The sequence below is a fragment of the Rana temporaria genome, chromosome 3, assembly GCF_905171775.1.
Source record: "Rana temporaria chromosome 3, aRanTem1.1, whole genome shotgun sequence".
In the NCBI taxonomy this organism is placed as follows: Eukaryota; Metazoa; Chordata; class Amphibia; order Anura; family Ranidae; genus Rana; species Rana temporaria.
The window spans coordinates 417,650,754-417,769,121 of NC_053491.1; the positions used below are offsets into that span (position 1 = coordinate 417,650,754).

Consider the following 118,368-nt stretch of genomic DNA (forward strand, 5'->3'; position numbering starts at 1 on the left):
CTCGCCTAGAGGATACTGCATCTGTTCCCTGCCGGCTTGAAGAGTGAGAACTGAGCAATCAAAGACAGCTGATCGCACAGTTTTCGGTCTTCAGTGACTGCTGGGCACCGCCTCTCTACTCTGCTCCTCTAGCGCTCACTGAAACGCCAGACTGAAGGGGCCAGAGTGGCTGGCTCAGGCTCCCAGCAGCGCGCTGAGAGGCTGTGCCAGCTGTTGATCAGGCATGTGATCTGGATGGATTCTGACATTTAAAGTCAGAGTCTGGACTGGCTGGATGATATCAGCTGACGGTGAACATAAGCCAGGCGCTGTTGGCCAACTATGGGTCACAGGAGAGCAGAAATAAGTGCACTCCTGTGACCCACAGAAGAGGTAGGCCCAAAAGCGCTTTGGCCCTACTACTTTTTAATTGAGATTTCTTCTGGGACAACAGCAGCATGTCGGGGGATATTGTCAAGTCTGTCCATGTGGGGGCTGGTAATTTAGTTGATCACTTTTAACATTACATGGTCTAGTAGGAAGCACCTTAAAGCAGAGGTCTGGTTTAAAAAAAAAAATTAAAAGTCAGCAACTACTAACACTGTAGCTGCTGACTTTTAATAGGGAGACTTACCTGTTCTGGGTGCCCGCGATTACTGCAGTCGAAGCCGAGCAAACGCTCGGGTCTCTGCTGCGCCGCCACCATCCTCGGTGGGGGAATCAGGAAGTGAAGCCTTGCGGGTTCACCGCCCGATTCCCTACTGCGCATGCACGAGCGATGTGAATGGATGGGACACACACAAGGTCCCAGAAGACACTGCTCCCCCATTCCACAGGAGGCAGCCGAGGAACAGAAGAAAGAAGACGAGCTTCGGATCAGGAAGTGGCAGATTTGGACGATCTGCCTAGCAACAGGCACTTCAGGTATGTATAAAAAAAAAAAAAAAAAAAATTTTTGCAGCATTTTAGAATTTTGTATTTCTTGGATTGCTCTGGGGACATTCTGAACTTTCTTTTCCATTTCTAATTGAATATAAATCCTTAAAGAAGAAAGTAGTTTAACCTTTACACAGGTTTAGAGACACAATAGTAAGACTTTAATTTTTGGTGTGGAATAGAAAGTGTGTTGAACTACTACAAAAATCTAATCAGGATGACCGCACACTGATGCCTGTAAAACTCCATGATTATTTGCCTCTTGGAATGAATCACGTAAACAGTTTCTGTTGTGGATATTTTAAACATTTGCAATAAAGGAGTTGGTGTTTTATGGGCATCAGCGTGCAGTTATCCATATTTTCTGAAGTTCTGCGGTTGCAAGCTGGACCCACAGCTATTCCTGGGGCTTAAAGGGGTTGTAAAGGTTTGTTTTTTATTTTCTAAAAAGGTTCCTTTAAGCTAGTGCATTGTTGGTTCACTAACCTTTTCCTTCGATTTCCCTTCTAAAGGTTTATTTTTTTTTTTTCCTTTTGTCTGAATTTCTCACTTCCTGTTCCTCCTAGGTAAGCTTGCCCCCATCATCCGAGCCGTTCTGGCTGGGAGTTAGTCAGTGTGCTCGCCCCTCCATTGGGACTACATCCCTGCAGGGAGACGCAGGGATGTAGTCCCAAGGGAGGGGGCGGGCACGCTGACTAACTTCCAGCCAGAATGGCTCAGATGATGGGGGCAAGCTTACCTAGGAGGAACAGGAAGTGAGAAATTCGGACAGACAAAGAAAAAAATTTTTTTTTAAAAGGGAAATGGAAGGAAAAGTTAAGTGAACCAACAATGCAATAGCTTAAAGGAACCTTTTTAGAAAATAAAAAACAAACCTTTACAACCCCAAGTTGGGTGGACTGACCTGGAGTGGTGTGTAAGTGTTTGTTTTTTTTAAACTATTATTTTTTTTAATCTGCAGTGTTGTTATGACCGGGTCCTACAACAACTTTTTCCGAATGTTTGACCGCAATACCAAGCGCGACATTACTCTGGAAGCATCGCGGGAAAACAGCAAGCCGCGCATGGTGCTGAAGCCACGGAAAGTGTGCGCCAGCGGCAAGCGAAAGAAGGATGAGATTACGGTAGACAGTCTGGACTTCAACAAGAAGATCCTGCACACAGCCTGGCATCCTAAGGAGAACATCATTGCTGTGGCCACAACCAATAACCTGTATATATTCCAGGACCGAGTGAATTAGTACTGGCCTTTCTGAGTGGGACAGTCCTTAGTCCACCTAGTTCCAATAGTCAAGCCTAGAATTCGTAAATTCCCTGTTCCAAAACCGAAGAAAAACTTCTGACAGTGCGGGAACTTTGCCAGTCCCTCCCCGTCTGACTTTTCCAGTGTTTAAGGTGCCATCAAATGTCCTTTTTATAGCTGCGCAGGGTTGGGCCCTGCTCCTGACGTTTTCTAACGACAGGGTTTACTGTACTTTTTTTTTTTTTTTGTCTTTCTTTTTAACCATCTTGCCTAATATGTAGATTAACTTTTGTCTATTTTATTTTGTGATGTCAATGGCATTGCCAGCCTATACCCCATGGGACCCTTTCTGGTGGAGAGTGATCAGGCTGGGTTCATGGTGTAATCATTTTTTCCCCTTCCAAAGTCAGTCATATTTGTTACTTTTTTATTCACTCCATTTTCTTTTCTCTTCATGGCTTCTTTTTCTGTGTTTTTTTTTTTTTGCCCCCCTACATTTTCTTTACAGTTTGCTCTCTTTCCTGGTATCCATCCCTCCCTACTTCCTCTCCCAACTCCTGCTCTTCCTCATCCTGCCCTGCGCTGGTGCAAATCCGACTGCTAGAAAGCACACAGGGAGATGGGTTAACCACGGCAGGGTTGGCAGCATGGGGGGGGGGGGGACAAGGCTATTACTGAGAGTTGTGTCCTGGTCTCTCATTTATAATGGCGACCTGACTGTATTCACTTCTTGCCTTGTCTGGCGCTGAAAAGGGGGGAGGGGGGGGAAGGACTTAAAAATAAAAAAGCCAAAAAAGGATAAAAACTACTGAATAAAAGACAAGTGAAAAAAAAAAAGCTTTGTGTGTAACAGACGTTATTATAAGTGTGTTGAGTGACTTCCATCGTTTTGGCTTTGTATCTCATGATGATATCTCACCTTCTGGTTCTCTACTTCAGTGTATAAGGCGTTTCCTTCCATTTTTGATACAGTAATAGGGTTTATTAAGGTCTTATTTGAGAATTGTGGCCCACTTCTCATATCACATACATTTTTACAGTTTAATTTACCTTTGTAATACTTGTGTGCTTAATAAAGTGACCCTTTAAAGAGGAAGTAAACCCTCTTTAAAAAAAAAAAAAAACACCTGCAAGAGAAAGGCATAATGAACTAGTATCATAGCATACTAGCTCATTATGTGGCACTTGCCTGAAATCGAAGCTGCCGAAGTGCTCCTCATTCCCCGACGCCGCCATGTCACCTCTGAGCTTCTTCCTGGTATTGCCGCTCCGGCGATGTGATTGGCCGGAGAGGCGATGACGTCACTCCCGCGCGGGACCGGCATAATCCCATTCATTATGCCGGGACGCTCAGTGCGCCTGCGCCGTAGACATCGATGCATTTTTCTCTGCAGATATCTCCGTAACCATGTAGGTTAAGGAGATATTTCTTGCACCTACGGGTAAGCCTTAATCTAGGCTTACCTGTAGGTGCAAAGTGTCAAAGTGGGTTTACAACCACTTTAAAACCCAGAGGTACCTGCACATACCTAGGGAGCCCTAGAACCTGGGGTACTCAATATGCATTTACTAACTTTGTAGTTCTGATATCTTGGTTGTTGCCTCCAAAGTGGTAGAGAAGCATAATGCGTTGCCTCAAACTGTTTTAAGGGTTGACAGAGTTTTGACTTCAAGGCTGAAAATGGCCTTTACAAATGAAGCACCCAGAGTCTGGGCTCTGGGTTTTAATTTTTATCTTTTTAGGTTACTGCAATCGATGCCTTCATTTCAGTGGCAGGTTTGCTTTAAAGAGCTTTAAAACAAATACTCCTGCACACGAGTGGATTGTCCAACAGTCAATGTTCCATGGAAAAAGTGCCAAAAACGTTAACAGTGGCCTTGCTGCCCTTCATAGATGGGAAATATCCTGGTAGCAAAAAAAAAAAGGAGGGAAGAAAAGAAAAAGGCACACCAGCCTAGTGTGTTACTGTTGACATTATAATAGAATAAAAATGTAATAAAAAAACTACTCACAAAGAACGCAACATGATGGGCTTATCGACAACGCTGTAGTGGATACCCCTCGAACCACACTTCAAATGGGGGGGGATGAAGGTGTGTCACTGCCGGCTGACACGTTTCGAGGCTATAAAGAGCTCTGCCCTATAAATCAAATCAAATTTAAAAGTGGTTGTAGACCTCGGACATGAAATATGTACAAAAGCATATCCCTCTTGGTGTGTACTTGCTTCAATTGAGGGGACTAAGTGTCATTTCTTTCTGCTGCTTTGTTCCTCTATCAGCATTAATCCCTTCTGACAAGTTTTCCTGACGCCAAGAGGAAAATGGTGACAGGGAGGGAGCTCCAGCAGATTGACAACCTCAGCTCTGTTCCTGTGTGTTGTGTGGAGGGAGGCGTCTCTTTTCTCCAATCATCTGAGCTCGCCTCACTGAGCTCTGAAGTGTCATTTTTTTTTTTTTTTTGACCGCTCAGACAAGGTTTATAAACTCTGGACTTTGAAGAAATGTAGGGAAGAGAAGACTGCAGATAGTCTTACCAATTCTTAGATGTGATGGCTGAATTGATTTCCTTTTTTAGGCTTTCTCTCGTCTCTTCATCTGGTGAGCCAGCAAGTCTGCAGTTTTTCCAAAGTACAAGCTCTCCAGCAGAATGTATCACTTTACATGGATGAGAGAGATAGAGAGAGAGAGAGACTTGTAAAGCGCAACACATGCGAACTGAATCGCCTCTGGGCGCTGTATCCATTTCATGGGTAAGGAACCCCTTGACCTCAGAAGAGATGGGTTTTAATCTTTCTCCTGAAGGCCAAGTGGTCCGACTCCAGTCGGATGGTGGTTGGTAGTGCATTCCACAGGCGAGGTCCCTGGACTGCAAATCTTCGATCTCCTTTGGACTTGTATCTGGCTTTGGGTATCTGGAGGAGGTTTTGATTGGTGGATCGCAGAATGCGATTGGGGTTATGGGCTTTTATTTTTTCGCATTGATATTGGGGGGCGTTGCCTTGAATACACTTATGTATTAGGCAGAGTGCCTTGAAAGTGATTCTGTCACACCATTTAACACTGGCAGGGGTGATTAAAATGGTCAGCTTTTATTCATGCAAAACCAAAAAAAAATGATTGGAAAGTGTGAGACTTCAATTTGTTGTATATAAATCTGCTAATACATTCAGCACTCCTCTCCCCTGAAGACTGGCAATGTTACGGTCTGCTGTGCCTCCTGTTCTCATTCGTCCAGAGTTGTCTCACTAATACCGAAGGTATTTTACTTACCAGGTGAAAGCCGAGGGAGGGGGGGGGGCGCAGGCCAGCCATAGAAAAGAGAACCGATGCAGCCACCACATCTACAATAGAATACATTTCATTTTTGGTTTAATAAATCATGCTTTCTTGCGGTGTTTAATTTTGTTGACTAAAACATTTTAGTCAACTAAATTAATACTATTTTAGTCGACAAAAAAACGACTAAAACTATTGATGACTAAAACTAAAATGGCATTTTAGTCAAGACTAAAACAAAATTGAAACTTGACTTCAAAATTAACACTGGTGCCTCAATACCATAAATGAGAACATTTGATTTTTCACTCTCACTTCACTATGAGTTTGGAAATTTGTAGAGAAATGTTAGCTAATGCATCACAATTTAATTGCACTCATTAGATTTTAGACAATTAAAATGTACTGGAGATTTAGTCGTCTAAAACAATTGCAGAACACTAAAATACCATTTTAGTCCTAAGGCTAATGAGACTAAAACTGAATCGAAATTTTCTGCCAAAATTAACACTGCTTTCTTGTTGGCTTACCTTTGTGGACTAAGTTGTACGGTCTCTGCCAAATTAGACATTTTAGTTACGTGGGAAGGCTCTTATGTGCAGCATACTTTTTGATAAGTCTTTTATGCCACTTTTGGTGTCTGTGTCATCAGCAGGTACTCATGTCGCCCCATAGTCCTCTGTGTGTAGTGTCATGGTTAATCCAAAACTAGAAATGTCATTCAGAAAGGAGCTTTGTTTTTGTTTTGTCAATTTATGCCTAAGGCCTCATGCGCTCAGGACGTTCTGAAAACTCTCATAAAGCCTTTCCTAGGTAAACAGGCCTGGCATTAACACACAGTTTCAGGAATTTTTCTTCCAAAACGTTTGCTCCTGGATGCACAGTTTTTTTACTGTTTTTTTTTTTTTTGTTTTTTTTTTCTTCCTCTAAAAGCTCCTGATATTAAATGCTGCTAAAAGCCTATGTGCATGGACACAGGCTAATGTACAGGGGAGTTTGGGGGCAGAAAGACATGAGGCCTTAATGGCTAATGAATGGTTTGGTGTCAATTTTAAACTTTTTTTTTTTTTTTCTTCCGTTCATGGACGGACACAGCAGCAATCTTGTCCCTCTAGGTACAACCCCTCTCCCTGCATGCAGCAGCTAATTTTTTTCTTCCTAGCATAGAAGGACCTGGCTCCCTGTGGGCCCATTGTCTTGGAGATTTTTCAGCTTTTTTTTTTTTCTACCTTTTTGTTCCTGAGATCTACTATCAACTGGGTGACGGGCTGGACATCAGATTCTTGTAGTCCACCCAGTTTCTGCCATCGAGCGTGTGCAGGCCTTTAGCTACGTACTGGGTCAGCCATGACATGCCCCGTTGCTCCTGGGGTGGCCGGTGAGCTACATGCTCCGGGGCACACATATGACCGGGCTATATGTTCGTGTCACAGCCACACCGGGCCTGTCAAGGATGCTCCCAGCGAGTCCTCGCAGGAAGGGTAAGTAGCAGCCTCCTGCTCTGGCAAGATGGCACTGCTGGGCATTCCCGGGGAGGTCAATTGGGGGGTTTCCACCCTTCCTTTCTTCTCTCCCTTCCTTCCCTCCTCCCTATTCTCTGGGAGCTAGGCTGGCTGCATCTGCCTGGGGGGGCTCCATCCGCTAGCGGGGGGCTGCGCTGCGGGGTCCGCTCGCTTGGGGGTGCTGTTCGACTGCCATGTGCGAGGGGGGGGTGGGCCCGGGTGTTTGCTGCCATGCTGTGTGTGCTAGTGTTTTCTTTCCATGCGGCCGATGGCCGTTTTGGCATTGCCCGGCACTGTTTTGGCCTCTGTTTTGCTCGTCGGACATTTTCTTGTCGCGCGCCTTTTCTTGCAGGGCGGTCACTTTGTGAGATTTTTGCCTCCAGTGTTGGTGTGTACGACGCGAACAGCCTGGACACGCTGCAGAGAAACAGAGTGACACAGGGAGCACCTCTGGCGGGAGAGACGCCATTTCTCCAGTCATACCTGAGTTGGCAACTGGTGCCCCTGCACCTGCTGGTTCTGTGGACACTGTCGGCAATCCTGGAGGCCTCTGTTGCCAGGGTAGAAGTGGCACATGACAACGGGGGTAAACCCCCCCCCCCCCTTGCCATCTCCGGGGATAACTCTGACACTGAATCGGGCCCAGCTGCAGCCCCTGGTGCTGGTTCTGATGTGTCGGAGGATGTGGACCTCGACCGTTCGGACAGTAATGATGACTCCGGATCAGCGCATTATAGGGCACTTGTAGGAGCGCTTATCATTGCAGTGCGGGATACTCTTAAGATGGAGGAGTCTGTTCCTTTCGGGTTCCGTAATCCGACCCACACCGCTAAGGTGTTTCGTTGTGTACCTTATCTGGATAAGCTTTTGTACAAGGAGTGGGATAAGGCCGCAAAGGGTCTTTTCGGCCCCAAAACGTTTAGCGGTCCGTTACCCGTTTGAGGAGAATTTCCTGAAAAAATTTACTTCTCCAATAGTGGACTCCCCTATTTCCAGACTAAACAAGGTGACCACGATTCCAGTGGAAAGGGCTCCTGCTTTCAAGGACCCTGTGGACAGGAGGGCTGAGGCAGTGGCCCGCTCCCTGTTCACCGTGGTGGGGTCAGCAGTGCGTCGTGCTGTGGCCGGGGCCCTGGTGTCAGACACTTACAGAATGGGCAAAAATGTGTGGAACTGGCCGACCAGTTGGTACAGGGCCTTTTAAGTTTGTGAGTCAGCCTTGGATACAATTCCCTTGCTGTCCAGAGCCTCGGTCTATGCGGTGCTGTTGCGCTGCCTGATCTGGCTAAAGCCCTGCTGGATTTACTTTTTTAAGGGTGAGAGGCTTTTTGGTGCCTCTCTGGATGACATTATCAAAGATGCCACGGGAGGTTAGAGCACTCTGCTCCCGCAATCCAGAAAGGGTAAAAAGCCACGCCGTAGGCAGGGGCCCTCCTTCACCGCGCATGAAAAAATAAAAAAGGTTGTATTACACTTACAACGTTGCAGAAAAATAATGCCTTAAATCTGGTGTGCCGGCTGGTACACAAATTCCAGACAACCGTCCGGCTGAGGGATCGTTTGGAGCTTGAGGTGATGTCAACGCGCCGCTCCGCCCGTTTCATAATGTCTTACTTCCAGGGGCACGGTGTCTTTTGCATGTTGGGCATTTATGCTGGTGATCTGCAATTATCACTGGGCGGTGCTACTGCAACTTGTTTCTCTTCTCCTCTATAGAGGCCGGCACAGGCTATCAGCAGCGTGGGTGAATGATTTCTTGTGCTGCTGTAGGTGGGGTGTGGCACTGGAAAGCAGGGTTTAGTGTAGCAGCTGAAAATCTGCCTAATTTTCACAATAATCGGCCGATGCCGATTTCTTAAAAATGGCTATATATTGGCCGACCTCTAGTTTAAACACTTTAACATGTTTTCTGCCTAGTCCTCTCCTAATAGAAGGCTAATACCCTACTGCAGGGTTTGACAAATTTGCTTGGAATCTAGGAGCCAGAAAACGCGCCCCATCCCGACGAGCTTGCGCGCAGACGCGAACACATACGTGAGCAGCACCCGCATATGTAAACTGTGTTCAAACCACACATGTGAGGTATCGCCGCGATTGATAGAGTGAGAGCAATAATTCAAGCCCTAGACCTTCTCTGTAACTCAAAACATGCAACCTGTAGATTTTTTTAAACGTCGCCTATGAAGATTTTAAAGGGTAAAAGTTTGTCGGCATTCCACGAGCGGATGCGCCAGCTTACACATCTGGTGGTAATAACTTGTAATACTAACGGCTCACCACCAGATGGCGCCAGCTCACAAAAACAAAAAAAATTTGCCCCCTTTCCAAGCCAAGTCGCCAGGACCCTATTTCTAGTCGCCATTGCGACCGAGATTTGTCGAGCCCTGCCCTACTGTAAAGATTGCTGCTGTGTCCGTCCATGAAATCCTATTTTTGCACTGCTGTGGCAGCCCCACTGCAAGGGAGCATTTTTATTTTTCCTGGAGATGGGCTTTAACGGAATTGTAGACCGCAAGTTAGGATAGGATGCTGCCGGAGGGGGGAATAGTATATATCTATACATGTATAGTCAACTGTGTATTGGATAATCTGGTAAAAAGAAAACAATGAAATACCCGGTACTGTTTCTTGGAATTGGCCTGCCTCCATTTTTTCCCCCCCTTCCTTTCCATATACACTATGGGCTAGATTCACATACATTTAGGCGGGCATAGCGTATCTCCTATACACTACGCCGCCGCAACTTTGAGAGGCGAGTATGGTATTCTCAAAGATTTTGCGGCGTAGCGTATTAGGGCCGGCGTAAGCCCACCTAATTCAAATGTTGAAGCTGTGGGCGTGTTTTATGTATATTAGGTGTGAACCCACAGAAATGTTGTTTCGATCAAACGCCGTCCGTGGACGTATCCCTGTGCGCATGCTCCAAATGTCATCGTCAATGCTTTCGACGTGAACGTAGATTAGGGCCAGCCCCATTCACGGACGAGTTACGCAAACGACGTAAAACTTGAAAAATTTGATGCGGTTCCGACGTCCATACTTAACATTGGCTGCACCAAACATTTTGGTGGTTTATCTTTACGCCTGAAAACCCCTTTCGTAAAGGCGTATCTTTACTGCGACGGCCGGGCGTACGTTCGTGAATAGGTGTATCTAGCTGATTTACATATTCTAGGCGTAAATCAGCGTACACGCCCCTAGCGGCCAGCGTAAACATGCGACGGCGTAGGAGACTTACGCCGGTCGTATCTTAGCAATATTTAAGCGTATCTCAGTTTGAGAATATGCTTAAATATACGACGGCGGGGATTCGGACTTACGACGGCGTATCTACCGTTACGCCCGTCGTAAGTCTACCTGAATCTGGCCCTATATTTCCAGCAGCACAACAACACAGTGTGGCTTTTGCATAATTCAGGCCAGAGGGGTTTTATAAGCAGTTATGAAACCAGGATGCAAACAAACTTTCTGCAAACTTAAGAACAAGGAACTGTCCTCCACCCATCTAATCCACACTTTAATATTGTATTTCTGCAACACTAAATCATGCAGCAGAGCAATAGACTTTGAGCAAATGTTTCGAGACCATCTCTGTGTAAAATCAAGGCTCCCATTCAAATTGTTATAAAAAAAAAAAGTCCTAACACCCTCTTTTACTTACCTGAGTACTCTCTCATATGACCCTTTGTGGCCAGGGCTGCTGTTGGAAACCACAGGGGCCCCATACAGCCAATCTGACAGGACCCCCCCAAATAAACACAGTTTACTATGCTTCAGTTATGAATAGGGATGAGCCGAACACCCCCGGTTCAGTTTGCACCAGAACATGCAAATAGGCAAAAAATGAGTTCGAGCATGTGAACATCGTTAAATAGGGGTGCGCATCTTCACCGGTCTCACGATTAGATTGTCTGGTCAACGATTCAATTTGATTTGATTCCGCGATGCATCACGATTACCGACGAGCTCTCACTTCCGCTTGCGCCGCCGAGGTGGCCCTTCCTCCCTGCAATCTTCTGGGACACATCACAGGTCCCAGAAGATTGCCCGGCTATGCAGGACAGCGCAGTGAGACATGCGCACCTGGCTGTGAAGCTGGAAGCTGTCACAGCTGGATGCCCACAGTAGTATTGCCAGCGCCGTAGACAGAATGGAGGGTTTGGGTGGCCACGTCGCTGGATTGTGGGACAGATGAGTGTCTTTTTATTAAAAGTCAGAAGATTTTTTTTTTTTAGCTGCTGACTTTTAATTTTTTTTTTTTATTGAACTCTGCTTTTAAATAAAAAATAACCTCACTCCCTTAAAGTGGAGTTCCACCCAAAAGTGGAACTTCCGCTTTAAGCCCCGCTCGCCCCCTGACATGCCACATTTGGCATGTCATTTTTTTTTGAGGGGTGTCCTCTTTTTAGTAGGACTTCCTGTCCCGGCTGCCTAGGTGATTCCTCCCGCTCGCCCGAGGTAGCCCCTCCTTGCCAGCGATCTTCTGGGACACAACACAGGTCCCAGAAGATTGGCTGGCCAATGGAAGATAACAGTGCGCGCCTGGCCATGAAGCCATAAGCTATCATGGCCGGGTGCCCACAGTAGATATGATGGTGTTGAGGAGAGGAGCGGGGAAAGGTACGGGGCTCTGTGCGGCCGCATCGCTGGACTGTGGGACAGGTAAGTGTCGGTCTTAATAAAAGTCACCAGCTACACTTTTTGTAGCTGCTGACTTTTAATAAACTAAAAAAGGGTGGAACTCCGCTTTAAGAAGTGCACTAATCCGGTGCACTACAGGGTACAGGAATTCACACATGTGGCTGGTGGGAGGTCAGGAGGGATCAGAATCCACAGCAAGTTCCCTGTACTGTCTCTGTGTTGCCGGTCATTCGTCTCCTGTTATGGAGACGAATGACCGGCTGCTGCAGTACCTCCCTTTGCATTGTGGCATCATGATATCACCACTGGAATTATTTTTCAATAGCTTTTTTGGAATGCCGCCGATGGACTCTTCTTACAGCCAATGGAAAGTTACCATGTCACGAGCAGAGGCGGCTCTTTAATTAGGCGGTCGCCTAAGGCCTCGCACTCACCGGGACCTCGCGGCAGCCTAATTTGCCTCTGCTCAATCACTGTGTGATAGATCCGTGCAACTTTCTGCAGCCATTTTTATTTGATTGAACAGTGCGGCTCTCAAGTGGCGGGAGGACGTCTTTTTAAAAGCATTACCCGCGCGCGCCACTGGGTGGCGCGCAGCGGGTAAACACTGGCCCGGCGCTTTGCTGAGGAGCCGATGCGTGTACCTGGCGGCCGCGATACACGCGGCCGGCGGGAACACAGCAGGGACGTGGAGCTCTGTGTAAACACAGAGCTCCACGTGCTGTCAGAGGAGAGGAGACCGATCTGTGTCCCTTGTACATAGGGACACAGCATCGGTCACCTCCCCCAGTCACCCCCCTCCCCCCACACAGTTAGAACACACCCAGGGAATACATTTAACCCCTTCCTCACCCCCTAGTGTTAACCTCTTCCCTGCCAGTCACATTTATATAGTAATTAGTGCATTTTTATAGCACTGATCGCTGTATAAATGTGAATGGTCCCAAATTTGTGTCAAAAGTGTCTGATATGTCCGCCGCAATATCGCAGTCCCAATAAAAATCGCAGATCGCCGCCATTACTAGTAAAAAAAAAAAATCATAATTCTGTCCACTATTTTGTAGGCGCTATAACTTTTGCGCAAACCAGTCGCTTATTGTGATTTTTTTTTTTTTACAAAAATACGTATCGGCCTTAACTGAGAAAAAAAATTGGATATTTATTATAGCAACAAGTAAAAAATATATATATTTTTTTTAAATTGTCGCTCTTTTTTTGTTTATAGCGCAAAAAATAAAAACCGCAGAGGTGATCAAATACCACCAAAAGAAAGCTCTATTTGTGGGGAAAAAAGGACGTCAATTTTGTTTGGGAGCCACGTCGCACGACTGCGCAAATGTCAGTTAAAGCGATGCAGTGCCGAAAGCTGAAATTTCGCCTGGGAACGAAGGGGGTTTATGTGCCCAGTAAGCAAGTGGTTAAGGCCTCACAAAGCCTAGAGCCGCCTCTGGTCACCAGGGAGCAATAAAATGTTGCACTTGCAATAGGACCATCCTACACCAAAGATTTTCTGATGAAGCTCCCACCCACCTGAGCGTAACACGCAAGGGAGGAGTGATGTCATCACGCCCGCTGGCTCGGATGAGGAACAGGTTTTCTATGTTCGTTTATACCCGGCATATTCACACCCGGGCATCTTGTCACACGATTTCAGAACGGAAGAATCCTATTATACTCAGTGGGTACATGCACACTATTGTGTTGCTTGTCACATGAAGTTCAAAAAAAGTACATGAACTTCTTTCTAGCAGAATAGTGCATTTTGGCTGCAGCTGCTGATCAAACAAAAATTTCCCAGAGGTCGATTGATTAATTGACTTCTATAGACTGGGAACAGCCATGATTGGATGGAAATTTGCCTGGTCCAGTGATGCCATCTTCCTTTCTTCTGTCATCGGTAGCCTGCTTTCTCTTCCTGGTTCTTGCAGCGGGCCTGATGCTGTGGCCTGTGTTGTAGCTTTACCCAAAACCTCCTGGGATGTGTGATAGGAGTATACCAGAGGGCTATGGGTACCTGTCATTCAGACGTACGGGGCCAGTTGCATAAAAAAGGGTGTTCACACATAAAAAAATAATAATAATATATATATATATACACACACACACACACACACAGTATATGCGATTGTGTGAATGGAGGGAGTGCGAAGTAATATATTATGGAAAGTGATAAAAGAGAGTGAATGTCCACTTTAAATCTTTGTCCCCGTGCGGGGCTATAGGTGCTACTGCTATCCTGTTGTGTCAACTCTTGGATCCCCTTGCTGAGTGCTATGGTTTCTGTCTGCTACATAAAGGTCCAGATTCTCAAAGGCGTTACGACGGCGCAACACCATTTGCGCCGTCGTAAGTCCTAATCTGGCCCCGGGTATCTATGCGACTGATTCTTAGAATCAGTTACGCATAGATACCCATTAGATCTGACAGGCGTAAGGCTCTTACGCTGTCAGATCTCAAATGCAATTTTTTTCCCGCCGCTAGGTGTCGCCGACGTCGTTTTCCCCGTCGCTTATGTAAATTAGCAAATTACGACGATTCCCGAACGTACGCGCGCTCGACACAGAGAATTTACGACGTTTCCGTAGCCTTTGCGACGCGTAAAGTTGCCCCTGGGTCTATGAGGGGCAACCAATGTTAAGTATGGCCGTCGTTCCCGCGTCGAAATTTATAAAAATTACGTTGTTTGCGTAAGACGTCCGTGAATGGCACTGGACGCCATTTACGTTAACGTCTAAGCAAATGACGTTGGTGCGACGTCATTGAGCGCAATGCACGTTGGGTAATTTACCCGACGGAGCATGCGCAGTACGCTCGGCGCGGGAACACGCCTAATTTAAATGGTGCCCGCCCCATTTGAATGGGGCGGGCTTGCGCCGATCGCTTTTACGATACACCGCCGCAAGTTTACAGGTAAGTGTTCTGAGAATCAGGCACTAACGCTGTAAACCTGCGGCGGTGTAACGTAAATCACATATGTTACGCTACCCAGGAGCAACGTAATTATATGTGAATCTGGGCCAAACTGTATAACACAGCAGAAGCTGCCTGGAGGAACCCATATCGTCCAGCAGGGGGAGTCGCTATCTGACACACCTGGACAGGTGTATTAAACCTGGTCCTCCACCAGAAGAGTAGTATTTTCTTTTGCAGGGGGCCAGTGATTTATTTTACTGAGTGCAGTGACAGGTTCCCATAGAATGAAAGATCCATACTGGGAGAAATCTGAATGCTGCCTCCTACATCTAAAAATGCTGGTTGCCTGGCTGTCATAGTGACCGATTGATTTCAGTAATCTGACTCTCTGACCTGAAACAAGTGTAGGGCTCTGCTGCCCTCTTCTGTCTGTATTTGTGAATACCTGTGTCTCTAAACTGTAAACCTTTCTCAGCATTAACCACTTGCTGACCAGGCCTTTTCTGGAACTTTTTGTTTACAAGTTTAAATTAGTATTTTTTGATAGAATTACTTAGAACCCCCAAACATTATATATATATATATATATATATATATAAGCAGAGACCCTATACAAAATGGCGATCGCTGCAATATTTTATGCCACACTGTATTTGCGTAGCAGTCTTTCAAATGCATTTTTGGGGGGAAAAAATACACATTTATGAATTAAAAGAAACAAAAGCCAATTGTCACCCCAATTCTTTCGTATAATATGAAAGGTGGTGTTACGCCGAGTAAATAGATACCTAACATGTCATGCTTTTAAATTGCGCACAATCGTGGAATGATGACAAACTACATAAAAATCTCTATAGGCAAAGCTTTACATTTTTTACACTTTACCTGTTTAGCGTTACAAAGGAGGTCTAGCACTAGAATTATTGCTCTCACTCTAACGATCATGACGATACCTCACATGAGTGGTTTGAACACTGTATACATTCCCTTCTGCGCAAGCATGGAGGGATGGGGTGCTTTAAATTATTATTTTTTTCTTATTTAGTTCCCTTTTTATTTTTACACTGTCCCTTTATTTTATTTTTTATCACTTTTATTCATATTACAAAAAATGTAAACATCCCTTGTAACAGTCCTCTTTATTGACATTTATGGGGCCAAAAAGACCCCAGATCTCTCATTAACCTTTGCAAAAAAAAAAAAAATCCTGTCTATCTGTCTGAGAACTGGAAGTGATGTCAGAGGTCCTCCAAGGGCATAGAGCTGAGTGGGTGCTATCTTGTCCTCACTCAACTTCCTGCCTAGCCATCAGATGCATTGGTTCCGGGCTTACCGACGGCTCCAGTAAGCTCAGAAACCACTTGGAAGTGGGGGGGGGGGGGGGTGCACCTCTCCCACCACCTCTCCCACCACCTCTAAAAGTGATCCTGCAGCAAATGTCGGAGGCTAAGTCACTCACAGAAAAAAAAATGATACCCGGGGTTATGGCAGCTAGCTGCTGTTATAACAACCGTATTTACGTCAAAGTAATGACGCGTATTTACTGTGAGCGGTCAGCCAGTGGTTGGTAAAAAAATTCCCCACTAACTGCCCCCCAAAACACTTACCTGACACCATTCACCGATCCAGTGCTTTCCCTGGTCGCAGCACCACTCCTCCACCTCTTGGTTTCTCTGGAGACTCTGAGAGCAAGGACAGCCATAGGCTCCTGCTGCTGTCAGTCAAACAGGAACTGCTGTATTATTAGAGAATGATATAACTGTTTCTGTGTTCTGGCTGTTTAACTGAAGTTGCCCATAACTTCCTGATCTGAATCCTAGTTACAGATGTGTCTCTGTCCTATTGTTGTTATCCCACATTCACAGTGCCAGATAGTTAACTCTGTGCTACTGTGTGTATGTAGTGGTCACTTTCCAGTATATTAGTAGGTGAACCTGTTTATTACAGTAGAGTGTATATGCAGTGCTTATTACTTTAGTTAACCCTGTCCTTTCAGGCCTGGGATTCTATAGCTAGTTTTAGCTCAGGGCTCAATAACTAGCATAAGCTGGAGTCAGGTTAGCCACTTCTGGTAGTTATAGGTCCAGCTGCATGACAGATTAAAAGCTACTGGGAGTTAAGATGTAGAGTAGATAGGCTGAGTTCCAGTGCCATGCCATGGTTTCTGCTGGTGAGAAACTGCATTCCAGGCTGGTTGGAGGATATCCTCATCACTGCTAATCATGTGTTCAGGTCTCTGTCACCAAGATGGACACTGCATTGCGATCATCCTCAGGAGCCCCAGCAACTATATTTTACTGCAACATTCATCTGGAGGTATCTCTATTAATGCGGAGTTCCAGTCAAGTCCAGTGTAGCTGCTGACTTTTAATAAACAGCCACTCACTTGTCCTCCAGTGACGGCTCACGCCAGATGTTTTTACGGTGTTCTCCCTCGACGGTGCTGGCATCTTTACTATGGGCACCTGGCTGTGACTTCACAGCTGGGTGCCCACTACGAGCGGCGTTGCGCTCTGTGACTGGTCCCAGAAGTCTTCTGTCATGAGTCCCAGAAGACTTCGGGAAGATGGGTGACCAGAACGGAAATATGAGTGGGTACCGGTCATAACCCCCCCCCCCCAAAAAAAAAGCTGTTTCACAAACAGGAGCCCTGTTTTGCACGTTACCTCTATGTTCGTTTCCAGGGAAGAAAGTCTGTAGAAATTGAAATGTCCACAAAAGATGTAAAACCTTCATACTACCTACATCTATATACCTATGGTTAGTATTATATACTGGTGTACATCTATATACCTATGGTTAGTATTATATACTGGTGTACATCTATATACCTATGGTTAGTATTATATACTGGTGTACATCTATATACCTATGGTTAGTATTATATACTGGTGTACATCTATACCTATGGTTAGTATTATATACTGGTGTTCATCTATACCTATGGTTAGTATACATCTATATACCTATGATTAGTATTATATGTTGGTGTACATCTATATACCTATGGTTAGTATTATACGTTGGTGTACATCTATATACCTATGGTTAGTATTATATGCTGGTGTACATCTATATACCTATGGTTAGTATACATCTATATACCTATGATTAGTATTATATGTTGGTGTACATCTATATACCTATGGTTAGTATTATACGTTGGCGTACATCTATATACCTATGGTTAGTATTATATACTGGTGTACATCTATATACCTATGGTTAGTATTATATGCTGGTGTACATCTATATACCTATGGTTAGTATTATATACTGGTGTACATCTATATACCTATGGTTAGTATTATATGCTGGTGTACATCTATATACCTATGGTTAGTATACATCTATATACCTATGATTAGTATTATATGTTGGTGTACATCTATATACCTATGGTTAGTATTATACGTTGGCGTACATCTATATACCTATGGTTAGTATTATACGTTGGCGTACATCTATATACCTATGGTTAGTATTATATACTGGTGTACATCTATATACCTATGGTTAGTATTATACGTTGGCGTACATCTATATACCTATGGTTAGTATTATATACTGGTGTACATCTATATACCTATGGTTAGTATTATACGTTGGCGTACATCTATATACCTATGGTTAGTATTATATACTGGTGTACATCTATATACCTATGGTTAGTATTATACGTTGGCGTACATCTATATACCTATGGTTAGTATTATATGTTGGTGTACATCTATATACCTATGGTTAGTATTATATGTTGGCGTACATCTATATACCTATGGTTAGTATTATACGTTGGCGTACATCTATATACCTATGGTTAGTATTATATACTGGTGTACATCTATATACCTATGGTTAGTATTATATGTTGGTGTACATCTATATACCTATGGTTAGTATTATATGTTGGTGTACATCTATATACCTATGGTTAGTATTATATGTTGGTGTACATCTATATACCTATGGTTAGTATTATATGTTGGTGTACATCTATATACCTATGGTTAGTATTATATGTTGGTGTACATCTATATACCTATGGTTAGTATTATATGTTGGTGTACATCTATATACCTATGGTTCGTGTTATATACTGGTTGCAGTAGTTGTTCCTCTGCTCCTGATTACTGATAGGATGACTGGTGGTTTTCCCAGGATTGGGCCTCCCCTCTGATCACACCGGTGACTTGTCCTCAATGTTCCCCTATGGGGGAAGTTCCTCCACTCACTGCGCAGGCGCAAACTTCCCGACGGAAATCCCCGAACCTCGCCCGGCATCCAGGCTCATTCTTTAACATCCCCGTGGATTGGAGGATGTTAAAAAAAGAGCCAGGAGGCCGAGCAAGCGAAGCGAGCCGTCCGAGCACAGCGAGGACGTGAGGCCGACTGGCCACTTTCCTCTAAGTCCACGTCGCCCTGGATGCCGGCCGCCGTTCGGGGATTTCCGTCAGCAAGTTTGCACCTGCGCAAACCTGCACTTTCCCGATGGCTGGAACCATCTCTGCGCCTCAGTTCGCGCATGCGCTGGAACTTCTGTGATACCTGGAACCAGCACGGCAGATCACCGGCCCTGTCCTGGGTGGAGGCACAGCCCACTATATTATTAATCCCACTCTTCCACATAGTGAAGGTTCTGGCTCTTTTATTTGCCTACAGATTTAGTGTAATATCCCCAACCCCCCAGAAGAGGGCTACACCTACAATGCCCTCAGCTGAACCTCTGAGAATAATAAACACAGGAAGGGCCAGGCAACCAGAATTGTCAGAAGCAACTCTGCCATTCAATTCTCATCAGCCTGACAGCCAGGCACTCTGCATTTCCCTTCTCCTTCCAGCAGATCAGGCTTCTCAGGAGTTAAAAAGTTTGTTTGGAAGGATCACGTGACCGTCTGTCCCCTCCCCCGCACCTCAGGTGATGATGCGGAGTGACGTGTCGCGGGGTGTGGCTACGCAGTGCGGCTCCGTCTCCCTAGCAAGATACAGGCTGTCGCCGTCATGTCTGACAACAATAACGGGGAAGAGCCCGCGTTGCACGGTGAGTCTAACGCGCCACCCGCCCGCTCCGCCGTCTCCGGTAATGGCGGCTGTGTGAGGCGGAGGCGCGAAATTCTTTTCCGTTTGGCCTCCGTGCGGGAGCGAGACGGGGAGGGGCGTCTGAGACAAACATTGCATTGTGCCAATCGGGGATGAGTGTCAAACGTGTGGGCGGGGATTGGAGAAAGAATGTAACGTGCTGACCAATCAGCGGGCGGGGAGGGTGTTGTGGGGTTGGTTGTGTTTTCAGGAGGCACACAGTATTGTTATTGTCATATAGAGGGACTGATACCCCGTATGTTATCCCTCTCCCCGTAGACTGACACTACTCCATAGATTGCAGGGTAGGGAAACATCCCCAATAGACTGATACCATAGAGAAGCCTCATAGACTGTACCTCATATATTACACCCTCCTATAGACTGCAACCATAGAGGAGCCTAATAGACTGTACCCTCATAGACTGATACCATAGAGAAGCCTCATAGACTGTACCTCATATATTACACCCTCCTATAGACTGCAACCATAGAGGAGCCTAATAGACTGTACCCTCATAGACTGATACCATAGAGAAGCCTCATAGACTGTACCTCATATATTACACCCTCCTATAGACTGATACCATAGAGGAGCCTAATAGACTGTACCCTCATAGACTGATACCATAGAGAAGCCTCATAGACTGTACCTCATATATTACACCCTCCTATAGACTGATACCATAGAGGAGCCTAATAGACTGTACCATCATAGACTGATACCATAGAGAAGCCTCATAGACTGTACCTCATATATTACACCCTCTTATAGACTGATACCATAGAGGAGCCTAATAGACTGTACCCCCATAGACTGATACCGTAGAGAAGCCTCATAGACTGTACCTCATATATTACACCCTCTTATAGATTGATACCATAGAGAAGCCTCATAGACTGTACCTCATATATTACACCCTCTTAGACTGCAACCATAGAGGAGCCCAATAGACTGTACCCCCATAGACTGATACCATAGAGAAGCCTCATAGACTGTACCTCATATATTACACCCCCCATAGACTGATACCATAGAGGAGCCTCATATATTGTACCCCATATATTACACACCCATAGATTGATACCATAGAGGAGCCTGGTAGACTGTACCCCATATATTACACCCCCCCCCCCCCCATAGACTGATACCATAGAGGAGCCTGGTAGACTGTACCCCATATATTACAACCCCCCCCCCCCCCCATAGACTGATACCATAGAGGAGCCTGGTAGACTGTACCCCATATATTACAACCCCCCCCATAGACTGATGCCATAGAAGAGCCTGGTAGACTGTACCCCATATATTACAACCCCCCCCATAGACTGATGCCATAGAAGAGCCTGGTAGACTGTACCCCATATATTACAACCCCCCCATAGACTGATACCATAGAGGAGCCTCAGACTGTACCCCATATATTACACATTCATAGACTAATACCATAGAGATCCCCCATAGACTATATACTATGGGGGATAACCTGTCCACCTTTAGGAGTTCCCTGAAAATTAATTTATTCCGGAAAGCCTATCCCACACCCACCTAACAACTGTCCCCGAGTCACCCCAATCACATCATTCCACGCAGCTCTTGTACCACCACCCCCTCCCTTTTAGAATGTAAGCTCTACAAGCAGGGCCCTCCCGTCCCTTCTGTATTGAACTGTAATTGTGCTGCCCCCCCTCTACATTGTAAAGCGCTGCGTAAACTGTTGGCGCTATATAAATCATGTATAATAATGGATTACAAGGTAAAGAGACCCCCCCCCATAGACTGTATGCTATGAATTATTGGGTAAGGAGACCCCCCATAGACTATATACAATGGATTGCAGCATGTCTACACCACACAGACGAGATACAATCTGGTGCAGCTGTGCATGACAACCAATCAGCTGTCTTCAGCTTTCTCAGTTAAGCTTTGAAGATGAAAGCTAGAAGCTGATTGGCTGCCTTGCACATCTGCTCCAGTTTTGATAACTCTGGACCCCATAGACTGGATACAATGTATTGCAGTATACGTGGATTCTGTGCTACCAACACCTGAATCTATAACCAATTCACTCCCTCTTTATCTCGTACCTCAACTACTGCAAGTCCCCCCCCCGTCCTCACAGGATTACATTTACATAAACTATCACCTATTCAGTCCATAATGAATGCTGCTGCCCGGCTCATCCACCTTACCAACCGCTCTGTGTCTACTACCGCTCTCTGCCAATCGCCCCACTGGCTGCCACTCACCCAACAAATTAAATTCAAAATACTGACTGCAAAGCTATCCGCAGCTTTTCCCTGAGCTACATCACTGACATGGTCTCAAATACCAACCAAACCATCCCCTCCTGAGCCTTCCTGCTCTCTAGTTCCCTCATCGCCTCCTGTCATGTTCGCCTCCAGGACTTCGCCCATCCTATGGAACTCCTTACCCCAATCTGTCCAACTATCTCCCATTCTATCCGCCTTTAGGCAATCCTGGAGTACCCATCTATTTAAGCTGGCCATACATTACACAATTGTCTTATTCAATTTCCTTTAGATTTACTTTTGACTTGTAGTGCAAGAACCAGCCTGATTGCATATAAATTGAAAGTGTTTAGGTTTGACCTCATATTATATGGTTTTGGTAAATCTAATGGAAAATTTGTATAATGTATGGCCAGCCTTCGAGAAGCCTATCCTGCCTCTACCCCAGGCGTCTCAAACTGGCGGCCCTCCAGCTGTTGCAAAACTACAAGTCCAATGAGGCATTGCAAGAATGACAGTTACCAGCATGACTCCCACAGGCAGAGGCATGATGGGACTTGTAGTTTTACAACAGCTGGAGGGCCACCAGTTTGAGACCCTTGCTCTACCCAGTAACTGAACCTTTATTTCCTCCATTACTGAAGGCTCTTACAGCTGCTGTGCTATAACATAGACCTTCTGTACATGACTTCTAGGGATGGACATACCTTTTCACTTCTCTCCTAGGAGAGATGGTAATGTTCGTACAGGAATGTCATTATACCAACACCAGTATTTGTTCTACCAACAATCATGCGGGTAATGTTGCTCTTTCTTGTAATGAAGCCCGGGATTCTTTGTAAGCTGAATTCCTTGGATGCAGGTGATATATTTGGTAGATAAAAATGAGTTCTAAACAACTGAAGGTGAGTGAGCTCTAATTGCTGCGACTCAAGTTGCAGAAAAAAAAAAAAGTTCCTGCCCTACTTTTCTGCATCTTTCTTGCGACATGAGATCCATAGACTGCAATTCTAAAATCACCAATGTTGCAAGGAAGTCGTTTAATTGCTTTATCCTTATGACTTATAAGGGTTTTTGTAAGTTAAATAATATGTGTCACATTCTATATTGTTATAACTGGCCAAAGTTCACAAAACATTAAAGCCGCACTGGAAGTCGCACAACTTTGGGGTTGCAGCAGTGTGAACCGAGCCCCCCCACATAAAAGTTAAATCAGCAGCTACACATACTGTAGCTGCTGACTTGTAATATTAGGACACTTACCTGTCCTGCAATCCAGCAATGTCGTCACCCTAGCCAGTGTTTCCATCGGCTCTTGGGTGCTGCCGCCGGCATAGCCTGTAAGTGAAACCAGCAGTGAAGCATTGCGACTTCACAGCCAACTTACCTACTGTGCATGGATGAAGTGCACTGAGCTTTCTGAATGGCCCGACAGCAGGGAAGGAGGAGGGGGACTGAATATCTGACATACCTTGCTGCGGCGCAGGCCGACGGAAGTGGGAACAGGTACCTGCTCCCCCCCCCGAAAGGTGGCAAATGTGGCACCAGTGGGTGAGGATACAGATAAGCGGAGCTTCCACTTTTGGGTGGAACTCCGCTTTATTACAGTACTGAGACACATTGAGGGTACATATACATCTGCTCACAGGTCATTACAGCACACGTAGTACCACTTGGTGTGTTAATGCGCATGTCCTATGTGTGTCCATGCACCAAAAAATGCTCCTGATCATACATTATATATATATATATATATAATTTTTTTTTTATCATACAGCAGAGCAGTATGTGGCAATACAATGCCTGCCTGCACATGATTGTTCAAGGGACAATAATATTTAGACCCTTTTTTTCTGAGGGTAAGACTTGCATACAATGGTGAACGGTTATCGTAAAATTGGGGACACAGGCAAATCGCATCTATGCAGGGCAAAGTGACAGAATGTGTGTAAAGCTTATTCTGTCTCAGCCAGTACTTCCAGGTACGAGGAGGCCTACCACTGTTAGGGCTCTTTCACACGTCAGCTCAGTTTTTTAGATCAGTTTTTTTTTCATCAGTTGATCCGTTTTTTCGTCAGTTTTCCATCCGTTTTTCCATCCGTTTTTTCATCCTTTTTTTTTTTGGGGGGGGCTTTTTACATATTTTGATGAAAAACGGATGTTAGCGGATCAGATGGTAAACGGATCATCCGCTAATGTCCGTTTTTTGTCCGTTCCGTTTTTTTGACGGAAGAAAAATAGGGTTTTCTTCCGTCCAAAAAAGCGGAACTTAACGCAGACGGATGCTAACGGACGTTAGCGGATGCTCATCCGCTAACAGACGTTAACGGACGTCCAAAAAACGGACGAACGGAGCGGACGTGTGAAAGAGCCCTTACAGTATGGAGGGGGGATTGACCGATAACAGATGACACGGGTGTGTTGGTGGTGGCTGTGATAGGGGAGCCCTAGAGAGGTGAGTATCAGTGGGTTTGGGACCTGAATGTGGAAAGTGACCACGTTTTCAATGTATGTTCTGTGTCGTTTCTATGAAATAGTTCTTCGTTCTGCACCATGGTATAGTAAACCCCGGCTCCCCCTGCATTGCTCTTTGCTCTGAATGGCCCTAGAAGCCCATTGATACATTGAAATGCCGCAATCAGCACTTTCCTGAAAAATCTGCTGTGTGTGGTTGTGCGCAGGAAATGAACACTCATTGTGTCCAGTTATGTAATCCCTGTGTGTTTATACAGCTTGTTTTGTAGGTGCTGCTATCTGTGTATATTTGGATGTATGCTTTCTAGGAGCGGTGCTTGGCTTGTAGCCTGTAATAAAGAAAGGTGAATGGCCTCATGTGTAGGCGTTGGAGAAGGGAGGTGTGTGTATTAGGAGAGGACTAAAAATCCCTACTGGGGGCCCCCCGTTTATTGAAGGCATGTAAATCAGTGTGAAGCCAAATCTTTATTCTTTGCTTAGGATAAAGTGGTGAAGGGTTAAAGCCCTTGTTGGGTTTTTATTGCTGTCTACATCCCTGATGGGGAGTTCCAGTTTAATTCAGTGAATTTTGAGACTCTTATCTGTATTCTGATTTGATAAGAAATCCCAGACCCCTTGTAGCTGGCCATATACATATTCCTCTATCCACACAATTGAGGTGGATGGATGCAGCTGATTGGAACATTTTGCAGAATGTCCCGGACAGAAGGGGGGGGGGGGGGTTACCGTATAGAATAGATAGTGTCAGCTCTGGTTGGTGGTGCCTGGTGCTTTTAAAGCACTGTTCGTTTTATTTATTTTTTTACTTGAAATGTCACAGTATGACATTTTCATTTGTATTACTAAAACCCAGAACCTGCATTCACTATATCTGATCGTACACATAACACAGGAATGCAATTATTTTAGTAAATATAAAAAACAAAATACCTTTTCTCTTCAGCAGAATAAAGCAGTCTTGTGATTTCTATCAGTTCCTGTTGAAGCTTGTAGGAGGAGTTTTCATACTGCACTGGCTGTCCTATGAAGCTGCAGGGCTCTTGACCCTCTGTCTGGACAGTGCTGATTGGCCCTGTGCTAATCACATGCACCCTCCCAAGAAAAAAAAAATTAATATACACCAAACTGAGCATGTGCAGCCTGACTCCAAAGGCTCTGTTTTATCCAGACTTTTCCAGGGGGACAGTGCAGGCAGGGGGAGATCTGTGCATACAATGTCAAGCAGCCTTTTTACACAATGCAGAGGTTTAAAGTGATACTTAAGCTTTGTTTAAAAAAATAAATAAAAATAGCAAACATGTCATACTTACCTCCACTGTGCAGCTCGTTTTGCACAGAGTGGCCCCGAACATCCTCTTCTGGGGTCCCTCTGGGGCTCCTCCTGCATTAGATAACCCCCTAGGGAGAGCGCTCTCCCAAGGGGGTTACCTTGCGGGCGTGCTCCTGAGTCATTCATTCGGTGTCCATAGCCGCTGAGTGTATGACTCGGCCTCGCCCCATCATTGGTTTTGATTGACAGCAGCGGGAGCCGATGGCTGCGCTGCTATTAATCTAGCCAATTGACTCAGTGGAGAGAAGGGCGGCGGGGATGCACAGAAGAGATGAAGGGGCTCAAATAAGTAAAACGCACTGCGATCTGTGAACTAAACTGGGCGTGTCATTAACTTTAATGACACCTGCAGCGGTTCGCAGAGGACAGTGTAAACTGCCTGTGGGAGAGGAGCGATGCTGGAATTGCGCTGGTTCCCGCATCACATTAGTGTGACCCCAGGGTGAATGTGATTGCTTAATTCAGGGCTTGACAAATTTTGCTTGGAATCTAGGAGCCAGCTAAAAAATTTAGGAGCCAGGAACGCGCCCCATCCCGCCGAGTTTGCGTGCAGAAGCGAACGCATACGTGAGTAGCGCCCGCATATGAAAGAGGTGTTCAAACCACACATGTGAGGTATCGTTGCGATTGGTAGAGCGAGAGCAATAATTCTAGACCTCCTCTAACTCAAAACATGCAACCTGTAGAATTTTTTAAATGTCGCCTATGGAGATTTTAAAGGGTAAAAGTTTGTCGCCATTCCACAAGCGGACGCAATTTTGAAGGTATCTAGTAATCAGGACCTTATGGAATGTCAACTGGCAACTTTGTACCATCAGAAGCAATGACGTAGCAAGAGACTAAAGTGTACCTGTCACTCATGTCTGATGGAAGCCGTGCCATCACTGTGCTAGGAGGCTCTTTGTAGCCTCTGTATTAATGTAACTCATTTTACGTCGGCTTTAATTGGGTTCAATAAATGAATGGCTGGCGTTTTGTGTAAAAGTGACACTAACACCTTTTTTGTGGCACTTTAAGCGTCTTTGGCTTACGTCTGTGTTTTTCCATTGTGTCTGCTGCTGGCTGCTCGGTAAACATGTCTCATTATTAAAGTGTTTTGTAGATCCCAGCGGGTCCCATGGCTTGTACAATGAGCGCCTGGGTCTGGTACATTAATGAGAGGATTAGGAGAGGTTGTGGGTGTCACCAGGTTAGTGGTGTGCGTGCTTCTCTGCACGATGGATCAGCTGGATGGAGCTCTGTACACACCCTGAGGTCTCCGCACACTGCCCTCTCCCCCCACCTTCTCATCCATTCACAGCAGAGGAATGGCAGTCTGGGAGTATTTCAGGACAGAGATTTACATGGAAAAGCGGGACAGATTATATGGAAATAGCTTCTGTCTAGATTGAAGTCAAGGAATGGCGGAGGGCTGACCTGGGGCTCATGGCTGTTGCTGAGCGGATGGAGACAAGTGATAGGAAGCGTTTTACCATAAAACGGGGAAATTATTTTATTCTAGTTAACAATTTGCGCACTGGATTTATTTTACAAATCCTGGTACGTTGTCTCCACTGTGACCTGCAGAGTTAGGCCCCTGCCGGCAGACCTTATATTTTGTTTCATATAAAGTCACCTGCAAAGCTTACTTGCCGTATATACTCGAGTATAAGCCGACCCGAATATAAGCCGAGGCACCTAATTTTACCACAAAAAACTGGGAAAAGGTATTGACTCGAGTATAAGCCTAGGGTGTCCATGTGCATGCCTCACTGTGTCCCATGTGCATGCCTCACTGTGCCCCATGTGCATGCCTCACTGTGCCCATGACTAGACTTGACGTTTAACATGGGAGTCTATGGAAGGGGTGCACGGCTTTGAATGATCGGTGCTCCCCAGCTGTAGGTTCTCCAGACGACAAACTTTGCACACTTGGGCCTCATTCACACTATGGGCCGTTCGGGTCCGTCTGTCACGGACCTGAACGGCCACTCCATGCATCGCTATGGAGCGTCGGATGTCAACGGAGACATGTTCGCTGACATCCGATCCGCTAAAAGCAGACGTATGGAGGCCACGTCCCCATCCGTCCATGCGGATTGGATCGGGTAAGATCTGATGAAAACGGACATGCTGTCTGTTTTCATCAGATCGCTCCATAGGAGACAGCGGTGCCCGACAAGCCCCTCCCCGCTCAGTGGGCAGAGAGGAGCTTGTCATCCGTCGGCTCAGCGGAGATCTGCGGACTGAGCTGACGGGAGCAGGTGGACTCCGTAGCGACAGAGTCCGCCTGTGTGAATGAGGTCTTATAGAGGAGAAATGGGGCTACATGTGTGCCCAGTTCCGTATCCAGGGGACCTACGACTGGCCAGTACCAGGTCCCCAAAGTCACTGGAGAAATTACTGTTTAACATGGGAGTCTATGGAAGGGGTGCCCGACTTTGAAAAATCGGTGCTCTCCGGCCGTAGGTCCCCCGGACAACAAACGTTGCACACTTGTAGACGAAGAGTGGGGCTACATGTGTGCCAAGTACCAGGTCTCCAAAGTCTGGGAGATCAGGCACAAAAAGGTGACTCGAGTCTAAGCCGCGGGGGGCATTTTTCAACACAAAAAAAATGTGCTGAAAAACTCGGCTTATACTCGAGTATACCAGGGCTCGACAAATCCTGGGCGCCATCTGGTGGTGAGCCGTTGGTATTACAAGTTATTACCACCAGATGTGTAAGCTGGCGCCATCTGGTGGTGGCCGTTGATATTACAAGTTAAGCATTACAAGTTAAACAGCAATTCTAATGTAATTTTTCACTATTTTCACTGCCATCTTCTTCCCTCTAATTAGAACCCCCAAACATTATATATATTTTTTATCCTAACACCCTAGAGAATAAAATGGCGATCGTTGCAATACTTTCTGTCACGCCATAGTTGCGCAGCGGTCTTACAAGCGCACTTTTTTTGTGAAAAAATTACACTTTTTTTATTAAAAAATAAGACAACAACAGTAAAGTTATCCCCATTTTTTTTTTATATTGTGAAAGATGATGTTATGCCGAGTAAATTCATACCCAACATGTCACGCTTCAAAATTGCGTCCGCTCGTGGAATGCCGACAAACTTTTACCCTTTAAAATCTTCATAGGCGACGTTTAAAAAAAATCTACAGGTTGCATGTTTTGAGTTAGAGAGGAGGTCTAGGACTAGAATTATTGCTCTCGCTCTACCAATCGCGGCGATACCTCACATGTGTGGTTTGAACACCGTTTACATATGCGGTCGCTGCTCATGTATGTGTTCGCTTCTGCGCGCAAGCTCGTCGGGACGGGGTGCGTTTTCTGGCTCCTAACTTTTTTAGCTGGCTCCGAGATTCCAAGCAAATTTGTCAACCCCTGGAGTATACAGTATATTGAATCCCCACAGCCCTATAGACACAAGATGAAATTTCAAACCAGGCTGACAGTGCAGATGTAATCTTCAGATGCCAGGCATGGGAGATGGGTGCAGGTTCTTCATAGATAAATGCATATAGTCAGGGTATGTTTCCTAGGGCAGTGATGTATAGAGAGGGTACATAAATCAAACAATCACACTGGGGCGTGGTAAATGTCAAATTTGACAGCGCATCCAGAAAGTATTCACAGCGCTTCACTTTTTCCACATTTTGTTATGTTACAACCTTATTCCAAAATTGGATTAAATTCATTATTTTCCTCAAAATTCTACAGACAATACCCCATAATGATAACGTGAAAGAAGTTTGTTTGAAATCTTTGCAAATTAATAAAAAAATAACAAAAAATCACATGTACATATGTTTACAGCCTTTGCTCAATACTTTGTTGAAGCCCCTTTGCCACCAATTACAGCCTCAAGTCTGAGTATGATGCTACAAGCTTTGCACACCTATTTTTGGGCAGTTTCTCCCATTTTTCTTTGCAGGACCTCTCAAGCTCCATCAGGTTGGACGAGGAGAGTTGGTGCTCAGCCATTTTCAGATCTCTCCAGAGATGTTCAATCGGGTTCAAGTCTGGGCTCTGGCTGGGCCACTCAACATTCACAGATTTATCTTGTTATTATCTTGGCTGTGTGCTTAGGGTCTGTGTCCTGTTGGAAGATGAGCCTTTGCCCCAGTATAAGGTTCAGAGCGTTCTGGAGAAGGTTTTCATCAAGGATGTCTCCATACATTGCTGCATTCTTCTTTCCTTCGATCCTGACTAGTCTCTCAGTTTCTGCTGCTAAAAAACATCCACACAGAATGATGCTGCCACCACCATGCTTCACTGTAGGGATGGTATTGGACAGTAGAGCGCTGTGAATATTTTCTTAATGCACTGTACCTTACCTTTTCACCTTTGTCGTTGCGTTTATGCATGCAATTATTTTTTACACACACCTTAAAGCGGGGGTTCACCCTAAAAAATATTCTAACATTACATTCAGCTCATACCGACATTGACAGTATGCAGATCTTTTTTTTTTTTTGCTGTACATACCTCGTATAGCTATTTTCTTAGCCGGCTTCCGGGTAGTGAATCCCGCGGGAGTGGGCGTTCCTATGCAGCAGTTAGTGATTGACGTGATGACAAAAACGACCCCCCCGTCACATAAGGAGAGTCACGAGTTGCCGAAAGAAGCCGAACGTCGAGTCGGCGCTCAACGGCGCCTGCGCACCGACGTTCGGCAACTCGTGACGTTCCTTATGCGACGGGTGGGGGAGTTTTTGTCATCAGGTCAATCACTAAAGGCTGCATAGGAATGTCCACTCCCGCAGGATTCACTACCCGGAAGCCGGCTAAAAAAATAGCAATACGAGGTATGTACAGCAAAAAAAAAAGATCTGCAATGTCGGTAGTGAGCTGAATGTGATGTTAGAATTTTTTTTTAGGGTGAACCCCCGCTTTAATGTGAATCTGCTTTGCTAATACAAGTTAAGGTAAGTGCCCTTTTCCCAACAGTTTGCTATCACTTGCCTTGTACTCTCCTGACACTCCATTCAGCTACAGGGAGTAGACGGGAAGCCCTGTGTAAGCTCCAAGTCACAACCTAGACAGAGATGAGACTCATTCTCTACCTCCAAGTGACAGAGCTGGGATCTTGAACACATTCTGCACCAGCGCTGTCATATGGAACAGAACACATTGCTTCCCACACCCATATATACCAGACATTCTCTTCACTCCTGGCAGATGAACAAAGCAGATTTGTTCACGTGTGGCTAGGGGACAGTAAAACCAGATGGCTGTGCTGTGGTTTTACCACCCCCCCCAATTGCCTGCTTGAACCTGGGCATGCAGCCACTCAGGACTGTGTAAGATGTGCTGGCCACATCAAAAATGTAAACCGCATGTCTCATTTGGCAAGCCTTCCTCCTGCCAAATGTAACTAATGCAAGTCTGTGGGTCCGCACTGTGACAACCCTGCATTGCACACAATTGTGGCATGGTAGTGCAGCAATTGTAGGGTTAAATCAAGTTGTGAGGAGTCAACAGATTGCCTTTTCACTAGGGGTGCAACGGATCAAAAAACTCACGGTTCGGATCGTTCCTCGGATCAGGAGTCACGGATCAGATCATTTTTCGGATCGGCAAAAAAAAAAAAACTCCCCACTGTTATATACACACACATCTCCCCCCCCCCACTGTAATATACACATCTCCCCCCCCCCCCACTGTTCACCCCCCCCTCACCAACTATAGTACCCCCTTAGTGCAGACCCCCCCTCCTCTCAGGGCAAGAGACCCCCCCCCTCCTCTCAGGGCAAGAGACCCCCCCCTCCTCTCAGGGCAAGAGACCCCCCCCTCCTCTCAGGGCAAGAGACCCCCCCCTCCTCTCAGGGCAAGAGACCCCCCCCCTCCTCTCAGGGCAAGAGACCCCCCCCCCCCTCCTCTCAGGGCAAGAGACCCCCCCCCCCTCCTCTCAGGGCAAGAGACCCCCCCCCCCTCCTCTCAGGGCAAGAGACCCCCCCCCCTCCTCTCAGGGCAAGAGACCCCCCCCCCTCCTCTCAGGGCAAGAGACCCCCCCCCCTCCTCTCAGGGCAAGAGACCCCCCCCCCTCCTCTCAGGGCAAGAGACCCCCCCCCCCTCCTCTCAGGGCAAGAGACCCCCCCCCCCCTCCTCTCAGGGCAAGAGCCCCCCCCCCCCTCCTCTCAGGGCAAGAGACCCCCCCCCCCTCCTCTCAGGGCAAGAGACCCCCCCCCCTCCTCTCAGGGCAAGAGACCCCCCCCCCCTCCTCTCAGGGCAAGAGACCCCCCCCCCTCCTCTCAGGGCAAGAGACCCCCCCCCCTCCTCTCAGGGCAAGAGACCCCCCCCTCCTCTCAGGGCAAGAGACCCCCCCCCCTCCTCTCAGGGCAAGAGACCCCCCCCCTCCTCTCAGGGCAAGAGACCCCCCCCCCTCCTCTCAGGGCAAGAGACCCCCCCCCCTCCTCTCAGGGCAAGAGACCCCCCCCCCCTCCTCTCGGGGCAAGAGCCCCCCCCCCCCCCCTCTCAGGGCAAGAGCCCCCCCCCCCTCCTCTCAGGGCAAGAGACCCCCCCCCCCTCCTCAGGGCAAGAGACCCCCCCCCCCTCCTCAGGGCAAGAGACCCCCCCCCCCCTCCTCAGGGCAAGAGACCCCCCCCTCCTCCTCAGGGCAAGAGACCCCCCCCCCTCCTCAGGGCAAGAGACTCCCCCCCCCCCCCCACCTTCCTCCTCTCAGGGCAAGAGACTTCCCCCCCCCCACCTTCCTCCTCTCAGGGCAAGAGACTTCCCCCCCTCCTCCTCTCAGGGCAAGAGACTTCCCCCCCCCTTCTCCTCTCAGGGCAAGAGACTTCCCCCCCCCCCCCCTTCTCCTCTCAGGGCAAGAGACTTCCCCCCCCTCCTCCTCTCAGGGCAAGAGACTTCCCCCCCCTCCTCCTCTCAGGGCAAGAGACTTCCCCCCCCCTCCTCCTCTCAGGGCAAGAGACTTCCCCCCCCTCCTCCTCTCAGGGCAAGAGACTTCCCCCCCCCTCCTCCTCTCAGGGCAAGAGACTTCCCCCCCCCCTCCTCCTCTCAGGGCAAGAGACTTCCCCCCCCCTCCTCCTCTCAGGGCAAGAGACTTCCCCCCCCCTCCTCCTCTCAGGGCAAGAGACTTCCCCCCCCCCCTCCTCCTCTCAGGGCAAGAGACTTCCCCCCCCCCCTCCTCCTCTCAGGGCAAGAGACTTCCCCCCCCCCCTCCTCCTCTCAGGGCAAGAGACTTCCCTCCCCCCCTCCTCCTCTCAGGGCAAGAGACTTCCCCCCCCCCTCCTCCTCTCAGGGCAAGAGACTTCCCCCCCCCCTCCTCTCAGGGCAAGAGACTCCCCCCCCCCCTCCTCCTCTCAGGGCAAGAGACTTCCCCCCCCCTCCTCCTCTCAGGGCAAGAGACTTCCCCCCCCCCCCCCTCCTCCTCTCAGGGCAAGAGACTTCCCCCCTCCTCCTCTCAGGGCAAGAGACTTCCCCCCCCTCCTCCTCTCAGGGCAAGAGACTTCCCCCCCCCCTCCTCCTCTCAGGGCAAGAGACTTCCCCCCCCCCCTCCTCCTCTCAGGGCAAGAGACTTCCCCCCCCCCCCCTCCTCTCAGGGCAAGAGACTTCCCCCCCCCTCCTCCTCTCAGGGCAAGAGACTTCCCCCCCCCCTCCTCCTCTCAGGGCAAGAGACTTCCCCCCCCCCTCCTCCTCTCAGGGCAAGAGACTTCCCCCCCCCCCCTCCTCCTCTCAGGGCAAGAGACTTCCCCCCCCCCCCCCTCCTCCTCTCAGGGCAAGAGACTTCCCCCCCCCCCCCCTCCTCCTCTCAGGGCAAGAGACCCCCCTCGGGCAGTACAGACACTCCCAGCGTGTGTCACACGAGTGCAGGCTCCTCCTCTGTGGGTGTAAACAGAGGAGGGCCGCCGCCGGGTGTACCAAGATGGCCGCGGCTCCGTGGCTAGCCCCAAGCCGCGGCCTTTCCTAATGTTATTCCTGCCGCTCCGGAGCTAGGCCGAAGCCGCAGCCTTTCCTAGCGTTATGGCCGCAACTCCGGAGGTAGCCCGAAGTCGCGGCCATAACGTTGGGAAAGGCCGCGGCTTCGGCCTAGCTCCGGAGCCGCGGCCATAACATTAGGAAAGCATTCTGTGATGGGGAGCGGAATGTGACACTACACCGGCAGGAGATCAGAGAAGAGGAGGATCTTGCAAATCCACTGCACAGAGCAGGTAAGTATGACATGTTTGTTATGTTAAAAAAAAAAAAAAACACCTTGGGCCAGATTCAGGTAGACTTACGACGGGCATATCAGTAGATACGCCGTCGTAAGTCCGAATCCCCGCCGTTGTATATTTAAGCTTATTCTCGAACTGATATACGCTTAAATATTGCTTAGATACGACCGGCGTAAGTCTCCTACGCCGTCGTGTCTTAACTGCATATTTACACTGGCCGCTAGGGGCGTGTACACTGATTTACGCCTAGAATATGTAAATCAGCTAGATACGCCTATTCATGAACGTACGCCCGGCCGTCGCAGTAAAGATACGCCGTTTACGTAAGGGGTTTTCAGGCGTAAAGATAAACCGCCAAAAAGATGGCGCAGCCAATGTTAAGTATGGACGTCGGAACCGCGTCAAACTTTCCAAGTTTTACGTCGTTTGCGTAACTCGTCCGTGAACGGGGCTGGCCGTAATTTACGTTCATAGCGAAAGCATTGACGATTTGCCGACGTCATTTGGAGCATGCGCACTGGGATATGTCCACGGACGGCGCATGTGCCGTTCGATCGAAACGTCATTTACGCGGGGTCACACTTTAATATACATAAAACACGTCCACAGCTTCAACATTTGAATTAGACGGGCTTACGCCGGCCCTAATACGCTACGCCGCCGTAACTTTGGGCGCAAAATCTTTGAGACTACCATACTCGCCTCTCAAAGTTACGGCGGCGTAGCGTATAGGAGATACACTACGCCCGCCTAAATGTATGTGAATCTCGCCCCTTGCCTTTTATTATCACTTTAAGCAAATAAGAACCACTTTTATTATAATTTTAACCACTTCCATACAGGGCACTTATACACCTTCCTGCCCAGACCAATTTTTAGCTTTCAGCGCTGTTGCACTTTGAATGACAATTGCGTGGTCATGCTACACTGTACCCAAACTAAATTTTTGTAATTTTGTACCCACAAATAGAGCTTTCTTTTGGTGGTATTTGATCACCTCTGGGATATTTATTTTCTGCAATTTTTTTTTTAAAAATGACCGAAAATGTAGAAAAAAAAAGTTTTTTTTTTGTTTCTGTTAAAAACATTGGAAATAAGTAAGTTTTCTCTTTCACTGATGGGCACTGATGGTACTGCACTGACGGGCACTGATGGGCACCGATGAGGTGGCACTGATGTGGTGGCATTGATGGGCACTAATATGCGGCACGGATGGTCACTGATAGGCGGCACGGATAGGCAGCATGGATGGGCACATATAGGCGGCACGGATAGGCGGCACGGCTGGGCACGGATAGGCGGCACGGCTGGGCACGGATAGGCGGCATGGATGGGCACGGATTGGCGGCATGGATGGGCACTGATCGGTGGCACGGATGAGCACTATTGTATGTGTTGTACTAATGGATGCCAATCAGTGCCAAACAATGCCTGCCAATCAGTGATGCCCATTGTGGGCACTGATTGGCATTCATTGCGGCACTGATTGGCATCCATTTTCTGTGTCCTCCTCATCCCTGGTGGTCTAGGGTGGCATCTTTTTTTTTATTTATGGTGGTCTATTTGCCCATCCCTGGTGGTCCAGTGGGCATCCTTGGGGGGGCTGTGCTGATGATCGATCAGCACAAACCCCCCCCCCCCCCCCCCCGTCACAGGAGCAGCCGATCGGCTCTCCTCTACTCGCGTCTGACAGACGCGAGTGAGGAAAAGCCGATTACCGGCTTTTCCTATTGACATCGTGATCAGCCGTGATTGGACACGGCTGATCACGTGGTAAAGAGTCTCCGTGAGAGACTCTTTACCTTGATTGGTGTTGCGGGGTGTCAGACTGACACCCTGCAACAACGATCGCAGCGATGCGCGCCCCCGATTCCTGAGGACGTCATATGACGTCCAGTCAGGATTCTACAACCACTTTGCCGACGTCAATTTGTAATTGGCGGGCGGCAAGTGGTTAAGTAGTTGAGATGGGAAGTGAAAGTGGTGTCAAGACGGCTGCTTCAGCTTCAAAGGGTTATATTGTGGAGATGCAAGTTTGTAGTCATTTCAGAGTAATTGGTTCTAATACAGGGGGAACATTGCTACAAGTGTTGGGGGGGGGGGGGGGGGTGTTGGCTGGAGTTTGGATTTAAAGGAAAGGGGTTGTAAAGGTTCATGTTTTTTCACCTTAATGCATTAAGATGAAAAAACATCCAGCGATTAGCGCCCCCCCAGCCCGCCCGTTTACTTACCTGAGCCCTTGAATGTTCCGCATCGCGAACGCGCATGCTTCTCGACCGGGCTTTTCGGCTCGTCTCAGCTTATTAATTGGATGATTGATAGCGGCGTAGCCATTGGCTCCCGCTGCTATCAATCAAATCAATGATGCGGGGGGCGGGGCCGAGTGATGCAGTTTCTTCCATAGTTTAAAGCGGAGGTCCACACAAATTTCATTTTATTTTTTTAAAGCCAGCAGCTACAAATACTGCAGCTGCTGACTTTATAAAAATGGACACTTACCTGTCCAGCGCGCCCACGATGTCGCCAGCCGAGGCCGAGCAATCGCTCGTGTCTCGGCTGCCTCCGCCGCCATCCTCAGTGAGGGAATCAGGAAATGAAGCGTTGCGGCTTCACTGCCCAATTCCCTGCCGCGCCCTCACTGGTCCCCACTGTCTTCTGGGACCAGTGTGTTTCCCAGAAGGCAGCGCGGGGGGGGGGGGGGGGGGTGACACGAAGGGGCATGACTCCCAGAAGTGGGTGCAACTACCTGTATTATACAGGTATCTTTACCCCCCTCCCCCGAAAGGTGCCAAATGTGACACCGGGGGGGGGGGGGGGTTCCGAAAAGCGGAAGTTCACTTTTTGTGTGGATCTCTGCTTTAAGTTCTTCTTTTGGAATATGAAAGCGCTCATTCAGCTGTGTGTTTATCTCCTAACACATACCCTAACCCCTGGTTTAAGTTATAACAATTCCATAAGCCTCACAAAGGGCATCTATTCATATGTGCTGACATCATATTGTTATATATACATCATGTTGTACCAGGCTCTATGTAATCTGATAACGTGGAACGCCTTATCCGTTGCTTAGATTTATACTAGTCTGTCTGTTTGTAGTGAGAGATCCAAAAATGCTTTCATTCAGAACAGGGATCTCCAAACTTTTCAGTACAATGGCCACATTGTATGTTTTACAGATGATTGTGGTTTAGAACATAAGTGCCTATTGGGGTCCTTTATTGGAGTTCCCCTTCACATCAAGTTTCCTATCAGTCATCCCCCTATATATCGGGGTCTCTACTAGAGTTCCCCCCATACATCAGGGTCACATCTAGAGACTGCCCTCACATCAGGGTCACATCTAGAGACTACCCATACATCAGGGTCACATCTAGAGACTGCCCTTACATCAGGGTCACATCTAGTGACTGCCCTTACATCAGGGTCACATCTAGAGACTGCCCTCACATCAGGGTCACATCTAGAGACTGCCCTCACATCAGGGTCACATCTAGAGACTGCCCTCACATCAGGGTCACATCTAGAGACTGCCCTCACATCAGGGTCACATCTAGAGACTGCCCTTACATCAGGGGCACCATTAGAGTCCCCAAAAGAGTAGAGATGCACCGAAAATTGTGTTTTTGGCATTTTGCTAATTTTACTGTGCTTATGGTGTGTTTTTCATAGGTCATGTGAGTTATTGTGACTTAAACGTAACATGAGTGCATTATTGATGCGCTTTACGGAGATGCATTTTTTTTTTTTTTTTCCATTTAAAACTCCTTTAACCACTTGCTTACTGGGCACATATACCCCCTTCCTGCCCAGGCGAAATTTCAGCTTTCGGCACTGTCACACTTTGAATGACAATTGCGCGGTCGTGCAACATGGCTCCCAAACAAAATTGACGTCCTTTTTTTCCCACAAATAGAGCTTTCTTTTGGTGGTATTTGATCACCTCTGCGGTTTTTATTTTTTTGCGCTATAAACAAAAATAGAGCGACATTTTTGAAAAAAACTATATTTTTTAGTTTTTGCTATAATAAATATCCCATTTTAAAAAAAAATAAACTTTTTTTTTTTTTCAGTTTAGTCCGATACGTATTCTTCTACATATTTCTGGTAAAAAAAAAATTCGCAATAAGCGTATAGTGATTGGTTTGCGCAAACGTTATAACGCCTACAAAATAGGGGATAGAATTATTACTTTTTTTTTTTAATTTTTTTATTGGCGGCGATCTGTGATTTTTGTCATGACTGCGATATTACGGCGGACACATCGGACACTTTTGACACATTTTTGGGACCATTCACATTTATACAGCGAACAGTGCTATAAAAATGCACTCATTACTGTATAAATGTGACTGGCAGGGAAGGGGTTAACACTAGGGGGCATCAAGGGGTTAAATATGTACCCTGGGAGTGATTCTTACTGTGGGGGAGGGGGACTGACTGGGGGATGTGACCGATGGTTGTCCCTATGAACAAGGGACACATCATTGGTCTTCTCTACCTGACAGGACGTGGCGCTCTGTGTTTACACACAGAGCTCCACGTCCCTGCTCTGTGACCGCCGATCGCGGGTGCCCGGTGGACATCGCGGCCGCCAGGCACGTGCATCGGCACCTGTGTGACGCGACAGGCGCGCAGTGGCACGCGGCCGGAGGCCGTATATCAGAGCCACCCTGTGGCCGTAAATAGTCGGCCGCAGGGTGGGAAGTGGTTAAGGTTCAGAAGCAGATAGTTACTTGAAGCCCCCAGGCCAGCTGCACATTGAGGACCTCTGGTGCTTTGCACAGACACCGCCTTGTTCTTTAGAAGGCTTGCCTTTCAAATCTTGCCTGAAACCTTTATATCCTAGCTGCTCCATAATCGGTTATTTTTTACCATACATCATTGGAGCTTGGCATATAGTTGGCACATGGTAGTTCCAAAGACTTGCTGCCACTTCTCTTGCTAAAGCAGTAATCATCTTTGCTATTTGTATACAGTAAAACCTTGGTTTGCAAGCATAATTCGTTCCCGAAACATGCTTGTAATCCAAAGCACTTGTATTTCAAGCATTTTTATAGGGTATAAAAGAGAAGAGGCACCTCTAAGTGTAGCAATAGGTTGCTAAATGTTGTACCTTCATTAAATGTAACCATAGTGCTACACTTGGAGGCTCCTCTCTTCTTTTTTATATTCAGTTGTGACATGACGCTACTCTTATATCAAGACACCGCTTGTATATCAAGGCAAAATGTATTAAAACATTTTGCTTGTCTTGCAAAACGCTCTCAAACCAAGCTAATCTCAAACCAAGGTTTTACTGTATCAGAATATTATATACATTTCCAGACACCACGTATGCAAAAATGAACTGAGGACTGACGAGATCTGCAATGAGCCTGAAAACTGGAATAGTATTCCGCAGTCACTTGGGACGGAACTCTCTGAAAACTATGAAAATATTTCAGAAAAAATCATCAATCCCAGCAGGCCACAATCCAGCAATGGAGCTCAACTTCCAACATGCTGATGTCTCTCACTCCAAGCACACAGCTCCGGAACAGCGGGCTTCTGTCGTACTGGCTTGTATACACACACGGGCCAAATGTCGGCCATTTTTTATTGAATCAGCTGATCTTGTCCGGCATTTGGCCTGTGTGTACGGGACTTAAAAAAAGGGGTTGTAAATAATTTTTTTCCCTAAATAGCTTCCTTTACCTTAGTGCAGTCCTCCTTCACTTACCTCATCCTTCCATTTTGCTTTTAAATGTCCTTATTTCTTCTGAGAAATGCTCACTTCCTGTTCTTCTGTCTGTAACTCCACACAGTAATGCAAGGCTTTCTCCCTGGTGTGGAGAAAGCCTCTTGAGGGGGGAGGGGGCGAACAGGAGGGTCAGGACACTCTGTACTTTGCAGATAGAGAAAGGAGCTGTGTGTAAGTGGGTGTCCTGACACTCCTGCTCGCCCCCTCAAGAGGCTTTCTCCACACCAGGGTGGTGAGTTACAGACAGAAGAACAGGAAGTGAGGATTTCTCAGAAGAAATAAGGACATTTAAAAGCAAAATGGAAGGATGAGGTAAGTGAAGGAGGACTGTACTAAGGTTAAGAAAGCTATTTAGGGGGAAAAAAAAAATGTACAACCCCTTAAGTCCCGTACACAGGCCAAATGCCGGACAAGATCAGCTGATTCAATAAAAAATGGCCGACATACTACCCCTTTAAGTAAATGTTGTGGATAGTGTTTTCACTTATTCCAGATTATATTGTAAGTTAATTGGTTCATTAATGGGATCCCCTGAACACTGCCTGACTCGTATAATAATGAATAGGTTGAGTTTGCCAGGATTAATGAGCTGTATCCAACTGGAAAATGAGGACATACAAATAGCAGTAAATGTTACAAAGAACTCTTCTCTTCATACAGGGAACGTGCCTGTGTGCTATTATTATATTTGCACATTTAGGATATAATTGTATCTGTACATTCTTCCTGTCATGTGTCCTGGGATTGTTTGCAATATCCATCTGACGTCCTTCCAAGACGGATCTTTTCACTTCACATCTGTTCCTGGAGGGTGTGGATGTAGCACAGCCAAGGTATACAAAGTCCAGGATCTCACACTGGTGTCTGTATTCAAACAAGCCTGGTAGAGTTCTTATTTTTTATTTTAAGTTAACCACCATGTCGCAGTGTACTTCCTGGCTTGTGGGCGCGCATACGTGCACCCCCTGCTGACCTGTGCTGCTATTGGACACGCCATGAGTGTGTCAGCAGGTTACATCGAATGATTATGGCTGTATACCTGCTGATCAGCTGTGGCCAATCACAGCACAGAGCTCTGCATTTGTAATCACAGACTCTGGCTGGATATTTCCCTGCAGTTCAAAAATGAAAGCAAGGAGAAAACTCTATCACCTCTGCTCCTTTACCGGGTTTAATGTCAGTCTGTCTGCTGGGCTTAGTAGAGGATATTACCCCTATAGTGACTGAATGAATATTTATTAATACAACATTATTTTATGCAAGAAAATCTATTGCATTATATTGGAAGAAACCTCACCCTCCTACGCTTGTATATTGGAAACAATTGATAAATAATAATCTTCAACTGTATAGAGATACTTCTAGGAATAGGGGTCGCCCTAGTAAGTCTGATAACGTTTGGGCAAAGTGGTTGGATAAGCCATGTACGGCATCTAACACAGAGGGAGGTAAAGACTCATAGAAAGGATGTTCCCTATATGGGATATTTGTGCTTAGAAAGGATAGCAATAATAGTGATAATCAGGGCTCGACAAATCCCGGTCGCCAGTTCGCCATGGCGACTAGAAATAGTGTCCTGGCGACTTTGCTTGGAAGCTGTGAGCTATAGTGAGCTGGCGCCATCTGGTGGTGAGCCGTTGGTATTACAAGTTATTACTACCAGATGTGAGCTGGCGCCATCTGGTGGTGGCCGTTGGTATTACAAGTTAAGCATTACAAGTTAAACAGCAATTCTAATGTCATTTTTCACTGCCATCTTCTTCCCTCGAATTAGAGCCCCCAAACATTATATATATTTTTTATCCCAACACCCTAGAGAATAAAATGGCGATCGTTGCAATACTTTCTGTCACGCCGTATTTGCGCAGCGGTCTTACAAGCGCACTTTTTTGGGAAAAAATTACACTTTTTTTTAATTAAAAAATAAGACAACAGTAAAGTTATCCCCATTTTTTTTTAATATTATGAAAGATAATGTTACGCCGAGTAAATTCATACCCAACATGTCACGCTTCAAAATTGCGTCCGCTCGTGGAATGCCGACAAACTTTTACCCTTTAAAATCTTCATAGGCGACGTTTAAAAAAATCTACAGGTTGCATGTTTTGAGTTACAGAGGAGGTCTAGGGCTAGAATTATTGCTCTCGCTCTACCAATGGCGGAGATACCTCACATGTGTTGTTTGAACACCGTTTACATATGCAGGCGCTGCTCACGTATGTGTTCGCTTCTGCGCGCAAGCTCGTTGGGACGGGGCGCGTTTTCTGGCTCCTAACTTTTTTAGCTGGCTCCTAGATTCCAAGCAAATTTGTCAAACCCTGGTGATAATCATTATAATTCTTCTTTATTTCTTGTTTTTTGCTATGCAGGGTGATGAGACCGTGTTATTTTACTAATATATTTCAGCTTTAATGTGTATGATGTGTTGTCATGTTTTGTTTGTTTAAGAAATTAAATAAAAAGATTTATAAAAAAAAAAAAGCAAGGAGATAAACCCAACCAGATCTGTAAGTGAAAGCAGCACCCATAATACTACTTAGGCACACAGTTAACCCCTTGATTTCCCTCCTTCAGTGCCATTAGTAAGTACAGTGTCAGTGTACAGTATTATCACTGTATTAATGCCACTAGTCGTGCCAGTGTTCGTTAGTGTCCCTCCCAGCCAGTGTCAGTTAGCTCCAGATTGCCCGCCACACTACCAGTCATGCTAGAAGTTGCTGATCACCAGCATTTCTATTATAGTGTCTGTATGGATCACAATCTGAACTATACCGGTGTCCTCAATAATGCAGTGCTAGCAGGATCAGCCCCTGATTGCTGTCAGGACTTGTTTTATTTATATATATATATATATATATATATATATATATATATATATATATATTAGGACTTGGCTCTTTGAAGAGACATAAAAAAGCACTACAGATATATGTGCCCAGCTCAAATTTCATGAATCAGGTTTACATCCACTTTAAATTTTATCATGTGGCGCTGTCCTCTGCATTAACTTCTCTTATTTGCCAAGTATTATTTTCTGGCATGTTTGGAAACTCAGTTTATTCAGTGTTTTTTCATTTCTGATGGCTTTTGTACATCAAATGAACTTAATGATCATGCATTTTATTTTGAATCTTTGTTGATTCGGACAAAAAAAAAATAGCAGACCCTTTAAAGTGGATGTCACAATGTAGAGTATATGTGCCCAGTTGCCACACGTAGTTAATCCAGCTCTGAGCAATCCTCTTTTATTGTTCAGTGAAAATTAAGACTTCCAGATAAAACCCTGTCTAAATAAAAAGCCCTTTCCTCTCTCCTGGTTTTGAGTGACAGGTTATTTACATATCTAGCTTGGACATGTTTATCATATGTTATGTTTATCATAATATGAGGTGATCCACAGGTCATTGTATATTACCAGGATGTGGTATGTGGGGGAGGGGTGGATTCCTCACTTTTTATACTGTGGATCACCTCATATTTTGGGTTTACATCCACTTTAAGTCCTATAAGTTGTGAGGTGGGGCCTCCATGAATCAGACTTGTTTTTTCCAGCACATCCCACAGATGCCGATTGGATTGACATTGATGGCAGTGGCCACCTTCTTCCATGGCTCTGTGGTCCAGTTCTGATGTTCCTATACCCATTGTAGGCACATTTGGCTGTTGACATGGGTCAGAATGGGCACCCTGATTGGTCTGTGGCTATGCAGCCCCATACACAACAAATTGTCATTCCCATTTTTTCTGCTTTCAACACATCAACTTCAAGGACAGCTTGTATATTTGCTGCCTAATATATCCCACTGACTGTCACATGCCATTGTAATGAGATAATCAATGTTATTCACTTAACCTGTCAGTGGTCATAAAGTTAAGGATGATCGATGAGTATGTATGTGTGTGTGTATATATATATATATATATATATATATATATATATATATATATATATATATATATATATATATATATATATATATATAAAAATAAATACACACACTATATTGTCAAAAATATTGGGACACCTGCCTTCACCCCCAACTTGCTCGTCCATGTCTTTATGGGCCTTGCTTTGGGCACTGGTCCAAATTTGGTGGAGGGGGGATTATGGTGTGGGGTTGTTTTTTGTATTCTGCCGGCAGGGAAGGCAGAATACAACGATCTGTATTGCTGGTTATAGCCGGAGGTACTGATTATTCTGGAAAAACCTGACAGGCTGATTGTACACAAGTCCATGAATTAACTTGTTTACAACCAGCTAGCCCATACATACACTATATTGCCAAAAGTATTGGGACTCCTACCTTTACATGAACTTTAATGGCATCCCAGTCTTGACCCGTAGGGTTCAATATTGAGTTGGCCCACCCTTTGCAGCTATAACAGCTTCACCTCTTCTGGGAAGGCTGTCCACAAGGTTTAGGAGTGTGTCTATGGGAATGTTTGACCATTCTTCCAGAAGTGCATTTCTGATGTCGGGCACTGATGTTGGATGAGAAGGCCTGGCCCAAAGTCTCCACACAAATTCATCCCAAAGGTGTTTTATCGGGTTGAGGTCAGGACTCTATGCAGGCCAGTCAAGTTCCTCCACCCCAAACTCACTCATCCATGTGTTTATGGACCTTGCTTTGTGCACTGGTGCTCAGTCATGTTGGAACAGGAAGGGACTCAAGTCCTGCGGGAACGCGTGGGAACGGAGTTCCTGCACTTTTTTCACAGCAGGAACTCAGTTCCCTTTGCAGGACTAGAGCAGCCGAGCCGCCCGAGACAATCTTTCACTAAGCAGGGATGCCCGGCTCGAGTCACTGTCAGGGGCAGGCGAACCGCAGGAATTTTGCTTCTTTCTAAATCCTGCGGTAACTCGTGGCAGATCTCCGCGATGTCTCCTGGGAACAATGACAAAAGCTCCCAGGAGACATTGCGTCATCGAGGAAGTGACGGAATACCCGCACACTACCCGATGAATCCATATACAGGAAGCGGCCAGTAACATAAAGGATTACCAAGGTACAGTGGATAGAAATTTTTTTTTTTTTTTTGGGGTGGATGAACTTGATTGGCTTGCATAGAGTCCTGACCTCCAACCTGATAGAGCACATTTGGGATGAGCGGAGACTTCACGTCCACATCAGTGCCTGACCTCACAAATGCGCTTCTGGAAGAATGGTCAAACATTCCCATAGACACACGCCTAAACCTTGTGGACATTCTTCCCAGAAGAGTTGAAGCTGTTATAGCTGCAAAGGGTGAGCCAACTCAATATTGAACCTTACGGACTAAGACTGGGATGCCATTAAAGTTCATGTGCATGTAAAGGCAAGCGTCCCAATACTTTTGACAATCGTGTGTGTGTGTGTGTGTGTGTAATTTGACTAGGGCCAATTCTCAAAATAACATAATTTGGTAATGCTGCCTTGTGCGCTCTTTAACCCTGTAAAGTGTGAATTCCAGTGATCAGTGTACTTTAAATAGCACATCCCTATCCTCGGGTATTGTGCTCCTGCTTCCCCTGGGCCTGACTTGTGAGGGTTAAATCATACATGTCATGTGCTGGAAAGGTGAAGCACGGCTCCTGTATGTAATGAGTGTTGATTAGATGATGTAAGTAATTGTTGGTTTCCTTCTGAGGATCATTCCATTGTGTGGCACTCATACACGTGTGCCTGTGGTGTGGGCTTGTCCTAGATGTGTCACAGGACTGAGCTGCTAAGCAGAGGATCCTGTGAGTTTGTTACTGGGCGCTCATACAACAAGGTTTCATCTGTCACGTAATCCGTGTGCTGTGTGCTGTTTATCTGGCGCCCAGGCTGGCCCTCTCCTCTCTGTTCTGTCTGATTAGATTGTGAGGACTCTTCTCGGTTTCATCCTGGCTAACGAGTGCACTTCACTTCTTCTAACAGGTTCCTGGGTGGAGCTCCAAATGAACAGCAACGGGAATAATGTAGACAGCAACAGGAATGGAGGGCTGGAACATGTGCCATCCTCCTCCTCTATCCACAATGGAGACATGGAGAAGATCCTCCTGGATGCCCAGCATGAGTCCGGACAGAGCAGTTCCCGAAGCAGCTCACAGTGTGAAAGGTGGGACCTTGTGAAGAACTTTACTTATAGCATTATATGTTAGATCATAGCAAAATTTCCTTATTAGAGGAACATTGTACTGTGGACTGTCATTGCTGATCACTTCTTGTCACTAGTTGCCTGGCTGTCCCATTGCTGATCCCTTCTGGTCACTAGTTGCCTGGCTGTCCCATTGCTGATCCCTTCTGGTCACTAGTTGCCTGGCTGTCCCATTGCTGATCCCTTCTGGTCACTAGTTGCCTGGCTGTCCCATTGCTTATCCCTTCTGGTCACTAGTTGCCTGGCTGTCCCATTGCTGATCCATTCTGGTCACTAGTTGCCTGGCTGTCCCATTGCTGATCCCTTCTGGTCACTAGTTTCCTGGCTGTCCCATTGCTGATCCCTTCTGGTCACTAGTTGCCTGGCTGTCCCATTGCTGATCCCTTCTGGTCACTAGTTGCCTGGCTGTCCCATTGCTGATCCCTTATTGTCACTAGTTGCCTGGCTGTCCCATTGCTGATCCCTTCTTGTCACTAGTTGCCTGGCTGTCCCATTGCTGATCCCTTCTGGTCACTAGTTGCCTGGCTGTCCCATTGCTGATCCCTTATTGTCACTAGTTGCCTGGCTGTCCCATTGCTGATCCCTTCTTGTCACTAGTTGCCTGGCTGTCCCATTGCTGATCCCTTCTGGTCACTAGTTTCTTGGCTGTCCCATTGCTGATCCCTTCTGGTCACTAGTTGCCTGGCTGTCCCATTGCTTATCCCTTCTGGTCACTAGTTGCCTGGCTGTCCCATTGCTGATCCATTCTGGTCACTAGTTGCCTGGCTGTCCCATTGCTGATCCCTTCTGGTCACTAGTTTCCTGGCTGTCCCATTGCTGATCCCTTCTGGTCACTAGTTGCCTGGCTGTCCCATTGCTGATCCCTTCTGGTCACTAGTTGCCTGGCTGTCCCATTGTTGATCCCTTCTGGTCACTAGTTGCCTGGCTGTCCCATTGCTTATCCCTTCTGGTCACTAGTTGCCTGGCTGTCCCATTGCTTATCCCTTCTGGTCACTAGTTGCCTGGCTGTCCCATTGCTGATCCATTCTGGTCACTAGTTGCCTGGCTGTCCCATTGCTGATCCCTTCTGGTCACTAGTTTCCTGGCTGTCCCATTGCTGATCCCTTCTGGTCACTAGTTGCCTGGCTGTCCCATTGCTGATCCCTTCTGGTCACTAGTTGCCTGGCTGTCCCATTGCTGATCCCTTCTGGTCACTAGTTGCCTGGCTGTCCCATTGCTGATCCCTTCTGGTCACTTGTTGCTTGGCTGTCCCATTGCTGATCCTTTCTGGTCACTAGTTGCCTGGCTGTCCCATTGCTGATCCCTTCTTGTCACTAGTTGCCTGGCTGTCATTCTAATCCAGCAGCTATAATACCAAAGTTTGCTGTACACTGAGGGGGTCCCACTGTCAGAATACAAAGTCCCAGGTGGGGGTGATTTCTCCAACCACCTTCTTCCATTGCCAGCTATGCCTGCCTGAATGCAGTGGTACTGCCGAACAGTAATTGCATCTCTTAAGATACAGTTGCTGTTTGGCTGTAAATTTTCCTGCTGGCTGAAATGATTTTTAAATTGACTTTATTGAGTCAGGTAATGCTTGCTAATCGCTAATTTCAGCTGATGCAGTAGGAAACTGCTGAAATTCATGCCATCTATGGCCAGTCTAACCGGTTTGTATGGGGAAGCCTTAGAAATGGTTGCTATATAAGTTCAGGTAAAGTCATTGTGTGATGGGATTTTTCCTTTGTCTGTGAATATTAATTGAAAATTGGGCCTAACCTGGCTGGTAATTGACCAGTGTCTGTGTGTAAATTTTTGTAACGGCTAGACACACTCATAGACACACTCCTAAACCTTGTGGACAGCCTTCCCAGAAGAGTTGACGCTGTTATAGCTGCAAAGGGAGGGCCAACTCAATATAGAACCCTACGGATTTTCAATCCACGTATGGCCGTAAGTCCAACGCCAACGAACACTTTTTAAGCCGTTACAAAAATAGTTTTTCTTTTTCTTTTGAGTTTACGTTTTTTCATAAATGAATAAAAGCTGACCAATGTAAGCACTGTCAATGTTAAATGGTTTGTCTTAACCCTCTAACTGCCTCTTTTGCTGGACAGCTTGGTCTGTTATTGGATATAAAAAAAAATAAGACAAACTTGGCGGATCACCAGGTGAAAACAAAGGATGATAAAAAGCCTAAATAAAGAAAACAAATGCAACTGTCATTTTTTTTTAGGGATGGGTAACCTGCGGGTATAGCACATTTTTGCTTTTGGGTTTAATTTCTGCTTAAAGGGTGAAACATATTTGCGTATATCCCTTTGTGCTGGGAGCGTGCCACACGGTGCGCTCCCAGCACAGGGACCAGGGTTCCACGGAGAGCCCCGGGCCCCATACTAGTGGTCAGGACCCGGAACTCCCAGTTTTGTGTCACCTGATCGCTGTGATAGCCTCTGAAGCATACATCATTTTTAAAACCAAGAACACTGTGGGGAAGTTGTAAATGTCAGCCTGACCTATTCCATCCTGGTCATATGATATGTTTGTTGCGTCGGAACGTGACTTACTGTGATTAACTCTTTTGCTGCCAGTAATTTTTTTAAATTTTTTTGCATACATGGTAAAATGCACATTTTTATAACCTGAAGATTTCCTAAAAGCACCAAAACTTTATATATTTTCTGAAAGCAGAACCATGTGATTAGCTGTAGCCAATCACAGATCACTAGTGAATCACACCTGTCACAAATGGTTAACCCATTCATGACAGTTGAAAACTTTGCTGTTACAATTAGGGTTGTCCTGATACAGATACTAGTATCGGCACTGATACCGAGCATTTGCCCGTGTACTTGTACTCGGGCAAATGCTCCCGATGCATCACCCAATACCTGGACAGTCAGCGGTGACCGGTGCGTGGGGGAGTTCCAAGCTTTAGTGAAATCTATAAAGCGGTGAATGGTGCTTGTAACTCTCCCACACACGATCACCAGTGACTGTCACCGCATCCTCCTCCAGTCCCCCTCCGTTCTGCCGCTGCTGTCCCCCCTCTGTTCTGCTATCCCTCTCCATGTCCTCCCTTTTCTGTATGGACAGAGCCAGTGATCACTGACTCTGTCGATTCACATAACTGAAACATTGTAACATCCTGTGATTATGATGTCTCCGTTTATGAATGGAGAGGAGCCGCTGTCTTCTCTCCATTCATTTTCAGTGCAGCTGAGACTGCAGAGAAAGGGACTGGGGAATCTCTATCCTCGGTCTCTTTCTCTGTCTCAAGGGGGAGATATCAGGGGTCTGTTAAGACCCCTGATATCTCACCAAAGTCCTTCAACAGAGCTGATTTAAAAAAAAAAAATTATTGTAAAAAATAATACAAATTATTGGTAATCAATATCGGTGAGTACCTGGGGGGGGGGGGGGGTTGGGGAAAGTATCGGTACTTGTACTCGGTCTTAAAGTGGTATCGGGACAATGATCTTCATTGCACCAGCAAAGTGTAAAAAAAAATCACCCCCTCATAGTAGTACAGTGTTACTATGGTGACACTAAACTACTCTTATTAAAGTATTTTTTTTTTTTTTTTTTTTTTTAAAGAAAGTTTTAAAGAGGAAGTAAACTTCCTCTGCTGACATTTACCTATGGGTAGGCCTAATTATAGGCTTACCTATAGGTAGTGTACATATCTCTTAAACGCATACCGGCAGTTGTTCCTGCTGCTGTGTGAGCCAATGATGAGAGAGAGACTCAGGAGAGACGCTGGTCTCATGCACATTGCTGGATCGACATGGAGCCCAGGTAAGTATATGGGATGGGGGTGGAGTTCTCCCCAGAATAGCAATAGATGGGAAATTTTCCAATGGGGGACACTAGTACTGGTGACCTGTGGGCCCCCAGGGGATTCCCTTTGCAGGAATTTCCTTATACTTCCTGTTTTGGTTATGTGACAGGAAGTGAAGGCAATTCTTCCTATTGGGACACAGATGGGGAAAAAAATAAACAGACAGGGGTTATAAACAATTCCATACTCTATCCAAAACGGGAAAAAGAAAATGTGCCCATAGTTCTACTTTAATTCCAGTGTTTTATGCCTCCACTGCCTCCGTGTTTCATGATCAGACATAATTGATGATTATGCTCCAGTGTCCTCCTGTCATTGTTTGTGTGTCTATTTTTCAGGCAGACAATTAATCTGTTTTTTGTTTGAACTTTGTCATGCAGCCCCTCACCTGAAGAAGGACAAATCACCTTTGATGTCGAGATGCACACAAGTAAAGACAGCTTCCAGGTATTTGTCTTTCATAAAACTTACAGAACGATGTAAACAAACACACCAACACATGTCACTGAGCAGCAAGATCTAAATGCAGGTCTGGGCACAAGATGTACTTGCTCGTCATTGTCATCACTCTCCTAATTAGCAATATATATATATAGAAGTGCAGAGTCTCGTGGGGCAACCAAGGTTTATGTCTATACTTGTGTTTGACAGCCCTTGCTGAACAGATTTATGTACACTGCTTTATGGTGTCCATAGAGAATCTGGCTGGACCAACTGTATGGGTCACCTGCCAACGGTGCCAGCTCAGGTTCATATAGTGGTACACGCTAAACTTGAATTATTGCAATATTTTCACTTGGTAAGTCAGCGTTTGGATATGTTGGCAGTTCACCCCTCTTCATAGGCCTTTTTATTTATAATTTTTATTTATTACAGGTACGCCAACAATTTTATGCAACTCTTTACATACGTGAATATAAGAAGTGAAAAATGCGCATACCAAAAAGAAAACTTAAAAAAGCAGCAAACTCAAAATGTTATACAGCATATAAATCAATAGTTAAAAAGTGGAAGTTGCGCTAAAAATAATAATAAATGAGTGACCATATATAAATAAAAATGAAAAAAGCGCTGAGCCAGAGTCAGCTCAATCAAAAAAACAAAATGTAGAATATAAAATCTCAATGTGTGTTCATAAACAAATCAATAAAAAATATATATATTATATTATATAATTGAAGAAAGTCCCCCAAAAAAAGTCCAAAAACACTAGGAAGTGAATCCAAATCTGTGGTGTAAAGTTGGGACAATATCCAAGTGAAAGAATTCAGGCTTGACCCTTACCAGAAGTATAGATCCCAGAGGATCAAGAAGAGCCATCCATACTGTAGCAACAAATATGTGGAGCGGTCCTATGTGGAGCGGTACAGGGGTTCCTACTTCCGTAGACTCAGCCCAATGAAAAATAAAGGGAAAAAAAGAACAAAAATAGTGCAAAAACGGATGATAAGCAGACACAGACTAACTCCCAGTGGCTAAAGTTGACAGACACTGTGCAGTAAAGCTGGGGTCCCACCACCAAACGAACACACTGACCCTTACCAAAGATAAGCGACCCTCAAAGGATCAGTTTTGCATGTCAGTGTGTAACGATCTACAGCAGGAAGACGCTTGTCAGGCAGGTCATTTTGATCCAGAGGTCAGGTAACCAGGAACCATGAAAGATATACAAACTCTCATAGTGAAATACCATCAAGGTTTAATTAATAAAAAAAGTAGAGCACTTACAGTTAAAAAGATTCAATGCAGCAGAAATAAAATGTAGCCGGCCGGCAAACAAACAAACGAGGCACGTCCTCTGTACGCGATGACGTCAGCACGCCAACCTCCCAACGTTTCGTCTTCGTATAGACGTGGTCACGGGAATGAGGATGCGTGCCGCGTCACCGCGTTAAATACGTGCATTACATGGGGCGTGTCAGATACTTGATCTTTAACGAGTGCAAGCCCGCCATCTTAAGTGAGGGAACCCAACCTGGCAGAGCCAAAACTCTAATAGTAAGGCGGATGTTGCCCTGGGACACAAACAAATATTGAACGCGCTATGCGCGCGGACATTACAGGAATTAAAAAAATTTGGGAAATTAATAAATTAACAGAAAAAAGGAGGAAGGGGTGTTACAAGACCTAGTCCAAAATGATTGGACAAACGGTACAGGTATAAACTAATACAAGAACATCATCCGTGCTTCCTTACAGCTGGTTTATCAATCCCAATAAAGAAGACAGAAATCTACAGCAGCAGGCTTGCAGACATCAAATCACAACATCATCACTAGGCCGAATTATGATGAATAACCAGGCAGTGTAGATAATATATTATAACAAACATAATATACAAATGAGCGGTCATATTAAAAATCAACCTAGCAGTGATTAAAACTCATTACTCATGCAAGGCCCCTCTCAGGGGGGTATGTACTCCCAAGACCCCCACCCGAATGTGACACATAGGTTAAGAGGTAATGATGTTACACATTACACGGGTAACTACGAACCTGATTATAACATTCTCACGCATAATAATTTCTTACCTTTGGGACAATTGGATAATCTTGGCGATGTTGACCACTATCCTTTGTCCTCTAATGGCCAGGTGGCTACATCAGGCCCTTACGAGTTTGGTTACCCCGTTGACCAGAGTCAAAACATTGGTCACCCTTACCCTAATTGGGGTTTTCCCAGGGTCACCCAGGGAACCAAAAGATTAGCAGAGGTAAAAGAGGGACAAGAGGGGGGAAATCCAGAAAGTCCAAAAAGACCAAAGACTTAGTTGGAACAGGGATTTTTAACTTAAGTTCACACACCCTTTCCGGTCCGGAGTTAGACGTTCTTGATAAGGGGCTGAAATATGCCCCCCCAAGAAATATTAACAAGTTCAGAACATACATGGACATCCATAAATTCGTACGTAAGATAAATATACAGCGATATTTTTCCTCCAACCCTTATAATCCCTCTAGGACTTCAGCTCTGAACTATACACATTCAGGGTTGGCTAATGCCTCCACTTTTAATCCACCAGGACATCTACCGGCAGCCCTTAGGGTGTTCAGGGATCTGACACTTAGGGACCTAGATGAGCTGAATGTCAAAAAAGTAAGATCTAAGTTAGACATTGAGAAAGGCATCAAGTCACTTTGTGATAATAAAGATTTGGTCATCCGCCCCGCTGACAAGGGGGGCGGGATAGTGGTCCTAAATAAAGTTGACTACCTGGCTGAGATGCAACGCATCTTGAACGACAGTGACACCTATGTCCGCCTCCCCCTCAACCCCGGTGATAAGTACAAAAAGTCATTGGTCAAAATAGTTAATAAGGGCTCCCGTCTTGGCATTCTCAATGCCAAAGAGAAAGAGTTCCTGGTTCCTAAAGCTCCTAGGGTACCGGTAATATATTATCTCCCTAAGGTGCACAAGGATCCCATTTGCCCCCCGGGCCGTCCGATCATCAGTGGGATCGACTCTGTTACGTCCCGGGTGGGCAAATATGTCGATTTTTTTCTCCAACCCTTGATGGCTAAAATGCCTTCCTTTTTAAAGGATACGAGGCAAGTTATCAATACCTTATCTAGCCTCAAACCATCCCCCGATATGTGGTTGGTCACCGCTGATGTTGTGTCACTCTACACGGTGATCCCACATAATCTGGGATTGGAGGCGGTTTCGTTTTTTCTTGAAAGAGATTCGGGCCTACCGTTGACCCAGATCTCTTTCATTATGGAGTTGCTGCAATACGCAGCTACACATAACTTCTTCTGGCATAATGGCCAATTTTATAGACAGGACCGCGGAGTTGCGATGGGGGCCAAGTACGCCCCCAGTTTGGCCAATCTTTTTATGGCCAAATGGGAGGAGGACGTCGTCGATGTATCTTCTAGGCCCCAGATAATGCTGTGGGCCAGATATATTGATGACGTCCTCCTCCTATGGAAAGGGTCTGAGGCTGAGCTGTCTTGCTTCATGTCTTTTTTGAATAGGAACAACAGAGGCATAGTGCTCAAACATGAAGCTAGTCAGTCAACTATTAATTTTTTAGATCTGACTATCTCAGTGGATAATGACCAATTTGTTACCTCGACCTACTTCAAAAGCTCAGATCGAAATTCATTCATTCCGAATGACAGCTGTCATCATAAAACTTGGTTAGGTGCAGTACCTAAGGGGCAGTTCCTTAGGCTGAAGCGTAACTGCACCAATCATGACACCTTTCGAGAACAAGCTGAAGTTTTAACTCAACGCTTTATAGAAAAGGGCTATTCTGCAGAATCTCTTCATGAAACTCTGGAAACGGTCATCAACACTGACCGAGAGGAATTACTTAGGGTAAAACCCAAAAAGGACACATCGGCAGATTTTAAGACCCCCTTTGTGACTGACTACTCCTGTCAGCATGCTAGCGTGAAAAGGATAGTGGCTAAACACTGGCATATCTTGAAAAGCGATAAAACTTTGAGTAAAATTCTACCAGTTAAACCACAGGTGGTCTTTCGGGGGATACAACCCCTTAGAAACAAATTGGCACCCAATGTCCTCGACCCACCAGAAATTCAATCTATGTTTTTATCTGGGCTTGTGGGCTTCTTTAAATGTGGCCGCTGTAATACTTGTGCAGTAAATACAGATATTCCTAAGAGGACCACAAATTTCTGCTCCAGTCGTACGTCCATCAGTTACCCCATTGATACGTTCATCACATGCTCGACGATGGGGGTTATATACCTTCTACAATGCCCTTGTGGGCTTCAGTATGTGGGGAGGACCAAGCGGGCCCTACACATACGTCTTAATGAGCATGTGACAAACATTTTGAGCGGTTTTCCAAATCACTCGGTTTCGAAACATTACCTGGTGACACACAATAAAAACCCCGCAGGTACAACATTTATAGGGATTGATAAGTTCCGGGCTCATTGGAGAGGAAATGACTTAGTCAGGAGCATTTCAAAATCTGAAATGATGTGGATTCATACGCTGAGAAGCTTTGAACCCCATGGACTCAACATTGAAGTTGATGTCAACTGTTTCATAGAAAATTCTTGAAACCAGCTTTTTTCTCCATACCCTTCGTTTATAATTTACACTTGCTCAATACTGTTATTACTATTACGGTTGCACTTTGACAGTGGACACTCAATGTTTTTTCTGTTAAGAACTTGTCACTGAGTTCGTGTATATAAGGAATTGTTTTGAGGGCACTGAGGTTGTTGTTATAATTATTAGACTACACTATGAATCTCCATTGAGAACAGTGTTACCTTATTTAAAAGTAATTTATTGCACTTTTTATATCATACTGTATTTATACAGTATGATATTTTTTATTCATCTTATTTTTATTTTTCACCATATATCTATTTTTCATATATATACTTTTTTCACATCTGCATAATGGGTTATTCTTCAGAATATGTTTTATGTCCCAGTTTGATATATGTTAATTTTGCACATATGTAGGGTCTTTTTGGGTTTTTTTTGCTGTCAGATTGATTTATGACAGCCTGATCACATAGATTTTGTAATGAGTTTTAATCACTGCTAGGTTGATTTTTAATATGACCGCTCATTTGTATATTATGTTTGTTATAATATATTATCTACACTGCCTGGTTATTCATCATAATTCGGCCTAGTGATGATGTTGTGATTTGATGTCTGCAAGCCTGCTGCTGTAGATTTCTGTCTTCTTTATTGGGATTGATAAACCAGCTGTAAGGAAGCACGGATGATGTTCTTGTATTAGTTTATACCTGTACCGTTTGTCCAATCATTTTGGACTAGGTCTTGTAACACCCCTTCCTCCTTTTTTCTGTTAATTTATTAATTTCCCAAATTTTTTTAATTCCTGTAATGTCCGCGCGCATAGCGCGTTCAATATTTGTTTGTGTCCCAGGGCAACATCCGCCTTACTATTAGAGTTTTGGCTCTGCCAGGTTGGGTTCCCTCACTTAAGATGGCGGGCTTGCACTCGTTAAAGATCAAGTATCTGACACGCCCCATGTAATGCACGTATTTAACGCGGTGACGCGGCACGCATCCTCATTCCCGTGACCACGTCTATACGAAGACGAAACGTTGGGAGGTTGGCGTGCTGACGTCATCGCGTACAGAGGACGTGCCTCGTTTGTTTGTTTGCCGGCCGGCTACATTTTATTTCTGCTGCATTGAATCTTTTTAACTGTAAGTGCTCTACTTTTTTTATTAATTAAACCTTGATGGTATTTCACTATGAGAGTTTGTATATCTTTCATGGTTCCTGGTTACCTGACCTCTGGATCAAAATGACCTGCCTGACAAGCGTCTTCCTGCTGTAGATCGTTACACACTGACATGCAAAACTGATCCTTTGAGGGTCGCTTATCTTTGGTAAGGGTCAGTGTGTTCGTTTGGTGGTGGGACCCCAGCTTTACTGCACAGTGTCTGTCAACTTTAGCCACTGGGAGTTAGTCTGTGTCTGCTTATCATCCGTTTTTGCACTATTTTTGTTCTTTTTTTCCCTTTATTTTTCATTGGGCTGAGTCTACGGAAGTAGGAACCCCTGTACCGCTCCACATAGGACCGCTCCACATATTTGTTGCTACAGTATGGATGGCTCTTCTTGATCCTCTGGGATCTATACTTCTGGTAAGGGTCAAGCCTGAATTCTTTCACTTGGATATTGTCCCAACTTTACACCACAGATTTGGATTCACTTCCTAGTGTTTTTGGACTTTTTTTTGGGGACTTTCTTCAATTATATAATATATATATTTTTTATTGATTTGTTTATGAACACACATTGAGATTTTATATTCTACATTTTGGTTTTTTGATTGAGCTGACTCTGGCTCAGCGCTTTTTTCATTTTTATTTATATATGGTCACTCATTTATTATTATTTTTAGCGCAACTTCCACTTTTTAACTAACTCTTTACATACACTCACCGACCACTTTATTAGGTACACCTCGCTAGCACTGTGTTGGACCCCCTTTTACCTTCAGAACTGCCTCGATTCTTCATGACATATATTCACCAAGGTGTTGGAAACATTCCTCAGAGAGTTTGGTCCATAGTGACATAATAACATCACACAGTTGCTGCAGATTTGTTGGCTGCACATCCATGATGCAAATCTCCCGTTCCACCACATCACTGAGGTGCTCTATTGGATGAGATCTGGTGACTGTGGAGGCCATTGGAGTACAGTGACCTCATTGTCATGTTCAGGGAACCAGTGGTGAGATGATTTGAGCTTTGTGACATGGTGCATTATCCTGCTGGAAGGAGCCATCAGAAGATGGGTACACTGTAGTCATAAAGGGATGGACATGGTCAGCAACAATACTCAGGTAGGCCGTGGCCTTTAAACAATGCTGAATTGGTACTAAGGGGCCCAAAGTGTGCCAAGAAAATATCCCCCGCACCATTACACCACCAGCCTGAACTGTTGACACAAAGCAGGATGGATCCATGCTTTCATGTTGTTTATGCCAAATCCTGACCCTATCATCTGAAAGTCGCAGCTGAAATTGACTCATCAGATCGGGCAACGTTTTTCCAACCTTTTATTGTCCAATTTTGGTGAGCCTGTGCATATTGCAGCCTCCCTTTGCTGTTCTTGGCTGGCAGAACTGGCATTCAATATGGTTTTCTGTTTCTGTAGCCCATCTGCTTCAATGTTCGATGTGTTGTGCATTCAGAGATGGTATTCTGCATACCTTGGTTGTATTGAGTGGTTATTTGAGTTATTGTTGCCTTTCTATCATCCCAAACCAGTTTGTCTATACTCTTCGGACCTCTGACATCAACAAGGTATTTTCATCCACACCACAGCCGCTCACTGGATATTTCCTCTTTTTTGGACCATTCTCTGTAAACCCTGGAGATGATTGTGCGTGAAAATCCCAGTAGATCAGCAGTTTTTGAATGACTTAGACGAGCCTGTCGGACACCAATAACCATGTCACGTTCAAAGTCAGTTAAATTCCCTTTCTTCCCCATGTTCGGTTTAAACTTCAAGCTGTCTTCCCCATGTCTAGATGCCTAAATACATTGAGTTGATGCCATGTGATTGGCTTATTAGCAATTTGTGTTACCAAGCAATTAAACAGCTGTTCTAATAAAGTGTCCAGTAAGTGTATATATTATACATTCACATCAGTCCCTGCCCTCAAGGTGCTTACAAGCTTACATACTAAGGTTAATTTTTAGACAGGAGATGATTAACCTACCAAGCATGTTCTTGGGGTGTAGTAGGAAACCAGAGTACCCAGAGGAAACCCACGCAAGCACAGGGAGAAGATGCAAACTCCAGGCAGGTTGTACTGTGGTTGGGATTTGAACGGACAACCCTAGTGCTGCAAGCGCTAATTACATAGCCACTATGCTACCTAGATATGTATGGTCCCTCAATGTGAACATTCTTGTTGAGGGCTATCCTGATCCGGGTCATCCCATGTAAACATTATTTTCAAGGGCTGTCCTGATCCGGTCATCCCATGTAAACATTCTTGTTGAGGGCTGTCCTGATCCAGGTCATCCCATGTAAACATTCTTGTTGAGGGCTGTCCTGATCCAGGTCATCCCATGTAAACATTCTTGTTGAGGGCTGTCCTGATCCATGTCATTCCATGTAAACATTCTTGTTGAGGGCTGTCCTGATCCGGGTCATCCCATGTAAACATTCTTGTTGGGGCTGTCCTGATCCGGGTCATCCCATGTAAACATTCTTGTTGGGGCTGTCCTGATCCGGTCATTCCTTGTAAACATTCTTGTTGAGGGCTGTCCTGATCCATGTCATTCCATGTAAACATTCTTGTTGAGGGCTGTCCTGATCCGGTCATCCCATGTAAACATTCTTGTTGAGGGCTGTCCTGATCCGGTCATCCCATGTAAACATTCTTGTTGAGGGCTGTCCTTATCCAGGTCATCCCATGTAAACATTCTTGTTGAGGGCTGTCCTGATCCGGTCATCCCATGTAAACATTCTTGTTGAGGGCTGTCCTGATCCGGGTCATCCCATGTAAACATTCTTGTTGAGGGCTGTCCTGATCCGGGTCATCCCATGTAAACATTCTTGTTGAGGGCTGTCCTTATCCGGGTCATCCCATGTAAACATTCTTGTTGGGGCTGTCCTGATCCAGTCATCCCATGTAAACATTCTTGTTGAGGGCTATCCTGACCTGTGGGCAGTAAGATAGCTGCACCTCCACCAGCCTGTAGTTTCTTGAGCAAGTGTAATGGTCTTTAGAACGACAGGCTTGTTTAACCCCTTCCCACCCACGCTTTAGCCAATGATGGCTACAGCATGGGCTTACTTTGCCGGAAGGGCGTCTTTAAAAAATAAATTCTGACTTTTTTTGTTTAACAAAAAATAAAAAAAAAACAGTGGTGATTAAATACCACCAAAATAAATCTCTATTCCTGTAAAAAAATGTATTTGGGTACAGCATTGCATGACCGAGCAATTGTCTTTCAAAGTGTGATGGCGCTGAAAGCTGAAAATTGGCCTGGACAGGAAGGGAGTAAAAGTGCCCAGTAGGCAAGTTGTCAACATGTGCACAGTGAGAGCATCTTGCACAAAGTGCTGTAACCCAATGCTTACTAATCTATGTGTCAATGAGAGATGAATTCTGATTGGTTGACATGCGTTTTCTTTATTTGACTTGCTTTATATGGAATGGCATATCTTGTAGTTCTTTACAGAGAGCATTGTGACCGTCACATCCGTCCCTCCAATGCCAAAAAGCTTATGGTGTATATTTCCTGCTACAGACATCCACACAATCTGTAGTGAATTATGGGTAGAGGCCATTATGTATTCGGAATGTGAAAGGAAACGAGTCTTTTGTTGGAGTTAAGCCCAGTCCTCTGTGTTGCAGGGTACTAGTGCTAACCTAGCCCATGGGATGGGACACTTGTTTGTTGCCTTTTGGATTTCTCTGGATCATGTTTGTTGAGTGTCAGGCTCAGGTTTGCGTCCGGAAATGAGCTCAATAATGAATACAGCTCTGCCAGCACTACACTTTGCTGTGCATGAAGGAGAATTACAGGAGGCGGAGCTATTCCTGAAATGTGTACTGGGTGAGGTCCTGGGTGGTGTTGGTCTCTTGCATTACATTGCAGCAGGACTGTAATGTGTTGCAATTCTCTGAAAGCAGTTTGCATAAGCTGGCCCTTTAATACCTGAAGGCAGTTATTTTTGTCTGCTATGTCATCAATGCTCACTGAGCTGGACGATTACATGGATCTCGTTTGTTTTCACACGCTAACAACAGTGGTGTTTGTTATGTTTGTACTGAGGCTAAAATAAATTAATGTATGCGCACTGAAGAAATGGCTCGTTCGTGCCGTTGCTTCAGCTGACGTGCCGCTCCCGATGTGACGTCATCGCGGCTCCGGCCGATCGTGGCCACGATACCCAGGGAGACATGTCAAAGCGGTGTGCCGGGACCGTTGTGGAGGCTTCGATCTAAGGTAAGTATATCATAATGAGCTAGTATGCTATGCATACTAGCTCATTATGCCTTTGTCTTGCATGATTTTTTCTTTTTTTTCCTCCCCGTGAGTTTAAGCACACAATCGGATTTTCCGACGGGAATTGTGTGCTGACTGACTGTTGGCCGAAAATCTGACCGTTTGTACGCTCCATCGGACAATTGTCTGATTTTTCACGGACAAAAGTTGGATGCCAGGCTTTAAAATTTTCTGCACACAACGATCTGTTGTCAGATTTTCCGATTGTGTGTACACAAGTTCGTCGGACGAAAGTTAATGCTCACCAAACACGGCATTAGCAGAAGGTGCACAAAGGGTGGCACTCAAGAGCTGAAAAAACACGTAGTACGTCTAGTACATCACTACGTTTGTGTTTGTTGGCTGACAATTGTGTGACGTTTGTATGCAAGACAAAATCCAGGCACGTCCTTCGGACAAAAATCTGACGCTTTGTCTGCGGAAAATCCGATCGTGTGTGTATGAAGCTTTACAACCGCTTTTTTTAATTCCACCCGTTTCTACTCCTGATGTAAAACGGCAGTATAAAGCTCCTGACTTTAACCCCTTCTGGACCGCCCCACGCAGATATACTGTGGCAGGACGGACCTCCTGCGCGAAATCCCGTACCTGTATGGGTTTTCGTGCACTGGGTTTGGGGCGTGCCGCCGGTGACCCTCTCCTGCTGTGATTGGACACAGCGTGTGCCAATCGGCAGGTCCGGTGGATCTGATGTTCGCCAGCACCCTGTGTTCGTTTTCAGGAGAGGCAAAACATGTAAACAAGGCAGATCGCCATTCTGTGAGAGGGGAAGATGGAGATCTTGTGTTTCTGCCAAGCAGGAGCACTGATCTGTCTTCCCCCAGTCAAAGCACCTCCCCAACACTGTTACAAAGCACTCCCTAGGAGCACATTTAACCCTTTGGTCGCCCCTGATGTTAACCCCTTCCCTGCCAGTGTCATTAGTACAGTGACAGTGCATTTTTTTTTATTTTTTTTTTAGCACTGATCTTTGTATTGGTGTCACTGGTACCAAAAAAGTGTCAAATTTGTCCGCTGCAATGTCACTGTCCCGCTAAAAATCGCTGATTGCCGCTATTACTATTAAAAACAATTAAAAAAAAAAAAATCCATAAATATATTCAATAGTTTGTAGACGCTATAACTTTTGCGATCAATATACGCTTATTGGGATTTTTAACAAAAACATGTAGCAGAATAATACATATGAATAAATGAAAAAATTTCCAATCAAAATAAAAAATAAATCTAGAGTATAAAGTAAAAAATATAAATGTGTTTTTTCTTTTTTTAATTTGTCAGTCTTTTTTGTTTGTAGCGCAAAGAATAAAAACTAGAGAGGTGATCAAATACCACCAAAAGAATGCTCTATTTGTGGGGGGGGGAAAGGACATAAATTGTATTTGGGTAGAGCGTTGCATGACTGTGCAATTGTCAGTAAAAGCAACGCAGTGCCATATCGCAAAAAAATGGCCTGGTCATGAAGGGCGGTAAACCTTTCGAGGCAAAGAGGTTAAAGGAACTCAGCCTAAAAAAAATCAGGCAAAAGCGTTTTCAGTGCTCGCAATTTCTGATCTTACTAGGGAACTGACACTTCAGAAAATGTAAAATCCCTAGCAGAGTACACATCATAGCCCTTTCCTCTTTTGGGTGTGTCTAATTCAGAAAGCAATCGGGAGCTTTCCGATCATGTGATCAGCCAATCACAGCAGTCACATGACCCAAATGCCGCCTCTGGCTTTTAAAACTCTTAAAGGGCTGGGAAGTGGTCGGCGCCAGGGGTTAAAAGAAGTTGCGTAAGCTATGGCAGCGATTCAGATACATTGTCGTATCTCTGTGCGGGCGTAGCGCATCTCATATGCGCTACACCGACGTAACATTGAGAGGCAAGTACAGTATTCACAAAGCACTAATTCAAATAAGCAAGGCCGTGGTCGTGTTGTATTTAAATTAACCGTGACCCCATGTAAATGCATGGCCGATTAAACGGCGCATGCTCAGAATCACGTCACAAATACTCCCTAAGATACGTCGGCTCAATGCTTTAGACGTGAACGTAACTTACGCCCAGCCCCATTCACGTACGACGTAAAACGGCGTAAAATACGACGCTGTTCCGACGTTTCTGACATCCATACCTTTTAACATGACTTACCCCTGCTTTTATGAGGGGTAAACTTACGCCAGACATAAGCCTTACGTAAACGGCGTAGCTAAATCCGACGGCCGCAAATACGTTCGTGAATCGGCGTATCTAGGTCATTTGCATATTCGACACGTAAATCTACGGAAGCGCCCCTTGCGCCCAGCGTAAATATGCACCCAAGATACGACGGCATAAGAGACTTACGTCGGTCGTATCTTGGCCAAATTCAGGCGTAACTGCCTTTCTGAATAAGCACATAGATACGACGGCACTCATTTGGACTTACGACGACGTATCTGGAGATACGCCGTCGTAAGTCCTTTCTGAATCCAGGCCTATGTTTGTATTTAATCTGGGCATATGTTGTAAGCCAGGGTTCGACGAACCCCCGGTCGCCATTGCGACTAAAATGCGCGACCTGGCGCCTGGGGCATCCTGTGTCTCCGTGCGCCCCCGCCACACGATCGTGTCGGGCCGCGCCGGCCGGTAATTGAGGCCGCGGCTTTGCGGCCTTCTGCAGGCCTATGCTTTCTGTGATCTGGCGCTAGCTTGTGGTGGCCGTTGGTATGACAAAACAACCAGCAATTCTAATGGAGCTTCCCCTGTCTGTTTTCACTGCCATCTCCTTACCTCTAATTAGATCCCCAAAACATTATATATATTTCTTTATCGTACATCACGGGACACAGAGCGGCATTCATTACTATATGGGTTATATGGAGTACCTTCAGGTGTAGACACTGGCAATCTCAAACAGGAAATGCCCCTCCCTATATAACCCCCTCCCATAGGAGGAGTACCTCAGTTTTTACGCCAGTGTCTTAGGTGTTAGTCATGGTTTAGCTTGCCTCCGCATCCTTGGGATTAGGTGAGCTACCGGTTCTGTCCAAAAAAGCCTCAGCGCTAAAGTGGTCAGTAACCGGACCCCAAACCCTTGGGGTATAGCCCATAATGCTTTTCTTTTTAGAGAGCTGGACCCTGGGCCCAGAACTTAGAAACCTTTGGGTACCTAAAGTTTTCTGTTGCCAGAGTGCTATATGGGCCCAGGACAGTGGATCCTTCATAGGAACCCAGGGCCTGAAGGTCTAGACATCCCCACGGAGATGGGGGAAGATTGGGCCTCTTGCTTGGCAAAGTCCTGCGGCATGGAGCAGGTAAGTGAGGGGAAAACTTGCGGAACTTGGTTCTTAGCAGGTTTTTTTCTGGGGGGTCACAGGGGACATGCCTAAAGTTATGCACTGCATCTGGCAAACTAGTCACATATCATAAAGATAGGATGGCTCTCTATGTATTATTCCCCATAAGATGTGACCTCCCTTGTAGTGTTGGAAAAGCATTGAGTGGGGCCTGTGTTATATAAAAATATATGTGTGTGTCAGAGAGCTTTGCTTACCTGCAGGCCTCCAGGCGATGCTCCATTCAGTCTTCCTCCTCAGAGCCTGCAAGCAGGCAAAACGCTGACCTCCTCATGGTTCCAGGCTGCAGGCTGCAGTTTGCTGGAACAGAGAGGTCCCTTCCTCCCAAAATCCCCCCCCCCCCTCCCCCTGTCGGGAGGGGCATTTCCTGTTTGAGGTTGCTGGGGGGGAAGGGCGGGTCAGTGGCTTAAAGGAAGGGGCGGCCCTTCCTTGTTTGTTCCATCAATACTTTGGAACTGAGGAGAAAGACCAGAGCGGCAGCACGGGGCGCCGAGGACACACAGTGGCCAGAAAGGATATTGCAGTCTTCAGAGGACTGTTTTGTCAAGCCTAGAAATAGGCTGTTTCTTTTCCATCTCATAGTTTTTCTTTGCAATACTACTCAGGGGGACAGAATGTTTTTTCTTTCCTGGATTTGAAACAAAAACGAAAAAAAAAAAAAAAAAAAAAAGTCATCTAGGGGAGAGGAAGCATTTTTTTATCCCCCAAACAGGTGTTTGGACAATTAACTTTTATAGTTCCAAATACCAATAGGTAGCAGGTGTACCTCGGTATTGTACCATGGTATGCCGCTGTTTTCCCTACAGGGAGCCTTGGGGCCATCGGGATCTGGGGCTGGAGCTGACGCGGGTCAGTCCAACCCTAAGATGGTCACGGAGGAGGTATTACTCACCTCTTTAAAAGAGATGCAGAAAAGCAGGGAAAAATGATATCCGCAGCTATGCGGGGCAGTAAGCGGAATAGATCTCCGTCGCCCGAGCGCGGACCCTCAGAAGAGGAGGTCCTTTCCTCAGGGGAATTGGACGACCTCTTGGACACGGACCAAGTAGGTTCAGGGATCGAAGACCCGGATACAGAGGAGTCTGGGGCAGTCTCCCTGAGGGAGAGCTGGTGGATTCAAGGATTGTCGGACTTGGTCCATAGGACATTCTACTTGCCAGTACCAGATCTCCAGGTATCGACGGTTTCAGCTTTGGGCTCACTGAGGGCGCCTCAAAGCAATGCTGTGTTTCCGATCCATCCTCTATTAGAGGGAATTTTGTTCCAAGATTGGAACAAGCCAGATAAGATCTTCTTACCACCTAAAAGGTTCTCTGTCCTATATCCTATGGAAGAAAAATTTTCCAAAAGATGGGCTACTCCTGCAGTGGACGCAGCCATCTCATGTGTTAACAGATCGTTAACATGCCCTGTAGAAAACATACAGGTGTTCAAGGATCCAGTTGATAAGCGCTTGGAAGCACTACTTAAGAACTCCTTCACTACTGCAGGGGCAGTAGTACAGCCAGCTGTGGCTGCGATTGGGGTCGCTCAAGCATTATCGGATCAATTTAAGCAGATGCTTAAACTTATTCCGGCCCAGCAGGCAGAAAAATTTTCGGATGTCCCTAAGGCCATATGTTTTACGGTAGACGCAATCAAGGATTCTATCCAGCAAGCGTCACGTTTATCGTTATCCCTTATCCATATGAGAAGACTCTTATGGTTAAAAAGCTGGGAGGCTGAGCCCCCATGCAAGAAGCTCCTGGTAGGGTTCCCCTTCCATGGAGGACGACTCTTCGGAGAAGACCTAGATAAATACATTCAGACCATTTCAAACGGCAAGAGTACTCTCTTGCCAACTAAGAAGAAGGTTCAGGGACCTGCGTTTAAACGACAGTATTCCCCTGGGCAGGGGCCCTCTAATGCCAAGCAGTATCGACGGCCTCCTGCAAAAGCAAACTTCGGCTTCAACAGCAGATCACAAGGACAGGCTGTTAGAGGCAAAAGGCAGTGGTTTCGCAAACCAGCAAAACCAGCCCCCAAGCCAACCTTATGAAGGGGCGCCCCCACCCACGAAGGTGGGGGGAAGGCTGCGACTCTTTTCAGAGATTTGGGAAGCCAGCATTCCCGACGAGTGGGTACGGTCTTCCGTGGCCACAGGCTACAAATTAGATTTCCTAAGGTTTCCTCCTCCTCATTTCCAGAAGTCGAGGATTCCAAACGATCCGGAAAAGGGAGCCGCATTAAGATCGGCATTAGATCATCTACTTTCCCAGGAAGTAATAGTAGAGGTACCAGTCCTGGAACAGGGGCTGGGTTTCTACTCCAACCTATTCATCATCCCAAAATCCAATGGAGATGTCAGGCCAATTTTGGACCTAAAGATGGTAAATGCATATCTAAAGATCCGCTCATTTCGGATGGAATCCGTGCGGTCAGCAGCTGCCACACTCCAGAAGGACGACTTCATGGCGTCCATAGACATAAAGGATGCCTACCTTCATGTTCCAATTTATCAGCCACATCAAAGATATCTACGCTTCATGGTGGCTTCGCGTCACTTCCAATTCGTGGCGCTTCCCTTCGGGTTGGCTACGGCCCCCCGGGTGTTCACGAAGGTCCTAGCTCCAATCCTAGCCAAACTAAGGATCCAAGGGGTCACGATCCTAGCATACCTGGACGACCTCCTAGTCATAGATCACTCGTCTCCCGGCTTGGAGCGAGCAGTGGCCCTCACGGTCCAATACCTCGAGAGGTTCGGCTGGGTCCTAAATCGAGAAAAGTCAGCTTTCCAGCCCACAAAGCAGTTGGAATATCTCGGCATGAGATTAGACACAGAACAACAAGGAGTGTTCCTACCTCTGAGGAAGGTAAAAGCCATCAAGGAATTAATCCTACTGGTTCTAAGCAAGAAAGAACCGACTATTCGCCTATGTATGAGGTTACTAGGCAAGATGGTGGCCACATTCGAGGCGGTACCATACGCCCAGAGCCACACTCGCATCCTACAGGCAGCCATCCTGTCAGCATGGAGCAGAAGGCCACAGGCCTTGGATATCCCGTTGCCGCTCTCATCAAGAGTCCGACAAAGTCTGTGTTGGTGGTTAGACCCTCAGAATCTACTGAAGGGGAGGTCTTTCAGCCCAGTGGCTTGGAAGATAGTGACCACAGACGCCAGCCTGACGGGCTGGGGAGCAATTTTGGATGGTTGCACTCGCCAAGGTACTTGGGCAAAGCCAGAGAAGCAGTTGCCCATCAACATCTTGGAGCTCAGAGCTGCTCGACTAGCCCTCAGGGCTTGGACGTCAAAATTGCAGGGGTTCCCGGTGAGAATTCAATCAGACAATGCCACGGCCGTGTCATACATAAATCACCAAGGGGGAACCAGGAGTCAAGCCGCTCAGAGAGAGGTGAGCTTGATTCTTCTATGGGCAGAGGCTCATGTGCCCTGCATATCGGCAATATTCATTCCAGGAGTGGACAACTTTCAGGCGGACTTCTTAAGCCGCCAGACTCTATGGCCGGGGGAATGGTCTCTGCATCCACTAGTCTTTCAAGCACTCTGCCAAAGATGGGGAGTGCCGGACGTGGATATCATGGCATCGAGACTCAACAAGAAACTAGACAGGTTCATGTCCCGCTCAAGGGATCCGATGGCCTGCGGAACCGATGCGTTGGTTTGCCCTTGGCATCAGTTCAAACTTCTTTATGCGTTTCCCCCGCTCCAGTTACTACCCCGCCTGCTGCGCAGGATCCGGGTGGAGCACATACCAGTCATCCTGGTAGCTCCAGCATGGCCCAGAAGGGCATGGTACTCACTAATCTTAAGGATGGTAGTGGGAGACCCTTGGACTCTTCCTCTACGGCCAGACCTGCTATCGCAAGGTCCGATCCTCCACCCTGCCTTACGGCATCTAAATTTGACGGCCTGGAAGCTGAATCCCTGATTCTCAGGGGTAGAGGTCTGTCTCAGAAAGTAATCTCTACCCTAATCAGAGCCAGGAAACCGGTCTCTAGGGTGATTTATTACAGGGTCTGGAAGGCCTATGTAGGCTGGTGTGAGTCCAAGCGATGGCTTTCTCGCAAATTTACCATCGATAGAGTATTAAGTTTTCTCCAGCTAGGAGTGGATAAAGGATTGGCATTAAGCACAATCAAAGGACAGATTTCTGCTCTGTCAGTGTGGTTTCAGCGGCCGCTGGCCACCCACTCGCTGGTTAAGACCTTCCTTCAAGGGGTCTTACGTATTAGACCTCCAGTTAAATCCCCGCTTTGTCCGTGGGATTTAAATCTTGTTCTGTCAAGTTTACAGAAACAACCGTTTGAGCCGTTGGCTGATATTCCTTGGTTCTACTGACAAGGAAGTTAGTATTTTTGGTTGCCATAGTTTCCGCAAGAAGAGTTTCGGAGCTGGCAGCCTTATCCTGTAAGGAACCATATCTTGTTTTTCATAAGGACAGGGTCGTTCTCCGCCCTCATCCTTCCTTCCTTCCGAAGGTCATATCCAGTTTTCATTTGAACCAGGATTTGGTATTACCATCCTTCTTCCCTAAACCTACTTCCAGAAAGGAAGGGTTGCTGCATACCTTGGATATTGTCAGGGCCATGAAGGCCTATCTTAAAGCTACAAAGAAGATCCGGAAGACAGATGTGCTGTTCATTCTACCGGATGGGCCCAAGAAGGGGCAGGCAGCTGCAAAGTCCACCATTTCTAGGTGGATTAAGCAATTAATCACTCAGGCCTACGGCTTGAAAGGGTTGCCTCCTCCAGTATCATTAAAGGCTCATTCTACTAGAGCCATGGGCGCCTCCTGGGCAGCACACCACCAGATCTCTATGGCTCAAGTTTGCAAGGCGGCAACCTGGTCTTCTGTCCACACGTTTACAAAATTCTACAAGTTGGACGTAAGAAGGAATACTGATACTGCCTTCGGGCAGGCAGTGCTGCAGGCTGCAGTTTGAGACCCTCGGATTCCGGGGGCTCCTCTTGTTCGAGTTAAATTTAAAAATTTTATTTTTCTCAACTAAGTTGGATTTATTATGATTTGAGTATATCTCTAAATTAAATCCTTTTGTCTTGGAGATGTTCTCCCTCCCCTCATTGTAAGCATTGCTTTGGGACATCCCATATAGTAATGAATGCCGCTCTGTGTCCCGTGATGTACGATAAAGAAAAAGAGATTTTTAATACAGCTTACCTGTAAAATCTTTTTCTTGGAGTACATCACGGGACACAGAGCTCCCACCCCTCTTTTTTGAGGACCATTTTGGGAGGCATACTGCTTGCTACAAAACTGAGGTACTCCTCCTATGGGAGGGGGTTATATAGGGAGGGGCATTTCCTGTTTGAGATTGCCAGTGTCTACACCTGAAGGTACTCCATATAACCCATATAGTAATGAATGCCGCTCTGTGTCCCGTGATGTACTCCAAGAAAAAGATTTTACAGGTAAGCTGTATTAAAAATCTCTTTTTTTTATCCTAACACCTTAGAGAATAAAATGGCAGTCATTGCAATACTTTCTGTCACACCGTGTCCGCTTGTGGAATGACGACAAACTTTTACCCTTTAAAATCTCCATAGGCGACGTTTGAAAAATTCTACAGGTTGCATGTTTTGAGTTACAGAGGAGGTCTAGGGCTAGAATTATTGCTCTCGCTCTACCAATCGCGGCAATATCTCACATGTGTGGTTTGAACACCGCTTTCATATGCGGGTGCTACTCACGTATGTGTTCGCTTCTGCGCATGAGCGCGGCGGGACGGGGTGCGTTCCTGGCTCCTAACTTTTTTAGCTGGCTCCTAGATTCCAAGCAAATTTGTCAAGCCCTGGTGTAAACCCAGTACAATTTTAAGGGCAAAGGACCTTGCATCATTATTGGATGAACGTGTGGAGGGGTAGTGGCGCTGCCCTACCTGCAACTGGGCACAGCAATAATTGTGAACAGTAACCCAAATGGGTGTGAGGTGATGTGTAGTGGTCAGTACAGTAAGTAAACCAGACCTGTATACCGACAAAATATTAGGTGAAAATACAATATTAAAAAATTATAACATAAAATGCCCCACCACATATAAATATGTGTTATGGGGTGGGGATATATGCAAATATCACTGGTAGGCTATAAACTAGCCTGTGAAGATTCCAATGTGCTATAAGTAAAACAATAATGCAAATACATATACATGTGACAAAAGAAAAGCATGTAGCCAAAATATAAAATTGTGGTACTTATAAAAAATATATAAAAAATGTATATATAGTAATAGTCCAATAATGTGCTTATATAGAAAAAATATAGAAAAAATATAATCCAGCAATATGGATGCGGTGAAAGTACTTTTTACAGCAATAATATGAAAAAAGCCATCCAGGGGGTGATAAAGTCCGTGCTGTGATAGGTGCACCTGTGAAGGTGAGTGCTCAGGTATGCAGTAGTGGAACTTGCACGCAGTGTTCACGGTGCTCCCCCTTGTGGGTCCCCACTTACCAGAGGCACTAACCCCTGCAGGGGTAAAGTGCAAAGTAGTCAGCCTCGGACGGCTCAGTGGTCTCCCGTAGTTCCTCAGTTGTACTTGGGACCTCCTAGATGTAGTAGTGGTGTGTTATCCGAATCCAAGGTGGGTAGTTGTTTTTTTAAAAACCAGCAGCCCTCCGGAGAAAAAAACACACTGACATAGCGTGGTATGTTTGGAATAGGTGCTTGGTTTATTTAGCACTCACAAAAGCATGCAGGGTATATCAGAAAAATATATAATAAAAAATAGTAAAAAATATGAACATAAAAATAGGTTTAGAGCGGGGGTGGTTGCTCAAAGAGATAAAAGTTTGTTAAAAACAAAAAGATATCTGTGGAGCAGCTAACAGCCTGTTAGCATGGCTCCGTCGCTGCACTGGGTATGTCAGGAAGTATCGGCTATCGCCTGGGAGCGGCGTGCGTTCCACTGATACTCCAGCTAGAACCGGAAGTGCGTGCGTGTCTGCGTGTATCCGCTTTACACGTGTTTCGTCGTAATACGTCTTCAGAAGCGGGGTCGCTTGCATCATTATTGTTCTAAGTAGTAGGCCTACACGTGAAAGAATTGAGAAACCTTTTGTGCCTATCAAAATGTCATAGATATGGGTGGGCACTGGGCACTGACAGCACGGCTCTCAGTGACTCTCAGTTATAAAGCAGAGAAGACTCAGACAGCAAACTATTGTATCTGATTTTATAAGATCAACAAGAAACTCGTCTTGGTTTGATGGATGGAAATGCTGGTTACTTTAGTTCAGTCCTGATTCAAGTAGAATCCGTATTAAAAATCATTAGGGCTAATGGATTTCAGCTCCTTATGCTTTTATAGACCAAGTTCAGGGACTGAGAGAAGGGACTGCCCTGTAAAACCCAGTACAGTCACTTCCATAAGACAGAAGCGTAATTAAATGGGTGCCTCCAAATATTTTCAAAGCCATTGTAATTATTGACCAGTTTTACGCAGCAGAAGAACCTGCTCTGTGACACTTACTCAGCCCCAGGCTGCAATGAACCTTGTGTACTTCCTCATGCTAAATGGCATATTACCATACCATACGCATCTTACAATAAGGAGTATGTGTATATATAATGTATATTACACAAATCAGCCATAACTTTATGACAACTGCCAGGTTAAGTGCATTACATTGATTATCTTGTTACAATGGCATGTGAAACTCGGGAGATATTGGACAGCAAGTAAACATGTTGTCCCCTAAGTTGATGTGTTGAAAGCAGAAACAAATGGGATTCAGGAGTAGTTGTTTGTTTTAAGGGGCAGCGTAGCCGCAGACAAGTCGGGGTCCAATGTTGACTCGCGTCCAAATCCAAAAGCACCTACAATGGCCCATGTGAGTATCGGAACTGGACCCCAGAGCAATGGAAGAAGGTGGCCTGGTCTGTGAATCGCGTTGCGTTGCATGGTGTGGAAGGCCCCGGTGTGTTGCTTATCGGGGGAAGAGATGATGCCAGAATACACTATAGGAGAAAGTCAAGCCGGTGGAGGCAGTATGATGTTTTGAGTATTGTTGTTCTGGGAATCCTTGGATTCTGCCATTCATATGGATGTTACTTGACATGCGCCACCTGCCCAAACATTGTTGCTGATCAAGTTACACCCCTTCATGGAAACGGTATTTCCTGATGGCAGTCGTCTTTCAGCAGGATAGTGTGCCCTGACACACTGCAAAAATAGTTCAAGAATGGTGTGGGAACACAACAATGAGTTTGAGGTGTTGACTTGGCCTCCAAATTTTCCACATCTCAAACCAATCTAGCATCTGTGGGATGTGCTGGGAAAAACAAGTCTGTTCCATATTGTCTCCACCTCACAACTTACAGGACAGGACTTAAAGTAATTCTAAACACACACTGTTTAATTTACAATTTTTTTTTTTTCAATTTCTTCTTTTTCTGTATATAAATGCTGGCACTGTAATTATTTTAAAAATAATAATAATAAAAAGTTCCTTTTTCCTAATTGATCCTGTAGCCTGTCTGCAGGGATACAAAAGCAGGAGGAGCTTCCAGTCCTCTGCTGCTGGTCACATGTTAAAAAATATATATATAAACAGCCTTTGGAATACAAAGTACAAAAAAATAATCTCAATCTGTTTAAATTGTCATATAAATCTATATTTGAAATCAAATCTTGTATTTTTTGTCAATAACATTGTGCGGGTGGATTTCTGACAGTCACAGGCTGTGTCACACCCCTCCAGCCCGTGTCTTGGAAGAAGAGGGAGGTGAAGCCTACATTAATCTACATGTAATATCCTGCCCCCATTATGTTTAGCGCGTTAGTGAGCATAGAGCAAGAGGGAGGGAGTGAGCTGTCATTTACCACTGTGTATACACCCACATGCATGACTCTATAGTCACATGGTATGCTCAGATGTGATGGGGAGGAAATGCCCAGCATAGAAACTCACTGAAAACACTGAGCATGTGTAGAGTTGCCACCACAGCTGAAAAAGCCCTAGCTGAATTGTGGACTTGGACAGAAGGGGGAGATAGAGAACAGCAGGATCATAAATATGTTTTTGCAAAATACAGAAAACAAATGTATAATTCATCATATTTTTTTTTTTTTTTTTTAAGCAGAATCCATAGAGTATAAAATGGTAGGCATTGCATATTCTTATGTCACACGATATTTGCGCAGCAGTTTTTCGCAGGCAAATTTTTTGAAAAAAATACACTTTGAATTTTAATGCACAGAAAACACAATTTTAATACCCAGTTTGGTAAAATGTAATTTTTTTTTACGCCAAGTGGATTCCAAACATGTCATGCTTTAAAATTGCTTCCGTCCGTGGAATGGAGCCAATTTGCAGTACCTAAAAATCTCCATAGACAACGCTTTAAAAGCCTTTACAGGTTACCAGTTTAGAGTTACACAGGAGGTCTGATGCTAAAATATTTTCTCTCGCTCTGGCATTCGCAGTGATACCTCAGCCAGGTAAGCAAAGAACAAAAACTGGAAGTGATGAAATCCTCATCGCTTCTGGTTTCTAACGTCACACAGTGAGAGGAACAACATCCATTCCTCACTGTATGCCCAGAGCCAGATGCCACCAGTCACATCCTTACGCGTCGCCTCGATTTCACGGCCTCGGACCCCCTACCACCGCTTGTTAGCCGCTAGGATTACTTTTACTTTGTTGGGTGTCGCCGGCCCTAAAAAAAAAATAGATATCTTAAGCATTGCTGCAGCAATGACCAATATCACCCTTTCCATCCGAGGACATTTTTATAAGTGTACGGGGGACAGGAAGTGGTTAAGAATCTGCTGCTGATGACTTGGTGCCAGGTACTACGGTGTACCTTCAGAGGTCCCCTTTATCGTCCCTAGATGTTGACCCCCCTTCCCATCCAGTGTCATTAGTACAGTGACTGTGTATAGTATTAGCATTGATAACTGTATAAGTGTCACTATTGATGTTGGTGTACCCCCTAGCCAGCATCAGCTAGTGTCAGATGGTCCGCCACACTATCACAGTCCCACTACAAGTTGCTGATCACCGCCATTACGCGCTTAAAAAAAAAGATTCTACACCAGGCGCTATAACTGTCATGCAAACCAAATGACATACTTTTTGGGATTTTTTTTAACCAAAGACATGTAGCAGAATACATTTTTTTATTTTTTATTTTATTGGATGTGTTTTATAGCAGAAAATTGAATATTAGTTGTTTTTTTTTTGTTTATATCAAAAAAAATTAAACTCCAGTTTATACCACCGGAAGTCAAGTGGTTAATCTGATGTAAGGTCATTCCTTTTTCAGTCAACAATCCCATTAGATTTCTATTTTGTGGATTGCAGTAACAAAAGCATGATGAAATCCTCAGAGCTTGTTGCTCTAGTGTTTTTCTGTCCAGGACTAGAACACATTTTCACAATGATTCAGCAACTAGAGCCTGTTTTATTGTTTTTATGCAGATGGTTTCCCCAAAAGGTATATTGGCACCAATCTGAACCAATGTGACACTAGCTGTGTCTGTCTATTCATTTCATCATGCAGCATTTATGTAAACAGTTTGTCCAGGAATTGCACAACTAGAACATGTCCCAGAATATTGTGTCCTTTGACCCTTTTCCTGTAGCAAGAGCAGCTCTTATTACTCCCTGTGACAGTACCAGGCTAGTAAAACTCTTGCAGCTGTCCAGAACTCAGTTCCTATTGACATAAGCGCGCCTCCAGAACTACACCTCCCAAGAGCGGCCCCTGGGAGTCAAGGCAGAAGGATTGTTTTACAGTGAAAAACAATGAATATGTGTTTATAGAGCGGGACAGAAAGGGGTAGGTAGGTGTTAGAATTTGGTAGTCTAGCAGGCAAGCCTGACAACGCTGGCTGGGATTTCATTGCAGCAAAGGCACTATGTTACAGGCTCAGACTGGAAGTTTTTGGGACTAAAGGCCAGATTTTGAAAGAATTATGTTGCTCCACGGCAGCGTAACGTATCTGATTTATGTTACACCGCCACAGGTTTATAGCGTAAGTGCCTGATTCACAAAGCTCTTACCTGTAAACTTGCGGCGGTGTATCGTAAATCCGCTCGGCGCAAGCCCGCCTAATTCAAATGGGGCGGGCACCATTTAAATTAGGCGCGTTCCCGCGCCGAACGTACTGCGCATGCTCCTTCGGGAAATTACCCGACGTGCATTGCGCTAAATGACGTCGCACGGATGTCATTTGTTTAGACTTTAATGTAAATGGCGTCCAGCGCCATTCACGGACGACTTACGCAAACAACGTGATTTTTTTAATTTCGACGCGGGAACGACGGCCATACTTAACATGGCTTAGAACACCTAGGGCTCAGCCCTAATTTTACGACGCGTATCTCGACGGAAACGACGTAAAGTTAGAGCGGCGGGTAACGCGGACGTTCGTGGATTGCCGTAACTAGTCATTTGCATATTCTACGCCGACCGCAATGGCCTCGCCACCTAGCAGCCGGCATAGAATTGCATCCTAAGATCCGACAGAGTAAGTCAATTACACCTGTCGGATCTTAGGGCTATCTATGCGTAACTGATTCTATGAATCAGCCGCATAGTTAGGACGGCCGAATCACAGAGATACGACGGCGTATCAGGAGATACGCCATCGTATCTCTTTTGTGAATCTGGCCCTAAATTCCTGGCAGATTAACAGGTATTTTCTGTAATTTCCAGAATTTTTACAGAATAAAACATGAGTACGGGGAAAGGTTTGTTTACACTTACACTTCTTCTTCCTCTCTGTGACCCGATCGCGGGACACCGGCGGTGATCGGGTCTCGCGGGCACGGTCACGGAGCACAGGACCGGCGCGCTCGCGTCCCACAGCTGGGCTTCTTAAAGGGGACGTACCTGTACGTCCATATGCCCAGCCGCGCCATTCTGCCAACGTAAATAGTCGTGCGGCGGTCCTTAAGAGGTTAATATGGCACAGTGTCTTTCTGCAATATAATATTGACCCATTTTCATCTGTACCTGTACCTAAAGGGGCCATGCAAACCAAATGGCTTTAAATAACAAATGCATTTTCTTCTGAGAGTGTACAAACCCAGTAATAACAGACAGAACATATAATGCAGATGCTGGAAAATAATATTATCTACTGTTAGGAACTGAATATTCCTTACACTGGGTCTGTGAAATGAGTGTTGGCCTCAGGTTAACTTTTATATCTGTTTATTGCCTTGTACTTTGAAAAATGGCACAAGTCTTCCTGGGTTGATTTAAGAGCGTTCTTCCATCGGTGGTTGTCATCCAGTGGTACATGTACTCCCTGTGGCACTCATAGCAGGTTCCTGGCTACTCCAACAATCTGAAATATGCAAGTAGCCTTAGCAAGTAAGCAGCATAGATGTTCTTCTAATTTATTTAAAAGCAAAAATCATTTACACTGGTGTAAGTAATAACGAGGTAAATGCTACAGGGAGTAGTTGACGTAAGCTGAGGTGTCTGGAAACTTCTAGTGCAGTATAGAGGCACATGGCATAATCCTGCTAAGAAACGCTGTGCTAACCTAACCCATCATTTCCACCCAAACTTCCTGGGTGACCACAGTCTTTCAGGGCATTATGGATTAGTGCTCCCGATAAGCTGACTAATTATTTTTTGTAAGCATTGTCGACCCAACCTGACTAAGGGCCCTTTCACACGGGGCTGTCCATGTGCAGGCTCCGCTTTGCTCAGCGGGGATCGCTCCGTTGATCCCCGCTGAGCAGGCAGATGACAGGTCGGTCTCTGCACCTATCGGAGCGCCGCTCTCCCCTATGGGGGATCAGATGATGAAGGACCATAGAGTCCGTTGTCATCTGATTCACCAGACGGATGGAAAAGTAGGGTTTTCCTCCGTCACACTTTGGCGTATCGGAGCGGGTCAGATGTCATTGGGCATGTCACTGCTGACATCCATGGTTCCATAGAGGTGCTGTGCATGGAGCGCCCGTTCAGGTCCGCCTAAAAAACTGACAGGCGGACCTGAACAGTCCACTCATGTGAAAAGGGGCCTTAAGGCTGGTACACACTAACAAAATGTATCAGATTAGGGAACCAGTGTGCTATATGAAATCAAATTTTTTTTATATTTTTTTTAATAAATTACTATAAAATTTAATTATTTTAGAATTTACTTTATTAAGCACCGTCAACATCCCATTCCTCCCTTTGTTTTCAATTGGGAACCAGCACCTAATCTGGAGCAGCTGTGTATGGCAACCAATCGGCTTCAATCTTTTTGCTATAGATTGGTTGCCATTTTAGAGCTCCTCTAGATTCTGTCTAGTCCAGGTTTGAAAATTTCCCTCATTGTATCTAAAATGACATATTATACTAAATGTCCTTGTTTGGACTTCTGAACTGATCTCTAGGATTCTGTTTTTCTCTCTGACTTATTAATGTCCTACATTTATTTTTATTTTTTTTTAGTCGGAGGAAGAAGATGAAGATGTAGAAAAAGAAGAGGAAGCTCTAAAGAAAAGTGCAGACTGGGTATCTGACTGGTCAAGTAGACCTGAAAATATTCCTCCCAAGTAAGTTGTGTTTTTATTTTTTTTTACAGATTTGTGATGTCATCTTATTCTTTTGTTTGATGACAGTTCTCAGACTCCTGGGATGTGTGACATCATTTTCCTAGGCATGGAAAGCAGGAAGTAACTGAAGAAATATGAAAAAATAAATAAAACCAGCAAATATTATCTACATTCCTATCTATTTGCTAATGCTCAAAGCATAAGGATTAACCGATTAACAATGTTGATTGAGAGAGTGAAGTTCCAGATTAAAAAATATTGTATTTATTGACATTAAACACTCACTTTTTCACCCTGCAAATCGGTTGCAAATAGTGTGTGCGTGTTATATGCCGATACTGCGAGACGAGCGCCTTCAGATTACATACAGCGAGAATCTTCTGTTTACTTAATGGCCTCTGTAATAGGAAGTCCTGTCTCCTGGGCCAGGATTGGACCAGTGTTCTGTCTATCATAGAAGCCGGTCCAGGAGGCTGGGCTTTGTATTAAACAGGCCTCCGAGTAAAAAGGGGATTCTCGCTGTATGTAATCTGACAGCGCTCATCTCGCCCACCTCCCTGAGATGGGCATTGATTAAGTTGCATTCATGGCAATGGGGAGGCTGCATATGGGCATTGAAGTTGCATTGATGGGCCATTGTGAGGCTACAGATGGGCATTGATCAAGCTGCATTAATAGGCAATTTTGAGGCTGCGGGTCGGCATTGATCAAGCTGCATTAATGGGCAATTTTGAAGTTGCAGGTGGGCATTGATCAAACTGCATTGATGGGGAATTTTGAGTCTGCAGATGGGCATTGCTGGGCACAGACCCTTATTTTGCTTCAAAGTTCTTTATTTAAAATGTTACGTTTTTTTTCCCTGAAACTTCCCCCTTAAAATGAAGGTGCGTGTGATACGCCTGTGCGTGTTATATGCCTATATATGGTTAAATTAATGTGTGATCCAGTTTTAGCTAAAACTAACATTTCTGTGAAGGTTAAAATGAAGATGTGCTCTAGAATTTGTGAGCTGCTGATAGAGCGGTCTTAAAGCAGAGTTGGGCCTTTACTTTAAAAAATGTCTTCCAGGAGATAAAGGTCTCCTTCACACGAGCCATGTTTGCCCACAAGTAGATGCTGCAGGTGTTCTGTGCATCCCCATGTAGGTAGTCCCATTCATGTCAATTGGAATGCAGTGGCTGCACAGGCTCTGCTCCCAATTTGATAGCAGTGTGGGTGCACTGCCCCAAACATGCACTGCCCAGATGTCTGTCAAATTGAGGACCTGCCTGTGTCTGTGAAGCCGCAGCATTCCAGTTGACATGAATAGGATTGCCTTCAGGGGGATGCAGGGAACACCTGTGCATCCATGTGTGGGCAAACCCTGCCCTCGCACAGGTATATGCTATAGTACAGTGCTAATAGGCCTTATTCCATTATGTACTAGTATGCTTGGCATATTGGCACATTATGGTAGACTTGCCTTCTTACTCTCGGCTATCAGAGGTGCTTCCATCTTCTCCCAGTCTTTCTCCCAGGTATAGACTCTTCGACCACTTGACTGGCTAGGCCGCGATTGCATCGCTCTTGTGCATGGGAGTCAAATCATCATGGCACAGAGCGGTTCTGTACATGCATGTTCAGTTTACATTAACGCTGACAGGCAAGTGGAAGCCGTTAAAGGGTAAGTTCACCTTTTACAGAAAAATCTGTAAGGTAAACTTACACAGGACCCCCCCGACCTGGATCATGGCATTCTCCCATTCTGAGCCCCGGTAAAGCCGCGTCAGGCGTCCGGGGGCCTGGAAATCCCTGCGTCTGAATCTCCAAAACGTCCCCCCCAGACGCTTCGGAGCATTTTAATTGGTTGGCGCCGACCAATCAGAGCCCGCATAGCCTGTCCTGCCAGCGGGGAAGAAAACGCATAAATGTCGAGAGGATTTCTAAGACCTGTGACGCGGCTATAGCAGGGCTCACAATGGGAGATCGCCACATGCTAAACAAATAAAAAAAGACTGAATATGTTGCTCCTTCACTGACGGGCACTGATAAGGTGGCACGGATGATGAGGCACTAATATGCAGTGCTCTTAGACGGCAATGATGGACACTGTAAGATGGCACTGGTTGGCATCCCTGGTGGGCATCCTTGATGGGTCTGCACTGATAATCGATGCACTGATTATCAGCACAGACACCCCTGTCAGGAGAGCCGCTGATCGGCTCTCCTCTATCCGCACCCTGTCAGCGCGAATAGAGGACAATCCTTTCCGGTTCCGATGTGACCATCTGTGATTGAACACAGCTGATCACATGGTAAAGAGCCTGCGACACATGGCACTACCGATCACCGCCCTCAGGTGCGTGCGTGAACATGTTCATCTTACTGGACATCAAATGACGCCCAGTCAGGATAAATGATCCCCCGGCCGTCAATCTTCACATAATATTCTGCCTTTTAACCCTTTAATAATGCCACTATAGTTATGCCTGAGGTTCTTGTAGTGATGTGTTTTTTCCTATTTCTCTATCAGGGAATTTAATTTCCGCCACCCCAAGCGCTCAGTGTCTTTGAGCATGAGAAAGACTGGCGCCATGAAGAAAGGGGGCATTTTCTCTGCAGAGTTCCTGAAAGTGTTTATCCCTTCTTTATTCATCTCTCATATTCTGGCTCTGGGTCTGGGGTAAGTCCAAAAGACTGAATTGTGTTCTAAATATCTGTGTCATAGAGCTTGAGGCTTACATCGATGGGCAAATGCAGCTTGATTTTGACGTCAGTGTGAAGCATTTCTGAGATCGTTCATTGCGTGTGCATTTGACCTGCAGTTTTATTTCCTTGTGACTTACTTCAAGCTGCTTTTGTATTTTATCATAGTTTTATGCCGTGTACACACGATTGGAATTTTTTTTTTTTTGACAGAATGTTGGCTCAAACTTGTGTTGCATACACACAGTCCCACAAATGCTGTCAGAAATTCCGACCGTCAAGAAAGCGGTCACGTACAACGAGCTGAGAAAAATTAAGTTTAATGATTCCGAGCATGCGTCTAATTAATTCCAAACATGCATGTTTTTTATGCACGTTAGAATTGCATACAGACGATCAGAATTTCAGATAGGAATTTTTTTTCCGTCTGAAAATTTGAGAACCTGCTTTCAATCTTTGGTTGGTGGAAATTACAACAGCAAAAGTCCGATGGAGCATACACACGGTCGGAATTTCCATCCAAAAGCTCACATCGTACTTTTCTTGTCGGAATTTCCGATCGTGTATACACAGCATTAGATGGATAGAGAAGCAGTACTGAGCTGAACAAAAGTCTGCCAATACTGTCCATAGCATGCCAATAATAAATGAATAAATAGTGTTAAGATTATCACTATATTTGTATAAGAAACACTGATCCATATTGTGTTTAGGTTACCATTCATGCTGCAGTGTAAATGTTATTTAACCACCTCCTGCTCGGCCTATAATAATATGGCTGGACGGGAGCACCATTTTACGAGGATGTCATATGCGGTTCTTCCATTCTTGCACCCCCTGTGCACACTAGGGGCCGCACAGCGACGCAATCTAAGGTGGACACAGCGGAAGACCTATCATTGTGCTGGGCCGGTGTGCTGTTTTCAGTGAAGTTAATGTTGGCTAGCGGTTTAAACTTTCCACCGATTCATACATATATAATTTCTACCCTATGTTCATCCCTGTTGAGTGATGAGAAAATAAGTGATCAGAAACTGTAAGCAATGATAAACAGTTTATTATATCATTTCAAATTTAAGATTAAAGATGGTGAGCCAGATTCACAAAGGAGATACGATGGAGTATCTCAGATACTCCGTCGTATCTCTCAGAGTATCTATGCGACTGATTCATAGATAGCCCTAAGATCCTACAGGTGTAATTGTTTTACACTGTCGGATCTTAGGATGCAGTACCGCGGCCGCCGCTGGGTGGAGTTCGCGTCGTAAACCAGCGTCGGGAATGCAAATTAGGAGTTACGGCGATCCACAACGGTTTTTCGCGTTCGCTGCTAGTCTAGTTTCCCGTCGCAAAGTTAGTCGTCGTTTTGGGTGCCCTAACTTTACTCAGCACACGTATGTGCTGTTTAAAGTATGGCCGTCGTTCCCGCGTCGAAATGTAAAAATTCACGTCGTTTGCGTAAGACGTCCGGGAATACGGAAGTACGCTACGCACGTCGCCGTTCGAAAAAATTACGTCAGTTCGCGCAAAGCACGGCGGGAATTTCGAAACGGAGCATGCGCAGTAGGTCCGGTGCGGGAGCGCGCCTAATTTAAATGGCACACGCCCCTTTAAATTACGTGGGCTTACGCCGGAGGCTGCCAGCGCAGGTTTTCATTGCAAGTGCTTTGTGAATCAGGCACTTGCGATGCGATATGTTACGCCGCCGCTAGTCTACGTGAATCTGGCCCGGTATGTCTTATGTACTAGCTTACCCTTCCGTTCATTTTGTTTTAGTAGTAATATTTGTAGACGTTAAAGCCACTATAGCAGGAGGCTGTAGTATAATTTGCTTCTATATTGAAACCCTCACTTAGAGCTACTGAGAGTAATGTGATCATTGACTGTCGTGTGATCACGGGCAGTCATGGAGTTCATTGGTAAATCAATTTCTTTCTTAAAATTTATTTAAAACCAAGAACAACAATCTAATTTATTGCAGCTTCATTTAAGTGGGTAGTTTTTTGTTTTTTTCCCCCTTTCACTCAATGATCCTGCCAGTAACATAATTGTTGTCCTAGTATGATGGACACTGCTAATGGTCTTGAATCTATGGAGCAACATTGTAACCCTTGGACAGGAAGTGTGTAAAAGACTACATAACACCTCCCTCCTCCCCTCATATCCATAACATGGCAGTTCAGAAGGGAAACTTGGCAGGGCAGATAACCGTGTTTGAGAGAACAAACCAAGTAACAATAGATCTGTTAGTTTAACTTTTACAGTTGGGAAGATACTGGAGAGTTTAGTAAAAGACCACATAGATGGGTTATTCCTAGAAATAAACATTAAGCAACAGACAGCATGGATTCATGAAAGACAGAAGTTGTCAGACAAATCTTGTTTCTTTTCATGAAGAGGTAAGTAAATCCCCGGACAGAGGGGTGGCTGTGGACGTGGTATACTTGGATTTTTCCAAAGCATTTGACACGTTCCCCACACAAAGCTAATAATGTGTAAGGTAAGGTCTACAGGCTTGGAAAAATCAGATTTTATAATTGGATAGAAAACTGTCTAAAAGACCAAACTCAGAGAGTAGTGGTTAATAATTCTTGCTCTGACTGGTCTAAGGTTATCACTGGTGTACCTCAAGGTTCAGTGTTGGGACCCTTTCAGTCTTTGCAGATGACACGCAGAAGCTATGCAGTGGAATAACGTCCCTACAGGATTTCCCCAACTTTCAAGCCAACCTCAATGCACTGTTTAATAGGGCAACCTTGTGGAAAATGACTTTAAAGTGGGTCTAAAGGCAGAAGGCTTTTTATCTTAATGCATTATAAGCAGCCCCTTAATGCTTTATTGGGTTTTTTTCTGCCTTTGTCTGGATCAACTGTGGATAGGATTGTATATATGGTGTTTTTTTTTTTTTAATGTTGGTTGATGGATGGATTTGTGTCTCTTTTAACCAGATTAACTATATAACTATGGTTTACACTTTAAATACTTTATCAGACTGACTTTTAGACCCCTTTCACACTGGGGTGTTTTTCAGGCGCTTTAGAGTTAAAAGAAGCGCCTGAAAGAAGCTGCATCTGCAATCCTAATGTGAAAGCCCGAGTGCTTTCACACTGAGGCTCTGCGCTGGCAGGTTGTCAAAAAAAAGTCATGCAAGCGGCTTATTTGCAGCGCTTTAGGAGCGTTGAATACACCGCTCCTAAAGCCCCCTTCCCATTGAGGGAGCTTTTTTTTTTTTTTTTTACGCCAAAGCGCCTGAAAAACGCCCAGTGTGAAAGGGGTCTTGGCGCTTTACCAGCGTTTTTTGGGCGCTGGCAGTGTGAAAGACTCTGAAAGCACTCAGGGTTTTCACATTGGGATTGCAGATGAGGCTTCTTTCAGGTGCTTTACAGGCTTTTTTTTAACGCAAAGCGCCTGAAAAACGCTCGAAAAATGCCCCAGTGTGAAAGGGGCCTTAAGATATTTTTTTTTTTTTTAGACTATCATAATGAAATAAAGTTGTTTTAGTTTTAATAGGTCTTCCAAGTCTCTTGTGATTTGAGATTTAGAGATTGAATAAATTCTTGCTTCAACAACGCACCAGTGTGAACTTGCCCTAACTGGAGTGTTTTAAAGCGTTGTCTTAAAATTTAAAACCACACATATGATTTTTGCATACATTTTCATCCCTGGTCACCTGGGAAAAAAACTGAAAAGTGGCTCAAAAAATGCACCTTAAAGCGGGGTTCCAACCACAATTAGCATTTTTTAAATGTATGTCCTTTCTAACCTGCAAGGAATAACGATATGTAGCCCATAGTATCAGTCAATTCTCATATAGCTAGGTATGTGTTTGAGTGTGTAGAAAAGTTTAATGGCTAGCTAGCTTAAAGCGGGGTTCCAACCACAATTAGCATTTTTTAAATGCATGTCCTTTCATCCTGCGTTTTTATAATATAAATCCGGTCACTTACTATTTTACAATCCGCCGCCGCTCCGCATAGTTATTCAAAAAAGATTGTTTCTAAAACTATGTCCACACCGTTGTCATTTTGCTTATGGGCATTGTGAAGCCCACAAGCACTTACTTCCTGGAAGTCTTGGATGGGGAGTGATAAGTAGCACACTGCATCCTGGGAAATGATGACACACATTTCCCAGGAGCATTAGATGGAGATGATGTTAGAATCCTAGGTGATTCCAAAGACAGATTTCGTGGGACCGCATAGCAACAGGCATTTCCAGATGAGATATTTATTTATTTATTTTTTTTTAGGTCTAATGAGCACAATAATGAAAAAAATATTTTGGGAAGGAAACTCCACTTTAAAGTGTGGTGCATTTTTGGTGCTTTTCCTTTGACTGTGAAACACGCACTAAAAATGCAGAGCATTTAAAAAACATGTAGCAAAGAGATGTAAACAGTTGAAATTTAAAGGGGACTATTTTTTCAGGTGATTTTATCACTCTGCAAAGGGTCTTTTTAGTACGGCAAAAGCACACCAGTTATGAAACAAGTGATTAGTATTAAATGTTGATGTGTTTAAGTTCTTATTTTTGTGTAACTAATTACATTTTTTGTATATATTTTTAGTATATACATTGGAAAGAGGCTGACCCTTCCATCTGCCAGTTCCTATTGATGGAGCATGATGTGGAATTGAACCCGTGACCCTGTGAAGATGTGTTCCTGTCACATTTGTGCATTCGAACTTTGCACCATGTTAAGCATGACTCAAAGCACCCCTCTACCCTTCACCCATCTTTCAAACCGGGGGAAACTTTTTTTTTTCCCATCTTGTAGGTTCAGAGCCCCAGTCCATAATGTGAAGATCCTGATTTACCCAACAGAGAATAACTTGTTTCCCGATACTTCTCTGCAGAGCCAGAAACACAGCTTTCCCTTGGGATAAAAAAGAAAAATGGTCTGGTTCAGTCCAGCAAAGATTTCTCTGTCCTTACCTGGATGAATACAACAGGGATTCTGCAGCTTGTGTGTTCGAATGAAGCTAGCAGTTCTCTTGCTGTTGTCATCTAAATCCTACAGAGCTTTCGCTCTTACTGTTTAGGTGATGATCAGAAGCACTCATTGTCATTGGATGGATAAGGCTATCTGTGCCCTCCCTGCCATAGTTTGGAGTAATTCACCAATTTCCGGTGTCTTGGTGAGGCCAGCAGTGCTCTAAGGTTGCAGGCCGCCGGCGTTGCTTGATGTCTATGACTGAATGAAGCCACCAGAGTTTTTCCTTGCTGTCTGGATGACAACACCAGTGCTTGAAGTAACTTTGTGCGGATTACGTTTGCTGTCTTTTCCTTGTCATTAGATGAAGCTGGTCACTGAACGGAGCTGGTAGTAGTTGCGTGGATAAGGATCGAAGTGCTTTCCCCAACATTAGGTGAAGCCACCCAACCTATAAATTTACACATCCCTTTGTTGGAGAGTAAAAACATTGGCCTTTGCCACATACAGTAGCTGTGCAGACAGGAGCTCTGGATCTACAAATAACAACCCACTAACTTTCTAAGTGAGAAAATCCATAAAATCCTTCAGCCTGCAGAAGGTTGAGCAGTCATCCAGTCCCACCTCCACATGGTGCAAAAAGTAGGCCACTGGTAAACCATTATAGGGACAGTATCATGGAGACTTTTTAAAAACACATTTTTGGTAGCAAGTATATCTTTTTCAGATTCCATCTCAGTATTGCCACAAAAATATTTGGGATTTGGTACAGAGAAGGTTTTACAACAATAGTAGCTTGTTTGAAAGATTTAGCACCATATATAAAATGCATCTTTACGTAATCCAGGTATTACATTCTAGTGATCTGTACTGATCGTGAGCATCTCATGCCTGATAGAATTCATTACCTCTTTGGGTTTAGTACAGTACTCATGCACTGCCCTCTGTGTATATAATGATGTATACCACCATTGTAGTATGTGCAGATTATAATCACATGTAGCATATCCTTGATATTGGAATCCGCTGGGATCGTCTCCCTGTAACATCAATAACAGCACCTCGTTAAATAGAGGATTCTTATTGCTCTTTAAGAAGAACGTCGTTAATTCAGGCTGTGGGCCTGAACAAAACACTGCACAATCCCTCACTGACTGGTCCTTTGCATTATAAGCTCAAGGGCAGAATATTACCTTAACACAATCTACACTATCATCACTCCTCTGCCTGTCTCCAAGCTGGAAATCTGCCCAATTTCCTCTTTTTATGTCTGTATGTGTTTTTTTTTTTTTAGGTTGTTTGTGTCTTAATGTAAAATGTGAATTTGTAATGCTAGAAGATCCTGAAGAGCCTTCAAAACTAGGATATCCATTTTTTGAGGGTCGTATCTACTGCTTATGACACAGATGTCTATTTTTTTTCCTCTATGGGAATGAATATCAAGTATGCATATAATGCATGCTTGCAAGCGAGATCCCTATGTTCATGTCATAAACGAAAAATTGGAGGTTCGAAGAGAAGCTGAAGACCTCAACATATGTTTGGAGAACTGCATATCTGGCCTGGGCTCATTTTATGAAAGCTTGAAGAAGATTAAATACTGAAAGCGGCATGGGTGCTGGTAAGAATGGGCTGGTCAAATAGCTTACAGAAGGCTTCATTGTGAAGGTGCTTGGCGTGCTTATGTCTTTTATATCAGGGGTCTCCAAACTTTTCAAACAAAGGGCCACTTTATTATCCCGCAAACTTTAGGAGGGCCGGATTGTGCCCAGCAGGGGCAGAAAATGTCCCGGGCCCAGCACCAGTCAGAATAAATGTGGCCTCAGGGTTGGTGGTTAGTAGGAGGAGGAGTAGGGCCCCTTGCAGTAGGAGGAATAGTATCCCGTCATTGATATCAGTAGAAGAAATGGTGCCCCCTCATTGGTGTCAGTGGAAGGAATAGTACCTCATATTAGTTGGAGGAATAGTGCCCCAAGGGCCGCATAAAGGCTGGCAAAGGGCCACATCTGGCCCTTGGGCCACAGTTTGGAGACCCCTGTCTTATATGATCTGCCTAATAAATTAGGCCCTTTTATAACTTTCAAAACTAAACATTAATGTTTGGATAGAGAGTTAGAATAATAAAAAAGAACAAGAGCACTTATAATCTACTTTTGTGGGCTTAATGAGTTTAAAGTGGAAGTAAACCCTCCTATTGTTTTCAGCCAAGGAAGCTGCCATCTTGGCCTCTGTTTAATCTGCAACTGTCACAATGATGCACATGTGATCAGTTATGAAACCAGCCATTGGATGGTTTGACAGTTTGGTTGAGAGCACAAGCAAATGTGACATCTAGCATTTCCGGCATGCCGGGAATGTTAACTGTTTTTTTAAACTATCAAATAGATAGGTTTACTTCCGCTTTAAGTTCATGCTGCTTAAGCATATCCAAATAGTAAAAAAAAGTTGGTTTAGAATTGGCCATCCTTTAATGCCCCAAAACCTTGGATTTCTACACCATGTTCTCGCTCCTGCCCACCTGAGCATGTATGAGAAGGCGGGATATTCACAACATGCTTTTGGGCTTTGGGCAAGTGTAGACTGGCCAAATCCAAACTATTTTTTTTGCTGTTTGAGGTGCTTTGATATGTGCTGTAAATAATTAAGCCCCCAAATGTGTAAGTGCCCTTACTTATTACAAATCTGTGTCGAAATACATTTGCAAAAATCTGTTGCTTTTAAAGGGGGCATTTGGACATCCCTCCCTTTATGGAAAATGTGTGTAATATCAAAGAGGGTCCATTCCTTACACCGCTCTTGGACTTTAATTACAGTAATAAGTGTATGTTCATACCGGCTGATGTGCGGTCTGGCCGATATCAGCGCAGTGATGATGTGCTGATCTTGACACAGCCCACTGTTTCTTTTCTTTTTTTTTTGCTGGCCGCATGGTTCAGGGCAGTGGTTTGCGTCACACTTTTTGTTGCGCTAAAAAAAGTACTGCATGCAGTACGTATTTTCACTGCACACCACTGCAACGCAGTTATGTGAACTGGGCAGAGAGAGAGAGCAGGCATTTTGCCTCGTCATGCGGTCATACTGCTCTGGAATAGCTACCCAACGCAGTCCCACCACATATGGTGTGAATTTAACCTAAGACTTGAGTACATGGGCATTTATTTATAAAAGAATGGCTTTTCTCCCCTTACTATGAGCTTGCAGCTTGGAACAACTCACAAAGAACTTGTAAGGTTCTCAGAAAAGTTGAAGTTGCAATACACCTAAAAGTATGCTGCATTTGGTCATTTACAAGAGCCCATATGTAGATTCAGCCTTTTGGGGAAATTGGGTATCGCAATGCGGCCACATATTAAGATGCTTCTATGTATGTTTGAAATGCTGTATTTTTAAAATGTCTGGCTTAATGAGCCAAGAACTGTAAGCTACAGCAGAATCTGGGCTTCTCAGTTTTGTAATCCTCCCATGTCTAAAGGAGAAGCCCAAGGTCAATGCCTAAGGCTATAAACTTTTTTTTCCCTAAGATGTCCCTTGAACCAGGTATACGATACCTTTTTGACAAGAGTGTCCAGTTAATGTGCAGTTAACTGTTGTAATCACAAGTTAGCTAGGCAAGTACATGATTCACAATGTACTTGCCTGCTAAGTTACGGCGGTGTAGCCTAAAGCAGGCAGGCGTAAGGGCGCCTAATTCAAATGTGTGTAAGGGGGCGTGTTTTATGTTAATGGGGCTTGACCTTACGTTTTTGACATTTTTTTTGTCAACTGCGCATGCGCCGGGCGCCTACATTTCCCAGTGCGCATTGCGGCTAAGTACGCCGCACAGGCCTATTTATTTAGACGTGGACGTAAACAACGTAAATCCCGATTCACGGACGACTTACGCAAACGACGTAAAAAATTTGAATTTCGACGCGGGAACGGCGGCCATACTTAACATTACTATTCCATCTAGGGCTAAGCTCTAACTTTAGGCGGCCTATCTCTAACGTAAACGGCGTAAATGTACTGCGGCGGCCGGGCGTACGTTCGTGAATCGGCGTATCTACTGATTTGCATTCTATGCCGACCGCAATGGAAGCGCCACCTAGCGGCCATCCGAAATATTGCACCCTAAGATAGGACGGCGCAAGCCGTCGTATCTTAGATATGTTTAAGTGTATCTCTGATTGAGAATACACTTAAACATAAGTCGGCGTAGATTCTGAGTTAGGTCGGCTTATCTACTGATAAGCCAGCCTAACTCTTTCTGAATCTACCTATAAGTCTAAAATCACAAGTTGGATGGTTAGGACAAAAATCCGACTTTGATCCAACTTCAATGATATTGAATGGGCTGAAGTTGGACCAAAGTAGTGCTGGAATCTTTTTCAAAGTCAGACCGGCTTGTGTTGGACCCGTTAAGACGGCTCTCATAGGGAACCATTGATTTGTACACGTTATGCGACATGTGCTCCCAAAGTCGGAGCGTATTTTGCACCAGTGTGAAGCAGGCCTTAATAAAATAATTATTTGTAAGTTTAGTGTTTAGGTTGTTGAAATGGCAACCAGACAGCTGAGATCGCTAATTGCTAAACCATAAGGAGGAAATGGGGGGGAGTTACTAAAACTGGAGCGCACAGATTCTGGTGCAGCTGTGCATAGTAACCAATCGGCTTCTCGTTTCAGCTTGACAATAAAACCTGGCATCTGATTGTTTACTATGCACAGATTCTGGGTGCACCAGTTTTAGTAAATCTCCCCCATTGAGTTCTGTACCATTGTAATAATTATTTAGGGATTGCTTACACCAAAACCAAGAAACCGTTTCACTGGAAGCAAGTAAATGAAAGAAACAACATGTTTTTAAAGACTAGATCTGATTGATTCTACTTTATTTTTATTTTTTTATTCTTGGCATGTGCTCAGACTGTAAGAAAAATTGTGCTCAACTAAAGATGTTGGTTAAGAAGTACGTTCTAGATTTATTATCTTTTAAATTATCCACAAACAGAAAATTTAAATTTTTGGTGGTGTTGTTTAAAAATAGTTTCCCACGCTGAATAAGAAAGGGTTCTTCAGGATCTTTCCTGCTTGTAGCAGCGGTGAGGGGTTTGTCACACTGTACTGCCTTTGTTCTACTGTGTGCAGAGTGTACCTGTGAGCACATTTTGTCAACTTCTATGTATTGTAGGTAAGACCATTTGAGCAGCGGCAGAACCAATGTTACATGCAAGCAATATGGTGGCAAAACACCTAACTAAAGTCTCATGTAGGGTTCATACGAACAACTTCTTTAAATTGTAATACATAGAACTTTTACTATCATTATATAAATGCTAAAACAAAAGAGAAAGTCATTTCAGTCTTTGATATTGAGCTGGAAGAATTATCAGAATATACCCATTTGTAAGTTGTTGGTAAGTCTTTTATACATTGTTAAATACCTTTATATACAATAGGCTGTTATGTAGTAGAGGAGCATTCAACACATTCCAGCCCATATACAACACCGCTCACCATCCGATTTTACTTGCATCTGTGGATTTTGGCTTTACACCCTGCAGTAATGATATCAGATCGTACCAACATTTTGTAGGTCTATAAAACCGTTTTAAACCCTCTGGGGACTCTGATGTCCTTTATATCTCTTAATGGTAATCCAAAACACATCAGACCTGTTAACGGGTAATTCTTTAACAGGATTAGGCTCCCTTGGTTTACCAGCAGCCCACTCCGGATGATGACCATGGTGTGGGATCCGTTTACAACAGACCCATCTCCTGCTTTGTGGCCAAATTCTGGGGGTTGCCGACTGTCTGTGAACAAATGGAGCTCAGTCTTGGTAAGAGGCACTAATTTAGTAGATCTAATAGCAAGCAGTGAAGGAACTCAAGATCCCCAGAGGATTTAGGATTGAGCTTCATTCTATAGTGACTATTACATTGAGTCGCAATAATTGTAACCCTTTCACTGTAATTCACTCTGGGGTACAAATCCAGATGTTCCTCCTCATGTAGGTTCATGATCCAGTGTTATATTTATAAGTGCTTATGTGTTCTATATTTGCAGGAAAACGTACACGTGTTTACATGCAAGAAATAAAGGGGCCTCATGTTTCAAGTTTCTCAAATATTATCCAGGTTGTCTACAGCAACCAGTCAGCTTGTCTTTAACATACTAACCTGCCCCCCAAACGATGAAAAGCTGATTGGTTGCATGCAGGCAACAACTCACTTCTTCTCTCAGACACTTCCAACATGTGGCCCAAAATGGCTGCCACAAGGATGTGCATAAGCCTGGGTTTACTTTCCTCAGCAGCCAACTGATGTGGGAGCAGAAGATTTTGATGTTGACGGCACTCTCTTATAATTCAATGTTTTACAGTGGCAAATGTAATTATATTTAGTTATGTAAAACAGCACCTGTTCCCTAAACCTTGTGATGGTGCCATTTTGTGGGCTAAAACAATATGAGAATGTATCTGATCAGTTAAATAATAGTGCTGGCTGTGGTTCTACATAAGCTGATACGACTGCATTCTTGGGAGTATTGTGTTAGGCCCTAAAGTTGCCACCTCCTCTGAGACAACAAGTGCTCTGTATATGAACCACATGTGATGGCGCATACTCTAAAGTAGCCCTAAAACCCAGTTACCGGGAAATGCCTAAATTGTAGCTGTTAATCATTTTGTACCATTAAAACTCTCACTAAAGCCATGTCTCTGTTTGATTTTATTTCAAAGACAATACATTGGAAAGTAGCTGTGTTAATTAGGATTCCCTGGAAATCATATTGTGAGACTCTGTAGTTCTTTTACTCCCCTGCCTCTCTGGACCTTGTGTCAAACCCTGTGTAAGCTTCAGGCTGGACAGTGGTCGAGCTTACATAGGGTTGATGACATCAACCCCTCCCTTATCTCAGAATCTTTGGATCTGGCAATTGACTGCAAAGGAATTTGAAGAGAAAAGGAAAATGGACTTTGTAGGCACTTTTATGTAAAAATACAATTTTTTTTATAATAATAGAAAATCACAAAACAATATGTTGACATATCAATAAATACAAAATATGTTATGGGATATATAGAACCAGGTGAATGGACCATGAGGGGTGATTTGTGTTGTCGTTAATCACTGGGGAACTTCAGTTCGCACTTGGTCCACACTTGTTCAATCCTTAGCATGTAGAGAGTTCCACGATTGGCTCAACTAGTTTCGCGGAGCTTATCCGCTTCATCGGGAGCTTTGGAACTAAAGTATAAAGAGTATATGTATCAAAAACAAATAACATAAGATAATATAGGAAGCCAAAACCAGACTTTGGATCAGTCCGGTATAGGGATTCCTGTAAAGTATACTCACCACTTGGATGGTATTTGTTTGTAATGGAATGCTGCAGCAAAAAGGCGCCACCCAAAAAGAGAGCCTCCTCCTGACCAAACCCAGCCGGGTCAGACAAGAATACACATCACTCACCAGTTGACTGCAAAGGTCTGAGCACTGCATCTTGGGGGAGGTCCATATCTAGAAGCATTGGGTGTTTCACAGGGGCTTTTACAGGGCAATGGGAAATGAGAGGAAGGTGAGTATAGGTAGGGTAGGGGCAGAAAGAGTAAATACAATAAAAAATATGTCACAGGATATAAAACAGTAGGGGGCCACCTAGGGCCTTAGTTCACTAAGGCTGGAAACACATCTTAATGCGTTTTTCCATGGAAATGAAATGAAAACACATTGTATCACATGAATATGCACAATGACGTGTGTTGACATTTGAAAGTTCAATTTACTCACTGATTTTTTTTTGCTCGGATCAGTGGGCATTACTAATTTTATAGGGTGGCTTTGTTTTTTTAGCACGGACTTCAAACAAGCATGTTGATATGAACTTCTTCAGAATGTATCACTAGAGAATATGTTGACTTAGCCCAGGGTTCCTTGAGCAATTTGCAATTTCTGCCTCCTCAGATAAGTTTCCATTGACACCATTTTTCTTTTTAGCGATCTGTAAGGGGGTAATTCTTCTCTGAGACCACAAGTGTAAGGACCATTCTTCCCACTGACCATCACCCTAATGTAAAATGAGTTGTAGATATAGCAATTTTTAGCAGGGGTTCCTTGAGACTGGATTATTATTTCAATGGTTCTCTGTGTTGGAAAGGTTGACATAGGCTGACTGAGCCTGTACAGCGGTCTTCAAGGAAGCATTGTCAATTACCCAAATAAAAACAAAAAATCTTTAAAAAAAAAAAGATATGAAGAAGCCAATTAAACAGGGTAGCAAACGTGTACAGAAGAAAGCTTATACATTTATTCCAACTTAACTTCCTACCAACTCTATGGAAGGTTACTTTCCTTGAATCAGGGGTCTATAAGGCCCCTTTCACATTGAGGAGTTTTTCAGGCGGTACAGCGCTAAAAATAGCGCTGCTATCCCGCCTGAAAAACTCCTGCCCAGCTACCTCAATGTGAAAGCCGAAGGGCTTTCACACTGAGGCGATGCGCTGGCGGGAGACAAAAAAATCTCCTGTCAGCAGCATCTTTGGAGCGGTGAGAGGAGCGGCATGTATACCGCTCCTTCCCATTGAAAACAATGGGAAACCACGGCAATACCGCCCGCAATGCGCCTCTATATAGGCGCATTGCGGGCGGTATTAACCCTTTATTGGCCGCTAGCGGGGGTTAATACCGCACCGCTAGCGGCTGATTTCCACGGCAATCCCGGCGGTATAGCGCCGCTACTTTTAGCGGCGTTATACCACCACCGCAGCTCCCGCCCCAGTCTGAAAGGGGCCTAAGACCTAATGTGTCTTTAAAGGAAAAAAATTTTTTGGCTGAAATGACTGTTTACAGGGTATAGAGACATAATAGTTAACTGATTCCTTTTAAAAATAGATAAAAACCAATAATATAATGTACTACAGTTTAGTTTCGTTTTTGCTGTTGTTTCCTGGTTCTCTGATGTACAGAGACAAAGAGCCAATAGAGGGCAGTGAAGGTTTTGCAAAACGAAACTGGATTGGTGCTGAGGGGTTATAGACGCACAGTAATCACACCTCCTTAATTAGTGATCACAGTGAGAAATCTCCCAGTACTGTGGTGATCAGGAAACAGACAACCAGGAAGTGTCCAGAACAGAGAGGAATTACAGCAACATCAAAGCAAAAATGAACAATGAGGACATGGAACCAATTTTTTTTTTCTTCCTAAATTGCTTTCTTCACTTACCTTATCCTTCGATTTTGCTTTTAAATGTCCTTATTTCTTCTGAGAAATCCTCACTTCCTGTTCTTCTGTCTGTAACTCCACACGGTAATGCAAGGCTTTCTTCCTGGTGTAGAGTGTCGTGCTCACCCCCTCCCTTGGACTACCCTGGAGTCAGGATGCTCTCTATGTTGCAAATAGAGAAAGGAGCTGTGTGTTAGTGGGCCCATACACACGGTCTGACTTTTTGCCAACAAACTTCAAAATTAGCAAGTTTTCCAAAAAATCTGACCGTGTGTACGCTCCATCAGACAAACTTTTTCGCTTTTCATCAGACAAAAGTTCGTTCTGCAAACGGGACAAACTTTTTGGCAACAAAAGTCCGATGGTGCCTAGTGCGACCGTGTGTACAGCAATCCATTGGACTTTTATCCGAAGTGAAAATACGCATGCCCAGAACCAATGTTAAAATCAACCACCAATAGCAGAAGTTGACCAAACGTGGCGATAAAGAGCAGAAAAAACGCGGGATTTTGGGAAAGTTTGCAGAAAAGTCAGAGCGTGTGTATGCTATGGGTGTGCCTGGCCAACTCCCTTCGGACAAAAATCCACGGAAAAGTTTGTTTGAAGTCCGACCGTGTGTACGAGGCTTTAGGAGCATGGGTGCCTTTTCTTCAGCGCTACTGTGTTAAAGACTAACCAGTTATTTTTCTAGCATTTTCTTAGATTTTAGTCTTCAATTAAGACTCTTCTATACATTGCTACTGGAGCTTTGTCTCTTCAAATGTAGCTATTTGGTATGGTCACCCTTGGTCTCTTTTTTTAGTGTGTCACTTACAGGCATTTCATCAGTGCTTGCCGGTGTCCTGCCGAGAATTGTCCCTCAGCGGATAATGTCCGCTCTGTACTGTGCAGGCGCCGAACTTACACAGTACAGAGCACAACGGACCTCCGAAAATACCCGAAGATGAACACAGATGTTAGGGTTGTCCCGATACCGATACTAGTATCGGGACCGATACCGAGCATTTGTGCGAGTACTTGTACTCGCACAAATACTCCCGATGCCTGAGCCGATACCCGGAAGTCGGCGGACGGTGAGGAGGCGGAGCCAGTGGGGTAGCGCCGTCGCAGCGGGTGCAACATTCAGGGGGACGCCAGGCAGTGTGTGTCACTGCTGGATCCGTCCCCTGTTTACTCCCTGTGTCCCTGGCTGGTGAATGGTCGTATACGGCGGCAGGGCGGGACTATTACAGTGTTGCTGGCCTATCCGTGATCACGGCAGTGCTGGCCAATCCGTGATCATGGCGGGGCTGGTCCCGCCTTAGCCTAGCCTCCAGACCGATGTGCTGAGTCGGTGCTCTCTTCCCCTAAATTTTTGGCACAGGAAAAAAAAAAAAATATCGCACAGTGCACTTTATATATTTTAGCTTTATTTACCAGCTCAGCACTACCTCACATTTATTTATATATATATATATATATATATATATATATATATATATATATATATATATATATATATATTAGTGTGTATTCTCTTCCCCCTCCTCCGGACACCCTCTCTTCACCTCCTCCAGGCTGATGGAAGACACAAGCTGCAGGTCAGCGGCCCCCGTCAGTGCCATCCATCCGTCAGCGGCCCCCGTCAGTGCCATCCATTCGTCAGTGGCCCCCGTCAGTGCCATCCATCTGTCAGTGGCCCCCTGTCAGTGCTATCCATCCGTCAGTGGCCATTATTCAAATTGTCACATGACATAAAAAAAAGTATCGGTATTCGGTATCGGCGAGTACTTAAAAAAAAGTATTGGTACTTGTACTTGGTCTTAAAAAAGTGGTATCGGGACAAACCTAACAGATGTAACTCATCTGTACACAGTGCATGCGCAATGAGCGCTGCACGCTCCTGATGCTCGCTCCACTCTGCAAGGGGTGGATGTGTATTAGTATTATATCGTGTAAGGGGTGGATGGCTACAGCAAGGGAAGCCCTTATCATCTATGTCCATCAATTTAAAATACCACCTCTTCGCCCTTCATTTATTTAAACATGCCCCGCAAAGATGTGTAGTTTCTACACCCGCCCCTTGCTGTAGCCATCCACCCCTTTCACGATATAATAGTCATACACATCTACCCCTTGGAGAGTGGAGCGAACATTGAGAATGTGCAGTAACGTCTGTCACAATGTCCTGTTCATTGCGCAAGCGCAAGCTACAGCTGATTCCTAGTTCTTCATTTTCGGCAGCTTCGTGTGCTAGAGCACTGCGCCTGCGCAGTACAGGGGGGACATTATCCACCGGGGGGGGACACTCATCGGCAGAACACTGGGTCTCTGAAGATACAGTGAGTGAGGCGGTCTAGCTGAGCATCAGGTGTCACCTCATTTACATGGAGTCTCTGGGTGTCTTTACTTTCCATTCCCACCAGTTTTGCGTTGAAATGCTGTGGGACGGAGTGCTGACATTATCCTCTCAGTGGAGTGTCATGCTCTTGCTCACTGTGATCTCTCTCCCAGCATGCATCATTATTCCCAAAATAGAAGTTTTATTCTTCTTTGTTTTATTTCTTTTCTTTTATTCTTCAATCAAGACTCTTCTATACATCGCTGCTGGAATTATTGATGCAGTGTGCACCATTCTGAAACAAGAGGATCAGCTTGTTGCGTTTACCAGTGCTATCTCCAGCCTTTACATCCGCTTTTCCAACTATCCCTCAATTGAGTTTGGAAACATCCTAGTATGGTGCTCTCCATAAGCACTTAGTAACCTTATATCCTTTTGGTAAAGTTCCTGTGCAAAGGGGTCTGTTCCCACTGTGGATCCAGCTGTTCCATGTCTTAAAATGCTTACTGTACTAGTTGAGGATGCTACGGTCTTCAAGACCCAACGAATATGCAGTTGGAAGCTTATTCGAGTAGCAGTCTCCAAACTTTGTATGCCTTTATTTGAGCCTTGGGGCACTATTCCACTGACACCATCAAAATGGCACAAATCCTCCCACTGACACCAACGATAGAGCACAATTCCTTATATTGATACAGACCATGGGGCACAATTCCTTGCATTAACACCAATAATGGAGCACTATTCCTCCCACTGAAACCAACAAAGGGACACTATTACTCCCACGGACACTAATGAAAGGGCACAATTCCTCCAACTGACACCAATGATGGGGCACAATTCCTTCTATTGATGCCAACGATGGAGCACTATTCCTCCAATGACACCAACAATGGGGCACTAGTCCTCCAATTAACACCAAAGACACGGCATTGTTTACTCCTAGTGGATGCCAGGACATCATCTACTCCCACTGGCCCTAGTCCCGCCCCCCTAAACTCTGAGGAACAGTAAACTGGCCCTTTGTTTAAAAAGTTTGGAGAGCCCTGTTCTCTCTGGCAGGTCTGGCTGTACTTTACATTGTCAAACAATGTGATCCCTTCAAGTGATTGTAAAGTCTTGTTAAAAAAAAAAACATGTTCTACTTACCTTCTGTGCAGTTGGATTAGAGCAGCCCAAATCCTTCTCTACTTGGGTCCCTTTTTGCTCCTCCTGGCCCATCCCTCCTATTGAGTTCCCCCACAGTCAGCAGCTTCCTATGGGGGCACCTGAGCCAAGTCACAGCTCAGTGTGTTCATTCAGACATGGAGCCATGCACCCTCTCTCCCCTGATTGGCTGGCTGACTGACTTTGATTGACAGCTGGGGGAGCCAATGGCGCCGCTGCTGTGTCTTAGCCAGTCAGGAGTGTCCCGGCTGGCTTAGACATTCATTGACATTGCTGGAGAGAGATGGGGCTCAGGTAAGTAATTAGGGGGGTGCTGGTGAGGAAGCTACACACTAAAGGTTTTTATCTTAATGCATTAAGATAAAAAAAAAACTTCTACCTTTACAACGCCTTTAAGGCCCCATACTCACGAGCAAACATGTCTGCTGAAACTGGCCCGCAGGCCAGTTTCAGCAGACATGTTTGGTCGTGTGTGGGCGCGAGCGGGCCGAATTCCAGCAAACATTTGCCCGCCGGGCCTTTTCCCAGCAGACAAATATTCCTGGACTTGTTTTAAAACAGTCCGCTGGAATTCTGCCCGCTCGGACATGTACGGTCGTCAGTACAGACCTACCGTACATGTCCAGGCGCCCGCCGTCCCTCGCATGCGTCGAATGACTTCGACGCATGCGTGGAAGCATTTTAAAGGCGGGCCGCCCACGTCGCCGCGTCATTGTCGCGGCGACACCGCGTCATCGACGCGGCGACACCGCGGACACGCCCCGCGTATTGTTTACGCGCGGACTTCTGTACGATGGTGTGTACAACCATCGTACAGAAGCCCTCTGGCAGACATGTATGGTGAAAACGGTCCGACGGACCGCTTTCACCATACATGTTTGGTCGTGAGTACCCGGCCTAAAGGAGATCTAACCATGGTTGTGGTTGATCCCTTGCTTATTAAATTCATGTAGCAGATGCCAATAAAGCTTCAGTTTTGACAGTTTGCTAGAAGCATCTCTTCTTTATATTGTGTCTCCCATCAAAACAAATGGTTAGGGTGCTTTGGATAAAGTGGTGGACTGCAGAACCTATATGCAAGAAAAGCTTAACCCATGTTGGCTTTGAGGGAAAAAGTCTCACAGCAGCTCTTGATAATATAATTAAGGATGTTACTGGTGGCAAGAACATCCATATTCCTCATCGTAAGAAACCTAGGCACCCCAGTATATAACTGGTCTCTGCAGCAGGGATGTATCTTGGCCTAGGCCTAGGGCGGCACTTTGCGGGGGGCGGCACGGCCGGGCCCCCCGCAAGAAAAAATAGACCCCCGATCCGTCCTTTTATTTAATCGGCTCCCGCGGCCACCTTCCAGCTCCCTCATAAATTTAGCCCCCGGCGCGGCGGCCTGTAGCCTGGTACTTGGCCAGCGGGAGGGAGCGACTGACGCAGTGACGCCCGCATTAAACGGCCGGTGATTGGCCAGACCGGGTGCATGTCATACCAGAGACGGAGGGGTGGGGGTGGCTTTGGTGCCCGTGCCGCCCCCCCGCAAAGTGCCCGGCTGGCCCTGAAGTGTCTGCAGGATCCCACCATGGTGTTTGCACAGGTAGGGGAAAAACAGGCAGCACACTCAGTGCACCCAGTAACCAACCTGAATAAAAAAAAAAAAACGTTTTCTGCTGTCAGGTTTATATTGTAATTTACAATATGTACAGAGGGGAACAGAGGTGTGGGGGAGGAAGTTACAGAGATGGGGGGGGGGGGGTACAGAGGTGCAGGGAGGGTACAGAGGTATGAGGAGGGTACAGAGGTGCGGGGAGGGTACAGAGGTCTGAGGAGGGTACAGAGGTGTGGGGAGGGTACAGAGGTCACATCAGTCCCTGCCCTCAAGGAGCTTACAATCTAAAGTCCCTAACTCGCATTCATACATAAACATGGTAAGGGCAACAATTTAGACAGGAGCCAACTGGATTGATTGATGTAAGTATGGAGTGAATGGTGCGTGAATGTGCTAATGTACAGAGAGGAAGAGGTGGAGCTCTAACAGGAAAAGGTGGAGCCTAAAGTGGAAGGGGTGTGGTTTATAGGTGATAGGGCGTGTCTTAAACAGGAAGGGTGGGTCATATTTAAATTAGGGGGCGCATGAGTTTAGTCAGGCCTAGGGCAGCACAAAACCTAAATACACCTCTGCTCTGCTCTGCAGTAAGGAGCATATGAAAGGGCGACACATGTAAAAAATAAAAATAAATCCCAGCTCATTTAGAAGCTAGCTTGCAACAAAACAAATTTACCCTGTATAACAGTTCATGTTAAAAACAAGGGGCGTTGGTTGTACACATTTGCAAATATGTGTAAGCTGCTGTCATGGCACCCCAATGTACTACAGTCCTAACTCTATAATTTTGAGAATCTCCCAAGCTAGAGCACATATATAATAATAGATAAAAGTATGCCTAGAGGGAGCCCACCCTACCTTAAAGGTATAGGGATGCACTGGACATTGAGCAAAAGCACACTGGCAGCTGAAGGTATACAGAGTGTCTCTGCACCAATTCACCAGCTGTACAAACAAATGGCAACCACATCAACCTATACCTAGCCTTTGCAACAAGGAGGCAATGGAAGGGGGACTTCTTAGTAGTTTTTGCCTCTGTTCGGCGGATTTCGGAATTGGCGTCTTTGTCCTGTAAGCCACCTTATCTGGTTTTACTCAAATACAAGGTGGTGCTTCGACCTCCCCCTTCCTTTCTACCAAAGGTGGTGTCAGATTTTAATTTGAATGAGGACATTCTTTCTTCTGTGTGCCTTCGGCCATCTAACCCTAGGCATGGTTTGCGCAATTCACATGTACCTCGCCTGATGGTGAGTTTTCGGAAGGCCAATTCTCTGTGCTCATGGATGGTCCGAAGTAATGCTTGGTGGCTTCTTCTTCTACTATTTCAAATTGGATTTAGCAGATGATTGTGCAAACCTATCCCATTAAGGGGCAGGAACCTCTCTTCCCTGTTACAACGCTCTCCACCAGGGTGGTTAGCTCCTCCAGGGCGTTCCGACATCAGGCATCTGTTTCTCAAGTCTGCAAAGCGGCGACCTGATCATCTGTGCATGCGTTTACTAAGTTCTATTGAGTTGAGGTGTCGGCATCTTCTGATGCTAGTTTTGACCGCAAAGTGTTGCAGGCTGCTTTTTTGGACCCTCAGGCACCCCCTGGGGGTGATTTGGAGTGTTTGTATGGTGTCCTGGGTTTCTTCTCCATTGGTTGGTTTGCCCACACCTCATTGGGTCACTGCTGAGAGACATCCCTGTTTGGTAATGGATAAAGATGGAGCTGTGTCTGTCAATGAATGTAAGGGAAAACTGTATTTTTTTTGTTACCGTAAAATCTTTTTCTCTGAGTTCATTAACGGATACAGCACCTACCCCCCTATAGAAATTCTCATTTGACACTGCTTATGACTGGAGGCCTATAGTAGAGAGGGGGTTTTAGGCTCAGAGAGGACTGCCCATAGGAGGTGGGAAGGATTTTTTTGCCTTGTGTCCTGCACTGTAGGTGGGGCTATAAAACCCTGTTTGGTAATGGATAAAGAAGGAGGAGCTGTGTCTGTCAATTAACTCAGAGAAAGAGATTTTATGGTAGGTAAAAAAAAATACAGTTTTTGCTGTACCTTAAACATTGTAACACCAAATTGTATCACAAAACGTGAAAAAAACAAAACTGAAAACGTACGCATAACAAAAGTGAAAAATAAGTCACTGAAAGTTCATAAAATCAGAGATAATAAACACCCCTTAGTGCCCATTTCTACAAAAAGTAGTCTAACAGCTCCACAAAATGAGATACACCACTCCACCATGTGCCACGTGAGACTGCCCACCTCTCATATGGTCTTCTTCAGGTCTCACCACCTCCTGTGGTCTTCCTCCACATACCACATCAAGATGATAAACATAGGGCAGAGAGGAAAACTTATCGTGCTCAATTATAACATAACAAAATAGCTTAAAAAAAAAACTATCTGCCATTTTCCCTCACTCCAGCTTATCTCTAGTGTTCCTCAGTGCTCCAGACTGATTCGGGTGGATGTGATATGCCAACCTGGTAAGACCGCTGGCAGAGACTTTCTGGGCTTTGCCAGATTGTCAGGATCTTCCATTCTAAAGGCTGAGTTACTATCCTTCTGGCTTTCTCTGCATGGAGCCCCAGAGGCGATTAAGTTCGCATGTGTTGCGCTATATAAGTTTTCATTCATTCATGGGTGTTAAATTCCAAGCCCTAATGCCGCGTACAGACGGTCGTTTTTTGTGATAAAAAAACCGACGTTTTAAATCATGAAATAAAACGACGTTTTTGAAACATCATTTACAAAAACGACGTTGCCTACACACCATCGTTTTTTCACAATGCTCTAGCAAAGCGAGGTTACGTTTCACCACTTTTTTCCATTGAAGCTCGCTTCATAACTAGCTTCTGGGCATGCGCGGTTTTAAAAACGTCGTTTTAAACGTCGTTTTTTGCTACACACGGTCAATTTCTGTGAAACAAAAACCGACGTTTTGAAAAACGACACAAAAAATTCAAGCATGTTCGAATTTTTTTTTTGTCGTTTTTTTTAAGACATAAAACGACGTTTTGCCCACACACAATCATTTTAAATGACGTTTTTTAAAACGTCGTTTTTTTTCATCACAAAAAACGATCCCTTGTCAGGTTTTTTTGCTGTCTGTGTCCCCACTGAGGAGATTACCCCTTTGTTTTTGTTCTGGTGACCATGTTACTGGAGCTGGAAGTGATGTAAAATACTAAAGTGAGGGAAAATCTCCCTGATGGGGCTCATATGGCAGAAAATAGAAAATGTGTTTTAGTCATTCCCTGCTCTATCCAAAATGGGAAAACACTTTTGGCCTTAGATATACCTTAAGAATTAAGTGAAGTGATATTAGGTATAGATTACTGTGTTCCATTTATAGTAGAAATATGCTCAGTAATTCCAAAATGCATTCTTTTATTATAAGCTACCACCACAAGATGGCGCAGTATGGTCAGTTTTATAATTGTTTGCTATAAAAATTAACATTTGGCTTGCTGTTAATGTGGGTACCATACCTTGTATGATTCCAGTAGGCAACACTGTTGGGCATCAACAGTTAAAAAGCTGGTTTGGCTCCAGTACCGTGTTTTCTGATTGCCTCTAATAGGTTACACTGTTTATTGAGCAAGCCCGTGTATGCCATGTGTTCACAATCCTGCTGGTCATATACAGCAGGTAACTGAATTTTACACTTACCTGCACTCCTTCACAACATTTTCCAGTTCATCGTTTTGAAATATAGATGTTTCCTATTCTTGTTGGCATAAATCGATTGTCACGCCAATATACGTCGGCAGAATGGGCTGGCTGGGCAGATCAACGTATATATACGCTGGCCCTTTAAGAGCGGCATTCTGGGCACGCGCGCGCCACTGGCCGCAAGCTCCGCGGGTCCTGCGGACTCGATGTCCGCTGGGATACCCGCGATCGTCTCACAGAGAGGAAGAACAGGGAAATGCTGATGTAAACAAGCATTTCCCCATTCTTCCTAGTGACAGGACAGTGATCACAGCTCCCTGTAATCAGGAGCGGTGATCAGTGTCGTGCCACACACAGCCCATCCCCCCTACAGTTATAAGCACTCCCTAGGACACACTTAACCCCTTCAGTGCCCCCTCTTGGTTAACCCCTTCCCTGCCAGTGTCATTTTCACAGTAATCAGTGCATTGTTATAGCACTGATCGCTGTATAAATGACAATGGTCCCAAAATAGTGTCAAAAACGTCCGATGTGTCCGCCATAATGTCGCAGTCACAATAAAAATCGCAGATCGCCGCCATTACTAGTAACAAAAAATTAATAATAAAAATGCCATAAAACTATCCCCTATTTTGAAGACGCTACAACTTTTGCGCAAACCAATCAATAAACGCTTATTGCGATTTTTTTTTTTACCAAAAATATGTAGAAGAATACGTATCGGCCTAAACTGAGAAAAATATTGTTTTTTTATATATATATATTTTTGGGGGATATTTATTATAGTAAAAAAAAAAAAAAATTCCCAAATTGTCGCTCTTTTTTTGTTTATAGCGCAAAAAATAAAAACCGCAGAGGTGATCAAATACCACCAAAAGAAAGCTCTATTTGTGGGGAAAAAAGGATGTCATGTTTGGGAGCCGCGTCGCACGACTTGCAAAAAGTGGCCTGGTCTGTGGCCAGCCAAATGGTCCGGGGGTTAAGTGGTTAACAAAAACAAAACAAGATTTTTTTATAATTCTCTTGTTTCCTATTTCTGTTGTGAGTGTAGTGCACCCTTATCTGCTGTGTATGTTCAACAGTTTGGATGCTGTAAATATAAAGTCTCCAACTGGATAGTTTTATATCTTTTAAGAGTACTTCCACTTTTACAGCCAAAGTGAAATAACGCCTACTTTATATTTGCTAAATGTCCCCATTCACATAGCATGACTTAAAATTGCAGCTTATTTTTTAGATGCTCTATTATGGACCTTCCAGCAAGAACAAATCCTAGGTAGTTCTCTTTGCTTATGAGGAGGATGGACAGCTGCGCTTGCCATAAATAAGCCTGTCTGCACTGTGAAGGCAGACCGTCATGATTCATTTTAACTAGATTTAAACACTCTGTCCTAACAAAGAGTTAAAAGTTTAGAAGCTGGGTTTCTTGCATTGTATGTTAATGAGAACAGACCTGGGACAGGCTCATTCTGACATTGCTTGAAAAACCTTGCAGACAGCCATGACTCCTCCTCCTAAGAACCTAAATTTGTTTGGGTTATGCTGTGTGAATGGGAACAAATAACAAACGTACAGTGCGCTTTTTTCAAATTTAACTGCAAAAGTGGAAATACTGTACACATTAAGGCTCCATTCACATTTGCATGGCTCCGACTTTGGAGTGCAACTTTGGATGGATGCAACTTGGATATGACTTTGGCTTTGACCAGTGATAATGGACAACTGTTGCACAACTGTTGCATTGTATAACATGCAGGTAAGACTTTCATGCAACTTTTGAGGGTTAACATTGAAGTCTATGGCCCTCAAGCTGCATGAAAGTCCTCAAGCTGCATGAAAGTCGGACCAAAGTAGTGCATGAACTACTATGAAGTTGCTGCAATTTTAAGTTGCACATATATAAATGGTTATCATTGGAAAACATGGGGAACGGCTTGTCATGTGACTTTGATGTCAAAAGTTGCATGAGAAGTCGCACAAGTGTGAATAGAGCCTAAAGCTTAGGATAAAAAAGATCTCGGTAGTTTTATTACATGCTAGTAGCAAAAAAAAGCTTGCACGACGATAAGCATTTTTGTTTAATATGAAAAGTCTGTATCTACCCATCTCCCCTCAACTGGTCATTTTATCACAATTTGTTGAATTATATAGTGAAATATCAAGATTTTTTTTTTCTTCGAACCCCCAAATATTATATACCGTATTTATCGGGGTATTGCGCGCTCCGGCGTATAGCGCGCACCCCTAAAGTGGACCCGACATTCCTGTAAAAAAACATTTTTTTTTTTTTTTTAAAGTGTATTTTGTGCATGTACTCGAGAGAGGAGCCGGACTGCAGGAGTTGGGAGTAGGCAGGCCTCCCCCAGAGGCAATCTGCCACCTTTCTCCATGCCCCGGGTGGCAATGGCGGGTGTGTGAGGGGGTCCTCCCACACAGCCCGCCCTACCTGCTCCGCTTTGAAGCCCAACGGGGCAGAGGGACTCCCTATAAGGGAGTGAGAGGATTAGCCCGCTCAACCAGCCCCGTTAGTCCTTCGCCTCACTTTTTAGAGACCGCGTGGTCAAAGTGTGTGCATGTTAACCCAATTTCGAGTGCGTGTAAGTGTGGTGGTTTTTGTGGGAGGGGGGTGGGTGTACTAAGCGCAGGCTTACTTCGCATAGCACACCCACCGGGAGCCGGGCTGAGACCACCAAACTCAATTCACATGTAGCCGAGACCGGGATCCGAACCCCTAGCTGCAGAGGTGAATGGCTTGTCAGCGCAGTGCCAATCGCGTTGAGCCACCGCAGCTCCTAAAAAAACATTTTAGTACTTACAGTTTTGATGTCTTTCGCGGCGTCCATCGGCGGCCTCGTCCTGTCCGGCGTCCGTCTGCGGCTTCGGGTGTCCTCTTCGTCGGGTCCGGCGTCCTTCTGCGGCGTCCTCCCCGCTCGATCCCCGCTTTCCCGCGCCGAGTTTGAATACTGCGCCGGCATATACCAAGCGCAGTACACTCGTGTATAGTCGGGCAGGCTCGGCTACTCTCGCGCTCACGTCCTGTACGTCCAGGACGTGAGCGGGAGAGGAGCCGAGCCTGCCCGACTATACACGAGTGTACTGCACTCGGTATATGCCAGCGCAGTGTTCAAACTCGGCGCGGGAAAGCGGGTATCGGCGTATATCACGCACCTACGATTTTGCCCTGATTTTCAGGGCAAAAAAGTGCGCGGTATACGCAGATAAATACGGTATATATTTTAGCAGAGACCCTAGAGAATAAAATGGCAAGAGGGAGGGGGCGGCGAGGGAACCCGAGAAGAGGAGGATCGGGGCTGCTCTGTTCAAAACCACTGCACAGAGCAGGTACGTATAACATGTTTGTTATTTTAGAAAAAAAAAAAGACTTTAATATCGCTTTGAGTAGTGGATGTGTACAAATTATGTATGGAGAATATGAATATTGTTTATTGTCACTATAACTATCCACCCAACACCACCTCATTGTACTTCTGTTTTTTGTCTCTTAATAAAAAAAGGGTGCAAAAAAGATGAATAAAAAAGAGAGCCACCATATACCCTCAGCCTCTGGCACTGCTTTTGAAACGGCACATGGGACATTAGTCGGCATACCGCCATGCTCCCCATTCCCATTGACCTCCCAGGCTAAGTACTCTGCTTGCAGTCTTTCATATTCACCGTATTGCGCTTTTATCATTTCTCAAGTTTCCTCAGCTTATTGTTTCAAAACTCTTATGTTTGTCTTTTCTTTGATATTTTATTCTGTTATCATTTTATCTTGTTTACTTTTGCTTCATGTGCAGGTGGGAATAGTATTTAATATGATACTGATCAGAGCCTAGTATTAAAGTAGTGTATAAGGTTATAAGGGGTTTTGTTGTTCCATATTAGTATGAAAATTATATTTGCATTATGTATTGCACACTTCACGTGGCTTTGTGCTTTTCCCTCCTGTGGTTTTAAACAAAACTTAAAGTTAAACTAAAGGCAAAACGTTTTTATTGCTGTCTGTGTCCCCGTATTTGCTCTCCATTTGTCCTGATTACCATTATAGTTGTAAAATAAAATCCCAAATGTTGGGTTGTCCCCAGAAAAGTAATAGAGAGGAATCTCCCAATGGGGACCTTAGTTCTGGTGACCTGAGGGTCCCCAAGAGATTTGCTTTATTTGCTCACTTCCTGTTTTGGCTATGGGACAGGAAGTGAGGGTAAATCTCCCCAATGGGACACAGATGAATAGTTTTGCCTATAGTTCTTCTTTAATCAAGGATTCAAAGTATAGATATTATAGATAGGTACAGGGCCACCATCAGGAATTTTGGGGCCCCTTACACAGCTTTTTTACAAAAAAATAAGAAATAAAGAAAAATATATGTATAAAAGAAATTATAAAAAAGGGGGGTAGCCATCTTGGACCCTGGAGACCTCTGGGCCCTTTAATAAAAAGAAAAAATAAACCTCTGGACCCTTTAATAAAAAAAATATATAAATAAAAAAAAAAATATATACATTTTTTTTTATAAGAAAATAAATAAAAAAAGGGGGGTGGTTGCCGTCCAGGCCCCTTACAGGTGTACTGCCTGTAACCCCCTGATGGTGGCCCTGGATAGATAGTTACCATGGTCCAGCTTGGACCAATGTAACTATATATATATATATATACCCTTCCTGGCTGATTTGCCTAGGAGGTTGGAAAATACTGAAGAAGACAGCGCTACTCCGGTCATCTCCACTTGCCTCAGGGCCCTCTGCTGAGTGTCTGCTAAATTCTGAACTCAGGTGGTCGGCCAGTCGGCAAACGCTTTGTATTTTCTGAATGAATGCAAAGCTGGAACAATGCAAATATATATAATATGTAATGTGATATAAAATATCCATAACTGGAATTCTTCTTTAAAAACCAGATCTTCATCTTAGGGGAGCTGTGTTCTCATATCAAAGGTGGCCGGCTATGTGTGTTGCTTTAAAGGGGTTGTAAAGGTACAATTTTTTTCCCCTAAATGGCTTCCTTTGGTCCCGGTCACGGAGCTTCGGACCAGGTCACGGGAGTGCGCCCGCGACCCACCGCTGGGCTTTATACAACCACGTACAGGTACGTGATTGTGCCCAGCGATGCCATTCTGCCGACGTATATCGTCGTTAGGCGGTCCTTAAGTGGTTAAAGGGGTTGTAAAGGATTTTTTCCCCCTAAATAGCTTCCTTCACCTTAGTGCAGTCCTCCTTCACTTACCTCATCCTTCCATTTTTCTTTTAAATGTCCTTATTTCTTCTGAGAAATCCTCACTTCCTGTTCTTCTGTCTGTAACTCCACACCGTAATGCAAGGCTTTCTCCCTGGTGTGGAGTGTCATGCTCCCCCCTCCCTTGGACTACAGGAGAGTCAGGACGCCCACTAACACACAGCTCCTTTCTCTATCTGCAACGTAGAGAGCGTCCTGACTTTCCTGTAGTCCAAGGGAGGGGGGGGGAGCGCGACACTCCTCACCAGGGAGAAAGCCTTGCATTACGGTGTGGAGTTACAGACAGAAGAACAGGAAGTGAGGATTTCTCAGAAGAAATAAGGACATTTAAAAGAAAAATGGAAGGATGAGGTAAGTGAAGGAGGACTGCACTAAGGTAAAGGAAGCTATTTAGAGGAAAAAAATTACATTTAATACCCCTTTAACATGACCATTTTCATATGGTCATACTGAGAGAAAGAGGGGGGGTTGTCATTTTTTACTTCTAAAGATAGCCATTGGCTCTGAATCCCTAGCATGGAACGTAGGCCATAGATGGACCGAATTTGGCCAGTTTAGCAAAGACTGGCCAAATTTCAATCCATAGTTGACCCCTGCAATTGAACAGAAGTTGATCTACTAATCGACTTTTGTTCAACATCCATGTCAGATAAAAGCCACTCGAGCAGCAGCTGCAGCCAATGACTGTGGTTCTGATCTGTTTATTCTGACATCAGGGGGAAGATCCCTCCTTCCACCACAAAGTTGTGAATGGGGGAATCAGCACAGTTTTTTTCGTTCAGCCTGCTGCCTGAATGAAAAACTAAACCATGTCTGCCTGTGGCTTTAGAAAGTCAGACTGAAAGTGCTAGTTCTCAGCTATAATGCTCATATTTTTTTAAATGTATTAGACTTGGGACTAAAATACATCAGAAAGTTCTGATTTCATTTTTACTTTTTACAGAAAATATACAATTAGACTGTATAGTGTATACCCAGTCTAAAGTAGAATTAAAAGCAAACATTTTTTTTTCTTTTGGATAGGGTAAGAGATGGTTATAACCCCTGTCAGGTTTTTTTAAATCTGGGTCCCAGAGATTTCCCATCACTTCCTGCCCCATAGCCAAACAGGAAGTAAGAGGAAATAAGAGATGAATACAGAGGCGGATGGATGGAAAAACCGTCGGGCTGTGAGCGCCTATGGCTCTGTATCCACCCTGTCTTCCATCACTGTGGCGTTCGTTCTGCACAAGAGGAGCCTAGTTGACAATCGCAGCTAGGATTGCCACCTGATTCCTTTAAAACAGAACACATATGAATTACACAGGTTCTGTGGCTGATTAAGGTGGTAATTGAACTCAAGTGGAGCCTTATCTAAATTAAATCAGCCACAGAACCTGTGTAATTCATATGTGTTCTGTTTTAACCACTTCCTTACTGGGCACATATACCCCTTCCTGATCAGGTGAAATTTTAGCTTGTGGCACTGCGTCACTTTAACTGACAATTGCGCGGTCGTGCAACGTGGCTCCCAAACAAAATTGACGTCCTTTTTTCCCCACAAATAGAGCTTTCTTTTGGTGGTATTTGATCGCCTCTGCGGTTTTTATTTTTTGCGCTATAAACAAAAATAGAGCGACAATTTTGAAAAAAAAACAATATTTTTTACTTGTTGCTGTAATAAATAGCCCAATTTTTTTAAAAAAACATTTTTTTTCTCAGTCTAGGCGATACGTATTCTTCTACATTTTTTTGGAAAAAAAAAAATAAAAAAAATCGCAAGAAGCGTCTGGTTTGCGCAAAAGTTATTGCGCTTACAAAATAGGGGACAGAATTATTATTATTTTTTATTATTTTTTTTTACTACTAATGGCGGCGATCAGCATTTTTTTCGTGACTGCGACATTATGGCGGACACATTGGACACTTTTGACACATTTTTGGCGCCATTCACATTTCTACAGCGATCAGTGCTATAAATATGCACTAATTACTGTATAAATGTGACTGGCATTGAAGGGGTTAACACTAGGGGGTGAGGAAGGGGTTAAATATGTACCCTAAATTGTGTTCTAACTGTGGGGGAAGGGGGGGTGACTGGGGGAGGTGACCGATCTATGTCCCTATGTACAAGGGACACAGATTGGTCTCCTCTCTCCCCTGACAGGACGTGGAGCTCTGTGTTTACACACAGAGCTCCACGTCTTGTCCCTGTAGCCGCCAATCCCGAGTCCCTGGCGGACATCACGGCCGCCAGGCACTCGCATCGGCATCTCAGCGATGCGGCGAGCGCGCACAGCCGCCGGACGCGCGCCCGCGCCGCTGGATGCACGCGCAGGCCGTGTTTTTTACGGCCTGTTAGAGATTCAGAACCACCCCGCGGCCATATAAAGTCGTACGGCCATCGGGTAGTGGTTAAAGGGATGAGGTGGCAACCCTAATCGCAGCACCGATCCACACAGTGGGCCAGATCCACGTACCCTGGCGCATAATTGTGGATACAAAAACAAAAAAAACGAGGCGGGAACTTTGAAATTACGCGGCGTATCAATAGATACGCCAGCGTAATTAGTTTGTGGATCTGGCCCAGCGTGTTTACATCCCATCATTTGCTAAAGGTACTGCCGCAATGTTATGCCGGTTAGCATTCCATCCATGTGAGGAAACCTCTGTTTGCTGGTTCATACCAATTCACATTATTGTTTTAATAAACTCAACTGTGTTTTTTACCACATTATCATTACCAGAGATTGTTTTCCGTGACTTAACGATTATTTGCTTCCCATCTACAGGAGTTCCCATCCAGCGCTTCTGGTTGTGTTTTTTTTGTCTACACCACTTTTGGTGTGGAAGCTCCACACAGCTACTTCTTGTTCTCCCACAGGGCACCATACATGGATCCCAAAGAAGTTTGTTTCCCAGTCCCCTAGCGCCAGACTTATTGTTTTATTAAATTAGAAAAGACTCATGATTTAAAACAAAAAAATATCACAATACTCGCCCTACCTCCATCATTGCCCCCTCACAATCCCTGCTGTGCGAAACCGTGTCAGTCCTCTTCCAGTTTGAATGACACTCAGTATCATTCATCCCACATCCCGTGTGTTTGGCAAGGACACACCCCCCTATGAGGTCTGCCTAAAAAAAATATTAAAAGCCAGCAGCTACAAATACTGCTGCTGACTTTTAATAAATGGACACTTACCTGTCCAGGGTGCCCGCGATATTGGCAGCCGAAGCAGATCAATCTCTCGGCTCTCGGCTGCCCCCCGCCGCCATCCTGGGTGAGGGGATAAGGTTGTGAAGCCTTGCGGCTTCACTTCCCGGTTCCCTACTGCGCATACACGAGTTGCGCTGCGTATCCTCACTGATCCCTGCTGTCTTCTGGGACCTGTGTGTTTTTCACCAGCACATTTCACTGAACTTCAATTCCCATTCACCCCCTTCTTTCCAGATCTCTTACCACACATACACATTTCTTTACCATACACACTTTGTTTCTTTGCACGTCCCCCCTTTTCTCTCCCCTTCCTTCCCCCTTTTCCCTCTTTTTTCTTCCTTTACCTGTTGACTATCTATTTAGTATTTTGAAGGTTGTAATCCTTATTTTATTCATATACTTTTTCAGGTTATGCTGGTCTGCTCTTGCTGGGTCCGTGCTTCCTCCTTTTTGTCATTTTGGTTCTGCTTGGCTCTCCTTGGTCCTCCCCCCCCTCCTGTCGCCTTTCGCCCCCCCCCCCCTGCCTAGTGTGGGGACTTTAAGTGCGACCTCTCGTAGGCGTAGAGGACACCCACTCATCTGTAGCCTGGTCTTTTCCATCGACCCTCCCGTTCCGAATGGTTTTCTGGGGGCGCTTTTTCACGGTCATGGGGTCTGCGGTGGACCCATGGTTTCAGTTTTTTTACATTATTCTTTGGTAAATATACTCACCCAGGCCAATATGGCGAAAAATTATTGTATATATTCTACTGTATAATATTTATATGTTTGCTTTTTGTTTTAACAAATATCATCTATATGTATCTTTTTCCAGAGTTCATGTTTTCAATCTTTTCCCCCTGAAGAGACCTCCATTATCAAAGGTTGAAACACGTCAGGGGTTTCTAGCACAAGTTTACCTACTTCATTGTTGCATGAACTCATATGATTGTATCTATTCATATGCATATATCTTTAAATTGTATTATGGAACTCATGTCTTGATCCCACCAGAACGCCTCTTTTCACTATGTACCTTTTTTTTTAATAAATGATTTCTTTAACTTTTGAATCTATTATCGTAATTTTTTGCTGCAACTCAAAGCCCCTTGGGGTACCTTTTCCTTCTGTGGGGAAGGACAGTGTAGGCGTAGGTCACTGCGATCAAAGTCCACCCAATGACATTTGAAACATGTTCGAACCTTTCCTCGCTCTATCCAAAACTAGATTAATACATTTGGGAGAAAAAACATCAGGTCTAGAGTTGGGCTGGGGAGGAAACATGAGAAATATGAGTTGGTCATGCAATGTTGGTTCTTGTTCTAATAAACTTTGTCATAGTTTTGAAGCCCTTCATTTGCAATTTTTATAAGGCAGTACTTAAAGGGTCACTAAAGGATTTTTTTTTTTAGCTAAATAGCTTCCTTTACCTTACTGCAGTCCTGGTTTCATGTCCTCATTGCTCGTTTTTGCTCTGATGTTGCTGTAATACTACTTTCTTCTGGGCACTTCCTGGTTGTCTGGCTCCTTATCAAAAAAGTCATGGGAGAGTTTAGTTTTGTTTTCCTAGCCATGACTCTCTATGGCACTGTCCAGCACAGAGGCATAAAATAACATGCAAAGACTAAACTAGTTTCAGTTTCGTTTTTGCATCTAGAGGCACATTATATGATTGATTTTTATCTATTTTTAATCGTTTTTAAAAGGAATCAGTTAACTATTATGTCTCTATACCCTGTAAACAGTCATTTCAGCAAAAAAAAAAAAATTCCTTTAGTGATCCTTTAAGCTGTGTAATCTGATTTACTGCTGTAGACAATGCAGACAGAACTGGAAAAATATAGAAATGATGCCTTCAGGAACCAGCCAGATACCAGCTGTCATTTTTCTTGTGTAGATTTGTACAAATTGGTTTCTTTGGGATTTTTTTTTTTTCCTTTTTCCTAGTTCTGATCATCTAGACTGATTATCTTAGGGAAGTATGTAAGGTGTGGCACAACACCAAGGCAAAGCAGACATTATCGTCTTGTTTCCATGGTGACCACAGAACCACTTGTGAGATGCTGAGCTATGTTTGAAGGCATCCCGTGGTATGAGACTAAAGGTTTCCATCTTGGCAGCAGTAACATGATCTACCTTGTATCATATATAGATACTTACTGTATGTTGTACATTTCTTACATTTCCCTCCTGCTGAATCAGATTCTTTGCAGGGGGTGTCACTCAGTAATTGCTGATTTGCAGGTAGTGTATATTGCATACTGACTGACAGCTAGAATCTGTATTGTCAAATTCGCCAACCTCACAAAAAAAAGAGTCACAAATTATACAACAGAGTGGAGACATCCAATATTTGTATATGGAGTAGCCTAAAGCAGAGGTCCATATTCGGAATATATATTCACAGTAGAACACTATGTAAAACAGGATAAATGAATTATAAGTTGTAACATGCAATCAGTCCACATACCAGACTGATCGAGAGAATGTCTGCAAATAAAATTGGATGTCTGGCTTCACATCTATGCGTTGCAGTAACGGGCTGTGAAATGCACTCTTTCCCGCACGATACCACAGCACACCATTATGCAAAGCAGTGTTGCAGTGCAAGTCTTTTTAAAGGCACCCCATTGCACAAGTGCAGCAGGTGCTAACAGACACTGCAGCACACTAGTGTACTTGTTTACTGGTCCAGTTTTCCTTCTGTTGCCATGGCTTTGTAATTTATTCTAAATAAATGGGCTTCCATAATGCGCTGCACATTAAAGCGGGAGTTCACCCATTTGTTAAATTTTTTTTTTTCTCCCCTTAGATTCCTGCTCGTTTGGTCTAGGGGAATCGGCTATTTGTATTAAAATATGAGCAGTACTTACCCGTTTTCGAGCTGCATCTTCTTCCGTCGCTTCCGGGTATGGGTCTTCGGGAGCGGGCGTTCCTTCTTGATTGACATTCTTCCGAGAGGCTTCCGACGGTCTCATCCATCGCGTCACTCGTAGCCGAAAGAAGCCGAACGTCGGTGCGGCTCTATACTGCGCCTGCGCACCGACGTTCGGCTTCTTTCGGAAAATCGTGACGCGATGGATGCGACCGTCGGAAGCCTCTCGGAAGACTGTCAATCAAGAAGGAACGCCCATTCCCGCAGCCCATACCCGGAAGCGACGGAGAGGATGCATCTCGTAAACGGGTAAGTACTGCACATATTTTAAAACAAATAGCCGATTCCCCTAGAGAAAACGAGCAGGAATCTAAGGGGGAAAAGTGCCCTCTAAGGGTGAACCCCCCGCTTTAAGAAGTGGTATATCACATGTGTAGTGCCATGCAAAGGAACAGAAAGATGTCCTTAAAGTTAAACTTTAATGGTTTAGGTTCAATTTGTATTTTCAATTTATTTAAAAAAATTTACATTTTTCAACTGTTTTTCTTACATTAGTTTTTACTATACACATAGTGAGCCAGATTCTTGTAGATTCCGCTGCGGCGTAGCGTAAGCCATTTACACTACGTCGCCGCAAATTACCGGAGCAAGTGCCGTATTCTCCAAGCACTTGCTCCGTAATTTGCGGCGGCGTAGTGTAAATGGCCCGGCGTAAGGCCGCGTAATTCAAAGGGGGCGGCTTGTATTTAAATTAAGCGCGCCCCCGCGCCGGGCGGAAAAATAGCCCAGTGCGCATGCTCCAGCTCACGACGGAAAACGTCAATGACGCCGACGTGAGCGTCATTGACGTAAAGTCGTATTCGTGGACGACTTAGGAAAACGACGTAAACAATGGAAAAAGCCGACGCTGACCCGACGCCATACTTAACATGGCATACGACGGTCCTTCGTAAACTTGCCCCTCATATAGCAGGGGCAAGTTTACGCTTACGGAAACGTCGTAAATTCGCTGCGTCGTCGGTGCGTACGTTCGGGAATCTCGCGTAAATAGCTAATTTGCATAGACGACGGGGAAAACGACGAGGCGACACCTAGCGGCGGGAAAAAAAATTGCATTTAAGATCTGACAGCGTAAGAGCCTTACGCCTGTCAGATCTAAGGGATATCTATGCGTAACTGATTCTAAAAATCAGTCGCATAGATACGACGGCCCAGATTAGGACTTACGACGGCGCAAATGGCGTTGCGCCATTGTAAGCCCTTTGAGAATCTGGGCCAAAATGTTTACATTTTTTTTTTTGCATATACTTTTATTATATTGAGTATCCATGACAAGGGATTCACAAAGCTCTTAGGTTTTTTTTCTAAAAAGAGTGCACAGCACGATATTTTTGCTTTTAGACACTGTCTCTCTGATGACTGAGTTTCCATAGGGTCCCATCTGAATAAGCAGGCAGAGATGGGAAGGAGTCATCATTTCTCTGACTCATTCAGTTTTGTGTGTATAAATGTGAATTTGAGCTCTGTAAGCAATGCTAGATGTGGATAATTAGCAGGCACACTTAGTCACCCATCAATGTCTGGATTCAGGAGGAATGGGTCCCCTATCCTGAAGTATTCCTAGACCTGTGACACAGGTAGGGGGCACTGTTTGAGGCCCCCCTGGTCTACAGCTTCAACAATAAACTAAACCCTCCCCCTCTCCCCCCCCCCACCTTGTCTCTCCCCCCCTTTTTCCTCCCCCACCCCCCCCCCTTCCTTTCCCCCCCCCCCCCCCCCCCCCCAATTTATCACCTTTCCCATCACTTTCCCTCACTTTTCACCACTCCATCACCCAGTATTTATCTTGCACGGTTTGGGCGCGTATGCACACGTTTATCCCTCCAAAAACCTAGCTATTTATTTATCTATGATTACTTTAAATATCTAGTTGATAGGTCCATCTCCACACACGTCCCCCCTGGCCGCCGTGGGAGACTCCCATTGGTGGCGCCTGGCACTTGAACTGACGGGGCATTTTAGGTAAGCAGCGCAGCCCTTGTTTTCCAATCTTTATATCTTATAATTTTGCTGCTAGGTTTGACTGTATGAATTCTTTATGCTTGTCCAACTTTTGTAGTTACTGATTGTATGTCAATTCATTTCAGAATTTCTCCTGACGAAGCGGCAACTGGCCCCCGAAACTAGTAGAGGCATTCCCTGTGGCTCATACTTCCACCGCGATTTTACCCTCTTGGGGACCATTAGTTTGGTGACACATATGGTCTATCACAACGTTTTTATACTGTATATTTTTTGTTTGTGTTCTGATCTTTATGGTTCTGGGGACCTAGAAGCCCTATCTCTATTCAACATTGACTTCTTGGATGATGGTACTATTAATTAACAATATTATGCGTCTTCTATTAATTTCCAGTCTTACACAGGGACAAAGTGGTTTTGACGCCTAGAACCTCTTATTTGGAATTTCCCTTCATTGACTCATTCATTGTATTTCATGCTTACCTTGCAGTTATTACTTCCATAAGAAAGATGAACTATTTTCTAGTCATCCCTGATGGTCACCATAACCAGCTTTTCGCTCCACTATTTATCAGTAGATTTGACAGATCAACATTCAAGCTTTCCAGCCTTTCCTATCAAAGCACACTCTATTAGATCTGTAAGTGCTTGTGGGGTTTTTCAGCAGCAGGCATCTATTTCCCAGATTTACAAGGCTGCCACCTGTTCCTTGGTTCACACCAGTGGCGGCTGGTGCTCCAGCTGGGGGGGTAGCAAACAAACCACCTAACTCCCCCCAGTGGGTGGTATTCATGTGGTAGGGCTCTTGGCGAAGCAGATGATGGATGCAGAGCCGACGATGGCAGCCACCTTCTGAATCTCCCTGTACATCCTCCCCGCCCCCAGTACCAGCCAATACAATCTCTTCTCCCCTCGACCAAACACGGTCCTCCCGCTTCCTGATTGTCTGGGAGGAGAAGCAGGAAGACAATAGCGAATATTAATTCGCTATTGTCACACAAGTGGGCGAGCTTGGGGCGCAAGTGCTCTGTGCCCCAAGCCCACCCTTTTTGAAGCCAATTAGAGCCTCAGGTTCTAATCACGTGCTTAAAAAGTCAATGCGTCCGGCTCCCTGCATGTAGATTAGGGGCCGGGCGCATGGATTAAGGGGGAGGTGCCCCTCCGCCCCATATGGAGCGGCCACCATTGGTTCACACATTCTACAAGTTCTACCAGGTAGGTTTTCAGGCCACTTCTGATACACAGATTCTGGACTAAGGTCCTTCAGACTTTTCTTTGACCTACAGTCAGCCCCCAGTTCCGTTATTGTCTACTGTGGTCCTATTAGTGTTTTGTTGCTGTTACCCACCCCTCAGTTGTATTGTTTTTGAATGACCCAATTGTCTCTGGTTCCTATGTCCCACAATAACTAAGAAAGAAAATCTGATATTTGTACTCGCCGTAAAATCAATTTCTTGGAGTTCATTAAAGGGGTGTTCCAGCCAATTTTTATGTTTATTAAAAGTCAGCAGCTACAAAAAGTGTAGCTGCTGGCTTTTAATAAACATACACTTGCCTGCTCCAGCGTTCCAGCGACGCGCTGGCCGGGGCGCCCTGGCCGGGGTCTTCATTTCAACTGTTGGCACCCGGCCGTGACAGCCTTCGGCTTCACGGCTGGGCACCCACTGCGCATGTGCGAGCGGCACTGCGCATGCACGCGCGGCGCGGCCCGGCGCTGCGCCGTCTGATTGGACAGGAGATCGCCTAGGACCTGTGACGTGTCCTAGGCGATCGCCTACAGGGAGGGGCTGCTGTAGGCGATTAAGCTTAATCGCCTAACCAGCCTCTCGGCGGAAGGAGGAAGTGGGACAGGAAGTCCCACTCCTCCTGAAGCCCCCACTCCCCCCCCCAAAAAAAAATGACATGCCAAATGTGGCATGTAAGGGGGTGAGGAGTGGGATAAGCGGAAGTTCCAATTTTGGGTGGAACTCCGCTTTAAGGGACACAGATCCCAACCCTCTGCGTTTATGATTTTGCTCTTTGCATTTTGCATTTTGCATTTTGGGATGGGATTTAAGAGGCTGGTTGCTAATATTTTCTTTCCAAGTGTCCAATTCTTCCTGAAGGAGGCGGTATAACCCAATTGTCTCAGAATCTTGTGTCCCTCAATAGATTTAAAAATATAAACATTTTATGGCAAGTAAAACTATTTAATTTTTCTAATAGAGCTGCTAAGAATTGACAGGTATACATGAATTAAAGTTGAGCACTCCACCTTCTGCCTAAAAAAAAAGCTATATTTGTTATATTCTCCTAACAAAAAAATGTGTTTTAAAATTAATGTTTTAGTCCTGTTTATAATGAATAGTATAAAAATGAATAAATACAAAATCACAATACATTCTCTTTTAATGTTTTTGTAACAATCATAATACACCAGTGTACAAGTACTATAGCATTGTCAATTATGTAGTAGCATCTTGTATATTGCAATACAAATAAAGGTTACCCCTAACCATCCTTTTGTATATTTCCAAAGAGTCACCACACTCAAAAAGTTTCTTGCTTATATCACCTTTTTCATTACATGCATCTTCAAACACAAACAACAGTTTCAAGCCCAATCATTTCACCTGATGAAGAGCCTAACAACAGGTAA

General features: G+C 44.9%; 2 protein-coding genes and 1 long non-coding RNA gene across 5 annotated transcripts in view; all 3 read left to right on the forward strand.

The window, feature by feature from the left end:
* Window positions 1-2,928, forward strand: part of PPP2R2A (protein phosphatase 2 regulatory subunit Balpha) — a 52,024-nt gene extending 49,096 nt beyond the window's left edge. For both annotated transcript variants that reach the window (XM_040346113.1, XM_040346112.1), the window contains exon 10: window positions 1,877-2,928. In XM_040346113.1, coding sequence (XP_040202047.1) covers window positions 1,877-2,156 — 280 coding nt within the window. In that variant the 3' untranslated portion in view covers window positions 2,157-2,928. The remainder of the gene's footprint in view (window positions 1-1,876) is intronic.
* A 16,481-nt stretch (window positions 2,929-19,409) lies between these two features.
* Window positions 19,410-85,749, forward strand: BNIP3L (BCL2 interacting protein 3 like). 2 transcript variants are annotated; one of them, XM_040346114.1, is made up of 6 exons: window positions 19,410-19,534; window positions 45,430-45,610; window positions 49,850-49,916; window positions 76,736-76,839; window positions 79,352-79,501; window positions 84,092-85,749. In XM_040346114.1, exons 1-6 carry the CDS (start codon window positions 19,495-19,497, stop codon window positions 84,138-84,140), a joined length of 591 nt encoding a protein of 196 aa, XP_040202048.1. In that variant the 5' UTR covers window positions 19,410-19,494; the 3' UTR covers window positions 84,141-85,749. The 2 variants fall into 2 exon arrangements, with proteins under 2 accessions (XP_040202048.1, XP_040202049.1); XM_040346115.1 differs by lacking the exon at window positions 19,410-19,534 and adding an exon at window positions 45,165-45,251.
* Window positions 85,750-86,421: 672 nt separating this feature from the next.
* On the forward strand, window positions 86,422-86,895 carry LOC120933112. Its single transcript, XR_005748067.1, has 2 exons — window positions 86,422-86,632; window positions 86,865-86,895. It is a non-coding gene; the product is annotated as an uncharacterized LOC120933112 (long non-coding RNA).
* The last annotated feature ends 31,473 nt before the right edge of the window (window positions 86,896-118,368 follow it).

What these genes read in the sequence shown, in the direction of transcription:
- BNIP3L (XM_040346114.1), top strand. Translation starts at nt 19,495, where the DNA reads ATGTCTGACAACAATAACGGGGAAGAGCCCGCGTTGCACG. An exon ending in GGAAGAGCCCGCGTTGCACG is followed by an intron (nt 19,535 to 45,429) that starts GTGAGTCTAACG and finishes TTCTTCTAACAG; the next exon opens with GTTCCTGGGTGGAGCTCCAA. An exon ending in AGCAGCTCACAGTGTGAAAG is followed by an intron (nt 45,611 to 49,849) that starts GTGGGACCTTGT and finishes TTTGTCATGCAG; the next exon opens with CCCCTCACCTGAAGAAGGAC.